The following is a 144,179-nucleotide window of genomic DNA, read 5'->3' as shown; positions in this document are numbered from 1 at the left end:
AAGTAAATATTACTTGAGTTCTGGTTATTTCTACTTCCAGCTCGCTCAGTTGCTCACCTCTGCAACCTTAGTAATGCCCCTTTGAACACGGCCTTGTGTGATTGCCTGAATTATGCTTGCCTTAAACCATACCTGATTGTGTGGAAGTGAGGGTAGGCTCTGTCGGGCTGGTTTATCTACTTGTGGGAATATAGGTGTGATGAGTAAGGATGTGAGAAGAGTTTTTTGACTGGTGTTTCAGGGGCATGTGCTATACCGGGTTCAGGATTAGCAAAGAATACCATCTTCACATGAAACAAATGGAAGCTGGGAGGCATGTTTCAGTAATTTCTAAAATATGTTTGCCGGTGGGCTTAGAGGACCAGCTGTAAAGCCATAGGCATGCCATATGTCACCTTTCCTGCAGGAATTTTAATACAGAATTTTTTTTCATTTTTTTTGTTTATGAGAAATTAACTTTGAATTCAGTTGTAGTTCTTCACACTCAGCTTTACTTAGCCTTTAGATAGTTAACTTTGTGTGTCCAGTTTCTAGTCTTCAGTTTATTTAACTTGGAATACTCTTAAGTTATTTTGATTTTTATTTTTTAAACTGTAATAGCATGGTCAAATATGGCATATAATATTGTTAGCAACATTAATAAATCGATATGACTTGCATTTTTACTCAATATTCATGATCTCTTGAATGTTAAAAATACTTGTTTAGTAATGAGTAAGTCTTTGACATTTTTTAAATTGTAGCTTTTGTAGGTTAAGTTTGTAAAAAGGTTTTGTTACAAGTCTCGTGTGTAACAAGGACTTTCCTGTCATTATTTTCTATGTTGTTGGAACGAAAATAGCTGTAGCTGAAAAGAGGGCGCTTCAACTAATAAATGGCATGCAGGGAATTAACATTAAAGCTGAATATTACGTTTGAGCCAAGGAATGATCAGTGGACAATGCTGAAGAGATGGATTTTAAAAATCTTTCCAAAAAGAAAGTGTATGACATTGCCTTTCATCACATGGCCTACCGTGTATGGTTTTGTGTCAGTATTTTCATCAGTAGAGAAGGCTGGCTGTGGAGATATATTAGATATATAATAGCATTTGGCTTTTGACAAACTAATTTCATGAGTCATGTAGTTAGGCTAAAAATTTCCCATCTTGTGTTCTCTGTGGTTAAAATAGTCTTGGGGGGGGGGGGAATTGACGAAGAAAACACTGAGATTCAAAGACAAATAAATAATTTCATTCTTGCCTTCAGGTGTATACAAACATAAATTATAAATACAGAATTGAGCTGGGGGTTTATAATGTTTTGCAATCTTTGTTCTTCGATTGAGTCATTCAGATGATTCGGTTTTTGTAAAGGGGATGTAAAAGTACTCTGGAAGCTTTCCTGCACAATATGTTTTTATTTAGTCTTGTATTACTGGTATAATAATGCCATGTTTTATATAGCTACTTAATACTTTTTACATGTCTCTGATAAGATTTCTGCCAAAGAAATATAAGCAGTTTATAGGTAGAAGTGTAGTTGGATCTGAACTGAAACTTTATCAAAGTGATGCTTGAGCATTGTTTTCTAGTTGCCTGGACCAAGCTTGTCCAGCCTGGTCAACTAAAGTTTCTAAATCTCTGTTAGGAAAAGAGGCCATAGTGTTCATGGGACATTCAGGACAGCACTTGGAGTCGATGGCTGCTGCTGCTGAGTACCTTTCCAAATCAATCTATCCTTATGTGCCTGTGCAGGTATGAATTTTGGAATCTGTGTTTGATAATTTTGCCATGGACTTTTAAGTGTGATTGATGTCTGACAAAGTTGGCAGGATTTTTAAATTTGATAGAGCTTAGTAGCCCCATGAAAGTTACTGTGCTCATATACCAGCCTGAAACATGGGAAACAATTTTTCCTTTATCACCTTTTGTTTTGTATGGTAAGAGCAGTCCACGGGAATCAAAACTACATCTGTGTCATTTCTGTTCACCCTTATCTTTCTTGAAGCATTTAACTGGAAGAGGTCTAAAGAGACTCTATTTCCCATTTACCTCATTAACCCCATTTCCCGTTCCCTGTCATGGCAATGGTACTATTTGACCTCCCAATGTAATAGTGTGGCTTCCCTTCAAAATGTGAATGGTGTCAGGAAGAGGGATAAAACAAGACAAAGTTAATGAGGTGACAGTGGGAGCTAAAGTGTCTTCCCCTGGATGTTTCATGTTTCTGAACAAAGAGAAAAAAATTGACTGCATGACTTCAATGATTGATTAACAATAAACAGCAAATAGTTTAAACAAACCTATTGTGAACAATCTGTGGGTCAGATGTTATTCATGTTGTTCAGGGTGTGCATGCACATCTGGATGTTTGAATAGAAAAACACAAAGTATGATGAAACTGACTCAGGAAAGTAGGCATCAGGTTTAATTTTTTCTGTCTCAAAAGCTTTCTTGAGGAAGATTTCTCCAAACTACCAAAGGAAGTTATGAGCATGGGTTATTAGAATTTTTGTGTTCCTAAATTCCATTACTGTTTGAAAAATCTCACATTTAATGATATTTTTAGTTCTGATTTTTAAAGTGCAATAACTCAAGTGTATGTTTTCAATATATTAATACAATTTCAGTAGAAATTTGGACAGTTACAGGATCTAGGATTTGGATAGAGAGATTTGAATCCTTAATTCCTTCTTAGACTGTTTGAATACTCCAGTCTAAACTTAAACTTTTCATCTTCCCCTTCAGACTGTTCAGAACACACTACAGGATGAGTGCCTTATCACAGTGACTTTATCTCACAGCGTTCTGCAAATATTACATAGCCCTCATAAGAACTGTATAAACAAGTTGTTGTTGTGTGTTATTAGAGAGCTTTGTAAATGAGTAAATGTAGGCATGGGGGGGTTAAATTGCTTTGCCATGTTTACACAGCAAGTCAATGTCAGTCTTAGGAACAGAACTGAAGGGTCCTTGGTCTTAAACATATTATGTAGTACTTTCTTTGTAGGAAAGGCCAGTGTTTCTTAAATGACTACTGTGCGTGCTATTATTGCTTCATATCACTTCAGTTCTAAGTGTGTCCAATGTATTGAATAATGAAATAAATTAGGACTTGTAAAGGATGGCTGAACCACAAAATGTCCCCTGGGGTGAGCTTACTTTTAATAGGGGTCTTTTCTCAAAACAAAAACAAAAACAACAACAACAACAACAAAACTGCAGTGCAGCCCAGATCATCTCTTTTTTAGTTTACCAGTATTTTTCTTGTGCGGTTAAAACCGCTTAGTTTTGCTCAGGGGAAAGCCTCATGCTGAGAAGTAAGGGATCCCAGTTGTACACTTAATCAAAGTGGCATGCTCCACACTTTGTTTCTGAGTAATTTCCGTAGCAAATGCATGTGATCTGTATGTTTCACTTGCATGAATCAACTCCAAAGTTTGCAACTGACTCAGTTGTTTCTCATGCTGACAGGCAAAGGAAAAGGGTTTTGGGAGGGAGGTAGGGGGATGGGGTTCAGCTCAATTCAAGCTGCTGAAAGGAAATGAAAAGGAAGATTTGAAAACCACAAATAGTAGGATGAAAGATTGCAGATACCGAACAATAACTGTCCACAGTAAATTGTTGATTGGAGTGTCTGTATTAGGTGATGTTTGTAGTCTCTCCATGTAGGATGATGGAAAACGCAGATTATGGTAGTGAAAGTAGAACAATGGAGTCTGATTCTTTGTTTCCACTTTTCAAAGGCTTTTTTTTCCCTCCCCCCCCCTTTTTTTTGATAAGGCCCAGGAAATTGTTAGCGACATGCTGGTGGGAACCTATGGAAAATAATACATAGTATATCAATGGTGCAGCCCTTATCCCAAGAGTTGGGTTGGTGGGTGTGGGAATAGCATGCTTTCAATGTGAGCTGTTGCAATGAGATAGCATTGAGAAACCAGGACAGAGAACAGTACAGATTTAGTCTAGGGAACTAAGGGCTTTATCCAGCAGTAATGTGTTAAGGACAGACAATGTAGCACTATATTTGGTTCAACAACAAAGAACTGTAAAAGGATTTGATAGTAAGGGATTGGCAGAAAAGCTTAATGTATCTGCACAGTACAATAAGTATCTTTTTAAATGGTATTTAAGTGCTATACTTACAACTTACAAAGACAATATTTAAAATTGTTATCTATAATAGACATCGTTATTTTAGAGTAGGGTCATTTAACACCAGTGAAGGTTTATTAAATAAAGGTAAGTAGTACTTTGTTGCAATATGGGAATAAGATGCAGGCAGAGGCACATGTGGAAAAGCAGAACTGGCAAATCTTTTTTACAAAGGTGGTTTTCATTATTTCAGTTTGATTTCTGGATACACTTATGGCCTGGGACCACTGGGAAACCGCCCCAAAATGTTCAGTTCTATCTTCCATTCAGCATATGCCTGTTTTGTTTTGGTATTTAAATGGCAATAAGTTTAGGCTGCAACTTCACCAAGGTGCTGCACATTCATTGGAGCTACTCATGCTTAAAATAGGCAAATGGTTAAGTCTTTATGAAGTCTATATTGATGAATGGTTAACAGGGTTAGTATTGCTACAGTGGATGCATGATGGAAATAGTATTTTCATTGTCTGCATGGCAGCTGTCATGACCAGTGAAAACCTAAAATGTGCTTTTGAAGCCCTTGATACACCACTGCAAGCATATTTGGCCAAAGGTGTGAGTGATCAAATAATCATATATGTTAGTCACAATACTGCTGTGCGAAAGATTACATATTAGGAAATTCACTGTGGATCTGTCTTTTGACCTTATGTCTGGAGACTTGTCCCCCTTTCTAGCACAGAAAAATATTGCTCCAGCAAGATAGGTAAAAACCAGTTACGAGTGCAGACACCTTTTCATGTTTAAAATTTGGTAGTTGCTGGACGGAACTTTTTGAAGATCACAGCAAGGGCACATCTCTGGCTGAAAAGATTATACAAAATGGTTGTTTAGTTCAAAAGTATGTAGATCTCTGTGGCACAGTTTTGTGAAAATTTCTATTGAATTGAGAAAGATGTGTAGCTAAGCTCTTCTGCAGTGTGTGAACCTATCTCTGAACTTAAAGTACCAAATTGTATTTTATGGTTTTGTGACCTGCATGACTTCCATTAGGGAAGGAACAGAAGCATCTAAATCCATTGCAATACTTTTAAATGGAAAGATGCCCTCAGGAATCCCTCCTGTTGTGTACAAAAGTAAAATTATGTGGTTAACATTTTGAAATGTAGGTGAATGGCTGCCACTCTGTCTGTACTTTTAAATTAATATTGTATAAAATGATAGCCGCATTGTCAATCTACAGAATAGTGCATTTTGCACTTACAACGTTCCAAAATAATACGATACCATTCTGACCTCAAAATAGCCTATAGAGGCCCTCATCCAGCTTGCTAGGAACTTGAATGTTTTATCGTTTACAAGGTAAGATACTTACAAACAAGAAATGGAGAGTTTCTCTATGCCCATGCCAAGTTTAAAAGACAAACAACAGAAAATTTTAAAAGGCAAATGGAACTAATAAAACTGTTTTTGCCTACTATTGTGCAGCAGAATCAAAGTGAGGGTGTTACGTTTTTCACATTGTCCTGCATACATTTTTAAAATACACCTTACAGGGACATTCTGTTAATTCCCAGTGAAAAGGTAGACTCCATGGTGTATGTCTGTAATGCCATAGCTTCCTGTGGGACACTCGCTGCTTGTCTGCAGGCAATCGGAGAGGCTAAATAAAATTAATGAGGGAAAGTGTTTTCTGGACTGGGGGATTATGGTGAGCAGAGACTTCTTAGCAACGTATTTCCATTTATTTCACTGTAATATCTTTTTTTTAACTGCATACACTTCAAAGATAATGCAAAACTGGAATTATGAATATTGCTGCTTTATAGTAAATGTATTGCAAGGTTCTTAAATAATTAAATTATGTGAGTTCTTAAAATTGAGTGTAATTAGTCATTAATGAGCAAAATCTATTGCTGTGCAGTGTTGATATACTCCATGCAGACTATCCTTAAGTTTTACAGGATTTGGTTTAATTTCTAAATGCAGATGTGTGGTAAAAATCCACTGTTGTATATCTTGTAAGATAATCACTAAACTAGCTAGTAAGTTACATAACATATCAAATACTTTAGTATAATAAATTATAGATTTGTCAATGACTCAGTTCTCTGCTTCTGTCTAATGAGAAGCTGGGTTTAGAAGCCTGAGTAAGGAAAGATCTTGATACTAACAACAATCAATAAATTTAAAAATGATGGGCCTGACATAAACGTGGGAGGTTTTTACTCATAAACCAACAGTTCAGATTCACACTACGCAAGATATACATGAGAGCTATTGTCACCTAATGGCCATTGGATATACAAACACATACGTTATACTGCATCTTTTTCTGCATGGGATAATTGTGAATATCAAGGCTACATTCTCAGTTAGTACTGACAGCTAAAAAGCTTACATTTTGAAGTGTATCAGCATAAAGGGTAAGAAGTGAATGGAACATGATGCCATGAGAGATCAAGGCAGATCCACATTCTTTAAAGAACACTGTGAAGAAACTTACATTTGTGCATTTGGACTAAAGTCCCTAGAACTAACCCAAGCAGAGGTCTCACTGAAATCAATGAACAGCTCCCACCCCTAGAAACCTTTAGGGTTACGTACCTTACAGGATCAAGCCAAACAACAAAGGAAGCTTCTTTGCATTGCTGGTTTAAAACAGGCTTTAATAAGCAGTAGCAAAATAAAAATAGGAACATAAACTATTTCATTAGGAAAATGCGTGTCTTCCTAATGTTAATGCTTCTATAAAAACACAGTTAATCTTGGTTAAGTAAATACTGGGTAGTCAATTTAAAATTGTGGTTAACCTGAATAAATTGTGGGAGTTTGCTCCACAAGTCAATCATTAAAAGCTCTATGGTATGTAGTGCTCCCTTCAATGATTCAGTTAAGGATATTGCAAACGTGAAGAGCTTTTCCGACTGGTCACCTGTGTTTTGTTATTTTCTACCTCATTTTCATTCTTGTCAGTGGGTCAGATTCTTGTTTTGCTGAAGTCTGCTGAACCTTGATTCAGTTGGACGTACAAAGTGAAATGCTGATATTCAGACCACATCATTTAATCTTTGACAAAACTCTGCTGACTCTTCAGTGAAATACACAGTATGTACTACAAATGTACATACGCTTCACACTCAAATGACTGAGATTTAATCATATGTTTTTATTGTTTATTTTATCTAAATCTATTGTTATTTTATCTAAATCCCAGTGATGCTGGGAAGAGAACTATCTTAGTGCTTCAGTGGTTGCCATTTGTTCTTCTCAGCTCTTTACTGAAATTGTCATAGCATTAGGGGCTCATCCAGAACATTCTGGATTTCCTCATCAGAGGCAAAGGAGAAAATACTGTGATCTGTTTTCCTTTGTTTCTCTTTCCTGAATTACAGGAAATTCAACTTAAGATTTTTTATTTATTTATTTATTTATTTATTTTAACTGTGAGGGTGGTTGAAAACTGGAACAGGTAGTCCACAGAAATTGTGGAGTCTCCCTCCTTGGAGATACTCAGCGCTCACCTGGATACCGCCCTGAGCAACCTGCTCTAGTTTACCCTGCTCTGAGCAAGGGGGTCCAGAGGTCTTTCCAACCTCAGCTTTTATGTGATTTCCCAGTCAGAATGAACAAATGCGAAATCGTCACAGTTAGAAGTGATTAGGAATAATTTGGTTTTACGTTGGTAATGGTACCAGTTCATCTAAAAGATTGAACATTTCAAAAAGTGAACAGAAAGTTGAGCTGTATCAGAGAACAAGAGGGAATAAATACTCAATACTTCATTCTTCCAGTGCCCATCATTCGACGGTACATGCTCACTACGTGGGTTGTGGTTCATTCGCTCACTTCAACATCGGTAGCCATGTTGAAGGAAAGATTCAAAAAAGGCAATGAGAGAAAAGAACAGGGAAACATCTACAACAGGAGAAATAAAAATTTCTAAAAGAAGATTTACACAAGCTAGTAAAGAAATGAATTGACATGTACACATTGCATACAGAATTTTATCACTGCTTTGGGAAGGTTCAAGAATTTGCATAAATAGATAAACAATGGAAAGAAAAGCTAAACATACAGTCTGGTGAAAGAACTATTGTTTCAATCAATAAGTAATTCACTTCTGAGGGAGAGGATGCTCAGGATGCTGATGTTTGTATTCTATTTTTGCTGTAGTGTTATTTAAATTAATAAGCATGTGGATAATGTGTGAGATTCAAAGGGAGTGCTGATTTGTGAGTAAAACGGAGTCTTCAGTGTGTTTTGTGCTTCCTAACTCCAGTAAGTTCCATAATTTTCTTCATGCTGGAGTTTTCCTTCTATAAGAGGGTATAATGCAGTCTCCCTGTGTTAGAGGACCATTGCTATTTGATTAGGATGTGCTGCAAAGTCCATCTATGCCCTAAGAGGTTTGGATTTGATGTGAGGGATGAAAATATGTGGTGGCCACGTATTTGCTGGAGAGACTTGTCTTATCTACATTGGATGTAAAACTGCTGTGTTGCTAGTTTTGCTTGTATTTTATTATTGTTTCAAATACTGTTGAGGTCACACAGAATAGCAAATGGACTTGTTTTAAATATGTTATTCTAAATGATTATAATTAATTAATTAGCCATTCTAAAGCTTTTCCAGCATCTCCAATGAAAGATACTATAAAAGTGCAAAGTATTATCATTCAAGTATTTACTACTGACTGCATATAAAGCAAAAAATCTTCAAACTCTTAAAAACAGATAAATTAGCTATTTCTTGGCAGTGTTTGCAAAACACACATACTGTAAAATGATTTGTTTTTAAATTTATGTTAAACCGGTGGCAAAAATACATATGGTTACTTTCACTGTTGAAGATGTGCTGCTGTGTGTTGATCATCCATTAGTGCATTTTGAATGATAGTTAGTCTGTGGGGACCAGTGAAGACCTCCAATTAATTATTACTGGAGAACATGAAATCGTAAACAAAATTCCTTGTAATAAATTTTTAAAATGAGATTGCATGTTTTATTTACGGTACTGGTCCATTTTGGGGCTTTAAATCCATGAATGAAAACAAACATGCTTTTTATCAAACTGAAATAAAAAATATCAACAGTATTTCTTTCTTATCAAAGTAGAACACACAGTATATGAACTGGACTTCTAAATAACTGCAGGAAGAAAAGCAATAGAAGAGGAAGAAAAGATTTGCTTAAATTCATAGAAAGTGATCGAGAATATATGTAAACAATAAAGAAAACAGCAAATGCTTCCGAGCATAGTGATGATTATTAACCATTAAGGTTAGCTGATATAATGGAATTATTTTTTAGGATTAAAAACAGAGTTATCACCTAAGAACTCTGATAATTATTACATAATTATAGCAGAAATTGTTTTGGTTTTAGATAGAAGAGCAGTGATACTGAGGATATGCAGTAGTTTCAAACAAGTTTGGAGCCAAAATCCTACTACAAATAGAGTTAGGGATGCTTCTTGTCTTGTAGGGATCATAGTTGAAACTACAAAACAAAGAAGGAAATATGATCAAATAATAAGAGCCGATATTCACCACATCTTTTGCTTGAGTCTTATGTCTCTTTTCTTTACCCTCACTCTCATTTGTCTTTTAGATCACAGATGCAATCCACCTCTTTGGAAAATGCAAAAGTACACAGTAGATGTAATGCAGTTTAATGGACAAATATTAATAGATGAGATTAAGAGCTTTCATTGAAAATCTTTTCCTACCTTCCTATCACAAACAATACATCTCTTTTCCCTGGTTTTATCAAGACGATTTACTGCTCTCTTTGTCCTATCAAACTGCTCCACCCTGTCCTCAAGTCGGTCTCTAATCACTTTATCCAGACCTGATTAAGATGTGGATGTCTCAAAATGGTTTCCAACTCTGGAAGTCATGTGATGACACCGTGATATCAAAATGTGTTTTAAGCAAAAATGTTTTATCAGAGTAATCAGTGTCTACTGGAGCCTGCAGACATTTTGGAAAACTTTGTCCAAAAGTATCTACACATCCAGTAACATGAAAGTTGCTGGTCCAGGTGGACCCAGTAATTCTTATTCATCAGAGGATTATATGGGCTCCTCCCCAAATGCCATCATTTTTAGTGCTAGTCACACAGACAGCTATATCCATGACCTGTATTGTTGTGTCTCTCTTTATCCAATAAGGAATTACAAAGGTGTAGCATAGTGGCAGGGCAATGCTGTGTCTCAGGGGAGTGTTTTTAGGTTCTTTTACTCTATGATCCCTTTCCATCAGATTTATATAATCCCTTTTTTCCTCCTTAAAAAAGACATCATTAAATCATTTGCCTGCTTTCCACTAGCTTTCTTCTTTTAGGTGCCTTATTATTCTCATGAAACCATGGCTACTTGTTGTGTCTTTAATTCTCTTAGTTCCTGGATCACAAACAGGAAGGAGAGCACCATGCAGAAATCAAGTTTTCTTGACTCTCCCTGATGATGGGAGAAGGATTGCTGAAACCTCTCCTGTGAAATTCTTGGTGACTGCTGCCGGGCTTTTCTTTTGCTTCCAGTTCATGATTTTGCTTTCTGTTCCAGGAATGAGAGAAAAGTGGGCTACATGCAGCCTTCTAGCTATGAGGCTGCAACACGTTTGACAGTGGCCCGCTCGGTCGTTATCCTTTTGCATATTTGTTAAAGGCACAGTTACTCTGCTGTTCTGGGTAACTGAAGGCCTTCTTCTGGTCTTGGGGAAGCATTGCTCAGATCACAGCACCATTGGAACTTTAATGCATGTGTTACTTGTCATTTTGACAAAATGCTGTGAAAATGCATGAAAAAGTACAGCAAGTTTACTAATTCAGAATCTGAAGATTTTATCAACAATATAACACATTTATCAACATCCAGACAGACTTCTGATACGCAGAAATGCAAACGTCTCCTAAGATTTTTAGGAAAAAAGCCAGTCACAATGCACTCATCTCTGTTTAGACCTGGAAAGTGGGGCCTTTGATATACTCATTCGCAGTTTACTCTGTGTTTTTGTTAACAAAAGGATTTCTAACATAACATTGCTACTACAGGAGCAAAATGATGCATACACAGAGGAATAAAAAAGTCCATTCAGTATGGAAGGAAGGATGAAGTATTCTCTTAACTGCTAATACATTTAGGGGCAACATAAACTGTGGAGAGATGGAGCACACTAATGTGTCAAGACAAGTGAAACATACTCACCTGCAGTTTTCCACCCAGAACAATCCATTACAGAGTTACTGGTCACTATTTAAGTATACAGTTACCATTTGCATTTTTTTTGCAATTCTTACAAGGCTGTGCAAGATCTTGGGCAGCACAAAATATGTCCCAAAAGAAATTCCATTTTGAATCAAGGCTAGGATTCCATGAGTGGTAGATGAAATAGTCAAAAGGAGTTAAAGGACACCATATAAGAGAAGGTGGTAATGAATTTAAGCCTGAACATCTTAAGTAGGGTCATCTCACATAACTTGAGAAATCTGAAGATTACTTGTTTCACATAGTCTTCTTCTAGGCTCCTTTCATAGCTGATGGAGAGAAGTAGGCACCTACAGACAGAAAATACTCCCAACTATATTATTGAGCTACTTTAGGGATAAGTCATCTGCTGGAGGAATCTAGACAACTGAATTAGAAAACTAGTATTTCAATGTCTAAAGTTATTTAAAATGGTTATAGAAGTTGTATAAACTCGTATGTATTTATATAAATGTTACAGAAGAAAGGTTACGGAATCTCTCCTTGGAGATTTTTAAAATTTGATTGAGCAAGGCCCTGAGATACCTGATTTAGCTGTGAAGTTAGCCCTCCTTTGAGTGGGTGATTAGACTAGGTGGTCTCCATAGGGCCTTCCCAACCTAAACAGTTCTGTAGTTCTTTGAATTCCACCCTTGCTGTGCTTATTTCATGTGAAATTTCCATTATTTCTTTGATAATTGTAAAATCTAAGAATAAGATAGTAATACTTGAAGGCTGTCTGCTGTGCTATTGCTTTGAAATGTTTAGAATTACTCCATTCACAATGACTTAATTGTTTTCATTATTCTCATGTGTCACATCCCTGTATGTAGAATTTTAAGGAAGATGTCTGTGGAATATAAGTGAGAGCTGGCCAAAAGGATTTATCAGTGTAAACACACCTGCTGAATAATTTACTCACCTTATACTGCAACAGTAAGTTTCAACAGAATTTAGAAATTGGACGTCTAATGGAAACTTTTTCAAATGCTTCTTAAGAAATAGCATTCTTTGAGGATGAAGATTTTTATAATAAATAGAATGTTTTTACTCCTTTTTCAACTTGATTGTGCAATGCATACTATCTCATTCCTTTCTCTTCCCACTTTTTGAAACAATTTTCCTCGTAAGTTGCTGGTAATTCATTCAGATTTTTTTTCTGATTTTTTTCCTTTCCCCCTCTTTGGTGTTTCTGAGGAATTCACCTACAACCACTTCTAACCTTCCTACAACTTTCACTTTCAAGGCACATTGCAATGTCTGAGCTGTGCTTCCCTCTTGTTCTGGTTTTGTTCTTTCCTTCTGATCTCTTCTACTCAAAGCTTAAAGGAATTATGTTTCTATTCTTTCAAGCGCCCAGACTTGGACAGAGAACAGAACCGGTTGGTATATCAAGTTTTAATGCTGTATTATTTTTAATAACTAATAAAGCATGTAGAGTGCTACTGATGGACCAGTGGTATTACACATCACTATGAGACTTGTCAGCACTGAGCCTTTCAGGTCAACTATTTCTGATACAGTAGTTGAAGATGAACTTTCACAGATACAGCTGCAGCACCAATAAAACCCTACACTAGCAAACAAATGAGCATGAGTAAGAATTATAATATACCTGTTTGAATTTTTGTGAAGTGGTTTAGATCAGGCTGGAGGAGTTGTACTACAATGGTAGCTCTGCTGATCATCTGAAAAAGACTAATACATGTAGATAGGTATGCAGAATGTGCAAGAAACCACAACATGAGTGCTAGCCATGTGATGACCCAGGTAGTGAGCCACTTTTACTGTCAAAGAACAGTGGGCAGCTGAAACTGTTCATTTCTGTTATAGTCCTCATGGAAAAACATAGCTATTCCTTGCATTCTTTTAAAACTGCGTTGCAGAATTAAGTTTCCTCCACCCCTACCCACCAAGTAGTCTATTCTGTCCTAACACAATGGAGTTTTGCTAATGACAGTGAAGATGCTGTCAAGTGTGTAGTTCAGCAGTTTTGGAAGATTTCAGTGTAAGAAATCCACTTTCTTTTTATAATTCAAGTTCCAGTATGTTTCCAAATTTTATCTTCAAAATAACTTATGCTATAAAACTATTTTAAGCTATTTTAAAAGGTACTTTTTCATTTATGTTTTTGAATGGTGAAAGAAATAAAAAGATGAAAGATGAAAAAGATTCCTTTGTGGTAAACACTTTTTTTATAGAAGTAAACAAATATTTCTGAAGTACTTAGCCATCAGTATTTGAAAGCCTGTGGCAGCATCTGAAAGACAAAAAAAAAATTGATTAGTAGATTTTGTTTGATCTGTTCAGGGATGAAAGGGACAAATACTGTCTACAGGGATGAAAGGGTGGAGAAGTGCTCTCCATACTACCTCAGTTATCTGGTTATTCGTATGCTCTTGCAGAATGTTAGAGTTGCCTGTACCTGACCCTCTGTCACACTTGAAAAAAGAAAAAAAAGTAGGTATGCTGTGCTGCGATTCTGAAAGGTTTCTCATTAATATACCTGAAGAATGTCATTTTCAAGTTTGTGAAGGATTATCAATTCTGGATTTTGGTTTGTCTTAAACAGTGTTGTCTCTAACTGTCCATGGCATAATTGTGGGCCTAATTTTTGCAAAAATGAGGCATGCGTTTAACTTCAATCATGAAGTACTGATTTTGGTACTGAGGACCAAAATCACCTAAGTGCCTGTTAATCTGATATGTTGATTATGCATCTCTATCCTAAATGACAAATATTGAGTGTGTTCTACTTCAGTTCTGCTTATTCATAAATGCTAAGCAAAAAAAAAAGATGCAACTTTGAAAGTATCATCTATTGCATAGCAATATTCATATAGTTGTATGTAATAAAGTACTGAAAGTGGCTGGGAAATGATTATAGCAATATATAAGTGGAATATATATAAGTGGGATATATATAAGTTCTCTATAATTCCTAACAGGCCCTGGGAGAAACTTCAAGAGAAACAACTTTATTTAAACAAGTATTTCAGAAGATTTAGAACACTTCCTGAATGAGCGAGGGCACACAAAGGATAGAAGTTCCATAACAGAAGGGATTTTCCCCCCGTCAGTCCTTCTGTCTGAAGGCATTTCACACTTCTGACAAGTGTATTGCACAAGTGCAAGGTGGGGGAAGAGAGGGAGGGGAAATGAATGCTGACACTAAGTGCAAATCATATGTGATATTTGTTCTGTAAAATTAGTGAGAATTTACTATATTTTCCTTGCCGAGGTACAGCTGTGCTGGAATTCAGACTGAAAAAAGCAGCATCTCTGTAAGCCATATTCTAAATCAACTATTAATATTTTTTAACATCAGAATTGTACAGTAAATAATCAAGTTAATATTCGTGTCCTGCAGCTGCTCCCATAGAAGGTACTGGCAATATTCCAACTGACCTCAAAAGAGCAATGTCATACCCAGAATTAGTGATTTAAGTAAACCATTTTTAGATATTATGAATAATAGTATTCGTACCATGATTTTGTCATACGTCCCTTTACTTACTAAAATGATTGAAGACAAAATGGATGACCCAACATTTAAAACAATTTCCAATTGAGAGATTAGGCAATAAAAAACAGCCATGTTTCCTACATGAGTTCCTATTAAAAAAACCCTTATTTGGGGGCTATTCTTAGCTTCCGTGTCTTTTTCTCCTTTCCTACATAAAAGATATTATTTTAAACTTTTTTTTTAAATGCTATTTGTCTGATGCTAGACAAAACACTTACTGTCCTGAATGTGTGCCACAGTTTTACAGGTTAGACTTTATTTCTGATAGAATCAAAGCTGCTACTTACTCTCTCCATTTGTACTCTTTTGAGTGCTGCCACATAAGTCTGTGAAAGCTTTACAGTAAAGAGCCCAGAAGCTTTTGGGATCTGCCTATCACCAGTGTTTCTTATTCAAGCAGTTACCATATACAACAGAAAACTGTTTCCATATTTCATTGATTTTAATTGCCAGGAAATAGTTCTAGTCCGACAAATCATCATTTCATGAGAATTTTAAGCCAACGTTAGTGGCAATACCATCGAAAGATGTGTTATCACATCCCACATCCATTGATTCCATCCTCACATTAGCTTCTCCTTTGTGGTAGCATAGCCATTTTCTGTGACCCCGGGATGAGCCATATAAAGGAACTGAACCAAATTAGAATTAACTTTATTTTTTTTCTTATGGCTGAATGATTTTTAGCTTGGAACAAGCTTATACTGGCAGAGGAAGAGGATGAAACAGGGCAGGGACAAGCCACAAAGTATGGAGGAAAGAAGGGGTTACTTATTTTGATGGCAGTGATAGAGTACAGCCTCACTTTATTTAATTGATTTTCAAGATACAGCTTAATATGTTTAAGTACTGAGCCCCAGCCCCAGGCTGTGTGAATGAAAGATTTACCCAGCTGTTCCACGGGCATTTCATTACCCTTCTATCCTGTTGCCAGTGTCATGTTGGTAACTTGAGAAGAAAGGAACAATTTGTACCTATTCCATATATGTTTTTTTACCCATGTGTTCAAATGTACATGCACAAAGCATGGTCCATTTTAAAATTTTTAGTTTTTTCACATAGTTCTCAGATACTGTTTCTTTATTTCGCCCTTCATATATTGAAAAACTCACGGTAGGTGTTTTGTCCTTTTCTCATGTCTCGTGTCTGGGATATTGTCTCCTTTGTATTTGACTCTTAAGTCTGTTCCGTTTTTGCAGTAATTCTGGATAATTCCACTGTATTTCCAAGTTCACCATGCTGAAATAAAAAACGTTCCCAGGCAAGTTCATTACATAAACTCCGGCATGACTATGATACACGTTTTAAAAAAATGGCATACCACAATTGTTCATTTTAAAATTAACTCATTTCAGAGACGTTCACTTTCATTCTACAGCAGGGATTGTTTTGTAACACTTCACAGAACTCTCAAATTCTTGTCAGTACTGCTATTTATTCCAGAACTACTCATCTAGTCATAAAATGAAACAATATTGGCCAGGTTCAGGAGCCCAAGGGGAAGTTAGGCAGAGGACAAGTCTTTCAGATTCCTGTAAAGATGAGGGCCAGAAAACAAAGTGGAAAAGACACTTTGTTCTACAGTTAACAGCCTTTCAATTCCAGCACCACTTCTTTCAACATGGTCTGATTTGAGTCCTGTCACAGAGACTGTTTCAAATTGTGACCTTGGCTAGACTATTCAGTTAAGTAAATGCTGTGTTGAATTTGCGCAACCACTTTACAGTTGATTTTTTAGGATATTTCACCTGATCCTTGGCAGCCGTTTGGTACCTTTCTCAATATTTAAGCCAGAGGCAAGTCTGAAACTTTAAGAACAAGGACAGTCATTTGTACTGGCTGTTTCCTGAAGTACACAGCCTGCTAGTGTGGAAAACTTTTGGTACCTCTACCTATGTTTTGCCCGGTGGATGAGTAGCAAGAATTGGAAAGAGGTCAGTCAGCCATGGGCCATACACAGATCCTATTATATCTATGGAATCTTTATGAATGGAGTAAAGTATAATAAGGACAGATGCATTCAAACTCCCAGCTTAAGTAGGATTCCCCCAAACACGTAATCCTCATCTTTTATGGTAGCTCACCATGTTGCAGGTTGTTTTCAGTTACAAGTTATTGGAAACACACTATTTATTCAGCTTTAGTTTATACCTTTTTGACACCAAGTAAGATCATGAGGGAGACAGAAAGCATGGACTTTGGTCAGATTTTATAACAATGTCAGTCTTCTGTTTAGAGTTTCATTTGCATTTATCCCCAGTTCTGAAGCAGAGGAATCTTTCTTCCTTTCTGATTAAAGTTTCGAGGTTTTGTGAAAATATTTGTTTATTCCTTCCTATACAAATCCTTGCTTGTTCAGTCATCAGCCAAAAAAATGCTCGTGACATTTGTTCTGCATAGGAACTGCTTATCGTGCATAGAAGCTGCCTGAGCAGCTGTTTGATACAGATTGCCAGATCACCTCATAAAGCTCCTTGGTAGATGGAAATCAGAGGAAGTTTTAAACTACTCTGTGTCAGAGCAGACTTAGCAGATCTTGTAAGAGCTTTACGCATTTCTTCTGCTCATAGATAAACAGAATAATACTTGAGGGTCTGGTCAAAAAGACTGGTTAACTCCTCTTGCCGTGTACAGATTTTGCCAACTGTTCTTCATTTAATAATTGTCAGATGCTCGAAACTTCTCATGCAGTGCTGGTAATCTGTTGCTAAGCCCTTTGACTTAAGGGAAGTTCTGCTGTTCTGTACTCACAGAGGATCTGTCCCACAAATTTTACAAGATTGATTGAAATGGTAATTTGAAGAGGTGCATGAGAGCACAAGTATTGATTAAAGGAGAGAAGGAACGTAGTGAAGTGAGCTGTTTTGTTTTTCCCGTCCCTAAATTCTCTATTGTGCCGATAGTTAGAAAACAAAAAATGAAAAAAAAAATTTGCTCTGCCCTCCTATTTTTTATAAAATTTTAGTTTTGATGGTAAATTTCCCAGTTGGTTTTGTTCCACAGCAACATTAGCAGAAGCAAAGTTTCTGAAAGCTTTGGCTTTGTGTATGTCCGTGTTTGAGCATGCATCTAAAGAAGGTGTCTGATTATATTATGTTACTTAATCTTTATGTTCCAAGTAATCAGTATGATATGATATCAACTAATTATTGTGTTCCTGGGGGTCTGGTGTCACCAGCATCACACTAAGGCTCTGGAGACCAGGACCCTGCTTGCATATTTGGTATTGGTTGTGTAACTGTAGGCATGTCATTTCATTTCCCTAAGTCTGTCTAAAGCAGGAGTTAAGTGTACAGCTTCCACCTTCCGCTTCCTTCATAAAACTTTGAGAGTCATGATGAAAGATGCAAAACAGGGAACACTGTTTATTTCTGTTAAAGCTTATCCCAAGTGTTACGTAATTCATAGAATGTCCCAGGTGAAGGATTTTGTATATCCATTATCAGAGGGGAGAACTGGGAGTCAGAAGAACAAATTGGCTTGCATGTTCAAATTGTTGATTATGCTAGCTGTAAAATCCAAAAATTCTTTTCATGTTCTCTTTCTTTTTACCTGGAACCAGTGATCCTGTACCTTCATTATGACTGAGAACAATTTAAATAAGGCTTTCTCTTGATTTCCTTCTCTCTGCATTCCTCTGTCTCTCCTTGCTCCTTCCATGTATTTCTGTGTTTTATGGTTATTTTAACTGTGAAGTAGCCAAGAGCTTCAGAGTCTTCTGCCCACAAAGTCAGGGGTATCATATCTGAGATTCATCAGGGTAGTATTCCTCTTCATGGCCACCAATAACTAATGTGAGTATTTGCATAGACCTAAACAAAAATGTTAGTGTAGATACAAGTGCAGATATAAAAGCACTGAAAATAAAACTGCTCATTCAGAATTTTACACAGCAGAAAGGTAGCTCTTGGTGAAAAATTATGTAAAACATTATGTAGGATCTGTGCATATTCACTTGATCCAAATCCACTCATTCTAAGAAGCGAATGTTCTGCTGGCATTTAACCATGAGTTGATCATCTCCAGAGTATATCATTTCTTCTCTCTTGTCCACCAGTAATGTCCACTTAGCCTTCCAACAGTACCTTTGCTATCATATTTACAAATCCAAATTCCACTAAATTAAATGAGTTGACAGAGAAAAGGGGATTATTGCCCATATTCAGTGACTTCATCTTTCCTCTAGAGAGGAAAATCTGTCCAATAAAATAACTCTTCTTTTTCTGGATGGGACATCATTTACTATAAGGGAAAGAAGGTTTATGTATTTGTATTATATATTATTTTTATATAGATATATAAATTTATGTATATTATAGAACTTGAAACAGTTTTATTTAGGAGACAGTCACTTCTCCTCTGTAGAAGTTCTGTTTTCAGTTGTGCTGGGTTTACCTTCTCTCAACCCTTCTTGTCCCTAGATCACCAAAAGTTGAATAACAGGCTTTAAATTTGGTCTGTGAATTTTTGAGTTGATAGAGGAAAGTTTTTGAAATAAGTTAACACGAGAAGTGAAAAAGATAAACTGCCCAACTCCAATAAAATCTTGTAGGAAGGAACTGGAAAAGGTGTAGATAAAATATAATTTATTGGATTCAGGTATCTACATCTAGTTCAAAGAACCAAAATGTTTTTAACCTACTGTTCAAATAAAATGGAAATCTTAGTAATGATGGAAAAGTGCACCATATTGTACTTGGATGTATTGTGTTACATTTGAGAATACACTTTATTTTGAATGTTGTTTATTTTTACGTTTTATTGTAATACTATGTTTTATTATTCAAACCCAGAAAATGAGCAAAGCAATAAGACACAATCTTTACAGTTTTCTAGTTAAGGTCAAAAATAGAGCACCCCATCTAAAGTGAACGTTCATTACTCTTAGCTGAGCTTTAAGGTATTTGTCATTGGTCAGAAAAAATGTAGCTGCTCAGCACTGTTGACCCTTCAGCAGTAGCTTGCTGCATATGTTGTTTATTCACTGAAAATATTTATGCAGGGGATAGGTGTAGAGTAGAAGCTGAATGGTAACTTTATGATGGAGTAAGGGTAAATCACATTCTCTCTCTGATGTATTTGCGAAGTAAGAAAAATTCACATTTATTTCATCCTTCCATCCAATCCTACAGATCTCCTTTCCACCTTCCCCTCTAGTCTTCTTTTTAATAAGTGTGCAAACAACATATACTGTACTGGGTATTGTTAGCAAGGTCTCCATCCCTCCTTAACTAGGTATGGTTAGTCATAATGCTGCCAGCATATGGCTTTGCTGAACTCCTACATAGTAGAATATTCTGTTTTCTTTAAAATTCACATACATTTTACTTCAGCTTTGTAAGCTCCAACCAGAAACTTTTTTTAATTTTTTTTGCACTCTTCAGTCATCACAATGAGCTCCTTATTTCTGAGCCCTGTAGAAATCTCAGTAGGATACACAGGAATTTGCCTTTAATTCGAGTTTCTAGTGGAAATGTCAGAAGGTACCTTAAAGCTACCTTAAAGTGTAACAGAAAATTAACAATTTGTTTAGCTAGTATATTTCTCAGCAACAGTCTCTTTTTGATTTTGGAAGTATGTAAATCAGGCCACCATCACCAGGAAAAGTGAGGAATTCCAATGCTATTCTCAAATGGGGTCAGCCTTAAACAAACTTTTCCCTTGTCTAACTTCTCCCATGCTTAGGCTGAAGCTGTAACTTTTGGGAAGTAGCAACAATGCTAATTACTGCATATTAAATGTAACAGTTTGAAACTGTCTACTCATATTTCTAATAGTAACCCTTTTGAAGTGATATGCCAACAATAATCATACCAAAGTATGTATTTAAGTCAAATAACTTAGTACAGATCTAAAAATCAAACCAGCCTTTTCACACAGTTATTTCAAATTAAGACAGGTCTAAAACATGTGAGAAAGGTGTTTTTCTCATGTTTAAATCTGTTCTTTGTGAGCCCAGTTGAAGGACTGTGGTTTCCTCATGAAGAATGGTGTATTACACCTTCCGAAACAACACAGTGCTCAGTGTGAGGACAGATGACGTGTGCTTTCTCTATGGCTACACTGGTTTATTTCCCAGCAGCTATAGTGGCATAGGTCCCATTTGTGGTTGCAGAGGATGGCTCATGTAATGTAGATAAAAATTCACATGTAGATTTAATATCACCTAACTTTAGGTAGCTACAATATAGACATTTACACCTGAGCCACGCATTTAGATTTCCTTCATAGTGGGTGGAGGAAAAATATATCTGTGTCCTTTTTGGGGGTCATTAATTTCATCCAAAGGGACACTGCAAATAGGTGAGATGGATCACACCCTAAGAAGGCCTGTTTCTCTCCATTGGCTGTAGAGAGAATCAAGGCATCTGAGCTCAGAAATGGACATGTGCAATGTGGACATCTAAAATTAGATGAGATGGGTCTCAATTCAACTGAGAACCTCACTATTTTGTCTAGAGCTACTCAGATTAATCCTTCATGTTTTTTTCTCAAAGAAGATCTTCCGTTCCTGGTGAATGGATTTGGGAGAAAAAGTATACAATGGGCAAGTGCTAGGATTCCTACAGTACTGAATTATGTCAAGGAAGGTTCTTTCTGATGTGAGCAGCTCTGGAGGACCATTGGTAGAGATTTATGATAATTTCTCTGAAATAACTGACTGTAGTAACTGCTGTAACAGTGATCAAAATTGTACTGATTATACTGTAAGTTACCTATATACAGAGATAACACAACCCACTATGGAAATGTGAAATAGTTTCTTTTTGCTCCTATTAGAGATGCATTGAGGTGTTTGTGGGCAGATGCAAGTATCTGTCGTGGTAAACAGATGGGGCCATCTGGAATGAAGTCTGTTTCACCATCTGAAGGATGTTTGAGTAGTTGGAACCTGGTAAAATAGCCTTTTAATAATCTCTAATGGCAATTCTGGATGTATTACACTCAGTAACTCGTAACAAATTTATTAGTGATACCAAGATTCAGATTCAGTGGGAACACTGTAATGAATTGTGAACCTGTACCAGATTCACATAGCTGGAGATAAAAATACACCTACAATATAGACATCTATACCTAGAGAATTAAAGTGAAGAAAATAAAGGGCCTCTTTTTTATGCAAGAGAGATGAAACACACCAAAACACACTGAAAAGGCCAAGGTGGAAATGCAGTGGGATGATTTTAGCAGTCAGTTTCTTTAATGATCTTCCATTTCCTAAATTTTATATCTAACTTCTTTCTGGTCCCTGACTTGGGCACAAAAGTATATGGCTGCAGGTGCTTAGGGAAGAGAAAGTGTGGTGAAGATAAAACCGACAGGTATCAAAAATCTGTTGGTTGCAGATTAAATAGTGTATTTCCACGTCTTCAACAAAATGTGTGCTTGACCGTTAAGAAGCCAAGTCTTCTGGTTTTCGCCTTTTGACCCTCCACCTTTCATCTCATGTGGCTTCTTCACTGCTAATGAATCTTTTTAGCTCTCTCATACTGTTTATTACATTCCACTGCTCAGGTTGTCTGTTACTGAGGTCCATTGCCTTGAAAGCATCTTCTTTTAAACTTACTCAACTTTGATAATGTCGTTTTTTAAAAAAGCTGTTTTCTGACTGTCTCCAAAATGCAAGACTGAATTAGGTTAGCCTTGCACAGAACTTACATCACATTCCAAAATCAATGAAAAGGTAAAAACACTTTTTGTTAAATTTTAAAACAGATTTAAAAAAAACATATGATAAAAATATAATGGCATGTTTTTGAAGATGTTTAAAAAGCCGCTAAGGACATTTTAAAGCAAAATGAGCACAACAGGCTTGATTCTCAAATAGTGTATTATTTTGAGGGTCTAAATAGCTCTTTAAGTGGACATCGATTATATTTGCACTCACTTTCACTTGCTACCTTGCTGTCGTTCTTATGTTAGCATCACGTTCTAAGGACTTTCTTCTACCTGCCTGCTAGTCTTCCAGTTCTTTTTGCTCTGACTGTTTGATGTTATCTGGTAGGGAATGTAGGGAAATACTCATGTGTTTATGTAATTAAACAAATCATGCACATATTCAGTGCTTAGGATATTAATTATTAGCTTCATTAAAATGTGAAAAAGTGTAAATACATTGTGCTACATAAAGCATCTAAATTTCAGCATTATCAAACTTCTATCACATTGTAAAACGCAGGGAATTTTCATCGCCTAAAAAAACGTGAGACATGAATCAGGAACATTAACAAGTTACCTGATTTTTTTTGTTGATTTATTTTTTATGTATGCGTCACAATCCAGTTTTCAACCCAAGCCTCTAATTTTTACATCTGTAATGCTCTCTCATTTTTTCTGGCAATTTATTAGTAGTGTGAAATTGTGGACACAGTTCTCTGTGGGTGAAAAATTGCACTTACAAACAGCAGGTTTCAGAATCAAGCTTCTATATACATTGGTTACTATAGAGCATAATGTAGTACAAATAGGTGAGAACAAACCATGCTTATAAAGTCTGTTGTAGGTACAAAAGCCTATTTTATGTACACTAAAGAGCCTTGATTATTTTAAAGGCATTTACACTGTTGGTTATTTTACACAGGTTATTTACACTGTTGATTAAATTGCTTGCAAAGCAGTCAGATTTCCATACACAAGTAGTCTAACAGAAATATTATGCAGCCAGCAATTTGCTAGTTGTCTGTTGACAGAGACAGAGAGTAAGCCACTTACTACTGTTTTTATACAATGAATCATTTTTGTAAAAATTGAGCAGTCTAATGAAAATTCAAATGTATTGCTTTTCCCAGTTCAAACAGAGAACCAAGCACTTCATATACTCTGTAAATAAGCCTCATTTGCCACAGTGTATCAACTAACAAGCAATTTCAGTTCTGCATGCAAATTTTAAATAAAATTCTCCAAATGAAAACAGGTAGTTTCATTTTGCTTCCATAAACAGATACTTTCAAAATATTTAGACATCTGTATATAATACTGTTCAAACTGTTTGTTCTAAAACGTAAATAGGTATCTCAGTGTTTGAGTTACTGCCTGATATGTTTTTCATTTAAGGGGAAAACATAAAAAATAATTGGAATAACTAGAGCCAGGAACAATGCTTACACTGCATGTCAACATCTTTTATTGTGTCTTAAAGTAAATTACACAATTGTTAGATTAGTTACCCATAGCTCAACAAGACTTGATTTTTTTTAACCCATTCCAGAATGAAGCCAAGTATTCAGTGCGAAATTATGAGTAAAACTCAAAAGCTGCTGTGGTACAGGTGAACTGTGGGTAGACTGGCTCTGCAGGAGAGGTGAAATGCCTGGCCCCAGGGAATTTGCTACTCACTTTGCTTAGGGTTTCACTGGGGGCTCTGCTCAGCTAACATAATCCAGTGGAGTGCCACTGTGGAGGAAGGTGTCACTGAACTGGAAGGGAGAGCATAAAATGACTACCCTTACAGAAGGGTCCCTGCTCCTTTGCATGCCACAGTGCTTACCTCAGTACTGCCCGTCAGGCCCATCTTTTCATAGCGGTGAAGCTATAGCACTGTGTCCTGCTAATTTTCCCTTTTACAGCATTTTAGAAAATGATGCTTCAGTGCCACTACTGCCTCTATGAGTGTGTAAGATCTTTTTAACATCTGGTATGAACAGTTGTTCCAGAGCACTTTGGGATGGTTGTCTTCTCTACTCACCACTGTCACCACACCAGGCCGTTTCCACCTGTCTGTGTGATGCATGTCTGGTTTGTTGCATGTAGTGCACCCATTTGTTACGTTGCATATTTACTTATTTGAATTACTAGAAGCTGAAAACATTTTCTAATAGGTCAGCATTTGTACCTGCACAGATATTCTCTTTTTCATATTATATATCTAGAATACACTCCAGCTCTCTGTGAAGGTAATGGGAACTCTTTCCCTTTCCTTCAGTGGAAACTGGATCTGATCCTGATCATCAAAAATTTTCCAGGTGCCAATGGCAGAAATATTAAAGGTATCAGATTTCAACCATAATTGTATATTATTGAACTGGAAAAGGTTTTAAAGAAAGTAAACTTGGAAAGGAGTAGAAATTTGATGTTTGATTTGATCTCTTTCCAAAAGAAAAAAAAAAATCTGTCTGAGGAAGTTTCTATATTCATATTGTTATGTTTTAAATTTTCTATTTCCCAATGTACTTTCTGTATTTTACCATACATTGTGAGTAGTCATTCTCTCAGTTACACAAGATCTTTCATACAACATGAAAGAATACAAAATCCTTAAAAAGTGGTTATAGGATATGGGAAACATGATTGCAAGCCCATAGAAATAAGCAAAAAAATTCAGTCATAGGTATAATACTTGAAACTGTTTTTGAATCAGTGGTGAAAATTGACTGGACTATCAATTGACTGTCTCTCTTAAAAGAAAAAGAAAACACCACAAACCATTGCATCTATCCAGCAGTTCATTTTAAGTTTAGGGAACTTGCTTTATCATTTTCATGATCCTGCTAGACTCTTTGGCAAAACTCTCACTGAAGTAAATGGAGCTGTAGTCTCACCCAGTATCTGAAATATCCTGTATTTGTCCCCAGAAAGATTAGCTCATGAGCAAAGTAGTTTTTGACTTTAAGATCAGTGGATAACTTAGGAGAAATAAGGAAAGAGTATCTACTGTTAGGGGGTTTTATCTCCTCAGAGAATCACAGGCCTCCACAAACAGATGAAGAATGAAATATGTTTTCCTAAGCAATGAAATTTCAGTTAAACATAGCATGTAAACAGAGCTGCATTCCTCCTCAGCAAATCACTTAAACATGTGGTGAAGGTTAGTAGATGCTTGAGTACTTTGCTGAGTCAAGGTCCATGTAAGGAATTGCTGCATTGGATGAATAGCAAGTTATTTCTTGGCAAGGGTTGAATAACAGTTCAGCTATCTGGAAACTTAAGGTCTGTCTTCCTAAACAAGAAATTAGGTCACAGCATTTTTATTGGTAGCAGTAGAGGTGTGGTCTCTTGTTTGTGAAAAAAATTATCCATAGATGCTCATGTTTTTTCAAATGCATGGCATAGTGGTTGGTTGTCACTGTTCGCTCTGGCAGATGCTGTCTGTCAAGCCAAAGTACATAGTCTTTTCTGTTATGCATGTTAAAAATATATATATATGATAGATGGGACATGATTCTTCTGTTAGCTAGCTTCAGATATGTTAACATACAATGTTGGTAATTAAAAAAGCTGGAATTTTTCATGGTAACTAGAACTGTGAAAAAACACGTTATGAACTCTGTGCCTTACAGCAAGAAATATGTAAGAATAGATGCTGAATGTAAAATGTGCAGAGGAAATGAGCTGTGAGAATATGGCTATGTGCTCAGCTTGACTTTTCATTGTTCAGAAATAAGGATCAAGGAGGTTGTGTATTCATGTCAGATCCTGTCCCCTGAAAGACGACACGGTCCTTCGACCATCATAAATCCACTTTTTTGAGATACTTTTTCATACCTCAGGACTGGTTTATTTTGCAGGTTAGGAGTCGTGCGTATAATTGACAGATTTTAACTGTTTTGGTAGAAGATTTAAAGTGTTTAAAGTTTTCTTACAGCTGTTTCCATGAGCTCTGAGGCTGCTGTACTTCAGATCTGGACTAGCAAATTGACAGTTTTCCTGGTATCTGTGTGTTGCCCTCTGTGTCAAAATTGTGCCAAATGCATTAAATTTTAAGGCCTTGCATGTGCCCAGCAGAGACTTGACAGAGTCTAACAATCTAATTTCCCGAAGATAGCTCTCTGTTTGAGTGTGCTTCAGGGCACTAGTGCAGGACCTGAAGGGGGCTTTCTTTGCTCCAGCGTGCCAGCGAATGCTGTGGGGCAATCACAGAAATGAGTGGAAAAGGAATGGCCTCTTGTGTGCTCTCCAATGCCTTCTCGCACCAAGACAACATGGAGTAGAAGGAAGAAGAATGCCTGACTCAGAAAGGGATGAGTAGTATAATTAAACCTGTATTTTGCACAGTATGTCAGGAAGCTAACTGAGGATTGCACAGACAGCATCTCCTAGCTTTTGACTGACTGCTTGCTTTTGCAAAGCTTTAATGATTTTTGTGACGTAAAACTAAAAATCTTCTGCTTTGGTAAGGATAAGCTTTTTCATGCTTGTCTTTGTTCAGTAGTGTAACTGGTTTATTATGTTGTCTTTCATATGTTTTTTGTAGTGAAAATGATTCAAACTGTATTTGCAAAGATGATAGTAGTTTGCTGCTTGTAGTTACAAATCTGTTTGCAGTGTTGAAACTGGTTTACCCAGTGCTGTTCTGTGTATATTTGTAACCTAATTGAGAAGGTCGCATGTTCTATGTATGATTGATTTACAGTCCTAGAAACAGCACTAAAATGGTTTAAGGAGGAAAAAGAAATACGTGAAAATGAAAAGTAACAAAGAGGATTTTTGAAAATATAAGTAATCAGTCTTTATTCCTTTTTATCCAAAAAGAAAAGAACTTTGGAGTAGTTTGGCTTGCAATTTCAAGTTCAGATCAGGAGAGAAATGTTTTCTGAACTCTTATGTATTCTGGTGTATTTATTTTTCAATTATTCTTTTTCATTTTTAAACGTGAGATTATTCCTGTTCATTTCCTGTTCTTGGATTTTGTAAAGCAACAACCAGTCATGTACTGCACTGTATATTTTTGTGAGTGAAGTATTATTTAAATCTGTAGCTTCAGAATATTTAATACTATACTATTGGAGTAGGATGTGCATTTTCTGTCCACCAGGGCTGTGTGTGTGTATCTTTCAGTTAATTTTACCTGAGCTACTAGCAATAAGGATAGAACATCACAGTTTAAAATGTGAAATCTGTATCAATGTTTATGGTAATTTATGCACAAAAACAAGTAGGGTGAGAGATCCTGGATTTCTAGCTCATTCATGAAATGTGTGTGATTTTATGAATAATTACAAAGGTTTTGTTCCTTTATTGCACTCAAATAAAATGCTATCTTTTAATAGAATCAAGAAATAGTAATTTTATCATTCTCCTTGAGACTACAGGGTCAACCTGATACTGGCTTTGGCATGGAAACCAGCTTAAGAGGTGCCAGCCTTGCTGTTACTCAGCCACTACAGCTTGTGGCCCTCACAATGGGCCGCTGCAGTGGTTGGTATGACAGTGTCACAAACAGGGACCACTGAAATGATCCAGGCTAAAACTAACTTATTTTGCAGTGTTGTTTTTAATCCTGATCACATCTGAGATTGAGTGATCTATCTGTCTTTATGTTCATCAAATATATATAAGAGAAAGTATACGTGCATTTGTAAGTATTTTGTAACATATATTTATACCTATATGAAGTGTTCTATCTCAGAAGGTAAGCACTGGCAAGTCCACAGAGATACTGAGGATGGGAGAGCCCTCAGCATCTCTGGAAGAGTTTAGGGCCCTAGAAGATTTGTCTTGTATGTCTAGTATAAAAAATGCTCTGAAATATTTCTAGTAATATTAATGCTTTTCAAGGAAGTACGTTTCAGTCATTCTTAACATATCACTTGGCTAGCAGAATCCCTTTGTGGATCATCATAAAAATTAATTCTTTTATAAAACCCCCAAACTAATGTAAATCATCTGCCAAAAGAAAATGGCTTTTATGTTAACCATTTGTGCTTTGCAACAGCCCAGAGACATCGAGTTGAAGAGTGTTTCTTTCAGTATAACTGTTGCTTGTTTGCTTTGATACTGTGGTAGAAACATTTCAGCAGAGTCTGTAGAAAAAAGTCTCAATTTTAGCTGCCTAAGAAATACTTAATTTACTTTTTAATGAAGTTCATTACTTAAGACTTTGTATGGTACAGTATTGCTGGAAGCTGGAACCTGACCCCACTTTGCCTTTTCTTTCTTCACATATTTGCTTTTATCATGTCAGTTTTACTCAAGTGACACTGAAATATGGAGATTTTTCCAATCCTTTTTTTTTTTTTTTTCCAGAAGGAGCTTATCAGTTGCAAGGTCTAGATTGTGAATGTGGGCTTTGATGTTAACAGCCCCAGTGCCTTTCTTTCTTATTTGGGGCATTAAGTTCAATTACATATTCAAAGGATCTGTTCAGTGCTTTCGCTAGAATATTTCAATAATTAAAGTAGCTGAGGTTTTTTTTAAGTACTCTTTCCTCAGTGTTTCAGTCTTAGTAGAGATTTGATTCAGACCAAATCCTGCCCTTTCCATCAGTTTCAGCGATTTCAAATCTCTGCTGCTGTTCCCAGGCCAGGGTAGTATGTTTCAAAAGCAGTGCTTTAAGAAGTTGCCCAAAGACACATCAGCCAAAGGATGTTTACTGTATTTTGTTTGATACTGAATAAAATCCTGCACTGATAAAGAACTACAATTTAGAAATTCTCCCTCCATGAAAAAATACATTAAGTTCACACTGACCTTTCCTGACCAGTGTGATAAAAAGCAAATTATAAGTCTTTCTGTGCTTTATGTAAAAACAACAATCGCTTCATAAGTTTTAAAAAATGGGGAAAAAAACAAAACAAAACATCACAGTAATTTCAACTGAATGAGCACGTACAAGTTCAGATTTTAAAACTGCATTTGGCCACTGAACCTTTCAACAGGATTTTTTTGAGCCGTTCACAGAGTTCAGGTAACATGATAAGATAGCTAATTTTAAAAAGAAATTTCAAAGCAGATGGAAGAGCTGTGTGACTCTGGAGATGCTCGGTTTCTACTTTAAGCTCTCCAAGCAAACTCAAAGTCTATCCAGTTTGCCTCCAGAGTCCCCAGTTGGGCATCTTGAAAAAATTATGTTTCCTGGTGTTATAGCCAGACAGATGTTTTTTAAACTTAGAAAAGATCATCAAGCTTCACTTAAATCTTTCAGGAAGTTAAAAAGAACACAAGGGAAAAAGGAGAAATAGGGGAAAAAACCCAAATCCCCAGAGATGGCACTCTCACTGAAGGATAGTGGTGCTGGTAGAATAGTCACCAGCATCTGAAACAAAGCATTTGTTAAAATTATTGTTTGGCTGTTGTTACTGGCAATGGCCTTGACCTTTATTTGTTCATATTTTTCCATGCTTGATCTTTCCAAAACTTTCCCAATCTTTGCTGCTACTTCTAGACTCTTGAAAATCACCGTGTTTCTGGCTTTTGTGTATTACAAACCTTTTCAACCAAATATAATTTGAAAATGCGTTTGATCTTTTGACCTAACAAAGTGAGAGTCAAACAGCCACACTTACATTAAATAGTACCATGTTCAGTAAGTAATGCTCTGGCAGTCAGTAGAAGTACTACACTGTTGATGGGGTACCAAAATCTGACCATAAATAAGCAGAGTTAGAATATACAGACAGGCTGAAAAATGCATGAGTTCAGACTGTACTGAGAAAACTTAGAGATGAGTCAGAAGTGGAACATTCCACCTAAACCCTCTAATCCCGATTTAAATGAGTCAGTTAAAAACAGTACCTGAACATGCATTCCACATTTGATTTTGGTTTGGAGAGAAACAAAATCCTACTGATGAGGCAAAACTAAAATCCTAACTTCCTCAGCTTATTTTCAATGAAAGAAGCTATAATGTGGAAACAAATGTATTGTTATGTCTCGTTTAAGCAGGTGAATATACAGTTGTAACTGGAAATTTAGGAAGCCAGGGATGTAACACAAAAAAATGAAAGTACTTTAAATAGATCACATAATATAATACATTCAACAATTCTTAATTGAAAAGCAATTTTTTTTGCTACAGCACGTTTTTTCAGCTAATATACCATGAATTAATCTGACTACCCATGCTGTGCCATTGCATGAGTGTTTTCCTTGTCTTTAGCGTGATTATTGTCACAATATTCCTGTAAGTTTTGCAGAAATTTCATCTCAGTGTGAACTAGTGGTTCTATATTTTGGGGGAATATAGGGGACTAAAATCATCTTTCTCTAAATCTTGGCAGGAGAATATAAAGGAAGTGCTGTTTGGCTTATATCCTAAGGATGTGCGGTGGCATCAACAGAGAAGGAGGCAATAGCAACAGCTTTTAGGACATCAAAAGTGTCAGCCTCAGAAACAGCAGCAGCATGAGCAAACTGCTGAGGGTACTTCTTTCTTGCTCTGCCATGGAAAAAAAAATTTATATTTTCTCTGGCTGCATGGAGCTCCTTGGGGCCATTTCTACATACAGTAGTTGCCATTAGAAAGCTGACATGTGCCAACTGTTATTACAAAGTGGAATCCAAGTTACCACAGTTATTTCTAATTCTGAGTTTCAGGAAAGAGTTGTCCAGTGTTTGCAGAGACTTGGACATGTCGTTCTGGTTACTCGATCAGAGCCTCAGCCATCCTGAATCAGTACAGCAGCATGGATGTCAGTTTATGCCAACTGAAGACATCCCCTTACTGCATGATCAACTAAGTACTCGTACACCCTCCAACACACAAACTGTATCCTCTTCCAGCCACAATCAGAGAATAGCCTGGTCATACCTGAAGAGTTAAATCTAACTCCTTACCTCAAATAAAAGGCTATGAGCTGTGAAAGGCTGAAAGGAAAGGGTATGCAGTTGGCTACAATCTTCTAGGATGAATGAGCTAAAATGATAAAATCCTCTTCCTGTGAATAATTTATGGAATAAAGTGATAAAAATCTTTGTTGTTGTTTTGTTTGAAAAATCAGAGTTCCCAAAAATCTTGGGGTATTTTTTGTAATTAAGAAACAGTTTTTATTGGTTAAACATTGCCCAGCTCTCCCCTGAAGAGTCTTGATAAAAAAATTTTTGCTGAATGATTTCACAAAAATATTTTTAATTTTAAGGCTATTTTCTGATGTATTAAAAAGTTTAATTAAGTGTTTTTCACAGTTCTTTACAACTATCCTTAACCTACAGGATGCTTCAGTAATATATAAGGATACAGCCAAGATACTGCAGTATCACTAGTTACCTTATGGTAGGCTGCATGCTCTTAGCTTATAGCAAAGACAAACCAGGTAAAATGCTTTAGCTTAAACTTCGTGGATGAGGGTCATACATATCTATTACTCCTAGTTAATGCATGGTAACTCAGCAAGGCAAAGAACCCACACGTGTGAGCCCCATGTCTTTTTGTGTGTAAGTGCTATCACCAGCTTCTGTGATTAGACTGATCCTCTTATTGGTCTGCATAAGCTGTGGAAGAAGTCAGTGCACAAAACTTTTGACATATATTTAGTTACCCCATTTAATCAAGTATCTATGTTGATGTCTTGGCTTCAGTTAAACCAGTGGGAGTTAAATAGGAAAACACACCACTGCAAAAAATATAAAGTAACATTTTGGAAATAGGAAGTTTAGCAATTCCATGAAGGCACTATTCAAATAGGAAGTTTCTTAGTAAGGAAGATCTTTTCCATTGCTAGGATTATATTCTTGCTACCAGACCAAAGTGTCCAAGCTTTTGTCACAGGTGAAGGATGAAGTAATAAAACTGCTAAAATCAGCACCCTGCTGGTTGACAGTTCTACCTGTTATAAAGTGTTTTTTGTGGTAACCTGTAATGTAGTCAGCTGGTATAGATGACGATTTAAGATCAGCAGGCTAAAGTGAAACCTTGAAGTATCAGCAAAGTCCAAATATTTTTATAATTCCTCTAAATATCATTTGAATCATGCACTTTGTATGGCTAACAGGAATTTCTCTGACACCACAAACATTTTTGGTAAAACTGTATCTGTAGTATTTATAAAACCTTTCAGTGTGTATTAATTTTGGGTCAGAACTGCTAGCTGAAGAAGCAAATAAGGAATCAGACAGAGTCCGTAGGGATTGCTGAGTCTGGTTAATATGTATTAGCAGTATTTGTGACAACTTCTTGCTCCTTGTGTCTTTGTCTTTGGGTGTCTTTTTGGCTCGCCCTCCCTACCCTGGCAGTTTTAGGTATTATCTTTGTAAGATATGGTCTTGGACTACTTATGAACATTGTGAATTCCAATTCTTCCTCTTTTTGTCTCCCAACTTTCCTTCCCTAAATACACAAAAAATATAAAAATTCCGACAGTCAAAATGTTTGCAGGTCTGTTTGTGATTTATATTTTGTCAAATAATTGTTAGATTAACGCAGTAGCAGGTAGGTGACAAGTAAATCTTTTATTTGGACTGGTGGGCTCCCATTTTGAGCCACTTGTAATTTGAAAAGTTAAGTATTTCTAAATCTTCCTGCAGAGGCTAGCTGCAAAGCTGTCATTATGAGAGTAATGAGTGTTTTTGTATTATTCAGTGCTCTTCCGATCTCACCTATTAGTAAAGCAGAAAAGAGAAAGGGGATATAATAAGCCTTAGGCTTAGTGTTCAAGTCTGTCTCCAGTGAAAGTCTTTCAGTCTTTTTAAAAAATGCAAGAAGAATAGAGGAATAAAACAAAAGAAGATCTGTAGTGCAGTAGCACATCTCAAAAACCTTGCTCGGTCACTTTTAATAAAGTTCAGCACAGGTTCAGTACAAAGGGTCCCCTCGCCCTTGCCCAAATGAATAAGCCTTTGACGATGGTTTGGCGAGTGGGAAGGGGGCAGGGCTCTTAGCGTGCAACAACAGCAGCAACAACAACATAAGAAGGATTCTATTCATAAGTAGTGGGGGTCGGAGGGAGAGAGACTTTTGGATTTGATGGGGTTTTGGTTCAGAATTCAAGAGAAAACTCTGACCAAGTCCAGACATACGTTGTAACCTAAAAACTTTTTCAGAACTCCAGTAGGTTGATGCCATAACTGAAGTCACTTATTGCTAATGCAGTTATAGAAGGTTTAACATGATAGGTGATGATATGTTTGGATATTCTGTATATCATTTCATTGTCTAGCTGCTTTTTTTTTTTCCTATCTGTTATTTCCACAAAGAATACTGTACATGCGGACAGTCCTGCTTAGAAAAAAGTAAGGGGATCATGCCTGGCTGACCTTTTTCTTACCTACTCTAAAGACACAAGAATTTGACGCAAATAACACATTTGCACTAACCAAATCAACACTAAATGCTCTGTGAAGTGGATTGAATGTGTTTTTGTAGCTGAATACAGCTTTCTTTGAGTTCTTTTTGGGACACATTGCCTTTGGCTACCCTGAGCGCAAATCTTGATGTTTGCCAGGGTATTTTGTGATTCTGAAGTTCTCTCTGAAGACAGTGTCTAGTCTGTCCATTTCTAAGCAAACAGAAAATAAAAAAAACAGGACACACTACATTAAAACAACGAATGTAACCCACCTCTGACACAGAGAAAGTTTGACATGGAGTTGGCTGCTGAGGTAGCCTTCCTCTGATGTTTGGAATATGAGTATGAGAGTTTAACAAGATAACAATTTTACTTCCTCAGAAACTGTGTAATAGTATGTTACCTTACACAAAACTCTGTAAAGTTATTTTGCCTTGGGAACTGGCCTTAGTGGTACTGGGTGATTACATATTCAGTCCATATTCAGTACATTACACTGATTTCTCTAGCGTTGTGTCGGAAGAAGCATTCAGGAACTTCTAGTTAGACTAACACAGAAACATACACATAGAACAGCATTCCTCTCAGAAGAGGTGACCCCTGACTAGTTTATGTCTGTCTGGACTGTCAACACTTCTGGTTGTCTTTCAGTTTGACAAAGAGGCATGTAGGAGGGTCAGACACAAAAAGAAGAAAAATACATTGGGGTGTTGTGATCCTAAATGGTAGTGCTGTGCAACTGCATGGCTTTGCTACATGTGATGCGGGAAAGTTTGACATACAGCCAGTGCTAAGAGGGCAGGGTGTGGAGAGGAGGAGAGGAATTTATCAGAGGTAGCCCTTTCTTTCTCAGTTTTCATAAATCTGTGTCTGGATTTTTGGATTTAACTGCCTCATTTAGTATGTAAGATTATTTAAATAAAAGTAAGTACAAAAACATACACTGGGGTGCTAAGCATCAAACCACACTGATTCCCCTCATATACAATCTAAATATAATTTTTAGGCCAAGTTATGTCATTAACCTGTGTTAGATTGTTGCCTCAGTATTATCAGTGTTAGAGCTCCTTATAAAGGACATACTCTTATTAAAGACATTTATCTTGTGTTTTCAAACAGAGTGAAAATTAGTGAAACCACAATTGCTTGGTAAGCCCACCAGACATTGTTAAAAAGTTATTCTTTAGAATAAGACTGTATTTTTCATAGGCAAGTGTAAGTAGGTACCTATCTGACAGTGTTGTTTTCAATGAAAGAGGGAACTTTTGGTTATGTATTCATGGAGATCTCAACCGAATCTGCATTTCCAAAAAGTGCCTTACAGATACCTGTATGTAAAGTTCTCTAGCTTCCTTAAAACTGAAGTCAGTGCTTGTGTCTCTTCAGCTCTGCCCTTCAAGCCAGAAAGAATCCTGACGTTGTACACGATGTCTCATAGACTTAAAAAGTAGCCATGAGACATATCCTGGGAAGCAGGTCTGCTAATGGTAGTTTGTTCATGTGGAAGTCATTCCTGGAAGTCAAAAGTTTGTAAATCAGCTGCCCTGTCAAACTCTCATCTATGCCGACCAGATTTTTAAATAAACAAAACTCCTCATGTCACTTGGAAAGGCTGGCCTGTCATTAGAAGGTAGCAGGATCACAACAGCAGCAGCTTTGAGTGTGAGGACAATCCTGATGAGTTTCTTGCTTACAGAAGAGGAAAAACTGTGCAGATACAGAAAGTGAGGTGAAGGCTGCTCCAGCCTTTCCCTTACAAGCAGTAGGGTAAAATGCTTAGAACTGGAACTATCTCAGCCCACAACCAATACTGCTTATGAGTTACGATGCTTAAAATCCTCCACCTCTGTCTTCCCTTCTATACAAATATATGCCCCGAATAGCAAGGGCAGGAGAACTAAAATGTTTGCAAATAGTGGTATTGGCTGCTAACATTCACAGAATTATTATTTTCCCTTTCCAGCAAACAGAGGAACATTGTGCTTTGGGAAATCTGGTTTGCCCAAGAATGGTATTATGGTGTTTCTGTCCTGATTGTGTAAGAATAAGGGATGTAATTATAGCGATTTGCAGTCACAGTCTTTCGGACAATGTGGTAGGCACCGAAATGATACATCTTACTTGGAAGCCTAAAAGCTGGTGCAGCATGTCAATGCAGGCATGTGAAGAGCGATCATAGATTAGCATTCCTCTTATTCAGAAAAACCAGGAATGACTCAGCCCAGCTACAGAGAAGTGCAGGTAGCCATGTCTATGCTAGTGGACACAGGGCTCTGTCCACATTAGTGTTTCTACAGAACAAACAGGATTTTTTTTAGTATAGGCACCGTTGTGTAGTGAGGTGTCTAGTAGCATCAGGACCGGCAGGGTGCCATGCCCACAAGGTCAGGAAGCACGTGTGGCTACTCTGTGACTCTGCACCTTACCATAAAGCTCTCAGTAGTTGTGACCAGTGCATCATGTTTGGACGTCAGGGAAGGCCTCCCTACTATTTTTAGGAGATGCTTTGGACATAGTAAGGTCAATGGGCTGATGAGATGCTTATTTAAAATTGTTCATATATATCTCTAGACTAAAATGCATGATTTAGGTGCAGTGCACTCTGATAAGATGCAGCATTGTTGTTTTGATCAAAGTGAGGTTTAAAAATGCACCTTTTCAGATCTTGTTTCTGCTGTTACATCCAATGAATGAATAAAATATCAAATCACATCTTTAACTGCTGTTGATATATATTATCTTCACATTTTCATCACTGTTTGTCATAAAAATTATTGTGTTTTTCACTGGTGTGGGACCTCTCCAGTTAGGAAAATACAAGGCTAATGTGATCTTTTTATAAAAATATAAATGCTACTAGTATCATTACACACAGAACCTTTCATTTCACGTTAGCCCCAAACAAATTCTCATATTTTAATAATTACTGTGGGTCAGTAACAATCGATGAGTATTGTGATTTTCATTATGAATCTCATACCTTTGTGCTAAGCACATACATTTTTAGTTTAATTACATTTTAGAATTACAAACATATTTATGACTAACATTATGGGTTACAGTTACATTGTGATCTCCTGCACAATGTTACATTGTCATACAGAGTGTCATATTTATCCAAAGAGGAGACTAAATTCACAGAAGCGTGTCATGATGCTAGGTAGAGTATCATACTAGGAGGTAGGCTGGAGTAGAGAGTTATCTAGAGCTTCTTGAGTAAGCTTGTAGCAAAATAATTACTTAGCATGATATGACATTCTATTTTAATACATGCTGTGGTTTCTGTGGATAACCCTTTTGCGTGTTAGTTGAAGTTCAGAGAGCTTTTCTCAGAGCTGTTGCTGTTCTTAGTCCTCTCTGAGAGGATGTGGACTGAGTGTTTGGTCAACGACTGAGTCCTGCAGCTCATTTGCTGAAAGTATGAAAAGACAAAGTATCTGTGTAGCATAGAGAAATATGTACAGTCTTTATTGATGGGACTGTGTCCACCTGAACCTGAGTGTAGGGAGAGACAGACACTCTGGTGGAACAATATAGATTTGGAGAATAGTTACAGAATTAGAGAGCTCTTAGAGATGAGAAGCTCTTATCCAGCTCACAGAACAGAAGCAGGCTCACCTGTACCTGGACTATCCACATTTGTTGTTTTTGAAGCCTTTTCTTAAAACATTCTGACAAGAATGATTCTACCTTGTCACTGAGTAACCCATTCCAGCATCACGCAACCCTAATTTTACATGTGGCTTAATTAATAGAACTAGAACAGTACACTCCAAAAATGTGTTTAAAATAGGTAGCAAGACCAATCACTGAGTGTCAAATGATTCTAAGAAAATCATATTTCTTATTGCTAGCTGCTTCTTGGGTCCTAATGAAAGTGTCTGAACAGCAGCAGCACCTTTTCTGTTCAGAATAAAGGAAATGGAGTGAAGAGGAAACAAATTAGTTGTACTGTAGTTCTCAGATTGAAATTTGGTGAGCATCTTTCATAGCATAGCTCATTTATTTTTCTTCCATAGAATTACTGGATTTCTAGCTCCTTGAAGTTAATTATTTTTTAATTTAAAAGTTTTTTCCACAAAGTGATCTTATTATTAATGTGCCACATTCTTCTACCATATCTCCAGTTTTCTGCTTGTAGCACAAATATCCTCCAATACCCAAGTGAGAAAGAAATTAGCACCTAAAATGAACTGACCAAGAAAAATTTTATGGAAAATTTTGTGAAAGTTCGCCTCAACCATTATCCCACTTGCGCTAAATAGTGTATGTGGTAGAAAATGTTCAGATCTGACTTTCTGGCTAAAAAAACTAAACAGTTAAAAAAAAAAATGAGGTTATGTATTTTCTGATTAAAAGTATACTTTCCATTTCTTAAGAAAAGCAGAATTTTTGTGAGTAATTTTAATTTAGCCAGAGACCATATATTTTTTACTATAACAAGAGTCTTAGAAGAAAATGTTTTGAACCATTTCCAGTAAATATTGCCATGAACTACTATTGGAAGAGGATCTAATAGGATAAATGGGCAACAATGTCCCATCCATTACCTCAGCAGTGGATTTTTGTAGGCAGTAATGCTTGTTAAGTTGAGCAAAGGGAGTGACAGATCTGCAGGCTCAAGGGGGTTAATGTTGACAATGAGCAATTATTATTTTTGACAAGAATACCAAAGGGTTTCAAGATGACTCTTATAACTGAAAGCAGATTATGACTTGAGTTATATTACTAACTGTCAGGCATAGCTGTCAAGCATATAAAAGTGCAGTATAAAGGAAGATCATTTTATTATAGTAGGAGACAAAGCAGAGATCGAATGATGACCTTTTTTGTGGGTTTTTTTTCAATTACCCACAGGAAGAAGGAGGCAGAGTCTTCAGCATCTTAAAAGAGAAATGGGGGAAGAAAACATCCGGAAGAGGACACTTTCCTCCAGATAAAAAACTGGAGGAGCACAATATGATTTTAATGAAGTTAGCATATGGGGATTGCTGTGGGTACTGGTGTGTGACTTCCATGTCTTTCTTGTAGATATAATGTAATAGTTTGGGGGTGGGACAGTGCCCCTCATCAGCCTTCCAGGGAGTAGTTCTCTGGCTGACTGATAATCACAGCTACAAGCGATTTTTCTTTTTTTTTTTGGTCTTTAAGTGAGCTATTTTCCCCTCTGGCCTGTTGGTATGCGTTGTAATCTTGATCTTAGAGCTGCTGGTCTTTGTCAGAGCAATTATTCAGACCACACTTCTCTGATGAGAGACAAAAAATATTTGCTAGAGGCAGCTCCACCTCTCATTTGTTTTTTGTGTGCCTGTGACAATAGCTGATAAATTTTGTTTCTGCTGAGAAGTAGCATCCCTCTCCCTTGAAAGGGGCTCAAGTGTTTCTTTGGCTCCGTGTAAAGGTACTGTCATCTACATAACAGTATTTGTCACATTTACTGAAAAACCAAAGACAGTTCAGCTTGTAACACTTGAACTGAAATAATCCAAAACTTCGTGGACGTTTGAGGTTAGACCCAGATTTCATTGCTGACCTTACCTGTATAATGGGGTGAAGTGGAATCCATCACTGAAACAGTTGTATCCGTCTGCAGATGTTATGAGCCAGAGGCAAACTTTGCTGCTCTGCTACTTACTTAACTTACCTTACATGGAAGAGAAGGCGTCTGCACTCCTTTGTGAACGTATCTGACCAAGTGAAGCAAGCAGGATATCAGGGAGGTAGAGCATAGCATAAGAGAGCTTTACAATTTATTTGAAAAGATACAATGATTGAATCTGTTGTGCCAGGGAATCTGCTGACACCTTCTGATTCTGTTCCGTTACTCTGCCAGAGACTATAAACGTCTTCGTTCTTGAATTTTTTTTTCTGCAAAAAAGTAGGAAAAAACAGTCTGTAAAAATCCTTTCACATAATTACTGACATTTTTCTGACATTTAAAAAGGCATTTCCTAAGTATGGAAGACAAAACAGAATTGGCAAAACAAGCTGAGAAAACAAAGATGGTGTCTCATTGGCACAAACATTTATGTTGAATCTGAGTTCTTCAAAATTGTCAGAATTAATATAATATCTGCTGAAGATGCCAGACTCTACATGAATGTTTTTGAGAAAACCAAGGCATTTTCACACAGATTGAATTTCTAATGAAGGTAGAGCAGGTATGTTGTGGTAAAGAGCAAAGTGACCAAAGTTTATTTACTGCTATAATATTCAGATAATTCTTTTGTCTACATATGCATACTGCCTCAGAGTACCTGCAGTTTTTCTTTCAAATATGTTATTTAGGAACTGGTCGTAGTATGACCCTTTACATTCACCCATCCACCATACCTACCCTCTGCTTGTGCAGTCTAGACCAAAAAGAGCTAGGGGCATCGGCAAAGCCAGTTTCTTCTCGCTTACCTTGAGAGTGGTAAGGTCAGTTCAGCGCCTGCCATAAGTTACAACAGTGGGATAATTCTTATTTGGGACATTTCACTAGTCTCCATGAGGCACCTGTCTCAATCAGTGGTACCAGTTCCTCCAGAATTCCTACCAAACTCAAAAATTCAATGCGAGAGGAATGCCAGGAGGTACATTGCCTGAAATTATTTTAGATTATGTTTTCAAGACTGTGTGAAACAGACTGCTTTTATAATGCTGTCAGCTAATAAATATGTTATGTTCCTTTCATGCTGAATTTTACATCCAGTCCTTGCTTGCAGAGGATGCTCAGTGCTGTCTTCCTATATCCTTTGCCTCATCTTTAGTTCACTTACCCATCTTCTCTGGTAGCTTGGTGAAAGTATACTACCCAGTCTGGAATGTGTAATATAACCACATTTTCAACTGCCAGATGATGTTTAAAAATCCATTTCAGAAGGCTTCAATGTTTTTTAGAGGATTACATGGTTTCCAAATAGAAAAGTTAGAGGTAAGAAGACAGTGTTTTGTTCATAAGTCTGCACTGAGGAAAGGTGCTTTGGCCTTTCAACACAGAAGACGGTCAGGTATCTGTAGTGCTTCCTAGATACAGTTGTGATGATTTTGCAGGTCTGAAAGACGTCGATGATAATGTGCTTGGAAGTTTTCTGTTGAAACAAACAAATTAAATAGCATTTGCAAGTTTTCCCATCTGATGGCATGTGAATCGCATTCTTGCTAGGCAGAATGGGCTTCAGCTTTCTCAGCAGCATCTTTCTCATTTTTTTAGGACTGTGCAGAGGACTGTCAATGCACTTCGATTGTGCACAGAGGAAGATAGCAAGGAGTAGACTGGGTTCAGAAGAGTATGTCCTCACATTAGATGAAGGCAAAATCATGGGATCGCTCTGTCTCTACCTCATGCATGTGAGTGGAGGAAGGGTAGGTTTTGATACATTGATGTTTCCTGTGTGTTTCTCTTAGCATACATCCATGTGCCTGCGCGAACACACACACACACACACGCACATATATCTGTCTATATATAATCTTTCAGAGGAAGCTCATGGTGTAGGGGAAATTCTGGCAATAATTAAGAAAAGGATACTGTATGCTCCAGCAGACGGAATACATCTTTTTCATTTAAAGTAGGGGTTTTTTTTCTTTACCACCAACTTGCTGCAATTAGGTTGTTGGAGAGATATCAATAGAGATTTGAGAACTGCTTTCTGGAAATGTTTTGAATTAAAAACTAATTGGTAGCTTTCTTTGATAACTATTTTATTGTTGGGTGCAGCTAAATGGAAATCAACCACAAAGGGAACTCAATTTTGTTTGTCATTAATTTTAACTCTGTTTCACAAATGATTTATATATATGATATTTTCCCTATTTGTTCTGTACCGTTCTTGAACTCCAGTTAGCAGTACTTGAACTGATGTAGTGTTATTTTCCCATTTATTTATGTTACTTTAAAATACCCCATATTATATTAAATATGAGTTTCAACAGAATGGTGAAGAAGCAATAAGAGGACCAAAGTGAAAGTTTCTGCATTTATGAAAGACTGGGAAATAAGAGGCCCTGAGGACTAAATTTCATTGTTTTCACCTAAAACATGTCCGAGTGTTGTGGTCAAAGGAGAGTAGACCTACACTGCAAGTATATGATAATAACAAAGCAAATTAAAAAAAAAGATAAAATTACATAGTAACCATGTGAAAAGTTATTTACTGAATTGCCCCAGTATGAGAAAAGGTCACAGGTCAGATACACAATCCAGTTACCACAGCTTAACATGTTCCCAGGACACAAACTGACCCATGTCCACGTGTGATCACTAAGCCTAAGTTAAAGGTGAGCTAATTCACCTTAAAATATGAAAAAGGTGAGTGAGACCTGTGAATAAGTACTGGAAGGATGAATGAAAAATTTTATTATGGGAAGATAGGGTACAAGAATCACGGGCAGCAGAGACGTATTTTCACTAACAATGCCAGATAACCTGGGCACGCAGGATCCAGGGCAAAGCACACTTGACTGAGTCCAATTGACTCTATGGACTTTGGACCAAGCCCATGGAATGTAAGAGAAAACAGCCTTTTGGGGAGGCTAAAATCCTTACAAGGGGGGACACAGTTGATACTTGTCTGGAATTAGTGAAGACTGTCATTAGTACCAGACAAAGGCGAGTATATAAGGGTTTGTTCATTGTGGAGACACAAATGTTGAAAGCTTTTTCTCTTGAAAACCGAGTTAACAGGGAAAAGTACACTGTGGGTTTCTTTATTTGAGTTTGCAGCTGAAATACAATGCTCCTTAGCAGCAAAGAGAAGGATAACATCTTGCTAAAGCACTCTGTGGGAATTTCTTCTGATTGATTTAGGAGTAAAATGGAGTCCACTTAACAGGGCGTAACAACTACAATGATACACCTTTCCTGTGAATCCCTAAGTAGAATCACAACACCGCTGCTGAGGGCACTCCACCAATTTGGGAAAGTTGGCAGGGAACTGAGATGCCACTGTGCATTGCAAAGTTTCTTAAGTAACAGGACAGCCACCCTACGCTGTCTCAGTGTTGTGCATGGTGCTGTCTGAAAGCAGTCTGTTTATAGTTGCAGTTTGGTTCCTGCTGTCATAAACTCTCTGCTCTGCAAGACATCCATTCATGTTAGGTTGTTTTCCTGCTTTATTTGGGTTATTTGAATTGTGGTTCCACTCCAAAAAGAATTTACAAAAAAGTGTAATCTTCTCTCTTAGCAGATGTGCCCCACAAGTACTTTCAGAGGCAAAGATGTTACTGACTTTGGTGACTCAGATATTTCTCAAATTCTTCTTAACTGTGGTTGCATTCCAAAGAGAGACTTGATTTATGTCTTCTATACATCATCAGTACACCAGGATCATATACATGAAACTGAGGATAAAAGTTTGACCCTGAAGCCTCTCTTTTCCTTTTTTAATACTGATGGCAATATATAAGAAAAGAGACAAGCAGATTGAAAATAAAGTCTTTTCGCTTCCAAAATAAGGATCTGTAATTTGGAAATTGCTGTGAGGCTGCAACTCTGAACTAAACTCATATGATTTTTACACTTCTCAGATGAAAATTGTAAATAACAATGCTGCCTTGCATTAACTTTAAAACTATTTGTCTATTACAAAATATTTTTCAGGATATTTAATTAAATTAAAATGGATTTTCTTCCAGAAAGGAATTCTTTTGATAGTTGGGTAGTCCCAATAAATCAACTCCTCGACGTGAATTTTTTAAGTAGGAAGAGTTCAAGTGTTTTGGGATTGGCATTTATATTACTGTTTCACATGGTGTCTTAGTAATTTTGCTTGTGCTCAGGAAGTATTTTGCCAATATTTCTTGATATTTATCTTTGCTTATTCATTGTCTCCATTGCCATTGTACATAAGTGATAAAATCACAGGTTAGAAAGGCAGCGTTTTTTCAGAAGGACCATACTGTCAATGAATATCCAAGTTGTTCTCATTCCTTTCTTAACATGGGCTCTTTCCTTCCGGAAGGAGGTGATAATAGTTCTTTTGTAATTTTCTGTGTGGAAAGGTACCCTACTGCATACACTTAAGGGACAAAAGCTGGGGCTCAGCCTTATCTTTGTTGTAGGAAACTGTGTAACAGAGAAAATGTCACTTAGGAACTCCCCATTCCCAAGAGTTTCTTCCCTGATTTTGGTGTGTCCAGAATCCTTAGCAGCTTTTGCTATGGTACTAAGACTTAGACCTCTCAGATCATTAGGGGCTAAGTACAAAGAAGGCTGGAGATGGACACAGGTGCAGAGAACCTGATGTGAAACAAAGGCCTCTTTTAATAAACAATATCACTATGAATTCGATCAGCAATGAGAAGGCATTTCGAAACAGCAGTTTGAAAAGGTTAAAAAAGTCAGGTATTTGGCAACAACTCTGGGCATCTGAGATCTACTCTAGAAATCTGAGGAAGGATCTTTAAGCCATTACTTTATCCTTAAAACTTCTGTTTGGATTGTGAAACACAAATCCGGAAGGATGTCAGATTTTGTACAGATGAGAGTTCCATACTTAGGCAGAAACTTTGGAAAAGAGTAGAAAGGAGTAATGTTTGCAGAACTTCATCACTGAAAGCTTCCTAGAAAGAGGGGAAGGTGCTCGTGAGGACGCAGAGATCCCTGTCTGTGAGGAATGAACAAAGCCCCCATGACAGGACTCTATCCAGGGTTTGTAAGTAATCACAGGTATTTGGGATTTGAAAAAGTATTTCTGTACTCCTAGTAGCACCATCTTTGCAAAATCAGTTCAAGTCTGGCGTTGGTTTCAACTGGCAGTCAGCTTGCTATCATACTTATTTCCACCAGGGTGTGCCAATCAAACAGACTGTATCCTATTGTTGCATAAGGATGCAAAACCGCATTGGAGTGTATGAAAAATACAGTTCATCCTGAATGCTTTTTTGCTCAATCCATTTATGAAAGCCTATTTTAAGGCAGGTAAAATAATAACTGAACCTGCACACAACAAAAAAGTTAATCTGTATCCAGAGTATTTTAGTAAGTAATGTTTTTTAAAAAATCAGTGCAAAAATGCTGGCTTTTTACCTCCTCTTGTTTTAACCTATGACTGATTCATCAGCTGAAGTGTAAAGAAACAGATCTTCTTATGGTAATTGATTCTCAGGGGCTATTAGTGTAAACGTAAATGCTCAACATAGATGTTACGTAGGTGGGTGTTACAGAGGAAACATAAATTGTCAGCAGTATAAGGCAGTCTGTTCATACTGTGGGGTGAGAAAGTGAAGAATGTTAGAAATCAGAGATTCAGAAATGCCTCCCAGTTGGCTGTGAGTGGAGTCTCCCATTGTGAGTAATTATAAGAAACATACTGTGCAAGAGTCGATTCTGATCCTTTAGTTCAACAGGCAAAACACTTGCTTGAACATAACAGGGATTTCAGGTGAGATTTGCAGAAGAGCTTACATGAGTTAAACACCTGGTTGCCATTGACCTTCTATGGGAGGTGGGCACTTACATTTTTTAGGTACTTCTGAAACCTGTTGGAACTGTATGTTTTCCTACAACCCTGGATGAGGATTCATTTCTCAAAACAACTGTGATTTTTAAACCACGGGGAGTTAAGATGACAACATTCAGTAAAAGCCCAAGAGATTATTCTAGTTGACTTAGCCTGTCAAAAATTGGAAGATTAACTCCAGAATATCAGATTAAATGATAGGAACTCTTCATTCTTTTAATAGTCTTCTATATTTTTGACTCCTTGCAGTTTTTGCTTTCAAGCTTTTCTTTGGAACTCTAAGAGACTAAAACTTTACTTTTTTTTGTAACAAAAATTAAGATTTTTTTATGCTCACATGACTCCAGAAACTAGAATTTGAGAGTTGTGATAAAATGATGAGACTAAGTAATACTGTATTCGTAATCCCTCATAATATTCTGGAGAATTAAATCTGCTTTATGAACAATACGCTGTGTGTATGAGCTTCTCCTTTGTGCTGCATCTGCCTTGAGGGTCATGGCAGGAGGAAGTGAAGGGTGGCTCTGACCCCTTCCTATCACCAATACCCCGTCATGCAGCCTGATACAGGCCCTACCAGAATGAATGCAGCCAGCCCCTGCACTAGAGAATAAGAGGAGGAAACAATCTTTCAAAGCACTTCCCCACCTTGCATACCATTTACAGTCATCTTCAGTAAGGCCCTCAGGCAAAAATCCTAGGCACTACAGGATCAAACCTGCACTTAGTAGGAGGCATTTTACTTCCTTAATAATTGTGAAGTGTCAGTTCCCAGCAGCAAACACATTCTAATATGCTGCCTTTGTATGAAGATGTGAGAACTACAAGGAGTCTGGGATTCTAAATTCCTTTCAGATCCTTTATATAAAAAAAAGTCCAGAAGTCTCACAAAACATTTAAAGAACTTTATTTGAAAAACATTTTCTTTTTAAATGGGAATTTATGCAGAGTACAATTAAATATGTTTTTCTAACTAAACATACTAGTTCGTATCTTGGGGCAGGGAAAAATAAATATGTAAAAATAAAAACAATCTGAGACTCAAAGTTAATCATGTTGTGCCAGCTTGACTCAGATTCCCTGATGGAGGAAGATGCATTCTCTCCTCCTGCCTTTGATAGGAAATGCATCTCAAGCTTTGTAGCTTCTGCTGATCACAGTTCTTGCAAATAGTAATGTGCCCATTCAGGCAATTACATGTAGGAATGTGCTGACAAAAAACTGTGTGGAATTTTTGCTCTGTATCCAGTAAATCCAAGGTGCAGCTTTCAGAACTGACCAGTGATTTTGTGTATTTATTTTAGGACTGACTTTTTGAGAGAGGTACTAGTACTTTCTAAAAGCCTGTCTACTTGAAGGCCCATTTCACCCTCTTTTAAAGGCAGTTACTGTGTTTGCCTACTCCAGTCTTGTGGGACTCCCTCCAGCCTTCCTGTATTCTTGAAAATGATCGCTTCTTTTTCTCTCTCCTGGGATGCTACTGCAATTCACATTTCCCTCTGGGAGTCACTATAGTTTTAGTGACAGATGGACTTTTACCATCACCTCATTTTAAGCCTTGTTTAAAAAGTTCCCATCTAGACTGATAGGTTAATGCCTTAGGATGCATTTCTCTAGATTTTCACAGCAGGCAAAGTTTGTGGAACACTTTCCTACTGTTGGAGGTAAAGCCCTTGCATAAATATCATCTGTGCCTCAAGACATTCATCTCTGGAGTTCTTTCACTACTTATCCTGCTGTTCACTTCTGGAAATCATAGGAAGAACCATGATTTTATGAACATAGCCAAGTTTAATCTTCATAAGTTCACGCATATTAGCTGGGGCACAACACCATAGTAATGTGGCCAGATGCACGGAGCGGAGATGGAAATAGCAACTTCTTAAGCAAGCGCTATTAAAAAGGGTTCATAACGCAACCTTCAATAGTGCTTCAGCAAGTAGGTATTATGGTTCCTAAATTTATCCTGTGATGATAGCTGAAGACATATAAATGTAATAACAGTGTAACTGCCCTTTTCAGCAAAGGTTTTATGGAGTGGTAATATCTTTTATCAGGCCATACCTGGAAAACATAGACATCGGCCTTTGGTTACACTGAAACAGAAATGCTTCTTTTGTTCTCAACTATAGTGGTCAGTACATTTCTTCAATCAGGCATAGTTTCCTTTTGCTATAGTTCGTTCTTACAGTAAAAAGTCTCATGTAGTGCTGTTACCTGTGGATCCTTTGGTATATCATGATAATGCCAGAAAAGTACAGTAGGAAGTTTCTTTTGTGGTCATTACATTGATGGGATTTAAATTCTGAAAGACTATTTGATATATTCCGGCATAAGGCTGGATTCAGCTGGCATTTTTTTCAATCTGTTGAGGGGCAAACCCAGAATTTACAGATGCCCATCATGCCATAAGTGTAATTTATTTCAACTAGATAGTATAAGAATATGTAACAGAAACTGCTTGTAGCGGGAAGCAGTTTTAAGTACATATGAAGATTTAAATGTGTCATCTTTTTAAGATTATTTAATGAAGCACTCTAATGGGAAGCAGCTTTATTTTATCTTAACTCTTACATGCTTCAGTTTTCATTAGAACCACTCTTCTTATAACAATAGTATTTTTATGTTTGGATATTGAGATGGTGATGTGGAGAGGATGCAGTGCAGAAATACGCATGCAGTTTTTACATTTCAGTTTCTTTGTCAATTATTTTTTATCTTATTTGCATTCACGTTGTCCTTCTGTACAAGCATCCCTCGTACAACTGATGCTTTCTTTTATTGGAGTCTATTGTGCTGTCAGACCTGGTTTACAACACAATAATCTCATAGACACTTACAATTATGAACTTCTTATGAGTATTCACAAACACATTAAAGATGTGCAGGTAACAAATTAGCTGAGAATCTCAACAATCTGCACTTACAGTAAATATTCTGCTTCTAGAGAAGTAGGACACCTTTAAAAGTCAACAGTTCTTTTGAAAGTACTTTGTCATATTTATGAAGCACTGTGTCACACTTATGGCACGTAGTGTCATGATAAGTTGTCCAAAGTGCCTGTCAGCTTCCCTTACAAACTGAAAAAAATGAACACGTCAAAAGATTACCTTACAGAGTAACAAGCAATCTTCAGAGGTTAGCATTATATTTTTTCCTTTTTCCATGAGACTCAAGCTGTGTCTTTAAACTTTCTGCTTTTCCAGTTTAATTTTTTGCGGTGTAATTTAATAGGAATGGACTATTTTAATTTTCTACCAAGAAAAGTTATAAATAAAGACATTTTTAAAAGTAAATAACTTTTAGGAGCTTTTTTAAAAGCATGCAGCTGTTCTAACATAAGAGATCCTAGTTAGCTCTTTTTTAATACAAACCACAAAGAGGTCAAAGAATCGAGAATTTTTTTACTACCCATTCACATTTAATGCAAATTCCAGCTATGTATTCATATTATTTCTTTAGGCACCTTCAGAATGCCAGCAGGTAATTGGGTAATCTGAGCTAATGGTGCCCATGTCAGGTGCCTGAAGAAATACCCTGAGGATGACATTTGGAGCCTACTTATCCTATATTCCTGTTTCACAACTGAGAGGGAGATGAAACTGTCAGAAATATAAGGAGTAATAAGAAGAGAAAAGTGCTAATAAAACCTTTTTTTTCACTAAGGGTTTTGTTCATCATATATATTCCAAAGGAATATATTCTGATTTAACCAAAAGATGGATAAAGTGTACCGCGAACAGAATAGAGTGGACAACAGGATGATATTTCACAGCATGTGGGAAACATACTTCTTGCAAACATTATTTCCCAGAATCACAGCTTTACTTTTTATTTTATTATGGAAAAGGAAGTCTCAAACTCCAGGGTTGAGAAAAAGCTTTTATTAGCAGGCCCCACCGTAAGAAGTGGTCTTTGTGGCAGTACTAGCCTGAGTTTGCAGAGAACGAGGAGAAGTTTTGACATGCAAATTATTCCTCTTACAGCAACAGTGATGATACTGTTGACAACAACAATTTTGTTATTATTTGCAAAATCAAATAAGGATAATAAACTGATGGCTCTAGATGACTAGTCTCCTAGGATAAGAATATGGAAGTTCATAGACAATTTTAGTAGGAAAGAGTAAACAACTTCATTTTCCTAAGGAGGGCTTCAGCTTTCTAACATTGTGCAAGTACTTCTCTAGAGTGTGTCCTGCGCAGCCACCAGTTATGGAACTGCTGCTGTATGGCCACTCTCTACTAAAAATTGCTTCCTGTGCTGTCAGCTGTTATGCACCCAAAAATGCTGTTTCTTACCATTTGAGGATGCATGAATCACTGCCCACTGTAAGGCATGGATTTTATTTGAGAAGCTCTGCATCTCCTTGGCACTGAAGTTAGACATTTAAGGTTGATTATTTTTAGTCATTCTTACCGCTTGTTCAGTCAACAGTTTAGGGCCTTTGGCCAGTCAAGATTTTTTTTTTTCTTTTTCTGTAAGAGACTTCATAGAAATGTTTTCAATATAAGGTGGCTGGAGCTATGACCCCCTTGCGCATCCCTTTCTGTGCAGCCCACGTGCACCAAGTTAGGAATCAGTGACTGATCCAGGGAAAACTCTCCAAGATTTTTCCCAGGAAGAACCATTTATCCAAAGTACTTAAGAAATAGAGTTATCTTTGGAGTTTTCCTAGTGCCCGCCTCATCCACTGAAGGGGAAACAATGCAGAATGTTTCATTACAGATGAAGTCTTTCAGATCTAGTTTGTCAGTATCAACAACCACAGCACAATTAACTCTTAAATGATTCAGTAACTTCTGTTACAGTACTTTGTGGTCACACTGTTCTGCCCTCTCACCCCACCATTCCTGTGCCCTCCTGCTCCATATTTACATGCACCTGTCTCTCCATTAACACCTCGTTAAGGAACACACCTGCATGGTTTTACTTAAACCCACTGCACTGCAGCCATTAACCCTGTATATTTCATTATGAGGCACTCAGCACAATAGCAGCACTGAGTAAGGTTCATTAATGAGTCATATAACCAACAAAAATTGGTTTTGTATGAGTCCTTTTGGTTCAAATTCTTCATCCCCCCCCTTTTAATAATGGATTTTGTGTTGAATATGTTCCCCAGAAAAAATACACATGAACACATACGCATTAATGTTAATCCAGCTGTAACAGCATAGTTTTGAGACATAAGGACAGAAATACAATACTTATTTATAAATGGTAAGAAGGGCAACAATGAAACCACAGCTTTAGGGCTTAAGAGACCTTAATTCTATTCCCAGATTTGTCAAACATCGGCAGTTGCACAGCAAGTTGTATCATCTGCCTATGCTACTTCTCAAAACTAAGTGTTGCAGTTTAGGTGTTTGGGCCAGCATGCATACAGAGCTCACCAAAGAAGAAAAATGTGTGAGACAAAGTACAAGCGTCTACAGAATCAACCACACTAACACACAGAACAGAAGCAGCAGAGTTTGTTAATGTCTGTAGCAGAAGCAAATTGGCATGTGAGCAGATAGTGTAATTGATATGAGGTTCAGAATCCAAATAGTCAATACAATTTCTCCAGCAAGTTCACTGAAATTGTTTCAAAATCTTTAATTATGGTTTGACTTGATTAGGAAGAGAAACTGGCTGGGCAAACATGGCAGATGATTGCCCCATGACTCTGTAATCAACAAATACCACAATCCGTTTATTCCCATGAATCTGCTATAAGGAAAATCTAAGCGCTAGAGTTCATTTTGGATCAGAAACTCATCTCCTTATTGTATAGCTACATAAAACTATTGAATATGCTACTTCAATAACACAATAAGAGAGTCCCTCAGCTGTATCCATACATTTGATCAACGATTTGCTGCAAATTACATGAAGTGGCCACAGATCAGTATTTCTTACTGAATGCCCTTACAGAAGGGTAATTTGCTGTGTAATTGCTTTTCATCGCTTCTTTATTATGGACTATTGCTTTCCTTGGTCAAATCGCTCATACTTATGCCACAGAAAACACAAGAGTTGCTCTTTCAAATTTCATAGTGCTTATGTTGCTTAGTAGTTCGCTGCTGTTTTTATGCATAAGCTTACTGTGTGGGAAACTCAGATCTCTAAGCAAAGTAAACTCTTCTTTTGTTAACATGTTGCTTATATTACAATTCTAATGTAGATGTGGCTCTTCTCATTTATGCAGGTTGAGATGAACCTTAATAGGATGCCTGGTTTTAACAGGGATCAGCTCAAAGAGGTTAAAATTCCTGCAAATGTACTAAATATAACATTTGTAATTTAGTATATACAATGCGTATTTGTTACACTGTATCTTGATACCAGTTTTCCCCTTGGTATCTTATTCTCTCATCAAAATCTCTTTTTATCCTTATTATTCATTTGACTGATGCCTATTTTGAAAGCAATCTTGGATATTTTTGCAGAATCAAAATACATAGAGAAAGCATCTCTATATAGAAAAATCAGTTGTTCCTGCACCTCTCTTTTCATATGCTCACTTAGAATGGAGATGATAATCTGTGCAAATACTAAAAATACTGATGTGCAGTGTAAGGTGATCCATGCATAAACCAACCCACTCACGTGCAGTGTAAGCTGATCCATGCATAAACCAACCCATTAAATCTAGCTGTAGAGTTTACACATTTCTTCAGCAGGAAAGCCCACCAATGGGGTGTTTTTAATAGACATTGAAAGCTACACTTTATTATTCACTGAGCAGAACTGACATTAGATTTGATTCAGTAAGGAGCACTAACTGCATAAACAGATGTCAGCTGCTCTTTGGTCTGGTGACCATGGGCTGGATTAAAAAAAAAATCTAACAAGGAGCACAAAACTAATGATAGGGATCTTCTTTAAATACAGGAGAATGAGTTTACCAACAAAGTTTCCAATATACCAGGTCAATCTATTTCAACATGTGTCTAGGTGGAAGAATATGTAGGATCAGATTCTTCCCTTTAAGGACAAATAAAGCAGTAATACAGCACTCAATAACTATTCCTGAGGAACGCATCATTCCTAATTCATGTATCACAGTTAACAGTAATACCTCAGTATTTTTTAAGAGTTATCGAAGAATACTATCTAGGATACCACATTCATTAGCTACCTGGAGCATACGGAAGTAGTCTTCATTGAAGTCAGTGGAAAGAATTCTATTGTGGTGGACTAAACGTCAAGGCCTGTAGGTAGGGCAACAGCGGCAGAGTCTATTCTGTGGGTAGTAAATTTTGCAATCTGTTAACTTCTAATGGCAACTGTGTCTACATATGTTTTCTCCATTATGATTCTATATTTGTATCAGTATGTAAACATCTGTCTCACTACAGCACCAAAGAGTGTGCCCCATTCTGCGAAGCCCATTATAAATACATATATATACTGAGTGACAAGCTCTTCCCAAAGAGCTCAGTCCTATGCCTTGGCTCTGAATGCTGATCCACTTTTTTGCTTCTCTGATGTCAGAGAGAGGTCATATATTGAGGAAAATTATCCCCTATGAAAAATTTTGTTCTGTGCAGTGGAAGTTTAACACAGAACCAGCAAAATGCCTGAACATCAGTCTCATTACTGTCCTCCAGGTGGTAGGAGGAGGGAAGGGGGGAATGCATGTTACTTCACTGCATAGGCTAGCTGCTTTTTGTCTGTCATAGCTGCTGGGGGAGGCAGGCAGTTAGCATGGAATTTAGGATAAAGTTTCACTTCAACCTAATCCAGGCTCTTGCTGAGAGCAGAAGTCCTGCTCTCCCTGCTCTCTCCATTTGCCCCAACTGCATGTTTTTGCCCTTTCTCTTGCACAGGACTGAGTTGCATAGTCTCCTGAGTGCAGATCAAATCAGTCCAAATCAGTGATCTGATGGAAAACTACTGAGAGAATGTGGAGGGAATTAAAAAAAGCAAAAAGCAAAACACCAACATCTCTGCTTATGTGACTTATCCTGCAGCCACACAGCCCTTTGCTCAGATGCAAAAGAAGTGGAAGCCTGTTAGCTGGGGGCAACAAGGAGAGAGGGATGGCACAGATCCACTCCTTTGAGTAGCCACTCCCAGCTACACCAGATGAGGTAGCAACTGAAACTGCAGCATTTTATTTAAGCGAAGGGAAAGGCAGACCAGGGCAGGGCTTTGCAGTCCTGAGAATCTTTTACACAACCATGTAGTTTAAAGAGAGCTTTAAAATCACTTATGGCCCCAACCCTCATACAACAGGAGGAAAGTAGCCATTGAGAACTGTAGTCTCTTATTTCACTCTTGCTTGCTCTCTGAATCTGCAAGATTGCGAGTCCCTTCAACTTCCATTGAATTCAGCAGAAGCTGATGACATGCATAGAATTGGGACTGTAAAGCTTTAAAGCCTGCTCCTACTATAAAATGCTCATAACCAAATATACTTAACATTACTGGGAATTATGTAAATAAAACCAAAACCACCTGCCAGACAGCTTTTATACTGGGGAAATAGAGTCTCAATTTAAAATGGCGTTTTAAAATTTATGTCATTTAATAATACAATAGATTTCCATTTTCCAGTTTTGTCATTATGAGGCTTAAAGGCAGTTTCATGTGTGGCACCTACTTGCATTTAACTCATGGGGTTATTACAATGAGCATGGCTTTAAAACAACACATTCACATTTTCAAAGGAAAATAAATAGTTAATGGTTTCAGAATTATTATTCTTTTCCACACAATCCCATAAAAATTTCCCAATGAAACAGCTAATAGACCAATGGCAAGACACTTACATATGCAAATATGTTTCAATGAAAGAGTTAAAGTGCTTTATAATATAAATTTGCTTTCAGTGCCAATATAATTAGATTGTAACAAGCAAACCCCTGCAACATAACACAGTGAAAATTTGAAAATTTGATTCTGCCTGGCAAACAACCAAGTCCCTGCGTGTGCACAAACCTGACATTAATAAGCTACAAGAGATTACATGATTTAGAAAAGAAGCACTTGGTGTTACAAAATCAAATAATAGATCTCTAGGCTATAATTAGGAGAATTGGGATTCAACAATGAAGTCATAATAATGTAATTTAGCTGTAAGTAACAGAGCCATGGAGTCACATTAGGAGGTGTGATCACATCTTTCAGCAAAGCTCTGCAGTGTAGACTTATTGCTGTTCAGTTTAGTCTAGTACACAGCAACCTGTTGGCACAGAGCTCAGGCTGACAGCCTCTTGTTCTCTAGGGGCAGTATGGCAAAGTGCCACCCATGCATTTTTATTTCAGTCTTGTGACTTTTAAGTCAAAACAATAAAATTATATATACTGAGTGCAGAGTTGCCTGTGAATATTTGTATAAATTACTGCACAGTGTGGGTTTAGGGACTGTTTAAGAACAAATATATAAAACACCCAAAGCAAAATAAACAGCTGAAGCAGGGTTTTAGGTTTCTAGTAGCCTTGATGAACATGTAATACTCAGTTACTTTATTCTTGTATTTCTGTTGTTAAGAGAAAGGAGCAAACAGCTCGAGATCTGCACCTCACTGCAACTGCAGGGCTGCTTCTGTTTTGCTTGCATCCCTTACGCTTAGGCAAGGTGGCCCTAATCTCTCATCAGCCCAGAGCACAGGTGTTGCGCGCTCAAGGTGGGAATAAATGTGAGCTCCTGCTCAGCAGCAGCTCAGGCGCAGCCAGCTGTACCTCACGCAGGCCCAGCACGTGTGCGCTGTGCCGCGCAGCCCGGCAGCCAGCCGCACGCGGGGAGAGGCCCTGGCGGCTGGCCTCTTGAAGGGAGGCTGCCGGAGAGCTTTAGGTGGGCAGAATGCACTTACTCACATTCGTGCTGACAGTACAGCAATCTTAAATCCACATTTTTGCAAAAATTGCCATTTGATTTAAGCCATTACAGAGCTATACATCATACCAGCTGCCCTTCTCCTCCATCTGTGTTTTGCCCAACTAAGGCCCTTTCTTGGGTCTGTTATTAATTTAAGTGTTTTTTGCAAGTTTTGGCCACAACTGTTTCTTTGTCATTCATTTGTCATAGCTAATAAAACAGATAAACCACATTAATTTGGTGAGTTCCTCCTTCAGGAGCTGGTGTCTTGTGACCAGTGAAATGCCACCTATTCAGTCAGTTACTAGCTGGTTATTTCTTTCTGTCTCTGCACCCTTCATGGTGCTTTTTTTATAATCTTAGTGGGATGTCTCCCAGAACCCTGTTGTCCCCCAGGGCGCCCTAGAGGAAGACAGGCTGGACCCCATTCCCTGAACTTGCTCAGGAGTGCAAGCAGTCCAGCCCCAGCAGCGCTGAGCTCAATTTTGTGTCCACACTTGAAATCTGATTTCCCCTCGCAAAAGACATGCAGGGATTTGGTTGGTTGTCAGCTTCTGAGGTGTTTAAATCAGCACCTGGGAGGGTGCTGGAGGGTTGGTTTGTTTCTAACTTTCTAGCTTACAAGATAAATGGAGGAGAGGGGTATCAACTTTGCATTCAGACTGTCAGAAAACTTTGAAATGGGACGGTCCATTCTTGCTGCAGTTTCACAATCTAGGGCCAGTGGCCCCAACAGCATGCCCGTGTTTTGGGGAAATCCAAAAGCTTCTGCTTCCACTCAAGTCTTCTGTATAAGATAAAATAAATGCAAAATGTTCTTTAAGCCAAACAAAAACTGTTTCTTTCACCTGTTGCTTTTGTTACTTCCATTTTATTTTTATTTGCAGTTTCTTCCAATTACTGCTCATTTTATTAGTTCTTTATGGTTTTGCCATTTTTTGTTTTGGTGACATTCTGATTTGTTTCAAACTGCCCTTTATTTCCATTTTCTTTCCCAAGCATGTTGATTTATGGTCTTTTCTTCTATTTCTTTTATGCTTTAAATGATGTTTGTTTTATTTCCTTTATTTGCATAGCACTTACTTTTCATGACCTTTTTGTTGCTGCAGCTGCTGCTGCTTCTGGACTGCTGGCGTTTTCTCTATCAACCAGGAAACATGAAGTGAAAGTAAAGCAAATCCCTGTGAAGGCAGGCATCCAAACACAAAACCTTTTCTGGTATTTATTTATTTATTTTTATTCTGCAGTGGTCTAAAGGCATTGGGATTTCTCAAAGAGTAGAAGCTAAAATGGCTTCTTTCTTTTTAAAGAAACATATTGTAGGAACTCTGTATATACTAAAGAGCCCATTTGAGTAACTTCCTTTAGGCTGGTTTAATATTTTGACAGCTCTTCTAGGAGTAAAGATGTTTGTAATGGAGGTAGCATGAAGAAAGAAAATTCTGAATTGCGGAGGTGTTTCTTGAGGCTCTCAGTCACTGAAGATGGTGACAATTTTTAGTACAAGTCCTTGCTGCTAGTATAAAATACTGTTTGTATGCTTAAAAATGAATATACTTGCAGCAAGTGAAATTTCTCGTAGCAAAACTCTACACAATATTTATACTTCATTATGGCTAAATGAGTGTGTGATACCATACACACACATCTGACATACCAGCCAGAGATACATGTTGCTCTCTCTTTCTTTCTCTCTCTCTCTCTCTCTCTCACACACATGCACACACACACACAAACTGAAGGACAGCCTTTACATGATGGGGGTGTCTACAGGGATATGTATGTGTATATATTTTTATAAACATAGACACATGCACATATGTAAAAAAAATTATGCCTTTGTCGTCTGATACATCATTATCATGTCTGTATTGTTCTTATTACCTAATTAATATATGGAGATATATATATATACACGCACACACATACATACATATATATATATACGGTCTATTATACACTGTTAGTTAAGTGACAGTATTAACACTGACTGTGTTTATAATCTCTCTGTTCAGACCCAGATTACTTTTATGTTACAAAAGCTGATGTTATATCAGAGTTTTCATAGTAAAATTATTGAGAATTATTCTCAAAATTCATTCTGTAGTTCACAGTAGATATAACCTTAGATCTTTTCAAGTTACTGTTAGTATTCTTTAAGAAAAAACCCTCAACATTAGTTCTTCATTTTGCTGTGCTGTCACAAATTGGCATCTTGCCAGGAAAACAGTATATTTGAATGCTATATGATTTGCAATGACCTGTTGAATAAAGTCTGCATTAACCACATGCTTCTCAAATTCTCTCCCTTCCCCATTAAAAAGTTTCTTATTGCTCCTTCTAACATTGGTGTTTGCACCGTTTCGTATGTGTATGTGTGTAATATAGTGTATGTATATTTACACATACACGCCTATAATGAGCCCAAACCAAAACAGCCTCTGTCTTAGCTTGTTTGCCAGCTATGCACATTCTAGGGAATGAAACTTGAACATTGTTCAAAGACAAAGCGTGCGAGTTAGCCCAAGGGTAGAAGCAAGTCATGTGCAACAGGTTACATGGTTTTTCATAACTGCTGGTGAAAAAGAATCACCTCATGTCCATATTGCAGGAAATATTTTAGAAAATTTATAGTATAAGCAGAACTTTTTCCTCACTGATTCATGCATGTACTTCAGTACAGTTTGTTGTTGTTTTCAGATAACTGACGACACAATCTTTTTCTCGCCATCCCTTAATATAAATCCATCACAAAAAAAGAAGCAACAAGAGTACATTTTTGTAACCTTTCTTTACATATACTTCTCTCTTCATTCCCAGGGTTAGCTTGAGAGGGCTTTGAGAGAGGGGCTTAGAGACAGGTTGCTCTAATGGCCTTGGCTTGTTCCATGTGGCTGTCTCCTAGAGACAGTCTGTGCCAAACTAAATTCTTTGTTTTTGAGGGCTCTCCAACTTAGAGAGAGAGCCTCTGCTGTCATAGCATCCTCCTCATAGCCCTTCCCAGCCCACTGCCTCAATTCCCCAATTCACAAGTCCTTGCTATTGCACTTGCCAGGATGCTAATAAGGATCTGACTGAAGGTTTTTTGACTGAAGGTGAGTGGGAAAGGGATGTGGTCCCTGGCTGAGTGGACAAGATGGCACTTTTTTGAGATGATAGCAAAGGAACCCAGGTGTCTGCTGCTCACCTGGCTCCCTGCTTTTTTTTCCTGCTCACTGGGCTAGCAGTCATGGTATAACTTAAGAGTGTAATGGGAGGAGTGAGACTCAGAGTTACACTAGAGCTGTTAATTCTGCAGCCACGCAGGAGGCCTCACTTAAACCTTGTATCCACTAACATATGCACAGAGTGGTTCATACAATTAAAAAAATGTAACTTTTTTCTATCTTCTGTATCATAGAAAAGACTGAGAGAGATTTCATAAATTCTACTCCTCCAGAGAGAATACACGAGGGAGGAAGTCACACAGTGTAGTGGTTGGTCACATGCTCCATTCTTACATGATTTTTACACTGCTTTCTTCTCTGCTTCATTATCTCAAGGGCAGCATTGATCCTAAATGCAAGGTGCCCAGCTTCTGGATGTTACTATTTATATGACCTTTTTCTTACTGTCACCTTTCTGATAGAAACATTGAGTGTTTCTTTTGACTAGAGTCATTTCCTTTTCTTCTTCTTGTCCACATTCAATTTATCATCTAATTATGGCTGAGTTTCTGATGTCTCTTTATTTTTCAAGAGTCAAAGAGACAGTATATAAGGTTCTGTTCATTCTGACAAAGTCATAGAAATATGTATGTAAAACAAGGTAGCTCATTTCCTTCATCCGTTTAACCGGGGGGATATGTGTATTAATAGAGCTATCTGAAGCCATCCTTATTCAGACTTTACCAACCCCTGATTGTGCAGCAAGCCAAGCAGAGCCATCTGTGTATGGGCTTTTACAAATATTAGTGTAATATGAAAGAGACATCTCAGTGGTAATTGTACAGTTACCCCATGGGCACCTTCCATTTTTATTCTTTGCATAGAAAAGCACCGTTTCTCAACCCCACGCAAGTCAGCAGACTGCTGATGTACAAATTTTGCATTTCCACAAAAAAGATTCTCAGCCACATTGAGCTAAAAAAAATACCACTTGAGTTAGGAATCTCTTCTTATTCTGTCCCAGCAATATGAATGGATACACAGTGGTGCTCTAACACAGGGAGAATAGACTTTTTATCATCTCATACCTATCTCCATTTCACAGAAGGACTACAGAAAGATACAACATTTAAGAAAAGCAGGTGTATGCAAAGCTGTCTTTTAAAGTTCTCCATATTTTTAAATAGAAATGTTCCTTTTCTACACCCAAACGTCTGGGATTCTAATTTCAGTTTCATCATTATGATGATCATTACAAATTCATTGTTATTCTAGTTCCTCAACTTACTTATTTTTTGATTCTTGGGAGAATGTGGTTGTTTCAACCTTTTTATTTTAAGTTAAAAGTCAAAAAAGCAAGGAATTCAAGTGGCCTCTTCAATAAAAGATGTAACCATGGCCCAGGAAGAGCAGCCATATGCTAAAGATACAGAAGCAATAGGTTATTAGAGTCATATAATCAGTTACAGAATGAAATCTTTTGTTCACAGAACAGTATTTTAAAAGAAATCCATCTCCTAGCTTTTTGGACTTTGAAGACTCTTCTGTGGTATTCAATGACTTGTTAACACCAGGGTGGATAATTCTAACAACTACCTGAGCAATTCCAGTTAATCTCAGTGGGATGTTAATTTGAATAGCATTTGGATATCAGTATTGCTTATCGTGATACTTCATCACTGATCTTAGAATGATCCAACTAGTGCAGCCTGCTGTTCTTTCATTAGGAAATGAGGTCAAAGCACACACGTTTTGCACAGCTGATCACTGACACCAAGTTTTCCAGCTTGAAATTGCAGCAGGAAGTGCTCACTGTCAAGCGTCACACTGAGAACAGAGAAATAAGAAAATTCTGGGAATGTGTCGCCTGCAGTTCCTCCTCTGCCCTCTTGGAATTGCTTTAGTGTTGCACCAGCCTATTGCTTTTTCCCATTTTTTTCTACTTTATTCAGCCACACACATGCACTCACCACACCCACACACAGAGGTTACGTAGCAGTTACTATTTTTCAAGTGCCCAGAAGTGTGCCAGGCCTTTCACTAAATACGCAACATGGAGCCTGCTGTATGAACACAGCTCAGATTCTGGTCCTAAGATCCTCATCCAAGTCTCCCTAAAATGAGCTGAAAGACTGACTTTGATAGCACCAAGGTGGATCAGGCCTTATTACCTAACGGCTCACCTAAAGGCCTTTTATGTCTCAGTCTGTATACTTAAAAAAAGATAAACACACCTACTGGAACACAATTAGGCATTCCAACTAAAGCTCTTAAACTGAGAGCATCATCTCCTGCTTCACCCTTTTTTTCAGAATAACTGCTTCAGTTTCCAGAATACTAGTAAAGCTGTCATATGGCTAACTGAACTACTATACCATTAGGCAAAAGTAATTTTACATATAAATTATTTAAATTTCATCTGTGATTATCTCTATGTACGAGCAATGTTTTCTGTATAGGATAACTCTTTTCTTTTTTAGGGAATTGCAGCATGATAAATAAATTAATAAAGACACATAGCAGTGTATTTCACCACTTATGCTGTGAAGCGTTCCTATCAGAAAACTTGGAAATCACAATATTCCCCATGCCCCCCCCAGTCTGCATTAAAAATAACTAAAGACTGTAGTCATAATTTTTTTTTCAAAACATGAAATGCATTTTATGCAACAATGCCTCAGATGAGACACGAACTCAACAGAGCTTACAAATATTCAGTATTATAGCTCTTTTCATAGTGTTGCTCTAGCTAAGAGGCCTTACTGGTGATTGCAGATGCTTTGGTATTTTGTAAGCCCAGTTTTTAGATTAAAATTCATGAAAGATATCTCACTTGCATAAATAAATCAAGGATGCAAAAATAAAGTTTAAATATCCATACACTACTACTATCATTTTGCCAAAATGACACACAGCATTACTACAAAATTTGCTGTAATACAGTAATTGAGAATAAAATTTACCCTGCTCTATAGATGAAAAAGGTAAATGTATGTATCCATAGATTTAATAGCATATTAAACATTCATTGGCCTGACTTTTTTAGCATTACTGAGCACCCACAAATCCTACTAAAAACTATGGGAGAGGAAGATGCGCAACATCTCTCAAAAAATCTAGTCCCATATGCGCCATATTTATATATACACACACGGCACACACACACCCATAGGTAATGAGCAGACATAGCTATCACGGTGAAAACAGGTATCTTGTCTCACAGCCAGCTGACAGATATAATGCCTAATCCCACTGCAATAGCTAAACCTGCCCATATGGGGAAGATGCTAGAAATGTTGCTGTGATTTAAGTTTCTATACAACATTAATTACTTAACTCATCATACTGATCTTGGTGGTCTTACAACATGCTTTTAAGGATTAACACTCAACCTGTCTGGAACAGTTTTGTCATACAGTGCTGTTTAATCAATACTAAATTTTTTGTGGGGGGAGATTTACTGATTTCATCAGTATTTTCACTGAAAATGTGCCTGATGCCCATGGTTGATGTTCTATTTGAGCAAGAGAGCGAGAGAGAGAAGACCCCAAACTTTAAAATACATTTGCTCAAAAAAAATGCCAGACATTTTCACATTATAATCTTGTTCTCTGTAAGCATCCAATATAGTTCTTCCTACATAATGTCAGCTTTTCTTCCAGTGCAGGAACTACTGAAAGGTCCCCGCTCTCTCTCTGGCTCTACTTAGTCCCTTAGAACCCCATGTAGGAGGCAACCAGTCTGTTGGGCCTTAGGAAGATGGGGGACAACCTCAACCTCAACCATTCTGTGAATAATCAAAATTAAATAAAAAAACAAACCTCCAGATTTCATAATACCTGTATTATTATCCTTAGAATTATGGTTAAGTGTTTTAGTGTTTGCAAATGATAACAAGGAAGGAAAAATATGTTTTGCCTTTGCATGTGAGTAAATATCCATAAGCACATTGTTGTCCATGATTCATGCAGGGTGTGATTCCACTGCCTCCTTTAGCATAACCTCATATGACCCAGCAGATCATCGCCTCCAAGACTTGCTTCTTTTTTCTCCTCCTCCCTCACCCCCATGCTAGTTCTTGTCTGATTCCCTCCTTCTCCAGCAGAGCTACCTATTTCAACACACCCAACTGTGTGAGCTGTAACCCTGTCCTTGCATGTCTGCTTAACAAAGTATTGGAAGTTTTACGTTGGGGTTTGAGGTAAGCGTGAGAGGCTCAAGATTTTTTCTTTGTTTTTTTTTCATTTGTGCTTTTTTGCTAAGGACCTGCAATAATTTGTAAAAATTCTGTTGAAATGTCAAATTTATAAAGAGATGGTCATAAGGTTTTGTTCGGTTGGTTTGTTTGTTTTGGGGTTGGTTTTTTTGGCAATTCAAAGCCATCCTGCCAGGACTGCTAACTGTTGGAAGGCATCTGTTCAGATACTTCTCAATCAGCAAAACCATTCCATAGTGGAAGTACTTTGTCTTTAATAGCTCTGTGAAATAATTGTCAAAGCAACTGAGATTTTTCTTCCACTTGAACATGCTGCATTGTTACTGTAAACTTGTCCACAAGTAATAGTTTGCTAGCATTCAAGGCATTTTTACTTTCTGAAAGAAGAAACAAGTGTTGGGGTTTTGCTTTGTTTTGTTTTTTAACTCAATGTGTCAAAAAGGGATGGAGTTCTCCCTCCCTTTAGACACGTGGAAATTTGATGGAGGATGGTAGAACTATAATAATTCCATGTATATTTTACATTGCAGTTTTTGTAACTATCAGATATTTGATAGAGTTCCTTCTCTTTTGACTACTGGCCTGCCACTACACAGGTTTGAACATTTTATGCAGAGCACTCTATGAATGTACTTCAAATCCAAAACCCAAAGAGATGAGCTCTAGGCTGAAAAAGATTGTATGTCATCTAGCAGTAACAGTGCCCTCCATCAGGGGGCCTAAAGGATCCATCCAAAAGTTCTAAATGAGCTTACATCTGTTAATTGAGATAGATAGATAGAGGTTTGTCATCTTCTCCTTTTCTTCACAGGCATCAGAACAGTTGCGAAAGCCTTTTTACTTGGTTCTGCCATTAGAGAGAGGGACCAAGTTCCTCCCTAAGGCTGTACGAATTGTAGATGCATTGCTTTTGACACATCATCAGTGATAGTGGTTAATTTCATGTGAGATGACTGATTTGCAGTTGGATACCTGTGCAGAACTGTGGTCGCTAATGACCTATCAAAAGATCTGGAATAAGACACACCTTTTGGCTACTTCAAATTAACTGGTAATTCTCAGAATCACTGATTCTCCTCTTACTTATGCTTATTAAAATGCAGAACTCAACAGTAGTATAATAACACACACATACAAAACCAATAATTAGCCAAAAATATTCATAATACAGCTACTGACCCATAAAAAGTCTCTTCCAACCATCAGCTCTAGAGACCATCATACAATTTTTTTATATACAAAGACCGCAATGATGGTAGATTTCTATGCATGGTCCCATGAGCTGTCTGCCTATGAACTATATCACAGAAAGTGATAGATGAGCATATTCAAAGCACTAAGAATAGAACGTTACCCTCTTTTATAGCTAAGATATCCAAGAATCTGTGATTTCTTTTTTTACCATGCATTTCTCAAAAGAGGACTCCATAGGAGGAGAAAAAAAAAAGTCAAACAAGACAACAGCATTTTCCAAACTTGTATTTCCAAGTCTGAAAAGTGAACATGAATAAACAGCTGTGATGTGTGCAAGACAGCAGAGCATTTGCCTGGTACTAACGAACAGCATTCCCAATAACACCGATTTCTTGTTCTGAATATAGCCATTGAGAGGCTAATACAGGAATGGTGGATTACTAACATAAATTGAAAACTTAAGACATACAGCCTGCAGTCTGCCTTTCCTTCTGTCACTTACTTTGTACTGCATGAATGAGATACTATTTTCCTTTTTCCCTGAGATGTTGGTTCACTAGGGTAGAGCGAGCAGACTCAATTTCACTGAAAGTAATGGAGTGAGATTATCAAGAATTATTTCCAGTGGGCTGAGCTTGCTACTTTCCTTCTGTTGTGAGAATATAAGTAAACAACTGAACACCTTTACTGAAAGCTGAGAATCTTCATAGTCATCACCTCTTCGTATTTCCTTGATTAGGCTAGCATTTCGATTTTAGCCATGCTCAATTAACTCATCCAGGAATTGGTCCAGTCAGAAACAGTTGATTTAAGTGAGATAAACTGGGCATCTGTTTGGAAAAAAATGATTATCCAAAATATGCCTTTCATCATGAGAAAATGAACTGTGCTGTCTCCATATTTAAAAACATATGCTTCTAAATAATTATCTTCCTCTGAAAGCTTAAGAAATAGAAACTAGTAACCACAAAATTGAAACTGAAACTGAAACAAGGAGATATTAACCCAAAATGAAGTAACCTTTGTGTTAACATTTTAATGGAACTTGAAGTTGCTACTAGCACCTTCATCAAACTGCTATATAAACTGTAATGAGATACAGCGATTAAGAGTAGCAATGAAACCAACCATTGCAGCAGTGAGTGAGATGTGTGTGGGGTGCTTTTGTGTGTGTGTGTGTACTGGTGCTAATAAAAATACTGCTGTATTTAGTCACTGATTTGCTTTAGGAAAGAAAATCAGCTGACAACACTCCCGTTTTGTCTCAATTACTAAAGATTTTTTTTCCTTAAAAAAGAGATATAAAATTAGAGCCATACTTAACAATTAAGAGGTAATGTTTATGGCATTGGAGAATACAAGGCAATAAATAGCTCTTGCGGGTGATTAAATGCTGAATTGAAGCTGAAGCATTTCAAAATCTCAGAAGCTGTTTATTGCAAGTGAGCATCAATGCTGCAGATATTATTGCTATGATACTAGAATATGAATCAAGAAGATACCATAACACTGAAAAAGAAATGTCAGTTTATTTTGTTTTTATATATATATATATATATATATATATATATGTAATTGCAAAAGCATTTGAAAAGGCTTTGCTATTACTTTCTAGGTTGATGTGCCATTAGCTAAATAATCTGCAGCTAACAGTAGAACTAAAATTTAGTATCTTCAGAGGGGCCTCAGCCCAGCCTCCAACCACATATGCACAGTTTAAGAGTGAAGCCATATACAAGTGCAGTCAGTCGGTGTTAAGTTTCTACATGTAGCCCCACAGTTACTGGTGTTCCTGTAGTTTAGCTTTGCACGTAAATGGAGGTCAAGGGCTGACTATCTGCTCCAAATGAGAACAATTATGAATGTCATATTGTGTATTTAAATAGTTACAGTACTTAAAAATACCTGTTGCCAGATAGATAGAAAAAGGTGTTTTATTTTTTGGGCTGGTCAAATCATGATTTGTTCATAAAATATATCCTCTTATAATCATGCTTTAATATGCCTATTAGGAACAGATAGGACTTGACTGAATCTCACACACTATCCAACATACTCATTTGCAAGTAATAAAGGAAAATTTGCCAATAATCTGTGGTAAAATATGAACAGTTCTGCTAATTCAAGTAGCACAGATGCAGCATGTGCCAATTTAGAAACTACACGAAGCCAGAAAGCTTCCAGAATCATTTCAGTTTGTTCTGAAGTCACGGAAACGTTGGCTTTAGATATAGCATAGCAATGTACAGTATATAAAAGAAAATGGGAGCTAACCAATCTGTCAGGAAAGCAGACATGCAGAATGGTCATGCAATCCAGATCCAGAAGTGCTAAGAGGAAAAAAAAAATTAAAAGGAAAGCATGTAATAACAGACTTAAAGTAAGCCCAGGAAAGTCATTCCACAATGACTAAAGAGAAATAGTGAAGGAAAAATGCCTTTGGGTCCACCGTCTGTTTATCCATTCCATATTATACCTTTTCATCACAATTACCCAAAGTGGTACATTTGTATTTCTGTAATGTATGGAATTCATTACATAGTTTTGCAATGAAATTATCACACTGTGGCTGGGACATCTGCACCCTGTCATATATCATTCTATTCATTTCTAGTTAATTTAATCCTAATATCTGCCTACATGACAAGACAGATGTTCAGCTATACTGTATCTTCCATAGTTTTCTGCCTTGAAGTAACTTTAAGTCACTGAAAAAAATGACATCTTTCAAACAGACAACTTACGGGTTTGGGAAGTATGCATGTACAGATGTGCGTGTATTTGTATGTGTTTGTGTTTATATGCTATAATCCTTTTTAAGAAGCATGTTTTACAAAAATATCTTTTACAGCTAACTTTAAATATAAACATTTTTCATTTCACACATACGGGATTATTTTCAAATGTGCTTTAGTAATATTTTGGCAATTTTATTTAATAATTTTCAGAAATATGCAGTATTTCTGTTGAATTAACTTCTAAGTCTCTTGCCTTGAATGGGACAGATTTTTCCATCATTACTGAGTAGAAGTCATGGGCCAGTGCTCCTTTTTGCCTTCTGAGCCCCAGCCCTCAAAAATCAACATGTGATCAGGCTTTATGGCTAATAGTGCTACACTTCAGGTCAGACACATGAATACGCCAACCAGAAGTACATTTCATCCGATGCGTTTTAAAGCTGTTTGTTAATAGCATCGCCTTATGAACTTACGTTGTTGGTCACTTACAGGATGTACAGAACCTTGTATACGTCCATGTGGAAAAAGATGTATTGACCACAAATGCAAAGCACTTACTTTTCATCACTCTCACCACAGTCATCTTCAAGTAGAGCTCTCAAGGCTGTCAGAGAGGTTTGTTATGCTTTCTGCTAAGAGCACAGGCTCTTGGACTAGCTCACAAATGGATTTAGGCATCCTTTGACACCTATTCCCAGTCAGCCCCCCCCCCCCCATTCATGAGTCTTGATCCCAACTTTAACCTGGACACATTAGGTTTACTCGTTTTATTAACGTATTATTTTTTAGGCAGCAGAGCACCTAACAGATTGGCACTGGAGTTAGAATTGCATTTAGATTTCCTTTCAGAGGTAACTCCGTTTTGACCTAACTCAAGTCATGCTTGTGACTTTATGGTTTAAGGCCCTACGACTATGTCAGCCAAATCCCTTTCTCAACTACATTCTGTATAACCAATAGCAGTATTTGGCCTCTTTACATTCAAACACCCATTTTTGGGGGTAACCAAAAATATTTTAATTGTCTATACTGTAAAAAGAGATGCAATTCCTTTGAAATATACTGCTGTCACAGTGAAATAATACTGTCATTACGTAAGCACACAAGTGACATTTTTAGCATTTAGTAGAAGACTGTGCAACTCAACACTATTACATTGCTCGATGTAATTCAACACAGTTGGACACTATCTATCTATATCTGCTTTGTTAAAGAATAGGTCTGGAACACCAAGCATTCTGCTGGTCAGTATTATATCCTGTCTGCTTATGGTGGTCCCACAATCTCTATGCTATCCTATTGAGCTGTTAGCTGGATAAATACTGTGAATACAATATGGTGGCATTTTGCTGTCCTATGAATGTTACAGGCTAGTGGCAGTGGTTAGAGGCCACAGGTTGGGTAAAAAAGGTGCAAAATGTACAACTCAGACAAAACAGCTAACACTCTCTTCTTAAGGGGTTACTTTCATGTTAACTCTTTTCCAACACCTATGAAGAACATACAGGTTTAAATTCTAGGCCTGTAAGCTGCCAGATAAGCCACAAGCAAATTATATTCAGCTGTTGTGTTGAATAACAGCAACAGATTGCGTAATGGACACCCAGATAAAAACAAACATGAACTGATTTAGAGTATTAATTATCTAAAAATGGCAACAGCTTTTCAAGTTGCTTGGCTGATGATGTAGAGGGTGAAATAGTTCACTTTTAGCTTATGTGCACCTCTGGTATTAACAGGATTTAGGGAAAAACAGTTCTGAAATTGCTGCTAGCCCTTTGAATGGCCTTCTTTAGTGTTTTCACACTTTAGCACTATGATATTTGAGTTTAAATAGGATTCCTTTAGTGTTGTAGCCAGTTTAAAGCTAGGAATAGGCTGAACATGGATATCAGACCAGAGACTGTCTAACATTTGTAAGCATTCGTTTATGTTTTCAGATGGAATGTTTACTTCTTCTATGTGCTCTATAAATCAAATCGGAGCTACTTTACCTCTTGACTCTACCAGCTTCAAAAAACAAAAATCATCCCTTACTATGGTTGTTGCTCATGTCATAACATCATTTTCAAAGCTTCATAAAGATAAGAAATCAGCCGATGCGGTGTTTCAAACCAACAACAGTGCAAAAAGAACACCAGACTGCTCATTGATTATTGTTAGCTCCTCTGCAAATAATACAGCATATGTCATTTGCCAACTGTTACTAGCTGTTTCTATTTCCATACGCTTGAAAAAGGAAATAAGTGGTATATTCTGGCAAATGCATGGTTTCCTGACTATGTGGCATAAGGCCTCCAGCTCTTCAGTAGTGACCATGACAGGTCAATTGGCAACAGTAGAGCTTCAGTAACTGCTTTAGTGAAACTTCACTGTCACCAAAAATCTCTCTAGCCATCAATGACAAGTTTTCAACAAACAGTCCTTTACCCACTGAAAAAGCATAAGGGGATGACTAGCAGGAATTAAGCCAAATTCCAGCACAGAATGGCTGAGTGTTGGTAGTATGCCTAATACATCTGAGAGGTTTTAGATTTCTAATATGGAATGGATTAACGTTGGCAGTGGGCCTAACACCCTTGTGAGATATGAAACAGTAGCATATATTGGCCCTGGGACCTTTTGTGGGTCTGTAGGATTGTTTACTTAAATATGTTTGCATAGGCTATTAAAAAAAACCCAAAGAAATAAGAGCTCCTGTCTAAGGCTGCTTCTTAGGATTCCCAGAATGGACCCTTGGGGACAGTTGGTCTGTTCCATGACAACATGTAACAAGGTTGCTCAATTAGAAACATATGTACTTGAATGAAAAGTGAGATACAACTGGAGTGACAGAGAGTTGGTAAAATCAAGATACAAAGTGGAAGATTAAATTGTTAGGGAAGTGAATTTACAAAAAAATTAGACAAATAATTAGGTAACTCTTCAGAGTATGCAGAGAGACTTCTAGTAATAAGCATTCAAGTTGGTTAGATTGGATGGCTTAACTTAAAATTTGAGCCTAAGTATTGATTAGCATTAACATTTTTTTCAATACCTCAAGACCTAAACATTATATAAGATATGGTTGTTTTGCAAGGATGGTTTGTTTATTTTGCTGTATTGGTTGTGTGGGTGATGGTGGTACCTATCTTCTGTAATAAGACGGGGCATGGCTGTTACTTGGGCCCAGCTGATTTGAGGGCTGGTTGTTGAGCAACTATTGTTTAACCAGAGCCCAATGGCCTTTAGAAGATACTCTGCAGAAGCATGCGTTCAGTAATAGATGTCACTTGTGTTTATTACAGTTACTCTTCGGTGATGGTGTAGAAAATACCTGACCTCTTTGGAAAGTTTTAAGTTGGTCCAGTCTTCTGAGTCACAGTAAGATGCAAAAATCTTTTAAGCTTCAGCAGAAACAACATAAAGCAAGATAACCCCCTCTGCTCCTCTACTTTCGTCCTTGTTCTTGTTTTAAAAAGGTCTTGAATTACATTTATAGTTGCAAGTTGTTGCTTTTTTAATGGAGAACAAGAAGGGAAGAAAATATAACGTTTTCCAGAGTTCACAAGGGTCTTTTCTTTTTGTAAATTACTTTTTAAAATATTATTGTGGTTTGCCTTTAGTATGTGTCAGTCCCTCATGTATATGTTAAACAGTACATACTGCCTGAAAAAGAAACCTAGAAGTAAAACCTCAAAAATTCAATTCCTAAACCTGAAACTGACTTACTGTGCAGTCTGAGCAGAACTTTATCATGTCTCCATTGCCTAATGGTGGTGTTCTTACATACTTCAAGATCCTCAGAAGCAAGCTATCAAGGCACAGGTTTGCAAAGTTATCAGAAGCTTACCACATCAGACAAATACCCAGAAACATGTTGAAAGAAACAAAGGCATCTTCCTCCCATGTGCAAGTTAGTGTGTTTACAGAGAAAATGTTAGGTACCCATAAGAAAGACTGACAGTGCTGAGTATTGTAACACCTAACTCTTACTCATCTGAGACCTGAGGGAGGTTTCTTAGGGCTTAGTCTTGTCAGGACTTACTTACTTAAGCTCTTACTGGAGCTACCCCTAGATGTCTTTAAAGTCCATTCCTATGAACATTAAAATACACCTTAAAAAATATATTATTTAAGCAACACCTAAAGGCTGATGAAGTCAAAATGAGAAGGGCCAAATTATACAAGGGAAGTTTATGGTGTCTCAGTCTGTGTTTATACCAATATAACTGACAAATAAATCTGACCTGTGAAAGTTAGAGATTACAGCAGGACAGAGCTCTCATTCAGCCTCCTTAATCTCTTTGCTGAAGCACTGGATAATTAAAATAAAAAATAAATCTTTTAAAGCAAATCACCAGATGATTAAGTAATCCTGCATGAGTATAACCACACTGATTATAATCGTCTTCCATACTTCTACCTATAGGTGCATACATAACAAGAATATAAATTTTTATACTTTTAATCTTTAGCATATTCAATAGAAAATAATCACAGAAGAAAAGCATGGGACAAATCTCCTACCATTATGTGCAACTGTGAAGGCCTGTGTATAATTTGGCAGTGATTGTAAGTCTCTCCTTGTATATAAAGACCCTGTGTGCAAGGATCTTTGGACCCTAGTCAGATAGAAGGCTCTTACAAATCTAACTAAAGTCAATTGGTAATGGGTGCCCAGTCCTGTAAGACTCTAAGCTTTATCCACAGTAAAATAATAAATAAATCTATGAGGGTTACATCTAACATGAGAAACATTTGTCATAAAACTCATCCGGTTTCAAGTTTTTTGCTACAAAACAGAGACTAGAGTCTGAGATGAGACTGAAGTAAGCTGGTGCTGATGGATGGTTCTGATATATATTATGTGAAGCAGATGGTTATAGTTCTTTCCTCACATAGCCAACTACAGTTTTAATAGCAAGAGACTACCTGGAGTGCCTTTGTCTTTTTAGAAATGTATAAAACAAACAGCACAATGCAACCTCCGTGCCCACTGGGACTCCACAATGCTATCATAGTATAAATGTATAAAAATGTAGTCATGCTAGAAAACTTTTGAATGTGGAGTTTGTTCAAACCTGAAAAACTCAACACAAATCAATGGATGAGGGTGAACTGGAGAAAAATACTTGTATTGACCAAAATTGCAGGTCCCCTTTAAAGCATGAGAAAGGAGTAGGGAAGATTCTAAAATCCATTTCATGAGATATACTGCAAACCACTTAGCTGGCTAGACTGTATAAATTACCAGAACAATATAGGTTACACAGCATATGCAGTTCTTTATTGTCAAGGAGGGTATTCTCACCTCCCTGTAAAAGCTACCGAATGCTGAGGGCACATCTGGCTCATGACAGAGCCCAATTCTGTTTAGCCAGTCATTGCACTGAGCACTCAGGCTCTCGCGAATCGCAGTGAGCATCTCTGCAGGTGTAATGTCTCTCTGTCTGATGGAACATCAGTAAAGCCAAGGAAGAATTTTAAATGGGCCATTGTCCAAAGGTACTCTACTCTTCCTCACTGAGAGGAAACTTTCTATTAGCCTGCCAGGGTAAAGGAGAGAAAAGGAGTACCAAAAACATTTATTTCCTCTCTGCATGAGACTAAGAAGTTTGATAATTGTGGACTAGTCCAGGGCATTCCCCACTGACTCACTCCAATAGACTCTCTCTCAAAAGGTCTGAATTAGTGCCCCAGCATGCAAGCCATGAAAGAGGGGTGGGAAATTTAACCCAGTATGGGTTGCATACTGCATTTTCCAAGAGGGCATGGCTGGCAAGCTCTTCTCAATACATCTGCTGGCAGCTCGAAGGAACACTGAGATAAAGGTGGGCCTCTGTTACATTTTAGAGATATCATCTAGTTCTGAAAGATGAGTTATATATTATTTACTTGTACCCTGGGTTTAAAGGACTGCCCAGTATCTCCCATGACATTCTGAATATGAAGATTTTCCAAAATGCATGGCTTCCAGTAATGACAGTCAGCCAGACACAGTAACAGTAATAAGTCCTTTCAGTCCTACTTCCTGTAAAAGAACTGAGTGCTAGAATTTGCTCAGGAAATAGCCTGGAAAATGTGAAAATTTTCATGAAAACCGTGACATTTCTTGTTAGTCACTGTACTTGTTGAGTACAGCATTAATGAAAATTTAATAAATACTTGGACACCTTTCATAACCTTTCAGGTTCAAGAACCTTAGATGTATTTAAAATCCTAAAAAATTTCAAGGTATAAAAATAAGGCAGGAAAAAGGACTGTAAGGACAGTTAAGTTTCTCAAATGAGTTGTCTAAGAAATACACAGATGTACTGTAGCAGAGGACCTGGGGGGTCCGCATACAGCAAGCACTTAAAATCCTACCCTTCAAATGCAGCTACATGCATAAATTTATGTGCACGTATAGTATCACTCAGTCACTCTTATGTGTGAAGCTACATGCTGTACTTGATTTAGTGTAGGTTGGCTGTTCAGGGCTCTTACTGTATACTAAGTTGAAGATGATATACAGCATACTGAATGGATGTGTTCCACTAATTCTTTGTGCAAATTCTTAGGTTTTATTCTTTGTTTTTAACAGTCCTGCCCAAAATAGTAAGACCAATCATTATTAAATGCTATTCTAGGTATTAAATACTTACAGGACTGGACCTCTGACCCTGATTCTTTGAAAGCTTCGTTTACTACACTTTTAACCACTCACTTCAGCTACCTCCACAGTATGAATGCGTCTGCTGACTGACTAGACAATCTTCAGTTGCTCAAGATTTGCAGGTTTGTGAGCCAGTAGGTAGCTCTAAAAAGTGCCCTAAAAGTAGATGATTCCATCCTGGCCAACATGCAGTTTTGGGTTTTTTTTTGTTAGATTTTTATATTTAAGTCATTAGGGAACTCTGAATACGTCAATTTGATGCTTCAATAGCACAAGGTAGTTGCTAGATCCATTTCGTTTATACTTGGTGACTAAGGAAGACTGATTCTCTTTTCCTGCCCTTTGAGGGAGCTCATGGTGTAATGGGCGACATGTCAGCAATAATTAAAGAAATATCCTGGTACAAACCCCAAAAGATACATATTTTTATAAGTAATTTCCAATGGAAAAACTTAGAAAATGATGCACTTGTTCTGAAAATGCTTAGGGCCCTCTCTAAATAGATTATATTGCTGGGTTTTTTAAGAGTGCGTGACTTGAGGTGCACATTTTGCTTGTAACTCATAAAACCACAATGCAGTTATGTGAGCGGAACACCAAGAATAATGTGCAATGATCTTCAGTGCCTCACAAAGGATTTATCATTCAGCCAATAACCTGATTTCTAGTTTTATTCAATTGTAATACAATCAGCATAACAGTTTCTTAGGCCAGAAACATAAATGCATTTCTTTGGCTTCACACTTACTACTTTCTTCCATTTTTCTCATGTAGGCTCCCCCCATTTGGACTCCATGGATTAAATTTCTTTGTCTCTTTAGAGGTTGGTCCTTTTAGTATAATGTATTTCAAAATGGTTTTATATTGCACAGTGCCTTAAGCTTTTTGGTTGGGTGTGCTTTACACTTCAATTTTGCTAACAACTGCCTGGAATAATCATACCACTTACCGGGATATCAACTACAGATGCAGTCCGTATAACAATAGCTTGTGTATCTGCTGATTTTAAAGATGCTTCAACTTATTGGCTGTAACAAGTAGACCTGTTTTGCCTAATTTCAAACAAATGAACATCAGATATTAAAAAGGTTAACTCAAATGGAAACAACTTACTACCCAGTTCCATCTTCCACTTAGGAGCCAGTGAAAGATAAAGGAGCAAGGGAAGGCAAATAGATCACAGATAAACTAAGGTGAAAACAAAGCAGAAAAAAGAAGAGAATAAAGGTTATAAGAGAAAACTCTGAATAAAGACAGTAATTCAGTAAACATGTAAGTATGTATAGACACTTTTTTGCCTGACAGTCTTTGCTTCTGCCTAGTGATAATATCTCTAGCATATATATGGACTGCATTTAGACACAAAGTTGTTAAAAACTCTTTAACAGGCCTTAACACTTTAGGTACTCCATTAGTTTAAAAACTCAGATTCCAAGAAGTATTGTTATTATCCATCACAGTAGATGTGACCTACTTTTCAGGTGGTCCAACCTCCCTGCAGTTGAACAAATGCTACATGTTCCTGAAAGTAAGCTCCAATATTGAAAAGCTCGCAATAGTGCCACTACAGCATTACAGTTCAGGGTAAGCAATGGGCCTCTGTAGATGTTCAGGTGAAGATTTTTCAGTTAATACTATTTTGAATACTGGCAACATGCTCTGTGAATTTCGAAGTTGTTCAGAAGCGTGAGTTTAACTTCATAGCATCATTTTATCAGGTAATGTAATAGGTATTTAAATGATTCACCAGATGATTATTACTTAAAATCTATGGCTAAATTGAAATCAGATCCCATATAGTCTAAATATGAAGATATCATTCATCAAGCCGTATTTCTTCCCTGGAAGGACAATGAATCAATTAATGTACTTCTAATCATTTAAGAAAAGCTCCATATTCTCTCTGCAAATCACAGCAAGTATGATACAACGATCCATACTAGCTATTTCAAAATGCTGTTTATGGACTGCTATTTATAATGCATATCAAAGGAAAACAGGCAGTGCAAAGGTTGAAAGAAACAGATTCAAGAACAAAACTTGTTGTCCTTCAGGCAGTGAAGGTCAGGGCACATAACGGAGTAGTCACACCAAACCTCCCAAGGGACATGCATTTGACACACATTCTGGTGCTATTTTCTGGTCCATCATGGAGTTATACAAAGCACTGTGCATAGTTAAGAGACTGCCTTTTGTCTAGCTTCCAAAAGAGAGAGAAAAGATGCAAGCAACAAAGATGATTATACTTAAATTTCACATGCAATGATTAAGACTGGGCTATCCACAAACAGCAAGAGCTCAAACAGCTGAGCAAACCTAGCATTCAGGAGTCCTCTTTGCCCTTGTCCCATCAAACCTAATTATATTTAAAAATAATTTTCTGTCCTCCAGAGATAGTGTGCGCCGTTGGAAGATAACTAAATATGATGCCTGGAACAGTGCTATCACGGGGAAGTGACTGTGAAATATTAGAGCCCAGTACATACCAATATAGATGTAGGAACAAGTGGAGGAGCATTCCAATCCCTTCATCCTGTTTCTTTCACATGGATAAAGCAAGAAGGATTAAGCATAGGAGAAATTACTTATTTAGAGGCACAGGACCTTTACAGGACAAAAGTCCTAGCAAGTCTCTTATGCACAGTTTTGCTCTGTGAGGTTAGGAGAAAGAAATATTTTCCTCTCAAACAGAGCGGCAGTAGAGCCATGTGGATGCAGCAGCATTCCCAGCTGCTACATCCCTTCTTCTGTGGACATCCACATGTGTCATCCATGTAGTCATGGACTGCTTTGATCCATCTGCTCTCTGATTACAAATCTTTCCTTTCTGTTCAGCAGAGGGTAAACTACATCAGGCTGTATAGTGATGTCCAAAAGTAAGAAATTCTATCTCAGGTTCCCCACATCTTGCTCTAGCCTTCTCATAACAAATTTTCTCTGGTTCCATTTATCAGGGCCTTCTTTGGATTTGAACAAATATCTCTGAAGCTATGGCCATCCTTTCTTCTCACACAGGTACCATTTCTCCTGCCCTGCAAAACCCTTTAAAAAACCAAAGCTGCTTAAGCACTCTTTGTAAGGGATTCAAGAATCTGGCTAAGGTTTTCTCCCTCTTTTGCCTTCCCACAACCCTCCATTCTCATGTCCAAGCATTACAGCTGTGATTTGCTAAAACACGCAAATTAAGCTCACTTTTTAGAGATTTGGAGTGGAATGTTAGCATGTGCTTAAAGTTGAGCATAGGTATAGTGTTTGACTGAATAGTCATGACTTATGATCAACACTCAGAAACAGACAGTAATCAGAATGGATGTCAATTTATTGGGAGCTTATGTAGCCTGCTGAAATAGGGCTCATGTTACAGTCAGCAGTTGTCTTCTGTAGATCACCTCAGAAGTGACTCCTTTCCCAAATTAGATAAGTCTATGGTTATAGTAATTAGTAATTATTATAATTCTTTAAAAAAATATCAAAAAAATCTTATTTTTACATTAAAAACGTTGCTGTAATGATAGATTTCCTATAAAGAAAAAGGCACATTTCATTAAAATTAAAAGGCATCATCAAGATTCAAAAAGGATTATTATAAAAATAGAACTGTGCTCTAAAGCTTAACTTGGAGTCTTAGATTTTTTTTTTTAACTTTATCAAGTCTAGGTTGTTTTTTCAGTTCATGAAGAAACTGAGACATGAAAATGGCATTTTTAGCCAGTAACTCATACATTTAGATTCCTGGGTTTAGGTTTTGGAAAAAATGCACCTAGTTGTTTTCTTATTACAATACTGCTGGTTTTGTTCACCGGTCCATGTTTTTCTTGGAATGTGGCAATGATGTGGAACGTTTTAAATTAGGGGTTTTACTTTTTACCATCCAGTGTCTACTAAGTAAGTCCATCATCTAATTCTAAAATTGTGAAGCAGCAAACATACACTTGTAGCCAGCAATACATATATATTTTTACTCCAGAGAAATGATTTTCTGTTCTAAATTTACTGCAGAAAGTTTCAGAGACAAAAGAAAGGCTCATTGCCAAACCTAGATTTGCTTCTTTATAATAATACTTTAGGTCTCTTGAAATATTGTAACTAAATATTGTGAACTACTGAGAAGTTTCCATCAAAGCTATAATCAGTAATAGCAGTTGCTAAACTTCAGCTGATACAAAATCAGAATCTTTTGCATACAGTTGTTCAAAATGAAACTATGGAACAAATGAAGGCATTATATTAGATGCAAATATTAATCAAAGTCAGATTTTTTACTCTAATTACAAACAGTTTTTGAAATATGAGCCATGAAATATATTAAAAAGATAGAGTATATAATCCCTGCTACTGCAACCCACTGCATATTTTACCACCCATCACAACAATCACTATTGTCTGTTGAATGCACATGCTGTTTGGAATATGTACTGACGGGCACATTAACAGGGTCGAGAGAACCTCAAGAGGTTTGGATTTGGGGTTTGGTTTGAATAAGAAACTTAATGTTGGAATTATAATTTAATACTTATTTGAAGTCCTGGAAGGTTATCCATATGATTCTTTCTCTTAAAGTCAGAATGGTTTGTCTTGTGATTGAGACATTGGGCTGGGTTCAGCTCCCAGGTCTGCTACGCATTTGGGCAAGTCACTTCATCTGTTGAGAAATCTCTAGTCCTAAACTTGGGGCTAATAACACAGTGATTCACTGTCCCCTTTTGTCTTACTCTTTGGTTAGATTCCAGGCCATTTGAGCAGTTACTGTCTCTTATCATATGTAGAAACAGCGTACAGAATTTCAGAGTCCCAATCTCAACTGAAACTTTTAAGGACCACTGTAAATACTAATAGCCATGCCTAACTGCTGCTTTTTTTCAGAATGAAAAAAAAAAATCCCCCTCTCTTCATCCATTATTTTTTTCAGAAGTTTTGGATTCCACTGCTTGCTGTGTTCCCAGAAAGAAAGAAAAGGAATTTTAAAGTTCCAGTGTATATCTCCTTAGGAAGACTTCTGACTAATACATTTTGCCTAATACAGACTGAAAACAGCACAGTAAAATGCTTCCTTGGTGGTCTTTGAAAAGACCACTCAGTAGGACTCTCCCTGGCTGCCTTTACAGGTGAGGCCACCCTATTCACAAACCCGGAACAACCTGGAGAATTTTGTGTTTTTTCCTTTGGCAGAGCTGAATACACTAAAAAGAAATACCAAACAGTCCAATATGGGGGATTACTGTGGACATCTCAGAACCACAAACTAAGATCAATTTCAGTTTGATTTGAATGTTCTTTGACTGACATTGATAGTGGTTTTAAAGAGGATTTACTAAGTAGGAACCAGAACTGTACCATTTTAGAAACAGCTTATTTGGAAAAAAAAAAAAAAAGAATTATGTAATGGCTGTGAAGGTGTAGATGTTCTTTCCCCATGTTTCAGAAGCCTTTCGTCAAAGTGGACTCTCATTTGGATGAAGAAAAAGGAAATTATTCCCCACCTGGTCTTTTAGAACACTGTGAATTGGGTATCGTCTTGAAGACCACAGACTTGCACATATCAGATTGCACTGCGTATGCGTTTGAGCTGCCCCCTCCTGCTCATCTCTCTTCGATTTCCCTCAGGTAAGAGTTTCTAATAGTTTACTCAGAAAGCTCCAGTAATTTCTAACTATAGAATGAGTTTTGAGCAGGTGCATGTGAAAAAGAGGATAGTTCTCATCTAGGCAGCATGGCTTGATTATCTTTGGAACTGGCACTGGTCCTCTCTCAGGATGATGGGAAATAATACCATTTTATGGGTGACATATATATTTGTTTTCATCTAATAAGGCTCAAACAAAGACCAAAGCATCAACACTCGGAGGGTCCAGCTGACAGGGTTGTGGGCAAGAGACTGAATTGCATCTACAGCTATGGATATTCTATTTTGAAACACAAGATATGATAGATGATGGGAAGTTTTGCCCTTTGAAATCCCATGCAAAAACCTTCACAACAAGAGAAGTTCTCATATAATAATTTCTCATTAGGAATTTTTACTCTCCAAGCACGTCTGTGCCAAACCAGTCACCTCTCCCTCTCTTCCCCCCTTCCAGCAATATTGTATTTGTAGACAGGGAAAGATAAAGATTTAAGGATTTGGTTTAGTTTTAACATACAGTAAGACCATAGTTAGGAATAACAAAAGTCCGATGGTTTATAAGTTCTGTGAGTAACATCAGCCTGCTGTATATATTGATAGGACTAGTGTTACCTTGAGCTGCTTTTGGACTGGATTTGTTACTAGAAAGACTTACCCTCATTGCACGGGTTGATATGTTAAACTTGGAAAATAAAATGAGCAGGTAAGATAGTACTCCAGTTCTGTTCTTCCTCATGTTTATACTTTAACCTCTCATCAGCTTGTATAATGAGGAACAGCTGCAGAACAGGGAGAATCTATAAAAAAATAAAGAAACAACACAAAGTCACATTTCTGTAGTATTAACTAATATTTTCATGTGTGCGCACACTGGAAATGATTGTGCCAAAATATTCCCTTCTGTGAACATTCTGAGTGTCAGTTACATTTCACTTACTTATGTGCTTTTTTGGGAGGCAAGGTTTTCAGCACACTCACCAAAATGCCCCAAACTGAAGAAAATAAACTGAAATGAAAATTGAAAACAACAATTCAAGTTTTATTCTTAATAACACTTATGGTAGCTGATGGTTTTCATTCCACAAAACGAGTTATTTTTTCTCTTTTATAAGCCTATTCTCAGAAAGGCACTAGATATTCATGTTCAGTATTATATTTTCCTTAGACCACTTTTCAGATATCCGTACTTCTGTCAGAAATGCCATTTCCAAATAGGATGGGAAGGATTTTTAAAAAGAACAGTGTGAAACTAACACCCACATTCAGACTCACAGTATGCATTCGTATAATTTATTGTTGTATCAAATAAATGTGTCTTTCATAAAGACATTGCTATTTCTTTATAGAGCAATGATGCATGGAAATTTATTTAACCAAACACTTCTTTGTGTTCATTTCCTATGATAGCACTATTACAGTGGTTATTTGAATAGTATCTAAACCATATGGAGAACTTGGTTAGGAAGACAGATGGTTCTTTTTCAGTGGGGCTTCATCACTTTACATAAAAGGTAAATTTCCTTCTTTGGAAACACACTTTATGATGAGGCTCGCTCTCAGTACACAACAGTCAAGGGACTTTCAGCTCTGTACTGAAAGCCATACAGGTAGGCTTCTGTACCTGAGCTGTAAAGTGCTGGTCAATAAATGTTTCCGTTTCCAGACAAAGATTAGATTTCAATACCAATAAAGTTGAAAATTGCAGTCAATAAGTGAGCTACTTCATTCCAGTATCAACCCATAGGCAACTATATACATATAGTGGAGGAATCTGCGATAGTACTGTGGAGGGAGGAAAACATGGTAGAGATCTTTTTATTGACAGATAATACAGTTTCAGAAATCCAAAAATGCACACTCAGGTGTGCTTGGTTTTCCCTGCTTGAAGTTAGCATAGCAGCTGAAGAATGTCACATCATCAGCCTACATGCTGGAGGTGAGATTCCAAATTCTGCCACTAAGCTTGGTTCCACATACTGCAAGGTAATTTAGGCATGGTGAAGATGTGAATTTTACTATGCACTGAATAATGAATGAGACAAAATGTGAAATACGGACTCTGTTGCTCACTGGTTTAGGGCACTTTGCCTGGGATGTGGAAAAACATAACCAGCTTCCAGTTCTTCTTCAATTTAATAAATAAATAAATTCTGCAAAATTGAATGGAAGCCTTGTCTTGACAGGTGAGGAAAGGGTTTCCTCATTGCATTTCTGAGAAAATGATATTCCAGTCAAAGTACCTAGCTTCAGCTGAAACACAACACAGTTAGGAGCTTTTCTTTGAGGGGTGGAACTTCCTTGGCATTTTACATTAATTAGTCTGGACAATTTCCTCCACCTTGCCTTCCTTAATCCAATTAACATAGTGCCATTTTTTAATGAATTTTACTCTTTGGTACTTAACTTAGCCCTTGCATTGTATCCTATACTTCATGTGTGTCCTTAGCTTGGATTCTAAGCATGACGTAAATTCTACTAGCTGGCAAAGTACTTAGAAGACTTGTGTTAAAATACAAAAGTTTAATTTGTGATTCTCCCTGTGAATACCTTAGGAAATATATATTCTTTTGATCTGGACATGTCAATTACTATTTGGTACTTGCATATGTCTTCAAGTAGAGTGCAGAGGCCCCAAATACTTTTTCAGTGTCCTTTGTGCTAAACAATGCAGATGCACACAAAGAAACAGTTCTCACTTCAACAGACTTCCCGTATACGCACACAAAGAAAACAATGAGAGAAGCCTGTACTGTGTATTTCAGAGTTAAGTTAAATTTGCTTTAAAAAAAAGAAACGCAGCTCCTTTTGCTTGCCAGAATCGTGCTGCTAAGACACTGCAGTATCACAGTATTTTTTAAAATTACTTCTTTAGGAGTGCAACTGACATATCAATGGTTCCTTTTTCAGATTTCAGCGGCAAATGTTCACACACATTATACATATGTTTAATTTTTTATACTGTGATTACAAGATGAGGCTCCAGCCCCAGGATGCCTTCATTAATTAAATGTATCAGTTTAACATACACACAAAAAATTTACTTACAATACTGTCTTTGGGTGTGTTACTCCAGAGTTTAAAAGGGAGGTGGGGATGAAGTTTCACCAGTAGTTTTATTTTTAAAATGTAAGTAGAGCAAAGAAGGAGGTCGTGTCAAAATGTGCTCATCAGTTCTGTTGTGGTCTAAGGAACTTTCAATTTTAAAAGGTCATCTTGGGCTGTGGCTTGTGTTTTTTCCTACAAGGACTGGGGTCCAATTTTCAAAGGCTTATGTTTTCGCACTAGAGACAGGCACAGTGGGGAAGCTAAAGGAAGTTTAGCCACCATGGCACTGTATGTCTTCTGGGGCCATAACCAACTCTCACTGCTCCAGGGATGTTCTGACTATTACCTTACCTCCCAAGAGGCTTTATGAACTCCTGCTGCAGAAATTAGCTGTGTAATAATTGTTGAAACCTACTAGCTGGCTGCAGGAGATTCTGAGCACTTGGAGCTGGACAAGTGAGGGAGGCTGTGTGACAAAGGATTGCTCAGTCACTACTTCCATCCACTATTCTCTGCTAGTAATAGTGTCACAGAGGGCTTTTTTTTGATAGCTTGAGCCATCCCTTTCACCTGTTGCAATGACATCATGGTTAACCCCTTAATTTGCTGAGGCAGCAAAACATCTCAAGCCTTTGTATGCAGGTGGCTTCCCCCGTCCCTCCACTTCCCCCCCCCCTTCCCAAGGAGCCTGCTGTCAAAGAATAGACTAATATGAGGTGACTAATTCTTCACTACATATTTTCTGTGTTGATGTCCTAAAGAAAGACTTTGGTTTCTTAAATGTCTCTAGTGTAGTAGTATTTCTAACAGATTTTGTCACATCGAGTTCTTCATAAGGTTTCCATGTTAGGCTTCTATGGAGGTACAGATCTTGATAAAGTTACTGGTTCAGAATATCAAGTTACTGGTCAAATGTCAAGGTGTAAGCCTCTTTAACATCACTGGTTAAGTATGCCTTGTTGGGTTATTTAATGTTGGGAAAAGAAAATACTCTTGAGCAGCATGCCATCATGTTGAAAATGGTGTTCCTGTGTGATGTTGGTTCTTCAGTACCTGGAATGATATGAAGGAGCAGGCACTTTGGCAGCTGATGATATGAAGAACACTACTTTAGTAAAGACTACATTAAACCACAAGCTTCTGGTATCTTATTTACTCAGTGCATAGCTGGACTCTGTTCTTAAGGCTATTTCTGCATTATAGCCACTGACAGGGCAACGTTCAATACATGAACAATACTAGCAGTAGGACTCAAAACTGAGCTCAGCCTCTCACACTTGCTTGTTATACCTCTGATGATACTCTATCTCTTTGGCATTCATTACAGGAAGACAAGTAAAGGGACTCTCCAGGCTGCCTTGCCAGTAGCTCAGTGAAACACTTGCCTCCTGTCCTCCCCCCTTCACAATCTCCACCTTATTTCAAGGACAGCTCCCACTAGGCAAGCACTGAAAAAACTAGATCTCCTCCAGCTCTTCAAAGACAGTCTTAAGTACTGAATTGAAAAGTCACTCTTTCTTTCTTGCTCAGTTAACACAGAGATGGAGAGCATTCACACTTACGCTACAGGGGTGTCTTTGCAACCAGAATACAGACATAATCAACCACTGAGATGAACACACCTTTTCCCACCATGAGGGTGTTCCACCAGGCAGAAAGCAGCATAAAGGCAAAAAAGAATGGAAGGAGCAGGCATGAATCATAGTTGGTTTTGACACTTTCCGGGAAGAGGGTGAAGGGGTGATGTGAGTGCTACACCCTGTTCTCCAGATGATATAAATTCTTCTCTAATGCGGACTGATTTGAAAACACATGAACATACCTGAAAACAAGGCCTAGAACTCAGCACTGCAAACCTGTAGGGAAATGTCCTCATTCCTCAGCAACACAGACATGCCCATTCTGAGCGCTCTTTTTCTAGCCTCCTGAATCACATAGATTCAACAGCACCAAAGTCTTAATCTTGCTCTATATCCTTTTTTTCTTTTCTTTGGCTGAGGTTGGAAGGCACCTCTGGAGATCATCTAGTCTAACTCCCAGGCTCAAAGCAGGGTCAGCTAGAGCAGGTTGCCCAAGGCCATGTCCAGCTGGGCTTTGAATGTGTCTGAGCGTGGAGTCTCCACGACCTCCCTGGGCAACTTGTGCCAGTGCTTGATGACCCTCACAGTCAAGAGATTTTTTTTTTTCTTAAGTTTAAGGGGTATTATTTCCTGTATTTATTTCGATTTGTGCCTACTGCCTCTTGTCCTGTCAATGGATGCCACTTTCCTCAGTGAACAAAAGACTGCCATCCATACCTTTATTTCTGCCCCGATATGCTACTACTTGAATTAACCAACACTGAGAATCATACTTTTTTCTTTCAGGGAAGATGGGTTACAGGTTTATGAAGCCCTAAGAAGTCTTGTGACAGATGCAAAATGGTCTGTCTTTTCTCCTACCTTCTAATTCCGTTTAAGTCCAGCTCTGACCCCCCCATATCAAAAGCCATGAAAGAAGAACCACAGTAAGAATTGCTTTATACTGATATTGAACCAGGCATTCATTAGGGTATGAAGTCTCTCGTTCTCTGTCAGGCTTCTCACTACAACCTTCTCCACTTGTCTTCTAGTAGCATTTCTGTGACAGGAAATAAATAGCATAAACCTCACAGAAAGCCACACTCTGATCACTAGAGCTCTCTCCATGAGGAGTTATCTTGGGCTTCTATTCCCCCTGCTAACCATCAAATAGCTGAGCTATTTAAAAATTAAAATCATTTTTTTAAGTCTCTGCTAAGCTGAGATCTTTTCCTGGTAAGTTCATGGCTGGAGTTAATTTTTATAGCCAAGTTACCAAACAAACTGAAAATACCAGCGGTTTATAATGGAAAACCTGACACCACCTAAAGTATAATGGAGCAGGCATGCTGCTGTAATAATTCTTTTAAGCCTACTGAAACTAAGCAATGTTAATTATTAATCAAAAGCAAAGCACCCATTTTAAAGATTTTTCAGGGAGATGTGCTCATTTAATTTTCTGCTACTATGTATTACTTTATATCAGTAACTGTCATTCAAAGCCAGCAACCCTTACATGACTGTGAGGACACGGATCAGAAACCGTATCCACAACGCACATGACACAGAACCTGACAAATACATTGAACTGGTCAGCTGTGCAACCTCATTGTCTTCCATTGTGTCTTTTCCTCCTCGTGTTTTTGCCTGTCCAAACACGCTGTATTTACATGAGCTGCTGTGGGGTTTTTGTACTGTGAATAATTCAGAAAGTGAGCACCCCTGTCAGTATCATATAGTGTAGCAAAGAATACCTAAAAGAAACACAAACTGGGCCAAAATTACATGATGTTTGTTTTAAACCCATGGATACCATGCAGCTTACTCTAAAAGCTATTTTGTTTCACAGTGTTTTTATTTTTTAGCCTTTGTTGTGGAATATAAACAGCAGTTTCAATTTATTTTGTCTCTTGCCTACCTCTCACCTGGAGGAGGTAGGGAAAATCACTTTGATATGTGATTCCTTATATCTGAAGAAGTATCTGGGGAGGAGAGGTGAAAAAATCCCAGTCATGGACGGAAAACTGTAGTCAATAAAAGCTAACATGGACTTTAAAATGATACACAGTCACACAAAGTTTTTAAAATGTATACTTAAAATGGTCTTATTTCAGTGTTCATCTTCTCTATGATCTTGGTCATTGGTCTGGAACGATATACTATTTTCTGTTCTCACTACAACCTTAAGGTTGCTGTGAATTAATTGTATGCTTCTTTCAGGCCTCATTACAGTCTTTGGCACAAGAATGACTTTTCACAGAAGTAAGTGCCAGGATGTTCTGATTCTCATTGAATATTCTCATTAATCCATTCTTAGGACAAAGACTAATGATAAAGAATAAGCACAGATATTAATTATTTTATTTCTCATGGCGATCCTGGGGATGTAATGAGAATGGAATGATCACCCCTTTTTGGTTCTTACAGTAAGGGGTTTTTTTTTTAAGTATAGAAAAATATTCAAAATTAATTTATTCTTGTAATTAAACTGCAATAAGACCAGAAGCTTAAAACATATCACATATTAATTCATTCTGGTGCCAATTTTAAGGACCCAAAAGTGTAAGTGCCAATTAGAGTGCACAGAGCAGAGGATATAGGTCAGTGCAGAACAGAGCATCAGAAATGAATTTTTGGAAAATTTATACACAGAAAATAAATAAAAAATAACAGTATAGCCCCAACATGGTAACAAGAGGTAATAACATTATAGATTATCTGTGTGTTGGCATTTCTGTTCATTTCCAATGGGTCTTCAACATTGGTAGCTGTGCACTAATACAGTTCTTTACAGTTATAAATGTCTTTCATCTCAATATGGATGACATATTGACTCTCACTGTAGTTTGTAACAAGTCAACAAATAGACTGTACCTCATCAGACAAACAGTCTGTTTTTCAAAGACAGCTAACGCTATCACTATTATTTTTGATAGGCTAAGCACAGAATAAAATCTGTACAGCTTTCATGACAAATCCATTGTTGCGAGAACAAGTGCTGGACACAGGGCAAACACCATCACATAAATTTGGAATGACATTAAGGAAATCTAGGTTGCTGAAGTTGTTCAAAAGAGTACTAGGCCCTGAACACCCAACAATTTCCTCTGCTTGTGCCTTCTTCTCTTCATTTCAATTCTAGGAAGTTCTCTTAAGAGAAGGCAGGAGGGCAAATTCTGATTTTCTCTTGTGTTCCATTTAAACCCCATAATTGTTTCAGCAGGAGGCTGGTAAGAGCTTCTGGATACTGAAGTCTTTAGTGAAGTACTGACAATGCTGGCATTAACGTTGGGATGAGGGGAAGAATGCAGAGAATCCTACAAAGGCACATTGTATACTTCCAGACCTTTTTGTAGAACAAAGTTTTGTATTAATTCTCTTTTCAAAAGTGTCTCCAGTCTTTCCCACAACTTTCCTGGTTTTGGTATTATAACACAGGCATATTTTTGTTTAGAGCAAAAAGGGTAAAAGTGGCTAATTTTAAAATAATTCCTTTACTTGGAAGTAAGTATTCTATTATAGATAGAAAATGATGAAATGTTACAAAGTGAAAAGTATTCAGTGTTATAATGTGATGCACCAGACAAAAGCAATAATTGCCCAAGTGATCATCCCATTCTCAGCCAATTCCAGCTCAGTCCGTCACTGTTGCCCCTTTTACCCTCCACATACAAAACTCAAGGATACATACCTGTTGTTGGCCAACTCAGGGAAATTCAAATAAATACAAGGTATTACTTCACTGCAGTTGCAAGTGCTAAGTATTCACTGATAGTTCCATGTTTGTGTAGATCCATCCAATAGTTAGAACTAAGAAACATAAAAGAGAAATGACAGACAGGTTCCTTTTTGAGAATGTTTGTATTAATTTGGTATTTTTCACTCTTGCTGACAATCTAACTGTATCACTACAGCATTCCTTACAGCCCTATTTGTGAATACTGCAGTGTCTCTGGAAAACAAAACAAAACAAAAAAACAGTTTATGAGTTATACAATAACGGGTTTCTGATGAGAACCAAAAAAATGGTATTCCACAGACTCCATTAAAGATGAAGATTGATACCAATGCACTAAGCATTCTTATCCTATCATCTGTATTCATTAAAACAATACCAGTCAATGTCACATAACAGAGTAACACATGAGCTGGAAGCCATCAGCAGACTTTAGACATAGACATGAAAATCTCTCTAATCCAGGCACCCATTATTCTTTAAGAGGTAAGCATTGAAGAGGGTATCCTTGGGACAGGAACCTACCTACTTACTGCAGGTTCTCTAAAGACTCCCTGCATGATGGGAAATAATACAAATATCTCAATTCTGGAGGATATTGACCCATCAAAAGGAATTAACAAGACCTCACAAAGCAGTTACAATATTTGTTTCTTAAATAATATGATTTTAAAATCCCTGAGCCTAGAAAATCATCCATTAGAACAGAGGGAATATTGCAGATTCATGTTTCATTTGAAATATTTTAAAACAGTTTGGGTCATTTTTCTCAGTCACAGCACAAAATCATGCACTATGAGTAAGTGAGAGGTGCCCAAGCAAAGAGCAACCGAAATGTCTGTGGTCCATCAGTTTACAAAGTTTCTATTGCAAAATGAGAGCCCATGTAATACATTTTGGGGTTGAGAAAGCACGATGTTCTTGGAGATGGTGTAGTAATCAGAAGACTTGAAGTCTATTTGCAACACAGTATCCTCTGGATGATGTTGCCTATCATCTAATCTATTTTCTCCATCTGCCTACAAAAAAATAGTCACAGTTGCCTCAGCAACTTGAGATCTGTAGATGAAGAAGGCTGTAAGCAAAGCTAGATTTCATTCATGTATTAGAATAGGAATCAAGAGCGGCAGATCCATTTGTCAGCTAAGTCATATGGGCTTGCATCTCATTCAGCTAAGCTCATCCTAAGCAGTAAATTAAAACTAAGCCTGTATTTAAATCTTGATTTAGTCAGTGTAAAGTGAACTTTGACTCCAGGGAGCACAAACTGGGTCTTCTGCACTGATGCCATCGGTCTGCAAAATGATAGGGTTTTCAGGAATACTCTAGCAGGCTAGTTGAGGAATGGGAATGTTCACCTATTCATTGAATTTGGAGTTTGATACAGCTAACACTAAAAGGAGTGGAAGCTTTCAAGGCACCCATACGCTTATGTGTAATACTATAATCACAGAATTTCAAATTCAGCAGCATCTTAATTACATTTAAAACTTTTACTTAAGATCTTTTTTCATCCAGTTAGGAAACAGAATCATAATGCATGACCCATTTCTTTTTAATCAAAACAGCTCAAACATCAATTCGTACAGGCTAGACACTTGCAATGAAAAAGCCACAGACCAAAAACTTAATTTCCAAATCATTTCTAATTATGAATACATTGAAAAAAATTACACTTTGCAGCCAGAAAAGGGGTGGAGATTCATAAAAGTATTTGTTATAGCCCAATCTCCTAACTTTGCATCAATGTCAGAAATTTCCCCAATTTCTAAATAGTGTGATGTGAGCACCAAATTTATCTCTGATGTTACTTCCTTGACTACCATTTGAAATGCTTTCCATGGTATTACACCAAAGGTGAATGTAGTCTTGTGTCTTTTCATACATTCTATTGCCAATAAAAATACCATGACAAGGCATTAAGTAGAGTGCTTTCCCACAGTACTGTAGCACTAACTAGGGGCGGCCAAAACAAGGGAAAGTGTGCCTTTGGGAGTAGGCAGAGAATTCACTGGGACAGGTAAAAGCTTAGAAGATTTTGCAACAGTAGATGCCAAAGACTACGAGAAACTTTTTTTTGTTTATAAGTAGTGTTTTAAATAAAAATTTCAAACTAGAAATTAAATTTTAAACAACATAAGTGCCTCAGAGAACCAAGCTCTAAAGCAGTCCCTTAATGGGACTCCAGCACAGCCTTTATTTTTTTAATGCGAAGAAGGGAAACGATTTGTCATTAAACTTTAAAAATAATCAAAATAAAAATCCTTTTTGTTTTTGTGGGCTGGCAGTGTTATTAAGAAGGATTGTGTTCACTTAGTGGGTGTCCATCGGTGAGGAGAACTTCCTTATGTGTAACAGGAGTTAGATCCAAATCCAAATTTCAGCTTGTCTTGGCTTTCCTGGAGTCTGTACTTTTTCAATCATTTATGCAGAACTTCATGTCTGAATTATTTGCTAACATCTTAACCAGTGGTTTGTATATAGGCTGTTATGGACTCACTGCTTTTAGAATATGAAATAAAAAAATGGCATGCAAGACAACTGTATTAAATGGAAGACCAACACGTGCTGTCATTCCTAGGATTTGCTGTGAGAATTATAACACACTTTAATATAAATACTGAACATTTTTATGTTACCCAGTTACCCAATTCAGTACAAACCTAGAGAAAACTTAAAATGGCCATCTTCCTGCTCTGCTAGCTAAACATCAAAATTTTCTACCCTGCAGAAGACTGTGCAAAGAAGGGAAAAAGTTATCCACTTTTTGCCTTCTTTCTTTTCAGTTTCCCTGAGTAATGTGGTCCTGTAATAAGCAGATACATACAGAACAGAAACAGAAGATGCGGCAGTTAAGCATTGAGGAAATAATGTCCATTCATAAAGGACAAAGCAAAGCCAGTCTAAGATCTGTAGGAGTAATCCTTAATGGTGGAGGCCCTAAATGTCAACATCAAAGCTGTTAATAGAGTAGGGTATCTTTTAAACCAAGTCTTTAGGCCCTGCAACTACCTCTATGCCAGTAACGAGAACTAAATGAAAATAAACACGTAAGCAGTGCTCCTTGATCCACACAAGGTTTAATATATGCTGATTAGCATCAGTATTTCCAGCAACAAAATTACGCCTTTCTGCTCATCACTGGTGGACCTGTTCTCACAATATTGCTGCTTACTTTGGTAAGGAAAAGTCGTTTAGAAGTTGAATCTGTGAGTCAATGTACTGTGGTGTACACAGTGCATAGTTCCCATAAATTTAGCACGCAGGAATTTATTTCAGCAGCTACAGCTTTCAGTAGTTCATCAGTTTTGTTTTGCATGAATGTAATTCACCTTTCAGCCACCAAAGGCTTACAGTACAGGACTTGTACTGAAACAAAACTAGTACTGTAACAGCACTCACATCATGCTCCTGAAGTGGGGGGGGAAAAAACCCTGATATTTATTCCAAAGTTTTCCAAGCAGCTCAATGGAGATGTATGTCTCCGAACATTTTTAGAGCAATGTTAACATTCTGGTTGCACAAGGCTAGTAAAATTACAGTTTCAATAATGCAGCTCCAATTATATAATACAATGACGCCTCCTCCTTTTTTACTCTCTTAAAAAAAGACACCACAGAAAAGGAAAGGCTATTGAAATGCTTTCTTATTGGATCGGATAGTCACTGGTCTAATGGAAAAAGAAACACAGTGGCCTAAAATGAAATAAATCATTGCGCTTCAGAGATAGTCTTATCCATTAGAGATAGCTATAAATGAGGGGGGAGATAAAAGTCCTTTCAGTTCTTGAAAGTGCAGAGATTTGTGATTTTGTTTGGGTTTATCAGCTAACTTTCAGGAAGAAAAACCCAGTTCATTACTGGAAATTTTACCTTACCTAAGCATAAAGAATTTGGCCAAGTTTCTTCTATGCATATTAGCTTCTTTATAAAATATGGGTCAGCCTGGTTTTCACTGAAGTCCCTGGGATTTTTGACACTGATTTCAAGATGAATAGCCAGTAGGTCCTAAGCAGAGAACATGAGGGAAAAGGCATACTATCTCTTACCCACAGTACAGTTCAGATCAAATGCTGTGAGCTTCAGGGGTGCATTTCCTGATGCTCTCTTCATGCCTACTACATTTCTGTTCACAATAACCGATTTCTTCTATACTCAATTTTACAACTACGTTTGTGTGTTAGAGAGGAAATCTAATACTAACCATGGAATGCTGTCAATAATTGAGTAAATCAAGTGACTTTTTATGGCATTTTGCAAAAAAGGAAACTATTCAGGTAAACTGACAAGTCCAAATAGGAATAGGAAACCCCAGCTAAGGGCGTATGTTATGAATCACGGCCTACTACCCCTGCTGGGACTGAGAGAGAATCTTCAGCACAAAATGAATTCAAACCAGTTCACAGGGATTCTGAAAGCTAAAAAGGGAAGCCAAAATGTTGACAGCTTTATTGGAGCACATAACTCAAAATAAGCACCAATGTATTTTAAAAGACTTGAAGACTTCTTTTAATATGAATCTGATTCCCTTTAAGATACTGTCAGACTTCCTAAATAATAATACTTCATACTAAAATGTTGTAGGTGTTGGTACTTTCATCAGAATGAGGTATTTTGTTAGCTGGGCTAAAAGTATTTCTTCAGTAAGTAGTCCATCAATATATGCTGAGTTTCAGTAGCTTTTCATCCATTCAGTATTGCTGTGAGCCATGATACTACAGTGTTCATGGTCATCAAAAAATTACATAATTATGAAAAGAAAGTGTTATGTTTTTTGTATAAAACAAGTACAGCTTACAATGTTATACTTCTCTGGTTCTCTTTATGTACAGGTCCTTTCTATGAAAATTGTGGAATTTTGCCAAAGAAATGTTCTACAACTGTAAAGACTGCATACAACAGAGATATTTATGATCTACTTTTTTTCCACAGTGCATGTGCCTATACACACACACACACACACACACACACATTTAAAGGTCTTTTGATCCTTCACTGTAAGTCCCAAATATTTGGTAGAGCACTAAGAAGCATTTTTGTGGCCATGCAAGGAATACAAAGTCAGTGTTGTATGGCCCTTCTACTGTATCCATCTGTGATTGAGGGGTGGAGGAGAGGCACTGGAGTTGATGTTCTGCATAGTCCCTCTTACGCCTGTTTCTTTTGTGTTTTACTTGCCAGAAATTTAATTTTAAAATGTGCTTCAATCACCATCCATCTCTATCAAGCAAGTGTCATGACAGGGGTACATTACAGTTAACTGATTTAAAGCACATAGTAGAAATACAATGAAATGTAAAATATATGAAAGATGCTTTATTGCTACAACGATGTGACAAGTTAATGTATTTCTTATTTCATCACGGAAAGACAAGAATATCTGCTGTCCCACATATACAGAATAGATCACATTCTAAAGTCTGGATTTATTGCCAAGTTTAGTGTCTTAGCAAGGAGGAGTGATTCTCCCTTCAGTGTTGCTTCTTTTAGATTATTACAATGTAGTGAGTCCTCAAAATACTACTGGAGTGAAAAGAAAGTCATCTCTTATTAAGCATGAAAGTACAAATATCTCAACTAGGTTATTCTATTAGATGTCCCCGTAGATATAGTGGATTATTTTAAGCCCACTGAAGGGCAAAAGCTTTTTCAGAAAATGCTATACTTCATATGATGCAAAGCAGAAGTCCAGGCTGAATCAATGCAGATTCATCGGGATAGAACACAGTTCACTGCACCCAGTCACACAGCGATATTTTGATACTTGAGATGTTCCTCCTTTACCACTCCTTTTATACACCCAGCTCTCTCCTGCTTCACCATTTGCTTTATTTGTGCTCTATTTTCCAGAAATTTCATTTTGAAATGTACTGCAAATATCATCCAAACTTGACATAGTATTATCTCTGTCAAGCAAATGTCTTGATAGGGATATATGACAGGTTAATTGGTTTTACAAAAACTATCAAAATAGGAAGAATATACACAACATTGTAGAACATTACATATAACATTATAAAGTAGCTGCAAGATTTTTTTTATGCTGCAGTGGCAGAAACAGCAGGTGACAGAGCTTGAACATACTTGCATTTGCTTGGCATACCATCCAAGCCCTCCTGCCTTGTAACTACAGCCACATCTGCCTCCTAACCACCTTTATAACCAAGGTTTCTCATCAAAGAATATTGTTCAAAAAATCAGGGTCAGATTGGTAGTTGACAACCTCTTCATTCACATAGTAAATCCTGATTATTCTAGGGTTACAGATCATTTATATAATCTGATTGTTACATACTTCACAGAGCTTTCACACCTAGCAGAATATTTTGCTAACTGGATGAAAATAAAATGAATCACATCTTAGGTATGGCGGCCAGTAAATAAATAAACTGGCAAGCAAGCACAAAAGGGAGATGATAGCTGTAGAGTTATCTAAACCACTCATTATGCAGGGAATACAATGAAATAGAATTATTATTTTTCCTCAGCACAGCTTCTCTGTAAAGAAATGCCTGCTACAGATTCCCAAAAGCAAAAAAATTGTCTTTGGATGAGAATATTTCATGTCAATGAAAGTCTCCTCACAGTCTTACTGATGGGTTGATATGGATGATAGATGTAAAAACTAGCTTGCACTAGTAGCAACCACCTAAAAAAACATCAGCTGATACAAAGATGAGCAGTCTGTATTCTCAGGAACAAAGACTGAGGAGAGCACACCATTCCCATTCTCTTCCCAGTTGCCTGTGCTATCCCCAATACTGGTTTTCCACTGATTTTAAACTGGTTTTCCTGTCCATCTTCCACAAAAGCCTAAGAATTTGCCATATATCAGAGATGTGGGAAAGTGCTGCTGAACTTCAAGAGCTTTCCCCTACAACAGCCCCTTAATGCAGTACAGATGAATTTGCCTGTATGAGCTACTCTGAAGCTGCTCCAGTTTGTGCTACACACCAAACTACCTTCAATTAATACTCATCCTATTGAAGATTTTTAATAGAAAACTTTAAATGAGAAAAAAGTTGTAATCTGTAAATTTTTTCCCCTCTAAAATATTTAAGTCTCAGCAAGCCCATTCATCACAAATTTGTATTATCTGTTTAAGATTGTTAAAAACAAGACTTTCTTTTTTAAATTTCCATCAAAATTTTCTATAAGGGGGAAAAAGTCTTTTCAACTTTGGTAGTAGCTTTTTCACTTTTGTTTGCTTCATACACATGTATTCCAAATAGTATATTATGCAAAGTTACAGGTCTTCTAGGTCTGTAAATATTCTTCTTTGAAAATGGCTCATTTTCATCTGAATGTCTTCTATGACCAGTATATTCCCAGCTCATTTCTTCTTTTTAAAACATAAACAGAGAATTTTAGAAATTAGCTACTGGAGGTCATCTCTGCTTGCTTTTTCACTGTCTGAGATCTTAAGTATCAGCTCTGCCTACTTAAGGTCCATACGTAGTACAAGCCTTATCTTACAAAGTGGATGCCTGCATGCTACATCTCTGTGAGAGTATTTTCTAGGAAATTACAGAAGAAACTACAGGAAAATCTAAGCAGTTTCATAGACACTGCAAAGAAGTCGACTTGAATGATGAATTAGCATGCACTATATTTGCAGTTGCCACCAAACTAGGAGGAGAGGCTGCAAGCATCCTGGACATCAGAGCTAGAATTCAGAATGATCTTGATATCAGATACATGGTCTAAAAATAAACGTAACAACTGCTCTTGATGAGGAATGCCCAGTGTTCTAAACTCAGGTTAGAAAAAAAATCAAGAGGTAGCAGTTTTGCCAAAAGCTATCCAAAGGGATGGATGTAGAACAGTAGTCATCAATCTCACTGTTTTTTTTTGGGGGGGAAGGCAAACAGTACATTGGGATAAGCATAAACAGGAGTATCATCAGAAAAAAAATTAGGTATTCTTTGCACTTGACGCTGGTATGGCCATGGTGTGGTTTGGGACATCACATTTGAATAGAAATCTGGGCAGCCTACATTTGGTCTATTGGAGAACAGCAAGAATAATCTGGAAAACATGATCTCTGAAAAAGATTAGAAGAACAAGGGTTGTTTAGTCTAGAGAAAAGATGACTAAGAGGCAGTCGTCAAATACATAAAAGATAGCTCAAAGCAGAGAGGAATAAATTATTCTCCTTGTCCACTCTAGATAGGACAAAAATGATAGGCTTAAACTGCATCAAGGGAGATTTAGGTTGGGCATTAGGGCATACAGCCTTCCAGTGGTGAGGGCAGGTTAGCACCTGGATAACTAGGAACTCTGTGGAATCCCCAAGTCTGCAGGATTTTTAAACAAGCAGTTTAGGTATAATCAATCCAACCTAGAGGCTGGATCTGTATCCAGCCCATACTAAATGACATATTTAAGGTCCCTTCTGGTCTTATGTTTTAATGAGCATTAATGGCTCTAAACCCCCAGGTAATCAAAAGAGTATCATTTTATATCCACTAGCAGTGGGGTAATTACCCACAGAAAGCAAGACAACTGTGAGTGAGGCCCAGTATGATATCAGAAAAAGCTTCCAGTGAGCAGCACATGGTATCAGGCCCTGGATTCACTGCCCTGCATAGCTGCAAGTGCCCAGCTGAATTACTTCAAAATCCCCGAAGGACGTGTTTGGAGAGATGTGAGCGCTTCATTGGTTCTAACAGTGATTGGGAACAATTCCTCTAGGCCCTCTAGCCCTTACACTGAAGCTTTGTCTAATTTTTTGGCCCAGTGGTAATTTTTGAGGTTTCTTCATGGTCTAATTAGTTTTTCAGAGGAATCTACCTGCTGTCTATATGTCAAGGGTGTGTGTGTGTGTGTGTGTGTGTGTGTGTAAAAAGAATACAAATTCTTATGGTAACAGCATACCCAGAATTTGTCTACAAGTACTACTGATTTTTCAGGGAAGCCTCACTGCATTCTTGTGAAGCTACATGGTTTATTATTCCTGGTTTAAACAGCCTTGAAGCTATGTTTCAGATTTCAAAAGGGCAAGAGAAGGTGAGTCACCATTAGTGAAAGGATTGGATTTTGCTACTGGAAAGTGTTTCTAAAATAAAGTTTAGAGTTTGTTTCCTTTTCTCCTACCAGATGTTTAAGGAAAATCCATGTGCTTATTTTGCCTGAAATTCCTTTGAAAAATATAATAGCAGTCCTTTCTGCTTATTCACATTTAGCATAAAGACCACAAATTGAAAGAACTAGAATTGCATTTGTAATGCATGTGTTCACTAACTGAATTTAAATATAACCTTGATTGTCTCCTCCTCAATGTTAGAATCCTGACTCTGTGTAAATAGTGCTTGGATCAGAGCATGAAATGGTGCCCACCTCATCCTGCCTTTAGTAGAATTACCTTGATACTACCAGTTTAAGAGTAAAATAAGGCTCATTATTTATTGCTCTCATACTTTGTGTTTTACTCTTTCAGTGTGACACAAATAACAACAGAATTGTGCACTACTCACATAAACCCAGTTCTTAAAGACTGAGGGACTCGGGCACTTACAGTAATTGCCTTAAAGGTATTTTTATTTCATGCTTATAAAAATTACCTTGACTTTGAAAACTTGATGCCACTATACAAGGTTATTTACATTTTGACTTAAATTGTATTTGTGTATGCAAATGCAATATGGGGGAGGGTTTAAAAAACTGGCAAGTAAATCCTAGTGCACTCAGAGGTAGAAATTATTATCCATTTATCTATAATGATTAACAGTTAAAACACTCTCTGATGTTTCCTGTGTCTTGGGATGAACAGAAGCTTTTGTTTTCCTGAAATAAAAAGCCACTTTTTTTTTTTTTTTTTTACAGTAAATGCCTTAAATGGGGCCACGTCATTCTCATGGTACAAAGCCAGAGAAATTTAAAATTACCCATCACATACACCATCAAAGAGTAAGTTAAATCCATAAGCCTTGTTTATGAGACATTAACACAAATATGGATTAAAAAAAGATACAAAATTATATGGTATGTATTAACTTACATAGGGAACTACAGAGCAAGATGAATAACAAGTAGCTAAGGTGGCTACATATAAACTTTAAATCTCACCTCAAAAAGTCTGTGCTGAAAATAAAGGCATGACAAGCCTTTCCACTGGCTGAGATAGGCCTTAATAAAACAGGGACCTGATAAGATGGCACGGTATCATCTGTTTTAAGAGCAGCATCTACCCCTTACAATTGCACGTCTTCTACAGGTACATATAGTCTAACTTTGCTGATTGAGAAACAACATTTTTGGTTGGTCTATATAAAAACAAAACAACGCACCAAACTCGGAAATGTGACTAGATGCCCTGCAAAGGTTTAAGCATCCATAACGACAAAAAATTCCAGTCACAAATGAACAGACAACATTAGAAAAGCCTTTTTGCCTAGCTGATGTTGTGAAGATCTTGGCACAAGTGAGGAAGAGAGGATGGGTTTGATTTGGTTTGTTTTCTTTTTCCTATGGAAACATTTCTTCTTTTTTTATTTAGGCTTCACACTTTTCCTGGGGCCTCTGGGCTCCTGTCCAGGCCAAGATACTTCACAATTGACTTTGATTTTCTGAGGTAAGTGATCTGTCGCTTTCAAAGCAGTTATAGGAGGGGTCAAGAGTGAGGTGGCGCGGTATGGCCTCACTCTGGCTCCTGCCTCCCTGACATTGTACACGCTAATGCAATGTGAAGTAGCACGTCTAAATAGCCTGTCAAACTTTTTTGATGTTAGCAAACCCACAGATGGGATTCATTTCCACACTGTTCAAAAAACGTAAACGATACAAGGACATTAAAGAGCATTAAACTACTTGATGACATTTTGGTCACATTAATGAAAAGTGGCGTTTATAAACTACTAGGAAAAACGGGGGGTGGGGAGAATAGAAGGGAAAGAGAGAGAAAAGGAGAAGTGAGGCGGGGAAGAGGAATTAAAATCAATCAAAAAAAAAAAAAAACCCAAAGGGACCTGAACAGTCTCTGGACATTATCAAAGAAATTATGACCTTAAAAATGAAATAAACCCCAGTGTGAACTTTTCCTGTGTGCTAATGCTTGGGTGTAAAGGCCCACCACGGGCAGGGATCCCTGAGGAAGCAGTATAACCGCTGTTCAGGGCTACATATGCATCTGTTCACTCATAGGGGCTAGTAACTTCCCACTTACGGCACCCCATCTGTGCCAGTGATCCAAGTGTTACTGAATGTAGGAAAGGGTATCAAAATCCAACTCATCATCTTAGTTCTCCTCAGCTGAGGCTTAATTTGACATTCAGCGACTTATATGAAAAACATCCTGTAGTATCCAAGAGCATTAAGTCACACCACAGACTCTGCAGCCGGAATGGATTCCAGCGTGCAGGTCGGAAGAAGGAGCACTGACGGCAAGCAAGCAGCAGGCTACACAAAGCTCTGAGATCCAGTCTTGCCGCTCCCGCGCCTATACGGCACACTGCAATAAGAGGCAGGGCCCCTCTATGTAAACAGGATAAGCAGCTGCTGGTTCATTGGGGCTGCTGCACCAGGATGCCAGCCTTGCTGGGAAGGAGGGCAGACAGGAGACACACTGCTCCGGCTATGCCACTGCCACTAGCAGCCACGGCATTTTTTTTCCCAGCATTTGTGGTTAAATTAATTGTTAATGACAAAGGCAACCTTCACTCTGTGTGCTTTCCTGCCCATATTTGGATCCTTTACAAGGTCCCCCTTTTCTGCCCTCTCCTCCCCCTCACCATCCCCTCCCTTTCTCTGATAGGAAATGCAACCCGAGATGTGCGAAAAAACAGTGCGCGTATTGTCGTTTAATTGGCCCCTTGCTCGGGCGCATCGGGCCTCAGCGCGTGTGCTGTAGGGTGTCTGCTCCACAACAGGAAAGAATAAACCCAGACTCAAATCATAGGAAATTCATCAAATATGCTTCTTAAAGTTCTGTCTTTCAAGGTCTGTTTCCCTGCCATATGATCTCTATAAACCAAATTACTGCTGGCCTGAGTACAAGACTGGAGGCGCCTGGGGCTAACATATAATGAATGCCAAATGCATGTGACAATAGGCTGATCATGGAGAAGAATTGAAAATTTTTTAAGTAGTTCTTTTATTTCATTTATAAAAAGCAAACTGACTACACTTAATACATTTAAAAGGAGCCAATCATTTCCCTGCAGTTCCAGACCCATGTAACAAACCTTTTCTACCAACCCCATTAAAGTGCTAGGACATAAGATACTTTGGAATAAGGCTGAATAAGGTACAAAATAGAAAATAAATTAAAAATACGTCATTTTAGGTTGGGAGGAATATACACATTATTGAATTAGTTTCATTTTTCATTTTACAAGCCTTTGTAAATAGATTCTGCCCTTACCTTAAAATGCAACAAGAGGATAAATTCCTTCTGCCGGAATGTATCATCTCAGAACTGCTGGATTCTAGAAAAGTAAGAATGCTGCTTAAAGGCTAGATTGACATAAGATGAATTATTTGTATTAATTTGTGCAATAAACAGACCAGAAATTTTTATCCCTACGTTGCCAGTTATTCTAAATAACCTAACAACTTCAAGTGTTGCTATTGCAGGATCACAGGAAATGTGAAATCTCCAGAAGAAAAAATATTACACTCTCTACTACATACAGAGGGTAATTAATATTGCTTTTTAGGTCTTAGAAAATACTGCACTTAGAACTGCAAGTCAACTAACAGACCGTCTATAACCTATAAATGCTTCCATATTCACAGACATCAGCAGTCTTAGAGCTACGAAAAAGTAATAATACATACATATTAATGCATCACGTTTTGTCCTTTGGGGAGTATATTTTTTAAAAGGGCCAAGGCAGCAATAATAGTTCCTCTAAAAACTCTAAATGCTATAATTGTTTTATATGAATTACAGTGCTCATATTAATTAATGATGAATGTTTTGTATATGTAAGTATTTGATGAATATAGCCAAAGAAAAAAATTAGCCTGTCTTTTAAGTTGACATTTAAAAAAAATGTTGCTGTTTGAAGGTTTGGAACTGGTTAAATACAAGATTATTTTAACCACATTTCAATGAAGAACATGAAATATGGCCCATGAGGTCATGCAATTCAGCAAAACATTGCTTTCCTTCCATTTTTTTTCAAGTTAAATAGAAACAAAAGCAAAATTGCCAGAATACCTCTTTAGCCATATTTTAATCAAACTGCCTGTAGCTAATAAAAAGTTGCATGTTTAGGGCACCCCATAGAAAGCATCCAAAGAGGAATCAACCTGCATTCCTGGTGCTCCTCTTGAGAGCAGCAGCTGTGTTGGGCATGCCAGGAACAGACACAAACACTTGGGTCTCAGTCCTTATTCTGACGAGCAGTTGTACGGGGTGAGAAGGAGATGAGAGATGACAAAGAAAAGAGCTGTCCTGATCCACCACCATAGAACAGCTTGCAGGAACAGGACTGTAATTTGGAAATCTAACTCTAATCTGAGTTTATTACACAGAGCAGAGAGCAGTATTCCACTTCTTAGGTACTGGGCATGTCTACATTGCTGTAGAGAGCAGATTCTGTTCTTCTGTCAGTGTAAATCAGTCAGAAATAGCTCAACTGATGTTAGTTAGAATTAGCTGATATGAAGCCGCCAGCAGTGAGACAGGGATCGGTGCTAGCGTTTCTATTTGTAGAGTTCTTTAAAACCACTGTGGAAAATGTTTGCTTGGGTCTGTGAGCAAGGGAAAAGCTTTTTCAAGTAACAACACAACAAAATTGTGCCATCTCTGTTTTCCAATTGAACAAGTGTAGAATTATTTTAAATTCAGTTTCAGGTACTTATTCCCACCCACAAAACTTCTTTAACCTGGTCAGAAAAATAGGAACTTGCAAGATAATTAGCTTGTATTGAAATATGTCAAATACGTGGTTCTGAAATTCTTGTTTCTGATTTCATTACATAGATAACTGTACAGGATGCCCAAATGTGTATTTATATATGACTAGTCACTTTGGACTATAGTGACAGCCACTACATGAATCACATTCTTCGTATTTCTCACATAGACATTTATATACAAACTAGAATAGCAATAAACTACTTCTAAAACAACGCAAAACAAGGCACAGAGTGACTAAAAAATCATGTTTTTTAAATGCAACAAGAGAGCAAAATACTTTCGATGGAGAGTTGTAATATCTCGCAAAATCCCTTCCATAATTTTAAACCAGCTTTGCTTCCTTCCCCTCACTGAAAGCTCTTTCAGAACTTTCAGTCTAAATGTATTCATGACTAACATACCCATTTCATCTTGTACCAACATTACCATATTCATCACCTGATTTACCTTAATGTCAGTAAGCATCCTGTTTAAACAAATTTAGGACTGACAAGTCAGCCAAAAGGAACTTTTCTCCCCTGGCCAGGACCACGGTTTGCCCTGGAAAGAGGGAGGACAAGTAGAAACGCCATCGCATCATCTGCAAGGCAGTGTGATAGGTAATGCTATCCATACCCAGCTACCTCAGGTGACTCCTTGTCTAGTGTTTACTGCCTATGAAATACAGGATGCTCTAAACTCTTTTTAGACTCAATGTGTCGAGTCTCATAACAGTGCCTGGCTCTGGATCATGGACTTGCAACCTGAGAGATATTTTGAGATGGTACTAAAATATTTTGTTTGCACATGTAGCAGACTGCTGCATTTGAGAGACAAGATCACCAGAGGCATTGCTAAGTCCACAGAGATTTGGACATACGTTCAGTTGTATCAACAACAGAACAGTACAGTTGAAACACCTATCATTATTTGGAATTGACACTTAAAGCTTTGACATTCTTATCTACTTATGTACATCCTCTTGGCAAACTGACTGCATAAATAGTTGGCAACAGCTATAGCAATCTTTAAAAACAAATAATCTAGATTATCTCAAATATACTTGGTCTCTTTCTTTAAAAAGATGTATGCTTAAACTACTTTGTGAACATATTAATCAGAACTGGAGATTTTCAAATTTTTTGGGTATTACATCCTAAGTAACTGTGTTAAGACTATTATGAGGGCTGATAATTCAAGCCCTCAAAGCTGTAAATAACAGAATGAAAGTTGCCATTAATTCAGTCTCCTTAAAACTTCGCTTGTTAATTTTCAACAAGATCCTACATCAAAGAATACAAAGGACTATTGGTGCTCTAAGAATAAGCAGCTGTTCAAAATTTTCTTTTCTCCTCAGTGTTCAGTGTACTGCCTCTGGCTTTATTCATGAAGTACTGTCCAAGCCCTGTTTTGAAAACAGAACTATTAATTCCTCCATGGACTTTTGGTGATGCTTATCACTACAGTATTACAGGGTTTCACATTAATACACCTCTATGAGTTGAGGGCATATTATCAACTCAGTCTTCAGGATGGGAAACCACAGCACAGAGATAAAAGGAATCTATCTTATTTTGGTTCTAAATCTAAAGTTCAAAGTACCTGATTTAGACTATTTAGCACTATATTCACTTGATCAGTTGCAACTGTGTGAACTTCAGCAAATGAAATCGCTGCGTCTCAAGTTAAACACCCCAAAAAGAAGGAAGACGAAGAAATAACTACCTTTAAAAAGCACAGCTTGATTGAGATCTGATAAAAATGCTGCGGTAAAGACCAAGAATCCGGCACCTTACTCAAGAAAACACCCTTTCATCATTCTTACAGTCTTCTACTAAATGTGCTGAATATCTTGAACTGCCACACTTGGAGTATATGAATCAGGAACTCTAAATATTAAAATTCATAATAAAGTCTACAAAACTGACAGAATATACACTACCAACACAACAAAGGATCATTTACCACTGACTGGAACTTTTGTGGTTTTAGTAATATTGCACGTTTCATTCATGTGCCCAGGAATCATATTGTCTAAATGCTCTTCTAGGAAAGTGGTAGATTCTTGGTAATCAAAGAGATTGGCCCTGCTGTGTGAGCACAGCAGCACCTTGAAATTGGGCAACTGCTTCTTATAGTGAAATTCAAAAACCAAACTAGGTACCTTGCCCTAGGTACCTTGTCCTAAGCAACTGATTTCCTAAAATGTTACAATGATCATGACTAATTTGGTTAGGCCAACTCCTCTTTGTCAATAAATAATAAATGAACATTGCTGGAGAGGAAATGATCACATTATTAACATAAATTTCTCAAAATTGATTAACCCAAATGATTGAATCTTTTTTTCAAGTTCCAAGTTAAGCACCAAGTTAAGCATTCAAGATCCCAAATTCCTTTTCAACAGCTATCTAATCCTGGAAGGCTTCATTGAGCTTCTGTGTTACTGGAAAATGCTTAGGATCCCAGCTTAATCAGTGGGTCTGGAACTGGACATGTGCATCTCCAGGCCTGCAGTATATGGGGAACACACTGGCAAATATCATGTGCATTACATCTGATCATTGTGGAACTATTTTCCTGGAATGAAAAATACCAGGAAGCTGCTCAAAAGCTGGAGCCATAACTAATCTTAATTCCTCTATACAACATACTTTAACTTTTAAGATTTCATTCAATAAATGTAGTTTATGCCTATATGGTTAATATCTTGCAGAAGAATTTCTAAAGCATCAATGATGGAGGAGCAACAATCTCATTTCTACTCTTCTTCTCTTTCCAAAAATGCATAAGCAAAGTCATTTGAGGAAAAAAGACTTGTAACAGTACAGCTCAGAGGCCCAAATGAAGGTTGGGGCCAGCTGCAGTTCACAGCTGTCTGAACACTTCTTGGAAGGAGACTCCACTCTGAAGAAACATAACTGACAAAGCAAAGAAGGCAAAAGATGGGAAGGACACCAAAAGCACAGTGAGTGAAGGAACTTGACCAAGCTGTACATCAGATGACTGGCAGTGCTGGGAATAGGCTATAGGTTTTCTGAATCCTTGTGTGTTGCTGTTTTGACATGTGGGGAACACTGGGGTTTGGGGTTTTTTTTCTTTTTTAAAGGAAAACTCATCAAAACAAGATATGGCCGAAGTTCTGTCCAAATACAATCACCTGCATATTAGTTCCTCAGGATTCAAAATTATCTTCCGTGAATGACAACAGTAAGATAAATTCTTGATTTGTCCATATTTAGAAATTTTTTTTTTCATAAGACAGGATTGTACACAGAACAGACATAACTAACATTAATACAATAATACACATACTCTCCTTTGTGAGCTATGTATTATTCCTTATTAGTTATGTCTTCATGCTCTTAGACACTTACTACCTCAACTAGGGATGGAGACTTTGTTGTTCAGGAAAACAGGGCTTGTGAAAGAGTGTGTGGATTTTCAGAAATCAAATTCTTTACTCAAAAATAAGTTCCATAAATTTGGGAAAAACAGGACATTTCCATACAAAACAAGAAAACTCAATTCCTGCTTTAAGCATATAAAGGCAAGCAATGTTAAGTCATAATCTCAGACCTGATAAATTATTTTATCACCATTAATACTGATAAAGACTTGACATACTTATTGATGTATAGTAACAGCTGTTAAAATTCAGCTTTTAACAAAGTTATCAAAATATTGTGAGAACAGCTAACAAAATTAACATTTGAATGGCAACCATTGAAACAGTAACTGTTGTACAGGCTGATTCTGGAGCCAGTCCATGAGCCATAGATGACTGAGAAAGAAAAATGAAAATCTGCCTTCAGTGCAGGGAGTGTGGAAGTTTAAGAGTCACATACATACAAAAATCTAAATGAGTCAACAAATACTGTAAGACAGCCAAAAAAATAGTTTAGTTGAACATGTGGGCTCCTTGTCTTTGCAGGCTTTCCAGAGAATGTTTCTCATAAAAGAAATGTAGACCCATTTAATGCTCAGTCACTGTGTTTCTGGGGATATGTCTTGGCTGCACTATGCTCAAGAGTTTAGACTGCTACTGAAGGAGGAACAATCCTCTCCCAAGGCAGTTACAATTTAAATCTCCTATTAGGGTGGAGAAGTTCATTTTATCATGCCTTTTTTCTCCTTTATTTTGCCATTGCTGGGTGCACCTGGCAGACTTCAGTTTCTTGCTATGCCTTGTGACCACAAATGACAATAGAAAGAAGCATGATGTTGTAGCTGCAGGACAAGTGCATGAGTTTCTGGACTTTCAAAGACCAAATGATGAAGCAAAATATTAGAAAGAAGCTCTAACAGATCATGAATGCCAACATCTGCAAAGTCCATGGTCATGGGATGAACATTTGATCAGAAATGACAGCACACACAATAGAGATGCAAGATTTTTGCAATTTATATTATAATGGCCCTAGGAACAAGAAACAGGATTTCATTATGTAGTACTTAATGCTCAGTACTTTTTAGGTTCCTGTACCTCACTGGAGTCCTTCCATGCTATTGTAATATAAATAAAAAGTTAATTAGAATTTCTGGGGAAAGGAATCTCTTTTTAAGTGTACCCACTGCTTTTAACACCCACAAAATTTTCTTGCCATTTGAATGCTTGGCCTTTAAAACCAGTCAGCATGAATTGCTGCTTTTACTTGTCATACATTCTTCGAAGCATATATTAAATGCTCTTGGTGAAACCTTGTCACCTCTTCCCCACCCCATTCCCAGTTGAAGTCAATGCAAGTTTTGTTACTGAAATTAGCGAGGCCAGGATTTCTTCTTTCTTTCTCATTAAAAGGTACTCAGACACCACAGGCTCTTTTGTTTGGCGAGATCCAGCTTCCATTTTATCCAAACCATCAGAGTTCAGGGAACAGGCAAGATCAACCCCCTAATGAACTCTGAGACCAATTTGCGTACCCTCAGTCAACTACAGAATCTTGCTGACCTGATTCTCTGGGCCTTTATTGTTCTTTACTTATGTTATTCTTGCTTTAGATTTAAGCATTAAACTAAGACAGTGGAACAAATTCTGTTTCCAGTGATCTTAACATAAATTGAAAAGGTCTGTACTTACACAGCTGATGACCCTAATTCCTCAGATAGCTTGTACCTTGTATCACTTCCTCCAGGCTCAAGAGCAGTGCATCCCTATGAGTAGGAAGTCAAGCAAAGGAGGCAGGAGACCTGCATGGATGAGCAAGGAGCTCCTGGCAAAACTCAACCAGAAGAAGGAAGTATACAGAAAGTGGAAAGGGGGACAGGCCACTTGGGAGGAATATAGGAATGTTGTGAGAGTATGCAGGGATGCAACGAGGAAGGCTAAGGCCTGTGTGGAATTAAATCTGGCGAGAGATGTCAAGGACAGCAAGAAGGGCTTCTTCAAATACATCAGTAGCAAGAGGCAGACTAGGGAAAATGTGGGCCCTTTGCTGAATGGGGTGGGTGCCCTGGTGACGAAGGATGCAGAGAAGGCAGAGTTACCGAATGCCTTTTTTGCTTCAGTCTTTACTGCTCAGGCCAGCCCTCAGGAACCCCAGACCCTGGAGGCAAGAGAGAAAGTCTGGAGGAAGGAAGACTTTCCCTTGGTGGAGGAGGAGTGGGTTAGAGATCATTTAAGCAAACTTGACACCCACAAATCCATGGGCCCTGATGGGATGCACCCACGAGTGCTGAGGGAGCTGGCGGATGTCATTGCTAAGCCACTCTCCATCATCTTTGAAAGGTCATGGAGAACAGGAGAGGTGCCTGAGGACTGGAAGAAAGCCAATGTCACCCCAGTCTTCAAAAAGGGCAAGAAGGAGGACCCAGGGAACTACAGTCCAGTCAGCCTCACCTGCATCCCTGGAAAGGTGATGGGAGCAGCTCATCCTGGAGGCTGTCTCCAAGCATGTGGAGGAAAAGGTGATCAGGAGTAGTCAGCATGGCTTCACCAAGGGGAAATCATGCCTAACCAATCTGATAGCCTTCTCTGATGGAATGACTGGCTGGGTAGATGAGGGGAGAGCAGTGGATGTTGTCTCCCTAGACTTCAGCAAGGCTTTTGACACTGTCTCCCATAACATCCTCATAGGGAAGCTCAGGAAGTGTGGGCTGGATGAGTGGACAGTGAGGTGGATTGAGACCTGGCTGAATGGCAGAGCTCAGAGAGTTGTGATCAGTGGCACAGAGTCTAGTTGGAGGCCTGTAGCTAGCGGTGTCCCCCAGGGGTCAGTACTGGGTCCAGTCTTGTTCAACTTCTTCATCAATGACCTGGATGAAGGGACAGAGTGCACCCTCAGCAAGTTTGCTGATGATACAAAACTGGGAGGAGTGGCTGATACGCCAGAGGGCTGTGCTGCCATTCAGAGAGACCTGGACAGGCTGGAGAGGTGGGCAGAGAGGAACCTCATGAAGTTCAACAAAGGCAAGTGCAGGGTCCTGCACCTGGGGAGGAATAACCCCAGGCACCAGTACAGGTTGGGGGTTGACCTGCTGGAAAGCAGCTCTGCTGAGAAGGACCTGGGAGTGCTGGTGGACACCAAGTTAAGCATGAGGCAGCAATGTGCCCTTGTGGCCAAGAAGGCCAATGGTATCCTGGGGTACATCAGGAGGAGTGTTGCCAGCAGGTCGAGGGAGGTGATTCTCCCCCTCTACTCAGCCCTGGTGAGTACTGTGTCCAGTTCTGGGCTCCCCAGTACAAGAGGGATGTGGCACTACTGGAGCAAGTCCAGCGAAGGGCTGCAAAGATGATGAGGGGACTGGAGCATCTCTCTTATGAAGAAAGACTGAGAGAGCTGGGCCTGTTTAGCCTGGAGAAGAGAAGGCTGAGAGGAGATCTTATCAACGTGTACAAGTATCTGAAGGGAGGGTGTCGAGAGGATGGGACCAGACTCTTTTCAGTGGTGCCGAGCGACAGGACGCGAGGCAACGGGCACAAACTGAAACACAGACGCTTCCATCTGAACATGAGGAAAAACTTTTTCACTGTGAGGGTGACAGAGCACTGGACCAGGTTGCCCAGAGAGGTTGTGGAGTCTCCTTCTCTGGAGATATTCAAAAGCTGCCTGGATGCAATCCTGTGCAATGTGCTCTAGGTGACCCTGCTTGAGCAGGGGGGTTGGACTAGATGATCTCCAGAGGTCCCTTCCAACCTCAGCGATTCTGTGATTCTGTGATTCTATCTAGAGTACAATTAAAAAGTGTTCTTCTGGAAAACACAGTTTAAGTACCTTAGTTTGTCTTTAAAATATATACATATCAAAATCTCTTTCTATACAGACTGTACCAATTGCTTTGTAAGCAAAGTCCTCCAGTACATAGCTCTGCACATGAAGGAAAGTAATTGTGCAGTTGTCAAACTTTTCTTGTCTTGAATTTGAGGATCTTAGCTTTAAAGATGGCACGTCACAGCCTGTTAAGCCACCAAGACAAACTAGCTGTTTCATACAGAGGGTAAATCAGTTAGTGATTTCATGGCCATTTCACTTCCAGAAGTGTTATATATATATAAGTGGGTGAGGCCACCCACATGGTCCAGTGTTGTGGTCTGGTTGCTCTGTTGGAAAAAGCAGTATAAAGTCAGCTTTTTGGCTTCTGCCAGCACATCCAGATGATTTCAATTTGTTCAGATTCCACTGGAGTGGTCAGCATTACTCTGACAACACCGTGCCAATAGGCAACTCTCTGCAGCCTTAGGAATTTCAATACACGCTGGGACCAGGCAGAGGTACAGCTATCTGTTTTACAATCCATTACCCATATGGCTTCTTAAATGTAGGTCCATTAAGTAACTCCCATATATGCAAGTGTTTATTGTGTGGCTTACATTCAATAAACACTTTACCAAGCTCAAGTTTCTACTGATGGAGTAAGGAGAGATTATGACAATAGCCGTACCTTAGGGACCCTACATTGAGTTCATTTTTAAGTAGAGTTCAGAATCCTGAAACTTACAGTACCACATTAGAGTGAACTTACTCATTAGCAGTCAAATCAGTAAGTGCCAAAAAACTGACTGACAGTTTTTATGGTTGTTTCTAAGTAACTTGTGTATGGAGGATAGTAATACCACAGAGGAAATTTTCTTTTTTAACTTGTGTTTGGCAGCCCTGCCTATAAGCATGAAAAGACCTCACGATTGTACAGATTATCTGTTGATCACAGAAAGGTTTAAACATTCAAAAGGTGTTCTTTGAATTTTTTGATGGAATTTTATTATGCAGTAAAAGAGAGGAAATAGTCTTGGCACTTCTAATGTTCCTGGTGTTCAGCAAGTTAACCATCAGCGTGAGTCCAACCTCATATTGGCAAGAATTGCATGTTCTCAGAGTTTCCATCTACTAGTTGCCATTTCATTAAAGAGATGGTGTGTGGAGAACAAATGGGTTCTCTTTCTAGACATTCAGACTGTAGTATAGGTTGTTAAATCATCAGAGGAATTAAGTGTTTTAAAGCTATTCAGGAATCAGACTACAGTACATGACATATAAGAAACATTCCTTAGCTAAGTACTGTATGTACTTGGAAAAGCAAATAGCATTATTGATGCCACTGATTAACTCATTACCTGCAACAAAGTTTCCAGTTTTTGGAACCAGACTCCAAGGAGCAGTTTACTGTTCAGAACTGACAGCAAATGCCTTTCATTTTACTTCATCACCTTGTCCTCTTACCTTCATCAAAATTCCTAAGGATCACTTACAGAAAGGGAGACACTTTTATGATGAAGTGTAATCCACAAGGTGAGTGCACAGACCAAGACAAAAATCATTTGATGACACTCCATTTACAGCAATCGGAACAAACCCACCAGTTAATAGTTACCCAACTGGTAGGCACACACATACTTTCCCAATTTTTAGTAAATTTATGGGCTTCCTCAGCCAACTAAGAAGCTTGTGTTTACAAAATTGCTAAAGACTTGGAACATTTTACAGACCTGACACTGAATTGATATTCTACCAAAGTTAGTAACTCTGATGCGTAATATAAGTGGGTTTTATTCCCCAGTAACATCTGACCCGTTTATCAATAGGAAACCAGTATCATCTCCGTGTCTGCGCTAATTCCTTTTGGAAGATAAAGGCAGTAAGTACCTGTGAGATCACTACGAAGAACGGGCCATTACATGCAACAGCAAAAAAAAGACTGAGCAGGTATCACTTCTCCTCCTAACTCGGCAAATACTGAGCCAAAGTCCAAGCATAGCGCTAATAGGCAAAGCTATTACAGTAGTTCAGTCTTGTGAACAAAGCTAGAAACTGAGGTTTATGAACTCTACAGCTCCTGTGGCATTTTCTCAGAATTAACTGGGGAAAATCACTGGTTACAGGATCTGAAATTCTGCCACTTTTAGGAGGTATGCAAAGAGCACAAACACACATTTTTAAAAGTTTGAGAAAATCACAGGATACTAAATCAAAATATTCTCTTTCCAGCATAGTAGGAACCCACAGAGAAGAAATTATGCCCCTACTCAATAAATCAAACATACAAAAACAGTATTACTCTTCACATACAGGTAGAATCTGACAGATGCACAGATCAAGTCACCCAAGCTGCAGGAAGTTCTCAGGGATGAGAAGACGGGCACCTAACGGCTCTAAGCACCTAACGGCTGCAGTACACTAAAAGCTAAATTCTCTATAGTTATGAGTGATTCAGGAAAGGTGCTGAGTATCTCTGTGTTCACAAGAAGGCAAAGGTGCTCACTCTTTCTGAAGTCATTCAGCACTTTTACCTAAACTTACCGTTTAAATATTCAGTAAAAAATGTAAATCAGTAGTCTGTTTATTTCCAAAAATGGACAAACTCAGCTTACGTTTTATTAGCAAGGAAAGATTTTCTGGTAAGTGTTCTCATCTCACTGGAACTAAAGAGCTGCCCAGCTGCATAGGAAAACATGCTTAAAGAAAGATCATTTTGAAATAACTTAAAATATCCCCATATCCTTTCCACCTCTTTATGCCTATTTAAAAAGAGCGGCAACATACCAAATTTGAACTCTTAAAAAAGTCTGAACAATGTAATATCTATATTTAGCATACTGGTAATCTCAGGCCAAGATTCAGTCTTTGGAGCATTTGCTGCATATATACCACATACATGTTACTACAAGGAGTAACAACTATGTAACATCTGGCATTTCTACATTCCAGTCTCCAAACATGACAAGTAAACAAGGTATTTTTGCACAAACTAAAATGTACAGTGCCTAATAGTATATCCAGGCTTAGCTTTGGAAAGGGTCCAGTAGCTAAGACAGGCCATTCTCTCACCTCATGGACACAGGACTTTGTGTAAGCACTGAACCCTAGCTAATATTTCAGCCAAACCTTTCTGATCTACTTTGTGGCAGCAAGCCATTGGAACAGCGGACTTCACATTTTTGCTCTTTGGGAACAGAAATGTTTCTCTTCTTAAAGGTCCATCTAACAGCTCTAGTATTCATACTAACAAAATTTAAATAAAATAATATTTAAGGGTGACTAAAGAGGAAATAAACAAGTATCGTTTAAAGTACATGACCTAACAAAGTCCCAGGACTTTAAAAAGAAGATGAACGCGCTAAGCCAGTGTATCTTAAAAGGATCCTATGATATGACATCATGCAAACCACCTTTTAACTGTGATCATAACAAAGGAAAACCATTTTTCTTTTCCCTTCCCTAAGGTGGAGAGAGTTTGGATCCTCAGTGGTGTCATCAGTGAAGTGAGAACATATCATGCAGGAGAATCTGAATCTGGAAAAGCTGTGCTCAGACGGTAAGCACAAGAGACTACAAAAACTGGCACGGAGAGGGCATCCATCATTAGGATGCAACAGGAGAAGAACTGATGAGGACAACTAACCTATGACTTGTTCCCCAAAAAGATGGAGGTAGTTACAGGATAAGAAATTATTGAAAGCTTATAGGAAAGGAACTGAATCCAAATAGATCTTAAAAAATTGATAGATGTTTAAAACTGCACCTTTGTCTAAGAACTATTTCAGTGCTGAGCACTGCATAATGAGTGTGCACATTAGGCTTGTTTTCATGGATTTTTTTTAAATCTAACTACACAGACTTCACTATCAATACTGTATATTTGGAGCTGACTGAAAAAATTCTGTGTGATTTCTTGCCGGATACAAATCATATGCCTTGAATAAGGATTAGCTGGATAACTCACAAGTCTCCTAGGGAAAATATGTTGTACAGACTACTCCTCATAAGTGGGGATTAATATCAAATCCCAGAGGAAGTCATGCACTGCAGTGTTTGTTTTCATTTCATTTTATATTTACTGGCAGTTTACACTGTTCTTTCAGCTTGTATTAGACAGACATTGTAGCATGACAGATTTTTCAGCACATGTAACATCATGTCTCACATTTTGGCCATCTGATAGTATTTACTAGGTATAATTGTTGTCCAGTGGGTCTTAAAAAATTGCAGATGGCATAAACTCAAGACATGGAATGTCTCCTTATATAGAATTTTTATGCTTAAAACATTTTCAAACTTCATACAGTATTGACGTGGCAGCTGCTGTCACTGCTCACCATTAATCTCAGTGTTGATATTCTCACCCTCAAGCAATCTTCACTCATTTTTTACTCTCATTAAACCTGGGTGTTTTTCCTATATCTGTATATTCCCCATTGCTTTAGATAACAGTTTAGTTTATGCCATTTCTGGCCAGCTCTGATTACTTTTTTTCATCTTTCTCTGCACTTTCAGAACCCAGTGCTTCCCTGTCCCATCTCTAGCCTAAGTCCTTTGAGATCAGAAACCAACTTCTCATTGACATAACTGTAAAAGGGAAAGAATGTCATACAAGACCAGCGTTCAACAAAACCCAGCACTGATGCTACAAAAGTAATTTTCTTCTTCATAGCCTCCAAACTGGAGGGATTGCTTGAGCTATCTAATCCAGTAGTCTACTGTCAGCTAATTTATCTTTGTGGGAGGCACAGAAACAAACAAATCCAACGACAAACAATTCCTACTAAGAGTTTCCTCATAACTTTATTCAAAACTTGACTGGATGTGACCCAGAACACCATGATCTTACTTCAAAGTTGGCCCTGCTTTGAGCAGGAGGGGATAGGGTTTTGGACTAGATAACCTCAAGAGGTCCCTTCCAACCAAGATTATTTTGTGACTCTATTAATTAACTAGAATCCACCTAATACCCTAAACCGTATCTCTAATCATGAATTTGTGATTATAGCCATAGCAAGATTTCATTTATTTAGCAAACTCAGGTAAGAAGAGCCTGACGTAAGAATGGAGGTATGTGCCAAAACACCCATTAGCAAGGTAAAATGAAAAGTCACCCATTACCCTGCAGACCTTCTCAAAAAGGGGAGGGTAAGAGGCTGAAATGATCATACCACTGATGCTTTTCCACATACAATCCTTCGACACGGAACCTTTCTAACAAAGTGGCAGTAGGGAGTGGGGGAGAAGAGCTCTTCATTCGCAACAGAGAACCATCGTGCCTGTGAATGGATTAGTACTAACCGCTTTACCTGCTAATGAGTGCCAGTTTGTTAGACAAATCTTCCTTCACATTATCTAGGGCTCAATATTTGTAAATCCCTGTTATCTTTACAAAATACCCATATATATCAATTCACCTGAGAATGCAATGTTATATCATTTTATACACCACCAGTATTTGTGTGCACATTTATCATCTGATTTTTTTTAGGTTTAGTCTTGCCATCTTTTCAAATTCTCTTTAAATTAAAGACATTTTCTTTCTCAGTAAATTGTCTTGGCCTGTGTTACTAAAAGGCTATTGCTACACCTACAGGAATTTTGTATAGGTTGTAACTTCAGTCTCTGCAGGAAAAAAGATCATGGAGGGACTGCAAAATCTGAAATACATGTGATCAATAAATGACATTGTGTCATCATACAGAAAATGTCCTTGCATCAGAAACAGAAGTCAATCTGTCCATCCAGCACTGCAACAACGAGCAAGAAACCTGTGCCTAGAAAGGTTTAATTTTAGGACATGATAGTGCAGTGTTACCTCTGCTAACTTAACGTAACGTAGCACAGGCAACAGAGGAGCCAAGGGGCAGTTTCAGACTTTAGCATGTGCTAACACATTCCTGAGACTTGCAGTTGCTAGCATGGGCTAAAACTCACATTGCACAGACCTTAAAAAACCTTTAAAAAAAATCCTATTCAGTAAGATCGTGTGTGAGCCTTCCCTGCACTAGTCTTCATTCAGTGATTATGTGAAAAGCCTGGCAATATTTTACTTAATAGTTCTTATTTTTTATTGTAATAGTTTTTACTGCAAACAATAAAAGGAAGTCCTTTATGAGCACCAGAGTTGGTCATCTATAGTCTTTCTCTCATCAGCATGGCAAACACCCATAAATGCTTCAAATGATATTGATTAGCTGAATTTAAGAGGATAAGGGAGGTAGACAGGGAGGATGCAAAGGGAACACTGCAGTGGTCTGGGCAGTGATTTGTATCTAAAATATTAAAGGTTGCCTGGGACCAATCAACATTAGCATTACAGGAAAGCCACCTACTAGTAGAGACAGTTTTTATTTGTTGCTTGCAGTTTTGGAGTGGGGATTGGCTTTTTAATTTTTCTCCCCCCACAGCTGGATTTTCCAGGAGCAATTTTAACCATAACTTCTAGGCATTAAGAAAACAATTGAATATAGGGGCAAGAAAATATGTACATCCATCTATACATCATCAAAATACCTTTTGATCCTATAAAGACAGGCAACAGTATTCAAGCTTTGAAATTGTTTATGAAGTAATCAGCATTAATTTGTTCTGCTCAGATTTTAATTATATACCATGTGCCCTCCTGTGAGGACACTACCCACAAGTATAGCTATCAGAGAGAAATTTAATTTGCTGGTAGATGACCATATACCTCATGAATTATACATGAAACTTTGTCTCACGGTGACTGTTGCTACAAGACTCTTTCATCATTTGTATGCTTAAACAAACCACAATAGTTTTTAAATAAGTCTGATCAGCAGCAAGGAGATGATAAAGTGCTAAGAACGATTTCTAAAATACTGTTTGAGGCACATTTCTTACTGATATGTTTTGCTGCAATTTGGGTCACATTCCTCTGCTCTTAGTTGTTAGCAGAATGATGGGCAGACCATTGCATTCACTTTCAAATACAACATTGATAGCTGGATTTACATTTCTTTTTAAGACTCAGCTTTCGCAAACAAGCCTTAGATTTCAGACATAATTCTGTTATTCAAATGGGAGAAGAGTTTGATAGCTATGCTAATCACTTTTATCTGAGAAAACATAACTAATAGCTTGGTTTACATTTGCCTACATTTATGAGCATAATTTTAGCACATAATTTTATTGCACTATAAAACATAATACTGCATTAGTCCGCTCCTAAAAAAAAAAAAGTTACCTTAGAGTGATTTGCACTTAAACCTTCACACCACATTTAAATGACAGTATCATTTTAAAATTTTGATCTTTTTAAATTAATTTTAAAAATCTCATGTAGCAATTAATCTTATAAGGCCATTTTCTGTATAGATATTTGGTTAATATGTTTAAGATATTCACAGCAGCATTGATCACAGCATTGTTTAGAGTCAGTTATTCTCATGTATAAATTGGACTGAACACACACAATTTGCTTTTACATTGCATCAAAAGAATCTCTCAAAATTCTCCATTGACATATACATTAACAAATTATGTGGAAAAAAAGAGGAATGATCTACACAGTCATTTTTTTTGCATTCAGTGTTTTTAGCACTGGAAACTGAAATGGAAATAATGCCTTTTAGTTTAAGAGGGTCAGCTACTACTTTCAGTGGCCTATAAACAAAGAAGATTTGCTCAAAAGAGATTTTGTATTATTGTGCTTAATATTTCTTCTTGGAATAGTTACAGCTAATAATGATATGACAGCTGTTTTCCAGGATGACAACTGTGTCAATAGACACACCATAGTGATCCTGATATTAATAATATTTTGTACATATGTAATGCCTTTCCTCTGAGAATTTGAAAATGTATTTACAAATTTAACTTTACCATTCCCTTGGAGATGTAAAAAGTGAGGTACAGAAACATTACACGCCCTGTGATACCAAGAACTGATCTATGACAGAACGTGAATTTTAATGTGGCTCTCATTCTCTAGCTAGCAAAGACCTCTTCTAAAGAAAGCTCTTAAAGAGTCCACAATTGGTCTTAGAATTACCTGTAGCATATCATGTATTTTTTCCCACCAAATCCCCTCTCCCCCCAATAGGTTTTCTTGTGCAGTACACATTACTGTCAAACTAATATCCCTATTTCCACAAACAGATATCCAGAAGGTAAACTTTCGCAACATGAGTAAGTCCATGTACTTTATATCTTAAATTTAAGCACACAGATATTAAGGGGATCATATTTTGCCTTCTCAGGTATTACAGAAACATTGCTTTGAAATGACTTGCTTGTTTACTGACCGCAAATGAAACCATACTACTGAGCTACGCTTTTGGTATTCAGTTTTGATAGCGTTTCTTTTATTTGTTATTTGATTTTACAGGATCTTGGTGCTTGTGGCATATTTAATATGATACATTGTATTAACTGTAATACTAATATGGCTTGATTATATAGTCATTCTATGATATTTGCAGATTTTGTCAGGTTGAAACATTGAGAAATATCATGCCAAGCTACTACTTAACATAATCTTTTTGTACTATACTGTAGCACCATGAATTCATAGTGAAGACACTGGGGAAACTTTGGACATACTATTTTAGTTTAAGAATAATGCCTTCTCCCAAACAGAATGAGAGAAATTAACATACTAAGAATGTCTAACCCACAGAATGGAAGCTGTAAGTTAGCTGAAAATAATACATGCAAATCCAAATTTCAGTTCATTTCATTAAACAATGCTGCCAAATCTGGTAATTTTATGTAGATCTTCACTCCTTCTGAAGACAGATGCTGTGGCCTAATGGTAGATGTCCAAAACTAAACTGCTTAGCTCCTGCTAAGGGTCTGTTCAACCCATATTGACATGGAATGGGTGAGCTGAGTCACTCACTCACTTGAGGTATTTCCTCCTCCATTGACTGTAGCGTTCAATTAGGCAAAGTACCTAACTTCGCATGATTCATGTCAAGAAAGACAAACCCCCACCTTTTCCTTAAAAACTGTCATTTCTTGATCACATCATTTCACAAGAATCCTTTTTCCTTTTTTAAAGAATACAAAGTTTGTAAGGTCACAGATAGGAAAAAAGCTTTGAAAACATGACCAAAAGTCAACTAAACTGCCCAGAAATAAGAACACATCTGGAAAGGAACCCAAATAAATCATTTTAATAAAAACTGCATAACTGTAAGCTTGTGTTTACAATATGACTTTTGGCATTTGAGTCCAGATATTTGGAATGCAGAATCTTACTTCAAATCTGTTACTGTTAACAACAGCAAAACTGTGCAAGACAGGTGAGGAATAGCCTTGAGTGTGACAGCACAAGGTAGAAAGTGTTGAGCAGGACAAAGGAAGAAACAGAGATCATCAGTACTTCTGAGATGAAAAAACTGAAAGGTTTTCTCTCCCTACACCAGCTTGAGATTCTCTAAGAACCTTCAAAATAGTGCCAAATTTTTTTAAGAAGGTATAGATCAGTGTGGTATACAGACTTCCTGCTGTTCCTTCTTCTCCCTCTTACACTTGCATGAAGGGAGGGGAAAAATGCAGTAAGAATCCTATGCCTGTGAGCTGATCTTCCTCTGGCAAAAACATGGCTGCAGAACCCAGGCAGACTGCTAGCGAAGCAACCACTCTACACCGAAGGATTTGGCTTTGTTCTACCAAATAACGGTGTAGCATATCGAATTTGTCCTTACCCTCAATATATTAGGCAGAATCACGATGGATGCCATGTAAGCTTGATGACAAAGGACACTGGAACACAATAATTGTATTTGCACAAGTTTGTTCATATTCCTTCAAAACTAATACTAGACATTTGCTATGTAAGAATTAACAGCACCATTAAATCTTCCACCAATAGAAAAGTCAAATCAAAAAGCTAATATCCAGAAATACCTTTGATTTCCTGAAAATTCCTACACAAAAAGATTCTCTGTTACTCCACAAAAACTTCAGTTCTAAGTCAATGTCTGCTCACCCATATTAGGAGGAATGACTGAATTTTTTAGATGGGGAAGGTTCGCTGGCACTAGGATGCATCCACTTTTGAATTGTTGGATATCTTTCCTTCACTTACAACCCCAAAGTATTAATCTCAGAAAACAGGGAGTATGGGAGTCACATACTTCAGCAAAAAGTCAAGAAATTCAAAATGAAGATTGATGTTCTAGCCTTAATGAACACCAATGTGTGCACTGTGAAGTGGAAGAGGATTGCAGTGGGAGAAAGGCCAGAAATGAGGGCAGAGTATCATCCTTAAATTCTAGTTTCCTGGCTGTCTTTACCTTAAGCAAGTCCTGTACCAGTGTAAAGTTGCACTCGCTCTGTGCTTTGACTGACAGTGCCTCCAAATGTCACTAAAACAGCATTTTTCCTTGGGCTTTTCATTTGAAGGCAGACTTTTTTTTAAAAAAAAGAGAAGCAATCATTCTCTTCAAACATCTTGAGCAAAGCAAGCTCCTCAAAGCCACTATCTCTTAACACTACTGGCTTTGTTAAATATCCATAATTAGACCTGTGTAAATTAGTAATTATATTTAGGACTTTATTTTTTTTAACTAATGTTAGGATCCATATTTAAGAAGCAAGCTAGAAGCAACCCCAGCTAAGTGATTTCCCAAAGTATGAAAATCTTTTATTTAGTTATCACATAAAGGGCTTTGAATTGAGAATACTAGTGGCACCATTTAGCATTGATGCTATAGGAGCTAGGTGGGGAGAGCGCTCTCCATTTTACAAAGGCAAGTTCAATCATTAGGTTGGAAACATGGCCTGCTGTTGTAGCTGTTCTTTCAGCAAGTCTTTTAAAGGTCTCACTTCAAAAGTAACAGTAACTGGAAATTCTATTACGCACCAAAGACTTTCAGTTTCTAGGTCTGAATCTTAACATTGTCCTCAGTGGGGATAATCTATCTATGACTTTCAAATAGCCTTAACCAATAATCTGTAATGGACCAAAGCTTTTCTGAAATGAGGATTACAACCACAGTAAGTTAACTTAATGCTGCCTGATACTTGGTAAACGTCAAATGTCAGTGCCCTAAATAATTAGTTTTACATTCACATTCACCTGGGAAAGTATTGATTCTATTCTATGAACAGGAAAGATAAGGCATGGGGTTATAAAAGACTGGCAGCAAGATTATACAAGAAGTCAGTAGCAGATTTGGGAGCAAAGCCTCAACTCCCAGAACTCATTTTTTGTCTTGTTTTGTTTTGTTCCATTTCAATTGTTTTTTTCTAAGCTATCTCCCAAGTTTATTTTGTGTAACATATCTATCACTTAAAAACAATCAGACTCCTTCAGATAATAAAACCAGCATATTTTCTGTCACTCTTATTTCCTCCCAGACCCAATTTTGTAAATGTGATAAAAACTTTCAAAAACCCTGATCTTCAAAATGGAAGCACTGTTAGACCTTGAACATAACAGCATGATATAATACAGACAGAATAATATCTAGCTAAATAGCTGTTCATTTAGCAGTAAATAGTTCATTCATTTATATAAGAACTAGGTTCATATCCAGATGACATAGATTCCAGTCAGAGAAACTGTATAGCAACTGGAGTATAATAAGAATGTAAGAAAACTAGAGAAAAAGGAAATTAGGAAAGCCATTTTGTCCATGACGGGCCATCTAATTATTTCCTAAATGGGAAAATGCTTTTGCCTTACCTGGTTGGCCACTCTGCACATTCAACAAGAAAAATGCTTCTTGACGTCTGTTCTGAATTTTCATTTTATTTCAATGTATGCTCCTTTGTCCTGTCATTTATGTCAGCCTGAAAACAACAACATGAAATGACAGGTTCTAATCACTTAAATATTGAAAATTGACCTTTTTCTTTCTTTTTTTATTCTTAAGAAAAGGTTTCAATAGCATACCGTTTCCTCTAGCTCAGTTAAGTGTCTTCTAATTGCAGTCATGTCACAAAGTTCAGTAACAGAGACCCAAACAGCAGTTTCTAACTAAGACAGTATAGGCTGCAAGGCACAAAGACAGAGGGAAGTTCAGACTTCCAGAGTGGAAACTGGGCTTACTGGAAACACTGATTATCTTCCCCTTTCCAGTGGAGAAAACAGTTAACTCTAGAATGAATGCTTATTTGTGGGTCTGTCCTGCATTTCTAACACATCCATTACTATTCTTACTATCACTCTTCTGGCACTGAGACAAAGCAACTCCATAGCCTAAAAAGAGGCCACCGGTGCAAGAGTTGTCGGGTGACTCTCATGAGTTAAGAGTCCTGCTGCATTAGCTCTAAACCAACAGAGCAGCCAAGGTGGTGCCTCCATGAAAAACCTCACAGCTTTACTGTAGGGTGCAGCTGCTGTGTTTGCAGCATATACCTGGGAGCACCTAGGGACTAACAGTAGCTAACAGGAGCGTGGACGATTCCCAGTGTTTTAAAATAGGTAGGATTCCCAACAATGGTTGTTTTTTGTGGCCTGATGAGGTTGCAGACTTGCCAATCAGTCTGTTCTGAAGATCAGGTGAGCCCCTCTTGTCAGCCATAGCCCATAACGAGAGCAAGGCTCAAAAATCTAGACCATCTTCCCACAGTTGGGCAGTCATGTTAGCAATCCATGCCAAGATATGCATATGGATATATGAATAATGGAATACACTCAACAGGCCACATTCCCATATGAAAATAAGGCTTAAATCAGCAAGCTCTTTTACTAAACTGAGGCTGGCACACAGGTCAGCTTGCTGTAACACTTCATCAAGAAAATTGAGCCTTGGTTTGTAGTCTTTTGCTCTGAACTCAAAATAAGCCTGCACCTTGAATGAGGTCAGGTTCAGGTCCTGCACACTTTTTTTTGCTTTCACAAAAGGTTAAATAAACTTAACATGAGATCTGATGACTAGTATCAATTTCAGATTACCCACAAACTAGTTGTTAAAACATTTATACATATATACATATACATTTATAAATATATATTTTTTATATATGCTATTTGCTAATCTCACAAGTCAAATGCACATAAGCATCTTCAGGCTTGATTTAATAAAAAATAAGTTTCACACAGTATATGAATTACCTCCTAACCAGTAACTAACAGCATCATTATTTTACTTCCCACAAATGAAATATGACTATCCAGAAGATTTTTTTCTTTTTTACCCTCTAAGAAAACTGACATAATGTTTGTAACTGGAATTTGCATCTAGCATAACAATAGCTATCATTGCGCTGCTCTGCCATACTGAGAAGTCTATGTGAGAGCAGGCTCAGATTTCTCCTTTCATCTTCTGCTTGTGTCCTCTCTAACTATAAGTCTTTAGGCTCCAATCCTAAGAAAAGATCTATGCTGACTGATCTCTTCACCCACATACAGTCCCACAAAGGTCACTGGGGCTTTATGGAGGTGCACAGATCTCACCAAATGGAGCTTATTATTGAAGGAGGCCGTAATGAAGGTTTTTCTCCTGCAACAGAATTTACCCACATTTTCCAGTTAATCTAGCAGGCAGACTTACAGGTTTTCACTTGCTACAACTCCAGGACTGAGGAAAATTAATTTATTCTTATATGTCAGGTATAACCTAATCAACACAGCAACCACCCACCCTGCATGTCCGTTGCTGCAGACTTGACAGGATGCATTATGGAATTGTTGCTGCTGTAGCATAATCCAGGCAGGTTTCACCCCTGTTATTAACATATTGGCCACAGCTGGAGGCTATACCCCATCTGATGATCTCATCTACTGTGGTTAGATTCCCTGAATACATTAAGATTCAAAATTGAAGATTTTTTAAGGTTTGGGCCTTTTTCTTTTTTTTTTTTTTTTGAATTACATAGAATAGGGGAGCCGTTGGCAGAATTCTGCACAGCCAAAACTGGTGATGCAGAAAGATGACTGATCAAAAAGCAACCTAAGAGGATCTGCTCAAGAGCTGATTTCCAAAAGTAGCTAGGCAGCAAAACATGTCCATTGGAAAACTTGGTAGGCATTACCTAAGCTGCCTGAACTGCATAGGTTGATTAAAATCCACTGTAGTTTCTGATTATTAAAAGATAGAATGTTTATTTAACTTCATATTATTTCAACACTTATTGCTAAACAGCATGGACAAAGCATAGCTTTGATCTGGCTCTAAATGGAAATTAAATTAACATCTCCATTTTTCAGTTTGATCCAAAGCCTACTGAATTCAGTAGGTGATTTTCCATTAACTTCACTGGACTTTGGATCAGGCCCTATAAGATGAAATCATTTAAAACCAGGAAATTCTTTTCTTTTCTTTTTCTTCTTCACTATATCATATTTTTGGAATGTTCTGTTAGTGGTTCATTCAGGAAGGAGCCATATCTCAGTAGAGGAAAGGCTGAGGGAAACAACTGCATTGATTGCAAAATCCACCCAATTTTTGGTGCAGGCTATACTTTTGTCATGAATTTTCACATTTTTAGAGTACAGTCCCCAGAGAAAAAAAATAAAAGGTGTCTAAGTTGCTGCCGAGTTAGGGCCTTAGTCATAAAAGTAATACTGTGAAAAATTTAGTCTGTAGGTAACAATGAAAAAGTTAATGCAAACGGTCATTGACTTCATTATAGAAATCTTTAGCAACAACTTTTCCAGACTCCTGTTAAGCCTTAAGAGAAAAACGTTTCAGCACAGAACCACTTAATCATTTATATGAATGAAAACGAGTGCAAACAGAATGCTGAGATGGCTTTAAGATCACCTCTTTTTTCTTGTATGGAATACCCACTATAATTACATTTTGCTTGTCAGTTCATAAATTCTGCTTATTACAAAATGGGCATTATTGGTTGCTTTTTAAAAGTACTAAAACTAGGCTAAGAGCAGTAGATCTCTCAACAAATTCAAAACATACTATCTTCCAAACTAATCACTGGCAAAGAGACTGTGGAAAAATTATCCAAGTTTATTGTAAGCCCCACGCAAAAAACTGAAGTTATCATGAGTTTTAGGTTAGTAACTTGGCTTTGAGTTTAGCATGTTTTAAGCCACAATGAAAAAAAAAGATAAACTTATTTGGCAAAGCCAGACACTTTTAAAGCCAACATCCTGTAATTGTTTCCTCATTTGGCCTGGCAGCTTAAACAAAGATTTAAAAAAACCTACGACAAAACACTGAAATTTTCAGACAGAAAGAAAGAGAGGGGAATAAAGAAATCAAGGTATTTGTCTCATCTGTGCTAAACGAATATGTAAATTATGTATATTTGCTCCCTGTTTTGTTCTTCTCTTTGATTTTATTTTGTTGAATCCTATCTAAGAAACTCACTAACCTTGTGGGAAAAAGCCTGAATTTAAAATTTTCTTGGTTTGAATTAGTGCACACAGTATACATTCTAATACAGTTGGCCCCACCAATGCAGAGGAGCCAGAGCGATAACAGGCAGCCTGTGAGGACTCAGCCTCTTTGAGATCAGTTGATTAAACATCAGCAAGTGAGATTAATACACACTGGGAATATCCTTATTTAGAACCAGTAAGAAAGAAGAGTGATCAGAAGGGATTTAGAGCTGCCATTCTCATTAAAATAAGGTTAGAAGCCGACATCTACAAAAAGCTATAGGAGAAGGAGGGGAAGAAAAGCCTTACAAAGGAGATATTAACAATATTTGCTATTGGATTAAAACTAAACAATCTCTGAGCATACTCAGAGTTTTACTTCTGTTACTGCTGTATTGTTGCCAGGCCTGAACTAATACCAAAAGAAAACATGAGGTGGCTACTGATCTGGCTGGGAAACAATGTCCTATTCAAAGTTAGTATCTGTTCTAAGTATCAAGACACAAAATTAACTGTCCTCTGTTGGTGGAGGGTGGGGGGCAGAGAGGAATTTATATCAATGTCAAGCCAGGAAAGCAATTTTGTATTAACCTAAGTTAACAAAATGGAATATATAAAAGTATTTTAAAAGTGGAAATAATTTAAGAACTTTCTAAATATCTTAACAGCGCACCTGGCTACACTTGGATCTAGAAAGCAATATTTTACATGTAGCAGTAGATTTTTTTTACAGCTTTAAATCCAAAGACAGGGCTGTACTCCATCAAGAAATGACAACAGCAAACTTTATGCCACTGTGAAAGTAGCAAATGAAATTCTGCAGTATTCAGAAAACAGTCAGATAATGAAACTGTGATCCAATAGGTATGATGAGGACAGTTGTGTTCAGAACAGTTGTATTTATGAAGCCACTGACACATGGTCACAGTGTTAGCTGAGTGATAGTTTTTGGTCACTAAGCTTTCAGAGACACTGGAGCAAATTCTACACAATTATCTGTGAAACCTATTACATGGAGGAATGTATGTAAAATGCCTTTGTGGCATCAGTCAGGGCAAGGAAAGAAAAAGGAAAAAGGGCAGACTTCGGCTCACACTACTGCCCCTTTGCACCATTCTGGTGACCTAAAGAGACTAAAAAGGTACCCTGACTAGGTAGCAGATAACTGCATAATAAAGTTATATGATTTGCCAATATACCATTAATGAATTCAGAAATAAACTCACCATATTTTCCATGTTAACAATTCAAGAATGCAGAATTCTTAATGAGCAGCCTCTTAAGAAGCTACTAAAACAAAATTTTCTCAGGATGAAACATGAATATATATCTGGCTTAAGAATAAAGGTTGCCCCTAGAAATAAATGGCAGGAGATTGCTAGGAGATAGGTGCAGGTCTGCTGATCTTCTCTGCGGACTCTATACCCGGAAGGCACAGGGGGACGGGAACTCCTATGTGCCCAGAAAGCCAAGGAGACCTAAGGTCTGTCCCTTCCTTTGCCTCTGACTCAGTGCTTGTCCCCAAGGGGACTGAGGAGGAGGAGGAGAAGAAGAAATCAGTCTTCCTCCTATCCGTAACTCAGTTTTGTGCCCTGTGAAGACCCTTCAGTTACAGAACAACAGCTGAAGCAAGCTGGAAGTTTAACCAACCTTTTAGGTACTTTGAGACACCAAACTAGAGCACAGCTTTTAGATAAACTGGTATTTTCGATTATTTCACAGAATCACAGAATCACTGAGGTTGGAAGGGACCTCTGGAGATCATCTAGTCCAACCCCCCCTGCTCAAGCAGGGTCACCTAGAGCACATTGCACAGGATTGCATCCAGGCGCGTTTTGAATATCTCCAGAGAAGGAGACTCCACCACCTCTCTGGGCAACCTGTTCTAGTGCTCTGTCACCCTCACAGTGAAAAAGTTTTTCCTCATGTTAAGATGGAAATGTCTGTGTTTCAGTTTGTGCCCATTGCCTCGCGTCCTGTCGCTCGGCACCACTGAAAAGAGTCTGGTCCCATCCTCTCGACACCCTCCTCCCCATTTCATGCAGTACCTACCTGTCTCTCAATTCTGATACACATTCCCATCCTCTATATTTTCCCTCTTGCACCATATGAAATATTTTACTAATTCCCATAAGATTATATCTACTGGGTTTTTTTTTTAGTCAGGGAAATCCGTTATATCAACAAAGACGCAAGGTTAGTCTGTCACCATCCCATTTTCTTATAATACTGTTAACTATCCTTTTCTTAAAAATTTTGTGTATAGCAGCATAGCAGACGTAGAGGTCTGTACATGCTCAGATGAGCTACATCACCACCACCTTAAATGAAGACTCCATTTGCTGTTCTCCAGTCACCTGGTGCCATTCACACAGGTATTAAAAGCCCTTGAAACAAGACCTACAGCTTTATTTCTTTCAGTGTTCTGCAGTAGACAGCTCATCCTCCCAATGTGAGCACATTCAGCTCTTTCAATTTTAATTCTACCTTGGTTAAACTTCTATTTCCACGCCTTTAGTCCCTAGACACTTTGCCTTTACCTTCATTCAACAATTTCTGTCTAATTGTTAGCATTTCCAACGCAATAATCCTGATCTAAATAGGATATCATATTAGGCTACATTAATGCAGGAATATTGGATGCTTCTGCAGCCATTAATTATATTCTGCACAATATCATGTAAAATATTTTGATAAACTGCCAGAAGAGACATGAAATGGGTTTGCTGTGAACAACGAGACAGAAAACACCACAAGACCTTTTATCTGCTTGAATGTCATCTGCCAATAGAACAAATATCTGTATACGGTTCAGGTAAGAGAAGCTCAAGCTGCCTATGCCACAAAGAACCACACTTTGTCCAAAATATGTCGTAACTGCAGCAGTTCTCTGGCTATGTTTTGCACAGATATGTCTATGTATCAGTCACAGTAATCTGCCTACAGATATCATATGGCACAACTCTGCCTAAGTCGGTACATTCTGGGAGATTCTAGGCAAAATGTATCCATAACATCTCAGCTGCTTGGAGCATCAGCACAGGGGTGTGGGTTTTTTTCTTTCTTTTTTTTACTTCAGGACAGGACGGCATTATTCCTTTGAACAGACAGATGAATGCTGTCATAGTGTAATTCTTACTAGCTTGGTTAAAACAGAGTATATTCATATGGTTAAATACAAAATATGAAATCAACTAATTCTGTAGTGTACATTGGATCTTGTACAATTCCCAAATTATATTGCTAACAAAGATCTTTCCCTCATCAATTGTGCTGAAAACCCAAAATGTGTTCTAAATGTCAGTTACAACCACTTTTACAACACTTTTCCCCCGCATATTCATATTTTATTATAAGCTCTTTTGTGTTTGAATAGAATGTGTCAGTAGAACCAGCTATGTTATGATTAATTACAAAGCTGATAAACACTTTTGTACAGGTAAGTCCTCTGAGGTTCTCTCATATGTAAATTAGAGAGAAATTATATCAAGGAAAGAAATACCAGGTCACATTAATATGTTTTGTAACTTTGACTAAAAAAGTACAAATACTTCACTATAAAGAAACTGAAAGCTGGAAATTAACTCCTCTTTCAGAAAAGGAAAGATCTACCTCCTCCATTTTGAGACTCTTCTTTATCAAGAAGTCTGTTCTTACTGAGCAGCCAGCTGACTAGATGAAAATCTCAGCACTGGGCTCAGGATAAGCAGAGTAAAATGTGAAATTTGTTAAGAGTCTGTGGGTTTTTAATCATCAAGCTTTGAAGTCAGAAGTCAAAGATGGAAATCCTGTCATTCAAAAAGGTATAGACTAGAAAAAACAGTAGCAAACACCATGCCAGAAAGAGTGTGATGTGGTCAAGCTGGCTAACAAGGCTTATAGGATTTCTCATGAAAGAGGATGAATGCCAAGACTTAATGCAGTTTGTCAAGAATCTAACTAAAAACTAAACTAAAAAATCCAACAAGCAAACTCTCAAAAAAGGGATTCAGCTTGTCAGTACTGGCAACTCTATTGCTCTGCTGGTAAAGCAGAAATAAAAATATCTTGGGCAGGGGAGGGGGTGCACGGAGATAATCTTTCCAGACTATGATTTTGACAGTTTGCTGCAATGCTTTAAGGTAGCCAGGCTATTCCGCCGGGAGACAGTGTCCCATTGAAAAGGAATCATGATGTTCCACAATGACAGAATCTCTAAGCTTTCTGGGAAGATACTGGTTTTGCTATTTCAGGGGGTGATGAACTAAGTTCCCATAAACTGGAGCAGGATAAATAAGATCTTGTGTAACTGGTGGCTCCAGAACAGGCTCTGCTTGGAACAGAACACAGGTATAAACAGGGCTCAGCTCTGGGGCTGGTGAAAGGCTGTTCTGGTTGACAGAGATTGTGTTAACAGCTTCTGTGCTAGGAGCCTGGCAAAAAGCTTTAGGGAAACTGTCTCTTTGCTTTCCTTCATATTTTATATATATCACGCATATGGAGAATGCTGCATGTATTAGCCTGTAATTTTCGGTCACAATCATGGTCATCACACTATGTATGTGAATAGTCATGGCTAAGAAGGGATATTTCAGATCTTATTTAGTCTCCATCCTTACACTCTGGCAAGGAGATCTGAGAAACACTACCTTACAATGTTAAGCAGTGTTCTCTCTCATAGAGCAGATACCACTTCCAGTGCAAATACATGTGCTTACAAGTTTAATGTTAGCTGTCAGTAGGTACTCAAGCATGAAAAGTTAACATTTGCTTTCCATCAGGACTCACGTGACTAATGCTCAGTGGCTTGAGTGTTGGAGAAAAGTGAGCACAGAAAGTCCTTGACACCAGAGAAATAAAGCTTTTTAAATTTCAAATAAAACTTTACAGATGTTTGGGCATTTTCCCAATACAATTTGAAAAAAATAACAACAAAACCAAATAGCCAGTTAGTTAACTAGTTAAAAAGGTTTTTCAATTGCACCTAAGTTCAAAGTTCATTCCTCTGGTGGTTGGTTGAAAGCCAGAAATAGATGATGTTGCATGCGGTGATACCAAGGACATTGCTCAGCAGTGATTCCCCTAGAAAACCCAGAAGGATTCATGGCTGGTTCTAGTCTTGTCTTCAACAGCAGAAATGCAGAGTTTTCTGAATAGATAAAAATAACTGGGTGATCCAACAGATGGGCGATCCAATATGGATTCAAAAGTTTTCTTCCTTCCATCACCTTTTACAAATACATGATCTAATCTGACATTTAAGTCACAGAAATCTGAAATAAATCCCCATGTTGAATCAGCTTTCATCTTCAATTGCTTAGAAATTTTTAATGTTGCAGAAGAACAAAATTATCTAGATAGATTTTCCTAAAAATCGAAAGAAAAAATATTCATAACCTCTTGAGAATTTTGTTTTTCTTGATACATAACTGGAAAATAACCTGTTAATTTTTTTAGTGCAAAAAAAAGACTAGTTAAACAGGTTATTCAGACTGACCTCTTGTTTATCAGGTTTTAGCTTGCTTGTACTTCAGATAACAAGAGGCATAAATACGATTTTTATATAGAAAGTGATAGTAATTTCATGCTCAGCACCTTTTGTGCCTCAGATGAGATCATAATATTCTAATTTTCTTCTCTAGTTATCCTTTGGAAACTTTTAGTTTTTTCCCCATATTCACTTACCAGAAATAGTAAGTTTTAGAGCTGGGCAAGAGTTGGAACTCCAAAGAAGCTTTTGATATTCTGATTGATTTTCATTCCTTACAAGCAATAAAAGTCAAAATACCTTTCTTTTTTTTAAATGGAATTTTCTGTCATATAAAATTCAAACATGGAAACATCAGAATGTTTCATTTCAACATTTTAATCAAAACTAAACATTCTGGCATTTCCAGATCAGACTACTTTGTTTCAATGTCATGAATGAAAAGCGGTTTGCCTATGCTGTGCCTCCAGCTCCTGTACTAAACCATAGTTCCTAAGATACACTACATTATTTTGTTCCAGTTCAGAATGACTTAGCACTTTCAATACACAGGCAAAAATCAAAAATATCCTTATGCAATTTAGTAAAAACTAAACATTTATGTTAAAAAGAAGTTCTGTTAAATAAACTTTTAAATGTTAAATAAACTATCTGACAGATCATGAGATATCTCTACCGAAGCCCTTTGAGTTAAAAAAAAATTGCCTCCATTTGCAATTATTCAGCATTTTTTTCCCAAACATTTTAAAATCCATTACAAAGATTGACTCACTTATATAGTAAAAAGGAGGCAACTAACACACAGAGTTGGTTTCCTTCGTCCATCATTACTCAGCGAACCAGTGGTAGAGCCAGTGCGTCATCCCAGCTTTCAGCACTGTGTCAATGAGGCAGCTCATTACAATTACATATAACAAAAACGTTTTATGGAAATATAAGCAACCCATTTACTGCCCAAAGGTCCTCAGTATTAATTTAAGATGGCATCATGGAATTAACTTCCAAGTTACAAAAGCTCACAATTACACCTGTTGAAACAAGTTAACTTCTTGAGCTCAATGTAAAAATTCCTCAAAGTTCCAAAATTTTAAAAATTCAAAAAGGCTTTCCAGGAGAACCCAGAAACCAAACATAAAATGGAAGACTGTGAGCTGATACAAAACTCAGCTGTAAATCCTGGAGGTTACAATAGAATTAAAAAACATTGGCTCAGTGCTCAAAAAAAAAAAAACCCAACCCAAATACTAGGAAGGTTGAAGCTGAAGGGGTAGCAGTCAACAACTTAAAGTCTAATGGCAGCTGATTAATGGAAACATTCCTCAGGGGTTGCTACTGGGGCAATATTGTTCAGCATCTTCAGGGATGACTACCGGTAGAGTGGAGTGCATCCTCAGCAGGTTCAGAGATGTCACCATCTGGGGGGAGCAGCTGATATGCTGGAAGGTAGGGCTATCATTCAGGAGGACCTGAACAGGCTCAAGAAAATGGACCAACGTGAGCTCTTCACAAAGAACCTAAGGCAGAGGTAGTATTTTGGTACGTATTCTGTAGTGTCAGATCCTATTATTTATTTAAATATTTTTATATGACAGAAATACGTATAGAAAAGAACGTGAAACACCAGAAGACGCAGCCACATGAATAAGGCTAACAGAGATATGCTGATTTATGAGAGATGAAGATCTGAGCCATGGTTCAAATCAATAAACCTACTGCTGATTTATAGTAGATGCTCTGCCACAGCAGTAAAAATTACAATAGAGTGTGTACCCAGCAAACCTTGTAGAAAGACAGATGATGAAACATGATTAAACATACGAAGCAAGTCGAAAAGATCATACAGTACAGAATGTATGTAAAAACAGCTCATGCCAGTTGTGTTAATATACAACTGTTGCCACTTTTACTTTACATTATAGTGTGATCAGGCAAAGATGTTTGTTATAGATGAATAGAGCTGATTATCGCTGATTACAGATGCACTAATTAACTCAGTTTTATTTGTTCCAAAATTCTATTAATAATCAATTCTGAAAGATTTGGGCAGTCATGTGCAATTTGACATAGTTTTAATCACCATCAGAGGAAAATGCAGCAGTCCCCTCAGAGAGAGAATAATGAAGAGACAAAAAAAACCCAACAAAAACAAACTGTTGGCAGAGAACCAGTGTACCTAAAATAGGCCACTTTTCAATCTAAGCAGCTTGCTAATCACCTTAACCATCCTGACAGTTCAGACAATGAGGATTTAGAGTCCAGCCCATAAAACAATGTTTAAACGAGAGGTGCAGAATTGTGCCAGAACTCTTTTACATATGAGTGAGGTAGACTGTGCTTGTGCTTTATAGAAAAAAATATTAAAAAGTTGCCCAGATGTATACTATCCTGCTCTAAGTGAGCATACAGTTGCCACTGAGAATCAACAATAAGTCTGGAAACACCTTTTCTTTATCTACAAAAGGACTGACAACATAGTCACAGTCGGAGTTAAACAGGGAATGATTACTTTGCTGTTATATGGTAGTTAGAGTTATGCCAGCATTTTCTTTTTAAACACTTTCATACCAGAGGCTTACAATACAGTCTTAAACATTCTCTCTAACCTGAAACTAAGTGCTATCTTGAAATCTCATCTCTTTCACCATTTCTGGACAAGCACACATACAAACCGTTCGAAGCAATGCAAGTCTGAAGAGAGAAAGTTTGTTGCACTGAAAAGCTTTCAAAGAGGTCATCTTGGGGAGGGAAAAAAAAAAAAAAAAAAAAAAAGAGCTCTGGCCTGAAGAAAGGCCCTTGGCAAGACATTAGTCCATAGTCTGCTCTACTATTGGTAAGCATTTCCAAAGGGAAGCAAATAGTGTAATCAAGCTACTAAGATTCCTACAATTGCAGTAACATTTTCCTCCCAACTTTTGCAGGAGGATTTCACAACCCAGGGAAGTCGTAATGATTCATCACTCTCAAAAATGATTTTTTTTTTTTTTTTAAAGCTGCCTGTGCAGAGATGTGCACCAGCTCTCATCTCCATTGTATCACAGCCAGGTATTCTGTCTCAGAGAATTTAGCAAGCCAAATGAGGTTTGACATAGTGTTCATGTCAGCAGAAGTTCTGAATCAGACACAGATTGGATAAACTGATCCTATAGAGTTCCCTGAAAGATTTAAATACAAAAATGCAAAGGACAATGATTTAACTGTATCTTTGCTGCATGTTATATTGATTTGTTTTTCACACTAGTTTGACCCAGGCATACCTCTAGGAGCTGCAACAGATTTGCACTAGGCTTTGTGAATTCAGTTCCGCTTCTGCCAGTACCTTTTCATCCAGGTTACCTCATGGGAGGAAAAGAGGTACAATAAAATAATATATTATGCAAAATCCTCTCATCTCAGTCACCTACAGCACTATGTCTTCAGTCTGACACTCTTTATTTAAAATCTTCATTTAAAAAAAAAATCAAAATAAAGGAGGGTACACCAGAGACAATAAGCAATAACTGTAGCTAACAATGGCACACAAGACTGAAGAATCTGATAAAGCAAACAGCAATAAGAATGGAGATCCAATGCCCAGTGAACTTAATGGGTAAAATCACATGGAAGACAAGGAAACCACAGAAATCTGACTGCATCTACTGCTAAGCCACTGCCAAGCTACCTCTGAAGGTAATAAAAGTAATTTCAGGTATGGAGGAGACCACTTGTACAAGAGACCTCACTAAGTCTGTATCTCCTTATACACATCTAATCCTTCTCTACACTTTGCCCCTTCTTCCACTTCACTCATTCACAGCTGAGAGGAAGAGAATAATTAGGCAAGGGAATGCAAGTCCCTGACACATTACTAGTCATGCCATTGTCCTTTATGTACCGGATACAGGGGTTGGGGAAAAACCTTTGAAATCAGTGAACCCATTCACATTCTTAAGCTCAACCATGTAAGTGCTTCATGGTTTAGGGACATATTGTTTGACACCTTGGATCACTAAGCCTATTTGTTTGAAGCAGCTTTTCTCCTTCAGGCACAGAAAGGAGTGAGGCAAACAGCAGTGAGGATGCGAGACAACAGAAGGTGCTCTGGGTTGACTAGAAAATGTACTTAGAGCAGCGTAACCCTTTCAGAAAGTGTCCCAAGCACAAGACGAGAGCATATTTAGGAAGGAGGTGAGGAACAGATGCTCTAAGACTTTCCCCTTCAGCTCCAACAGCTACCTCTATAAACAATTCAACTTCACTTAGGTTCTTTAGAGAAGTAACCAGAAATCCTGCAGGTTCTGAGATTCCCGCCAAAGGAATCAGAGAACATTTCCAAGCATTTCCTTTGCAAACTGGATGCAGGATAATGCAAGTAACAACTGATGTGGGCAAGCCCTTGTGCCCAAATCTCTCACAGGTGCTAGAAAATCCCCAATGTATTAAAGCAAGAAGTATAGCTAAAAAAACCAGGCATCTTTGCTTGGGGGGTGGGTTTTTTTTAACATGAAAGCACAGCACAGATATTTGTGTGATTTCCACAGGTTCACAGACTTGCTGGCCTGAAAACTTTCTCCCAGCCTACAGATGTTGTTTTTTTTTTCAGTTTTATTGAGCCTTATGGCAGTTCTGAGCTGTTGATGGATATGTCCAGCCCTACAATTTCTGATAATCATTAGAAATTTTATAAGCAAACCAAGTTCTGTTTATTACAATCCCAGCAGCATTAAGAGGCTCCGATTTTCATTCGGTCCCTATGAACTATAATAATAGGAACAAATAGAGACCAATGGCACAATGCTACAAAGAATAATGATTAAAAAAAGTCCGTAACTGCAGGAATTTGGGGACAGAAACCAAACAACAGGGGTCAAACACCATTCAGACACCAAAGAGGAACTGATGGTCCCAGTATGGATCAGAGCCTAACCATGCCCAAAACATTGATGTCACAGAGCTGAGTACAGCTGTCTAGCACAACAGAGAACAGCTTAAAACTGGAAGAGAGAACGAACATTGTGCCAACAGCCACTGCAGGGCAGTTTAGACAAGCAAATGTAATCACTTGTAAATCCACCTAGAGTAGCAGGGTGAAATACCTCAGTGTTTACAAAGAACGCCACAGGCGCCACATGGACAGAGTTGCAGAAGTCCTGTTTCATGTGTCTTCATTACTGTGGAGAAATTCAGTGAAGAAATGCACACATAATTACTGCAGCCATTCATTTCAGAGATTGTTTAGATAACAAAACATTTATCTGGAAAACTAGTAAGATAACAATGTACGAACCTATAGGTGCATAATTTTATGCAAAAACAGGGCTGATTTTTTACTTAAGATTTGGTCCATCATTGGAGCAATGGTCAGCATTAGAATCTTACATCTTCCCTAAGTAGCCTTCATTATACTTTCCTTCAGCTTGGAAGTTGCTGACAGAAGAATAGTCCATGCAATATCTTGTAAAGGACAAAGAACTATATTTTTTGTATGCTTTTATAAAATCAGAAAACAAACCTTTATCCATCTGCTGCATTGCAGCAGAGGTAGTGAGGACTGTCAAACAGACCATCTGATTTGGGGTTTTCTTTCCTCAATAATGGTGCTTTATTATACATCCTTGTCTAGCATGAAATAGTTTTGTGAGAAATAAACCAAGCATGACTCTTATTTGGGTTACAGAAAGGTCTGAATCATTTATAACTGAATTAACTGCTAGAAAGGCTTATGAGCAGCCAATTAGTAATATTTGTATTTGGATCTGCCAGTTGGCCCAGAACTGGAAATGAATATTAGTTTCTACATAAAAGGCTGTAATGTTCACGGATTTAAAAAATTTTTTTCAATCAAAATCACAAAATCCTTGAGAATCACTGTCTTGAACAGAACATGCCTGAAAACTAGCCAAATAATTCTATCAGCCAAAATTGCTCAAGATATTTCCCAAATGCAGATTCCAAAACTGATTCTGCATTCCTCATACATCCTGAAGTCCTGATTTTTAGTTCCACTAAGTCCTGAAAGAGTGGGAGGAAAGAATGGTGCCACACATGAAACCTGCACAGATGCCAGCAAACTGTTCATTCGTGTTTATAAGGTTTCCGCTTGCCTTTTGAGAACAGCATTTTCCCCACTTGTGTCCCACCTTTCCTCAACTAGCAAGTGAGTCTCAACAGTTGGATTATCTTGAGAACTACAAGGAAACTCTACAAACCACCAGATAGCTAAAAAAACTACGATAGCAATGCATTGCATCTGATGTACTGCAGAAGCATCTTCCCAAAGACTACTCAGAAAAACACACACACACACACACTCGCCCAGGCATCACTGCTTACAAGATAGGAACATGGGCTGGGACTATCTACAGCACAGATAATGGCTTCCAGGGGGTAGTATCACTCTTCATTCATCTATCCATCTTTTCTCCGCATCCTCTCCCCAAGTCAAATGCAGCCCAGCAGAATGGGGTACCAGGGGAAATTCTGCAAGTTCAGGAAAAGGAGGGTAGTTCTGAGCTTCTTCCATGATTCTGCAAAGAATGCAAAGTTCCTTTGACTTGTCACCCTCCCAACTCCAAAGTCTGACAAGACTCTGCCCAAAATTAAGTATGAGAAGAGAGACAGAGTAAAGGAGAAACACAGAAAGAAGCTATCACAAAGTGAAAGGGAAAGATAAATATTGACAACAGCGTTCAGTACACAATAAGAAACTTGGGTGCAACTTAGGCAAGTACCTCTTTAATGAGTTATTCTGTAGCTCCTTGTCAGAATATGTATTTTCTGAGTTCTGGCAATTTCTAATTTTTTCATTTAACAGAAAAGCTAATAATTGTATAACATGTTGAGGCATAATTCTGTGCTGTCCTCAGGCACTCACACTCCTGGACTATATGTTTTTTTCCCCTTTTTATTGAATACTTTTTAAAACAGTGAACTGTATTTTAAATGTATTCTATGTTCTTACTACAGACTGTGCTCTCTTTTAGGTTACAAACTTGAGGAGAAGTTGTATAGCCGAAGGGGTTCTTGAGAAATTAAAAGCAGCATATTTTGCCCATGAAGAATGCATTCACACTTTCTTGAAGTAAATTACAACAAAATCTTATATAATTAGAGCATAAACTTTAAAGTATTTGTACCGGTAAGGAACGCTAAAAAAGGAAGACACTATAGAACATTGTGTAATGCTTAAAGGGGTATTTAAAAGCTTTTAAGTTAAGCATCATTTAAAACAGATTGTAATTAAGGATTTTCCTTTTTTTTTATTACATATTAAGGTCTCTAAGAGCATAACTTCCATAAATAGTCAAGAATAAACTACATTCAGACCTACATATAAGCACATTCCTTGGCAAAGACAAATGAAAGCTGTGATTGCTGACATCTCTTTGAAGGAAGGTTTTCTTTTTTTTTCTCCCCAGCCCTTGGTTTTATTTATATGTCTCTGCACACTTTTTTATTTTTAATTATCCTAAGGAAAAGAAGGGGGGGGAGGGAAAGAGATCTTTGTTTTCCAACTGAGACAGTGAAATACATTCCAAAGCTGCTTTTGTTTTTAATTTACAGAAGCCCTCATGTCTAATCTACTAAGCCAACAAATAATCTGTTTGCCAGGTTTTAAGTGAGAGTCATGAAAAGTGCACACAATTGCTGACTTTATTCTTTTTTAGGATACAGATTTGTTCTCTGCCATAACTTGAAAGGATCCTTTTGGAGAACTTTTCACAATGCAATTATTTTTAACTATACATTTTGTTTCCCAGGAGTTATGTCATTTTTACCCAGTTACTTGAGTACCTTCAGCTTTCTTTTTCTTAATAGCAACAAAAGCATTGTGCTCCCCTATCTGAAAGATAAGGCAGTTAGGTCTGTACCCAAGCTCATGAAAGCAGCTGTTTAACAGCAAAGAAGAAGGGACCCAGAAATTGTGTTTCCCTCTGAAATAAGTACAGAGCAGATAACCACTCCCACATATTCCCATACACAGAAAATATTTACAATTCCTATCCTTCTGTTCCTTTTGAATAACCCTATATCCTACTCTTCTTAATATTTAAAGTGAATCTCACTCATTACCTAAAAACTTGGTGCATGTCCCAAGATTCACCAGGAAATTCTACAAGATTTCTACAAGGGGAAAAAAGCGGAGAGAGCAACAGAGCAACACAAAAGTATAGTGTCTCTACATTGCTTTAGATATCTCCTGAAAAATTCATGTATGCAGGAAAGGAAGAGGCATGTTTTGTAGCGAGATTCTTGGACAGCATGATCTACTGCAAGGAAATCTCTTCTGGTGCGGAGGAGTACGATACCACATTTTATTTACTTCCCTCCTCTCCATTCTGGTACATCTCCTCCACTAGACTACTATAAATCTAGCACAGCAGTATCAAAGAACTTGCAGGAAGGAAAGGGCACTACCGAGCTGCCTGCCTGCTTCCCCCAAACTGGTTTTTGCTGGGATTTGCATAGGCAATGCCAGGGCTCAGAGTGCTCTGTGCTTCTCCAGGGATACTCATTTGTCATCTGCGCCTCCCCTTCTTTTAAAGGATATGAGCTTGAGCTACACTGGAGTTAATAAGAAAAATGACACAACTACTATAGTTCTTGTCTTAAAAATAACCCGTTTTTTGATATCATAATACAGGGTATTTATTTTGTACTTAGAAGTGGATCTCACATTGGAGAGAAAAGGGATCGGGATGAAAAACATTCCCCATTAAAAACTCCTCTGCTCCAGGATGTGCATCTTATCTTCTATAGAGTCACTCCCTCCACAAGTACCAAGTCTTTCTATTTCATGCACATTCCCAGGGCATTGTGCCTGAAAGCTAAGCAGGTGCTGGCTACATGATAGTATACTGACTGACACAAAGTAAATAAACAGGGGAAGGCAATGGACACCTCGAAGAGAGAGAAAATGATGGCCGAGATGACCTTTGTAATATACTAGACATGTGAGCATGAACTCAGGGGGAGGAGCAGAAGTATTACTGATGATTTAATTGAGCTATGCTTATTTTGTTTTTAAATATATATGGAAGGATGTTCGGAGTCCCAACCTTTGGGAAGGAGTCTACAGCTTACATCAAATAGAATAAAGGTATCCATTGTCTATCAGCTGCACAAGAAAGGCTTTGGCCCCAGCTATGCTCCTGCTGAATTGCAGATGTAGCCAAATACAGCATTCTTCAGTTCAAAACAAATAAAATTTTAGGTATTTGTCCAAATTTCTTCAAAGATATACTAGCAAAAAGAATTTCATAGGCAGGTGTTGATTTCTGATACATTGTAGGGTGAGGAGAAAATCTCACCACTTAATTTAACTTGGTTGAATTCTGTTTTCATTCAAGGGGCGTATTTTACAGAATGCCTTCCACCTATTTATGTTGAGTTCTGCATTACCGTCAACCCAAGGGAGTAGAAGTAGTAGTAGTAGAAGTTTCAGAACTTAGTTCTTCACAATTTTAAAATCACCACAAAATTTTTAACAAACCTTTTGCAGTCCTTCTAGAGTTCCCATTTCCTCTGCCTCTTAACATTATATTATTGCTTCCCTTGCCAAACAGAGCAGATTTTCAAGCGCTGCTAGTCAATTTCTTGAGAAAAAGCAACCCACAACACAGATTCAGAAGGTTTTCTTAATTCGTCTACTCAAACTATATCCACAATTCCTTTTTTACTCAAGCAAAAAAGAGTTACAAGCTGTATTCACTGGATCCTTCTTCTTGCAGAACTATCAGTGTCCCTTCACAAAGTAATGCTTTCCTAGAATCTCCGCCTTTCAAATACCTCCCTCAACTCCCCTGACTGAAATAGGGAGTTACAAATTCCTCCTCAGATTCGCATATTGTTATGGAGGAAAACCCTCCTCCAAAGTAATTTACACCTAGAATGGCATGGGGTCAGAAAGTGAGCTTATGTATCCACCCTCTTTCTCCACAGTTTGCCTCCACAGTAGAGAAGCCTCAAGCAATGTTTGATGGGCCTGACAAAGAGAAATTACTGAAAAATTCTCTTAAAGGAGGAGAATGAAGGTGCAGAGAAAGATTCAAGCCACGGGTTTAAATACGAACAACTCAAACACATGACATTGCCACCATTGCCACCATTCCCACAGTATTATGATGACTGAGGAAACTTGCATTGTCCTGCAATTTCCTTCCACTGCATCCTTCAGTCAGAGTAGCCTCATAAAATTAGCCAGAATGATTGCAATAAATTGGTTCGTGAAAAAACGAGTCTGCTGTCACATGCCCCCATTAATGATACATTTGCCAGTGTTCAGCAGCTCCCAGGACATGCTTATACCCAAAGACAGTTTAAGAAAGTAATGCAGCCCCCCCCCTCCCCCCCCGGTCAGGCTGCTGCGCCTTTCATTTAATTTCTTTTTTTCATCTCTTGGCTTTACATACCCCTTCAGGCACATGTTCTCCAAAGTGCGAACCACTCAAATATAGTTTACATTACCCTACAGAATACTATAAAGAGGCAAGAAAATTGTCAGGCAAGGTGACAAGATTCACACCAAAAATCATTTTGTAAACTCTCCGAGATGTTGTTGCAACAAACCCAGAGGAAGAATTCTACCTCCTCAGCAGCCAATAATGGAGAAGGTGACAGGAGAGCAGAAAGGGAAAACGGAGACTCCCACATGCACTTGGGATGCTTTTCAGATCCTCAGCTTTGTCTATACTTAGCCTGTTAGATGATTTATGATCACTAGTCTCTATTGCCAGTGCAACTGTTCAGTTCTGCATGTTCCTTGATGGGTTGGTTACATTTTCACAGATGCTATCATCACACTTTAACTGTAATAATCATCTGTTTGAATTGTGCTGTTACTATACCATGCTGCCAGCCAGCTCTTCAGCACTGAAACGTCCAATGCTGATAGCGCAACTGCCTCGTGCAACTGCCTGAAATCAAGCCTAGAGACTCCTTTCTTAGAACATTTCTTAACTGAGGGCTGCTTTGTAGGGAGTGATTATTCCCAAAACCTTGTGATGAGGGGTGACACAATGGAGAAAAAGAATGCCCCAAAAGTGGCAAATCAGGGTATGGACAGAAAACTGCAAGCTATGGAGTTACCACTACTTAACAAAGTCCCACCTATTAGCTGAGCTCATTAACTGACCACAGCATACTTCTGATTCACTGCAACTGCAAAGAAAAGTAGATTACTTTAAATGAGTTGTTAGTTTAAATCATGAAGATATTTTAAGCTAATACCTTTTATCTTGGAATTACAGGAGGCTAGAAGCGTGCACATGAGCAGCTAGTAGCAACTCCTTAAGCTGCAAAAGTCTGGTCCCTCTTTTCTGAATTTCTAGGCCAATCTGCTGCAAACTAGTGCTGGAACATAATTTCCATTATCCTAAAACCAGAGTTCTCCTGTGTGCTTAATACAAATAGATATAATGTCAAACTTTCAGCTGGAGGTTGGCATCCATGGCAGTCAATGAGACTGGATATTTCTGCTTATGAGATGAGACCAAGGGGCACATGTCTGTCTCTCTGCTCAGGAGCAGGTATACTCCCCTATGTATGCTGCAGGTCTAGTCTCCTGACTGTACAGACCTACTTGCCCAGAGGCACTTAGTGCAGTACAATACAACTTCCTCCTTGTGTATCCAATTTCCCTTGCAAAGGGAATCTAAGTGCACAAGGCGGCTGTATGTCACATTTCATTCTGATCCCCTGTTAAGCTAGAAACGCCCGTGTCCTGAAGTGCAGACATATCCAGCAGATATCCTGAAAAAAACTAGTCAATATATTCAAGGCTTTGAGACATATCAAAAAGTATGAGACTCCCAGCTCAGGCTGAAGATTTACACATTTGGCAGTGCTCCACAGAAAATGAGGTGGACACAGGAGACGGTAGATTATACAGATTCTGTTGCTGTATTTTACTATGACTATATAACTCTGAGACCTCAGACTTTGATTTGAGCCCCACTATGCTCAGCACTGTGTTTTATTTCTGCAGTTCCCCTAACTGATAATGTTTAAATGAAACCAATCTCCTCCCTTCAAGTATGCAGAAAAATCCCAAACATTATTTCAGGATAAGAAACTGGACAGAACAGTCTCAAGCAAAAGAAAACATGGTAACCAGGAAGGAGAAGATTCTCATTCTGATAGTATCTAAACTTATAGCAGGTTAACCTTAAAAAAAAAAAAAAAAGTCAAAGCCAGTGTCTCCTTTTCATCAAAAAGGATTTCTGTCTGATATTAGCAACTTGGTGTGCTCTCCGCCCCTCTGATGACTCATGAAAACAAACTTTGGCTCCCTTTTGCCTCTCCTTTACTGACATGGATGCTCCTGCTAAACCAGAGCAATATTGTGTCATGCGAGGCAGCACGTGAGTAGGGAAAGGGAGGGGATTAAAGCACAGATAGGGGGCTTTTCACTAGAGGAGACCTACAGGGGTCTGCAGGAAGTATTCTGATCCCTGCATCCAGCTGCAGAACGGAGCACATCAGACAAACACTTCTGTGTCTGCTAGAGCACAATCAAGAGGAGAACTGTGCTTGTGCGAAAGGTTAGACTGGAGAAGACAGACTACTTTGGGAACTAGTGACAATAGACATCATCTAACCATCAAAATTTTTTTAACGCTTTTGCCCACTTTTCATTCAAGATACTCTTTAAAACTCTTTCTTCCCATGGCATTTGTATTAGCTCAAATCAGAGCTTAACCAATTCATCATGTTTTTCCAGAAGCTATTGTTTAGTGATTTTTTTTTTTTTGAGGCAGAAATTCTTAATATATTTACATACTTGGATTAGAATATGCTTCTTTATAGTAATTAATATTTCAAAAGCATACAGTAGCTTGAATTCCTCTCTTTGAACCATAGAACGTACAGTATGTGGACAGCAGCAGGGCAAACTTCTCCGTATTTCTCTATGATATCTCTTCCCACGTTTTCAAAAACTGAGTTCTCCACTGAGAATCATAATGCAAGAGGCCCAAGTAGGACAGTGATGGTCCCGAAAAGGCCAGTGCTCTGTACAAACTGTTAAATGGTAACATCCAGCAGCCCACACTCACCAGCACTGAGTTACTGAGGATTCTGTTCCCTATGTGGGAATTCATCCTGTCCAAGTCAAAGAGCTGTCCCATCTTGACATGGACTGAAACTACTGAATTTCGAATATGTACAAATGGCCATGAGTGATTAGACTGAGTCAGAACAAAGAGTCTAGAAAGTAAGCAAATGATGAAACAGGTACTAAATAACTTATATCTTAAAATAAACTAGTCAAAGTAAGCTTAAGAATTGGTCTATCACAAATATTTTTTTCCTCATTTTAAAATCGGAAATTTTGTTGCCTTTTTAATCTTAGGAAAGCTTTAGGGGCACGAAGTTGTGTTACACTCAATGGGAAGCCTACTCTTTTTTTAGCTCAGATAAGAATGGCACTGCTGTGCAACCATTTTGCAGCCCATACGAAAACATCTAAGCAAAGCATACAGCAATCAGACCTCTTGCTTTTAAACACCATTCTCATTAGCAAAAGCATCTGGAGCTAGTCTGGTACTAAAATACACTCATAGGGAGATCACCAAACACGCTGTCTATGTGGCACTAAGAAAATAGTTCTGTATCACATTTTCTTCAGAGCTGAAAAAATTCAAACTAAAGCCCCCCTTCCCTTACTCCCAGTTTCAAGCCACAACCTCATCAGTTGTACCATTACAGCTGCTTGGTAAACCAGCTCACTGAAAAGATCTGGATTAAAGAAGCTGGGGTGGGATAGGAGGGGGACACTTGCTTTATTATTTCTTTTAACTGAGGTCAGTTCACTGATCCAGGGTACAGCAGGGTCACAATGAGGTGCATTGACACAAGTAAGAGGGCAGCAGACTGCAATGCCAGGGCAAGAATTTAAGTCTGTCTCAACACTGAAGCAAACTTGTCAAGGAACTACACTTTCCACATACCCAAAGAGAAGGTATGGTGGAGTAGGAGCAGCTCAGATAAAAGGAGCAGAACATTGACTTTTTACAAAGCCTACTCACTTAGCATTCATACATCGCATGCGACATCAAAATACCCAGGACACTACACTGGAGCCAATCTCACTGACTTGACAGCATAATTGATAGCAGTACCCTGTCCTACTCAGTGAATGAATCCTCAAAATGTATGTAGGGAAACAAAGCACAGAGGAATCAAGTATCTTTAAAACAGAAATATGGCAAACGACAAAGCCGCTCGTGCAGGCAATCTCAGGTTCCAAGTGAGTATAGAGGTTAAATTATTCTTTAAAAAAACAAATTTACCTGCCCTATGCCTTGAGGATCCATTCATCCTCTGTCCCTTAACTGCTTTCCCATGCCACAACTCCAAGCCCCTTACCACCAACATTCCCAAGCTGGCAATTGCTCCTTTAGCCCCCTACCCTTACCTGTCATTTCTCCAAAGGAGGACCCTTTATCTCATTCTTTCTTTAGTCCTCTGACTATCCCATCTCCTCAGCATTTTGTCCTTTACCTTGCAACCCCCCCTGAATCTTCACAGTACAACATTAAAATATGAGTTATTATGGTAACTTCAAGATAGCTTATTCTTTTTTTCAGGACAGCTAACATGAGGTAGCTTGATATGAAAAGAATTAGATAGGCTAAGCTTCCAAAACTCCAAGCAGTCACTCTGCCTGCTAATGCCAACACAAAGTTTGTGTTAGAGAAATTAGAAACTGCTACCTTGTCTCGTATGAATTGCTGCTTTGCTTGGTCTCCGAGTGCATAAAGACTAAAGACTGGCTGGTCAGAGCTGAAGAGCAAAAATCAAATGCCCTCACACCAGATACTTATTATTTAGTGGCCCTGATCACTAACTACAGCAGCTGCTTCAAAGTGCACCTCAGTGATGACACACTTGACAATTTCTCAGTCAAGGGTTTTTTGTTGTTGTTGTTGTGGTGTGGGTGGTTTTTTTGTTTTTTTTTTTCCCAAACCAACCCCTCCAAAACATGCACAAACACACACACTCTCCCCTCATACGTTCCTCCTCACACATGTGAGAAAGAGAATCTGAATGGCACCCAAAAGCTTGGTATATTCAGTGGAGATTAAAGTCTGCATGTTCAAAGAGGCACTAACTTGGGTGGGTTGCTCAAATTCTCCCTAAAGTTTTTTTTGTTCTGGGGACCCCACAACGGAGAGATTTCTTTTGATATTCACATTTCAAAGAGCACACTTTTGTGAATATTTTCAATAGAAGATGATAGCACTACTGATTTATACAGACTGCATATAAACCTACACATGCATATGCACAAACATACCACACACAGCATATACATATGTATATGTAGAACTATCTGTAACAGAGGAGTTACTTTCATTTTGCCTTTTGTGCTGCTCCCTCTCTGTCCTTGATCTTGACAGAAGTGATAGTTTATAATGAATACTTTTCCAGCTTTTATGGCTGGCATCAAGGAAACACCTGGGAGTATGATTTGCTCACTGTGTTTTCGTGGGTTT

General features: G+C 37.8%; 1 long non-coding RNA gene across 1 annotated transcript; it reads right to left on the bottom strand.

The window, feature by feature from the left end:
• Positions 1–40,816: 40,816 nt before the first annotated feature.
• Positions 40,817–86,992, bottom strand: LOC106497049 (uncharacterized). Its single transcript, XR_001294720.1, has 4 exons — positions 86,892–86,992; positions 85,119–85,182; positions 79,252–79,393; positions 40,817–40,860 (listed from the first exon to the last, which is right to left on the bottom strand). It is a non-coding gene; the product is annotated as an uncharacterized lncRNA (long non-coding RNA).
• Between the last annotated feature and the right edge of the window lie 57,187 nt (positions 86,993–144,179).

This window comes from Apteryx mantelli, chromosome 4, assembly GCF_036417845.1.
Source record: "Apteryx mantelli isolate bAptMan1 chromosome 4, bAptMan1.hap1, whole genome shotgun sequence".
NCBI lineage: Eukaryota > Metazoa > Chordata > Aves > Apterygiformes > Apterygidae > Apteryx > Apteryx mantelli.
This window is presented reverse-complemented; position numbering and strand designations above follow the sequence as displayed.